Genomic DNA, 105181 nt, shown 5'->3' with positions numbered 1-105181 from the left:
TTTATATCCTGCAACTATACATAAGAAAAAAATTCATACATAAACCAAGTTACCAGGACATCACATGCAAGTGGAAAAGCAGATACCTTGGCTCTTTCTCTGCCTTGCCACGACATTGACCCTACATGCCATCCCAAAGGGCAAACGTCACAACAGTTTCTTTGGAATATTTGGGTGATTCGAAAAGTGGATCATTGCCAGTTTTCTAAACAGTGAGTCCTCGTGACATCCTGAGATGTGGACCAATGCAGTTGACATACAAGTTACTAATACAGAAACTGAGAAAACATAAATGAGGAAGCAAAGGAGAGCAACTTGCACGCGTGATGGTCTGTGTTGTAGATGACATGAGTTTCTGGCTCCTGGATCTAAGTTAGTTTGATCCATTATGCCAGAGGAAAGGACTACATAGGCGCATAGCAGGGAGGGAATATGCAGCGAAATTAATAGAAATTATCATTTCAGAGACACTTTGTCATTGGATACCTTACTTTTTTTTTTTTCAACGTTTTATTTATTTTTTTTGGGACAGAGAGAGACAGAGCATGAATGGGGGAGGGGCAGAGAGAGAGGGAGACACAGAATCGGAAGCAGGCTCCAGGCTCTGAGCCATCAGCCCACAGCCTGACGCGGGGCTCAAACTCACGGACCGCGAGATCGTGACCTGGCTGAAGTCGGACGCTTAACTGACTGCGCCACCCAGGCGCCCCTTGGATACCTTACATTTTTATGGCAACTTCCAGCTTATATACATCCTAGCTAGAGCCCTTCTACATGCATCCTAGACCTGCAGCTTGAAAGGCTGGGTCACTTTTTCAAACTCCCAGAGCCTCAATTTCCTCATCGGTAAAGTGGGAATAATAATGCATATTTCACAATGCTTTTTTTTGAGAATTTACTTAATATATGTAACACTTCTAGCTCTGTATACAATATGAAGTAGGTGTTGGACAGATATGTTTTTATTATTACTCCATGTAATCTTTTTTTTTTAATGTTGATTTATTTTTGAGAGAGAGAGAGCACAAACAGGAGAGGGGCAGAGAGAGGGAGACAGAATCTGAAGGAGGATCCAGGCTCTGAGCTGTCAGCACGTGGGGCTCAAACTCACGAACCACGAAATCATGACCGGAGCTGAAGTCGGATGCTTAACCGGCTGAGCCACCCAGGTGCCCCACTTCATTTGATCTTGACAATAAACTTGTGAAGTAGATTTAGACCCAGGTTTCTGATTCCAAGTCCAGAGTTTTTCCACTATGTCGCACAGATTTGGTGACTCACAAATTATGTGATGATAATGATCTAGAAATAAAAATCTCAGGGCCGGCTGGGTGGCTCAAGTGTCTTCAAGGACACTTGAAGTCAGTCAAGTGTCCGACTTCAGCTCAGGTCATGATCTCATGGGTCGTGGGTTCAAGCCCTGTGTCGGGCTCTGTGCTGACAGCTCAGAGCCTAGAGCCTGCTTCGGATTCCATGTCTCCCTCTTTGTCTGCCCCTCATCTGCTCATGCTCTATCTCTCTCTCAAAAATAAATAAATATTTAAAAAAAGAAATAAAAATCTTCAAATGAACTAGGACAGTTCGTATGGATTATTTAATAATTATAAAGTGGTATCATTTCCATGTGGTCTTTGGACTGACTTTCTCTAGTGGCATTGGGTTTTTAGGGACTCACACAAGGTTTACATGGTCAATAACTATAAACACTCATAAGGCAATAGGCTGGTTTCAGGGCATCTTCAGAAAAGAATAATCTCTTCACTTGTCTATCTAGAAAACTAAGAGTTTTCTAGCGTAGAAATCCCTGAGTAGGGGCAATTTCTGAAGCATATTTTGTTCTCTCTAGGCTGTGTAAATTGTTCACATAAGCTATATCGTTTGAGTTATTGGGTTAGACTTACTAAATTTAAGTTTTTGTTTAAATTTTCTGGTTATTGAACTATACTCTGAAACAAGGAGAAACTCCAAGCAAATGTGTGGTAGGGGCTGGAAAGAAGGACATTAACACGTATTTGGTGCACGCTGTTTGTTCTTCAAGGTGCTTTCATGTATTTGTCTATTCATCTAATCAAATATCTGTTGGGTGCCTACCATGTGCCAAGCACTCAGCTAAGTAGCAGTAAGCTTACATTCTCTTCTATTAAGTTAATGTCCATATGTATACCCTATAGATATATATTTCTCTGTAGGAAAGTGGCTACTTGGAACCAGTAAGTAAGCCGGAGTGTGCCAGAGAAAGCAGGAATGTCCCTAGAATAAGGACTCCTAAGTTCCAGGGGTCACACACACACAATAGCCAGGTGGGTTATTATGGTGTAGGCTGAAAGATTATTCAAAAGTCCCCAGAGAAGAGCTGACTGCCCAATTCTGGTCACCTGTCTCTGCGATGATGAAGGCCCTGGAGACCTTATTAATTAGACTCATGCCAAAAAGGCACAATAATGTGAATTAAGCGGGATGTTATTTGTTGTTACTCCCAGGCTTGGTAAATGGTGTAAACAATATAAACATGGGGCAGAGAAGGGAGAGTTCCAGGAAATGCATTGGAAATAGGGAAGTGGTTGGGGTGGGGACATAGGGAGGAGATGTCCTATCCTAATATATGTAGGCAAGACTCTCTATTCTGTTCTTCACTTTTGACCAGGCAGCTAGGTAGTTTTGGGCTCCCTCAAGAAATAACTGCTATGCTACTGGGTATTTACCCAAAGACTACACAAACACTAGTGCAAAAGGATATATGCACCCTTATGTTTATTGCAACATCATTTAAAATAGCCAAATTATAAAATAGCCCAAGTGTCCATTGATAACTGAATGGATAAAGAAGATGTGGTACATATATACAATGGAATATTATTCAGCCATAAAAAAGAATGAACTCTTGTCATTTGCAACAACACAAATGGAGTTAGTATAATGCTAAGCAAAATAAGTCAGTCACAGAAAGACAAATACCATACGATTTCACTCATATGTGAAATTTAAGAAACAGATTCTTATGTGAAGTTTAAGAAACAAAACAAACAAACAACAGCAACAACAACGAAAAAGAGTGAGAGAGACACAAACCAAGAAACAGACTCTTAACTATTGAGAATAAACTGATGGTTACCGGAGGGGAAGGTGGGTGGGCAGATGGGTGAAATAGATGATGGGGATTAAGAGTACACTTATCATGATGAGCCCTGAGTAATGATGTACAGAATTGTTGAATCACTATATTGTACACCTGAAACTAATATAATACTGTATGTTAACTATACTAGAATTAAAATGTTAAAAACTTAAAAAACAAAAAGAAAGGAGTGCTCTGAAGAGAGCTGAAAGTATTTCCTGCTTTGTTGGCTCCAGTTAATCAGGAAGATGAGGCATATAGGAAATAGTCCTTGCAGTGGAAGCAATTTAGCGGGAGTGACTGAAGCCTTATAAGAGCTACTGTTTACATCCAGCAGAAGTGCATGTTGATTGGTCAATGAGTTGGGCAGACAATTGCTTCTACAACTTTTATTGAACAGTTGGTTCAGGCACGATTCTGCAATTACTTGAATATTGCATAAGGCTTTGTCCTTAGTTAATAAAATGAAAAGAAAATGGAAAATACTATGCATGAGAAACATGGTCTCATTCACTTGCTTCTTTGAAACAGGTGGGAAATCATTAGGTGTGCTGATGGAGACAAATCTCTATCCTTGATCTGATGTTCTTCAGATGTAAGCTGACCAAATGTGCATTTACTTCTGAAGGAAAAACTCATATTAAAGTACTTACTCAAAAATGCTAGAGGGGCACCTGGGTGGCTCAGTTGGTTAAGCCTCTGACTTTGGCTCAGGTCATGATCTCATGGTTTGTGAGTTTAAGCCCCACATCGGGCTCTGTGCTGACAGCTCAGAGCCTGGAGCCTGCTTTGGATTCTGTGTGTCCCTTTCTCTCTGCTCCTTCCCTGCTCACACTGTCTGTCTCTTTCTTTCAAAAATGAATAAACATCTGAAAAAATTTTTTAATGCTAGAAATAACCTTATTATAATTTCAACTTAGACAAATAAACTTTATTTAAAAATTTATGAGGCAATTGGGGAAACATGGACTGGATAGTTAATGACATCAAACAAGTTATTGTTAATTTTCTTAAGGTGGGATAATGGCATTGTGGCTATTTTTCAAGATTCCTTATCTTTTAGAGATCTAGGCTGAAGTGTTTGTGGGTACACTGATGTGGTGTTTGGGATTTGCTTCAACATTAGCTCAGCAGGAGAAGGGAAGTGGGTACGGGTTTGGGTGAAAGAAGACTGACTGTGGGCAAACAATTATTGCAGCAGGGCAATAGGTATGTAATGCTTGTGGCATCTCAGTTACCTGTGCGTTAGGAGGAAGTGTGTGTTGTCTTTTCCCAAAATGGAAATGGCTTTGTTTTGTTTCTGTTTATGAAGTGAATCTGTGTTCTTTCTTAAAAATTAGTATACCTAGAAGCAACTCAAATGTCCACCGATGGGTGAATATGATATAAACAAATGTCGTATATACTTACAATGGAACATTACTGAGTCTTAAAAAGGAAGGAAATCCTGTCAAGTGTTACAACATAGATGAGCCTTGCAAGATAAGTGAAATAAGTTGTATGATTCCACTTATATGAGGTTCCTACGTTAGTCGAATTCATAGAGACAGGAAGTAAAATGGCGGTTGCCAGGGGCTGGGGTAAGTGGGGAATTGGGAGTTGTTTAATGGGTACAGAGTTTCAGACTTGCAAGATGAAAAAGTTCTGGAAATCTGGTTCACGGCAACATGGATATCCATATCACTACTGGACTGTACACTTGAAGACGGTTGAAATGGTGAATTTTATGTGATTTTTTTTACCACAATAAAAAAAATTTAGCTAGTACTTTTAGAAAAGGAATAAAGAAGAAAACAAGTATCTCCCTAATCTTGCAGCCTAGAAATAATTAGCATTAATGGGTATGTATCCTTCCATACGTTTTTCCTGTGGATACACACACACATACATATACACACACAAACACTATTTTAATTAAATATGGGATCATACCCACTTAACAATAAAGAAGATACCTTTTCATTCTGTAAATAGGTTTTCATGCTCTATTTCAATGGTTGCAGAGTTTTCCACCAAATTAGATGTATGGCAGAATAAAACTTTGGCAGTTGTTTCCAAAATTTTTGTTCTCAGGACTCCTTTATGCTATTAAAAATTATTGAGATCCCGGGGCGCCTGGGTGGCTCAGTTCCTTAAGCGTCCGACTTCAGCTCAGGTGACGATCTCGAGGTCCGTGAGTTTGAGCCCCGCGTCCGGCTCTGGGCTGATGGCTCAGATCCTGGAGCCTGCTTCCGATTCTGTGTCTCCCTCTCTCTCTGCCCCTCCCCCATTCATGCTCTGTCTCTCTCTGCCTGAAAAATAAATAAAAACATTTAAAAAAAATTAAAAAAAAATTATTGAGATCCCAAAGAATTTTTTGTAGGTTATGTCTGTGATATTTAATGTACTATATATTAAAACTGGTCAAGTAAAAAGACTTATTAATTAATTTAAAAATAACTATAATAAATACATTTCATATTAATATAACTAACATTTTTAGGATAAATCGCTATCTTTTCTCTAAAACAAGAACATTAGTGTGAAGGGTGGCATTGTTTTACATTTCTACAAATCTCTTACCTAGCTTAGTAGAAGACAACTAGATTCTCATATCAACATCTGTAGTCAGTTATGACATTACATATGCAGCTTCTAGAAAATTGCACTGTACTCTTATGAGAGAATGAAAATGAAAAGATCAAATAACATCTTGATATTATTATGGAAAGAGTTTTGACCTTGCAAGAGTGTCTGGGACCTTTCATGGACTGTGGATCACATTTTAAGAACCATTGTTTTTTAGATACTACTCTATGTCCTTAATTTTTTTTTTTAATTTCAGCTTTATTAAAGTATAGTGACAAATAAAACTGTAAGATATTTATGGTGTACTATGTGGTTTTTTGATATATGTACACATTGTGAAAAAATCCCCCCATCTAGTTAATTAACACATCCATCACTGTACATATTAACCTTTGTGTGGGGGGGGGGCATTTAAGGTCTACTTTCTAAGCAAATTTTAATTATACAATATAGCATTATTGACTATAGTCACCATGTGTCACATCAGATCCTCAGACCTTATTCATCTTATAGCTGAAAATTTGCATCCTTTTACCAACCTTTCCATGTCCTTTTTTTCTTTCTAGCCTTCTCTTTTGAACAAGTAGCCAGCCAGGCTCATTGTGGGGGCTGGGGGTTGGGGGTGAAAAGGAAGGAGAAAGGAAAGAAAGCTTTCATTTCCAAAAGCCTAAACCTAAACCCGTGAAGAAGATTGTATGAGGGGCATCAGAGGTGACATTTCACTATAGTGCAGTCTTCCGACCTTGTACGCATCTTGACATACATAGACAATTACAGCATTTGCAGGGCATTCTGGGGAAAGTGAATGCCCTGAAGGAAATCTATATATACACTTGGTGAAAAATGCATTCTGTTTTGGATGTTATATAATTACGGTAAGAAAAATAAGTACAGAGCATATGTTTGCTAAATATCTGATTTATATACAACTTGCAAATACTGTCTCTTCCATTTTTTTTAACAAAAGACTGGAGTTTGACTTCATGGACAAAACTTTTGAATATGCACGGTTGTGTTTCAAATGGCTTCTCCCCATCTTGATCAAAAATTTTAAATGATAATCTCTTCAAATTATTTAAAAAAATTTTTTTAATGTTTATTTTTGAGAGAGAGAGAGAGACAGAGTGTGAGCTGGGGAGGGGCAAAGAGAGAGACACAGAATCCGAAGCAGGTTCCAGGCTCTGAGCTGTGAGCACAGAGCCCAATGTGGGACTTGTACTCATGAAGCGTGAGATCATGACCTGAGCTGAAGTGGGTTGCTTAACGGACTGAACCACCCAGGCGTCCCAATTCAAATTCTATTTTTATTGAAATATAGTTGACACACAATGTTACATTAGTTTCAGGTGCACAATGCAGTGATCCGACAAGTCTATATGTTATGTTGTGCTCACCGCAACAGTGACTACCACCTGTCACCATACAACGCTATTAGAGCACCACTGACTATGTTCCCCAGGCTGAACCTTTTATCCCCGTGACTTATTCATTCCATAATTGGCAGCCCGTACCTCCACTCCCCTTCACCTGTTTTGCCCATCCCTCTACCTCCAAATTCTTGATAAAAATTTTTGCTCACAGAAGTAGGTAAGAAGCAATTTTCATTTTTTTTAAAAAAAAATTTAATGTTTATTTTTGAGACAGAGAGAGACAGAATGAGCAGGGAAGGGGCAGAGAGAGAGGGAGACACAGAATCTGAAGCAGGCTCCAGGCTCTGAGCTGTCAGCACAGAGCCCGGCACGGGCCTCGAACTCACGAACTGCGAGATCATGACCGGAGCCGAAGTCGGACGCTTAACCGACTGAGCCACCCAGGCGCCCCGCAATTTTCATTTTAAAAACAGTTGTAATTATATTTAAAGAATCTCACAGCAATTCTTTCTCTTTCATGGCAAAGATAATGTTGGAATTTTCCGATAAAGAGAGTGGACTTTTAGATACAAAGATCTTTTTCACAGGAAGCATTTCAAAATCCGATAAAGAGGGTGGACTTTTAGATACAAAGAAATTTTTCACAGGAAGCATTTCAAAATAATGATGAAGCTGCAATTGGCAGAAAGAGCTTGCGGATGACCAGGCAGCGATGGCTCAATAGATGTTCCAGCTGACATCAGGGTGGGCGGATGCCTGGAGGACACGTCTTGCCCATCCCCTGTCTGCTCCCTACATGCACCGCACCTTGGCATTGCCTATAAGCACCCAGCACTCAGATATTACCCTACAGAAGAGGGAAAAGTCTTAATTGACAAGGATTGCATTTACCCACCTCCTATGCAATGGGTTCAAAATAAAAGTTGTTACAGAAAATGTTCTGAAGTTTTATATTTAGTGCACACCTCAGTTTGTGCTCTGAGACTCATTTCTGCCACAGTGTTTATTTAGCTGGTTTCCGAACATTTTGTTATGATAAACAACACTTTGGGAAACTTCTTTCCACACACTTGTTTTTCAGCTACATTATGATTATTTCCTTAGATTCAGTTGCTGAAGCAGATTTGCTGGATCAAAGGTTTGTGGCCTCTATCTATCATCTATCTATCTGTCACCTATCATCTCTTTACATTTTGCTTTTTTTTTTTTAAAGGTCTTTGTTACATGTTGGTCGAATAATCTTAAAAGTTAACTACTGGGTCACCTGCGTGGCTCAGTCAGTTGGGCATTTGACTCTTGATTTTGGCTCAGATTATGATCCCAGGGTCGTGGATTAGAGCCCTGAATTGGGCTCCTTACTGAGCATGAAGCCTACTTAAGATTCTCTCTCTCTTTCCCCCTGCCCTTCTCCCCCATGTGTGCTCTCTCTCTCTCTCTCTTAAAAAAAAAAAAAGTTAACTGCTTAAAAAAATAAAAATAAAAATTTAAGGAGTGCCTAGAGGGCTCAGTTGGTTGAGCACCCAACTCTTGATTTTGGCTCAGGTCATGATTCCAGGGTTGTGGGATTGAGCCCTGAAATGGGCTCCTTGCTGAGCATAAAGGCTGCTTAAGATTCTCCCTCTCTCCCTTTCTCTATCTCTATCTCCCTCTGCCCCTCTCCCCAACTTGTGCTCTCTCTCTCTCTAAAATAATAAGAAAAAAATGTTTTAAGTTGTTAACTACTCATATTTTTTCCTATCATTTTATTGAAAATTTGCAGATACATAGAAAATTTGAAAGACTTATATAGTAAACATACATGTAACCACCACCTCAGTTCTGCAATTAACATTTTGCTTTTTGTTCTATCATGTCTATCTGCCTAACCATCCTTCCAACAGTCCATCTTATTTTTCAATTGGGATACAATTCTCATATCATAAATTCACCCTTCTAAAATGCACAATTCAGAGGTTTTTCGTATATTCACATAATTGTGTGGCCATCACCACTAATTGCAGAATATTCTCATTACCCCATTAAGCAGTTGCTCTAAATCTCCATCTGCTTTCTGTCTCTCTGGATTTACCTATTTTGGAGATTTCACACAAAAGAAATCATACAATCTGTGACCCTTTGTGTCTGGCTTTTTTCAGTTAGCACAGTGTTTTCAAGGTTCATCGGTGTTGTAGCATGAATCAGTACTTTACTCCTTTTCACGACTGAATAATATTCCATTGTATGGATATACCACAGGTATTTGTCCTTTTATCAGTTGACAGACATTTGCATTGTTTCAACTTTTTGGCCATTATGTATGATGTTCCTATGAACACTTATGCAAATTTTTGTGTACTTATATGTTTTCAATTCCCCTGTGTATATACCTTGGGAGTAGAATAGATGAGTCGTACAATAACTCTGTGTTTAACATTTTGAAGAATTGCCAAACGGTTTTCCACAGTGACTATAATATATTACATTCGCATTAGCAGTAAATGAGGGTTCCAATGTTTCTACATCCTTTCAAACACTTGTTATTTTCTGTCTTTTTGATTATAGTCTTATGGAAGTGAAGTGATATTTTCTCATGGTTTTGATTTGTATTTCCCTAATGACAAATGATGCTGAACATCTTTTCATGTTCTTATTGGCCATTTGTATATTTTCTTTGGAGAAATATCTATTTAAGTTCTTTGCCCATAATCTTGTTCTTTTTTTTTTTTTTGATATTGCAATGTAAATTGCAGAATCCAACATGCATTATAATCATTACCTAGAGTTCAGTATTTGTTTACGGTTCTTTTTCTTTTTAGGTAGAATTTACAAACAGCATGTTAAAAACAAGACAATAGGCCTCAAATGGAGTCACTTATACTAAATCCCATATCACCAAATCCAGACTTAACTGCAGTTTCAGCTTTCCCAGAGACGGAATCTTAAACCAATTAATCAGGAATCACATGATTGGCACTAGTTAGGTAATCTGCCTGAGAGACCCCTAGTATCCCCTAAAGAAGAATGACCTTGGGGTACCTGGGTGGCTCAGTCGGTTAAGCATCTATCTGACTTCGGCTCAGGTCATGATCTCACAGTCTGTGAGTTTGAGCCCCACGTCGGGCTCTGTGCTAACAGTTCAGAGCCTGGAGCCTGTTTCAGATTCTGTATCTCCCTCTGTCTTACCCTCCCCCATTCATGCTCTCTCTCTGTCTCAAAAATAAATAAACGTTAAAAAAAAAAAAAAGAAGAGTGACCTTGCAATAACTAATGCACTTTTTTTTTTTTTTAACCTGGTGTAAGTTCCTTGTTCCCACTCTTTCTGCCTATAAAAGTCTTTCATTTTGGGGACGCCTGGATGGTTCAGTTGGTTAAGCATCCAACTCTTGATTTTGGCTCAGGTCATGATCTTGCAGTTCTGGGTTTGAGCCCTGCCTGGGCTTCATGCTGAACAATGAAGTCTGCTTGGGATTCTCTCACTCCCTCTCTCTCTCTGCCCCTCCACTGCTTGCACTTTCTCTCTTTCTCAAAATAAATAAATAAACTTAAAAAAACAAAAAAAGGTGTTTAGGGTTGCCTGGGTGGCTCAGTTGGTTAAGTGTCCAGCTTCGGCTCAGGTCAAGATCTCACGGTTTGTGGGTTCGAGCCCCACATCCGGCTATGTGCTGAGCTCAGAGCCTGGCACTTGCTTCAGCTTCTGCGTCTCCCTCTCTCTCTCTGCCCCTCCCCTGCTCGTTCTCTGTCTCTCTCTGTCTCTCAAAAATAAATAAACGTTAAAAAAAAAAGTCTTTCATTTTGTACTGCACCTCGGGATCCTTTCTATCTGCTAGATTGGATGTTACCCAATTCATGAATCATTGAATACAGCCATTAAGATCTTTAAAATGGACTCAACTGAATTTTTTTTTCCACAAATGCGCAAACCCTAAGTGTAACATTGGATGAGTTTTGACAAATCTGTGAACCCAAACCTCTATCACTTCAGAAATTTCTTCAAAGCCTTTCTGGACAAACCCCTGCTCCCATCCCCAGAGGTAATCACTCTTCTGCTTTTATTCATCTTACATTAGTTTGGCCTGCTCTATAAGCACATGTTACATAGTCCTGTGTAATGCTCCTCTCGCTCAGAATACTATGTTTGAAATTAGGCTGTCGCATGTATCAGAGTTCAGTCTCTCTCTCTCTCTCTCTCTCTTTTTTCTAAGCAACCTCCATTATATGAATCTATCCCAGATTGTTTATCCATTTTCCAATGGATGGGCATTTGAGGTTGTTGCCCATTTGGGGCTATTATGAATAAAGCTGCTAAGAACATCCTTATCCCAGTCTTGTTGTGGACATATATTTTCATTTCTCTAGGGAAAATAGTTGGGAGTGAAATTGGGTCATAGAGTCTTGAGTGAAACCGCCAAAAGTTCTTCCCAGTGATTGTACCATTTCACACTCCCACAAACAATGTATCAGGATTCTAGTTCATTCTATGTCCCCACCAACACTGAGCATTGTCAGTTTTAAACACTGTAGCCTTTATATGCCTGGACAGGACAGAAGTATAGTCCTATCTCATTGTGGTTTTAATTTTCATTTCTGTGATGACTAATGTTTTTATGTGCTTGTTTGCTATTTGAATAGCTTCCTTTGTGAAATGACTGTCCAAACTTTAGTTAATTGCATAGCATTTTAACATATGTTGGGTTGTATGCCCTTCCAGATAGTAAAAATTAAAAAAAGAATACATGGTGCTATGAATTCACATTTTTCAATGTCTGAAGAGCCAAAGAAGTGCAAAATGTATTGGCAAGATGGGCCCGCCTAGGTGACATGTCAGAGTTCTGTAAATTAATGTTAAGAATCAGGGCCTGATAGAACTCACACCCAAGGATGTGGACTGTGACTGGAGTTACATTAGGACTTTCAGAGAATCTGGGGCACTTTTGCCTTTGTGAGAAAAACCATTAGAAATTGTATTCTACTATTGTATTGGTATAAAGATGACTACAATCCAAGCTTGATTTGGTATTACATATTCACTATTATTACATAAATATTTTTCTTCTTATTTTAAAAGAAATTCCAATTAAAGTATATTTGTGGGCACTCAAAAGTATTGTAGGCCTTAGACCCTGTGCCACTCTCAAAAATGAATGTCATTCTTGTTATTGACCACCTCTTTCTTAAATAATGGCAGAGAAGACTACGGTAATTATAAAAGGGAACTCACCCTAGGTCTGGGTTGTCAAAAAAAAAAAATATATATATATATGTATGTATATGTATACATATATACACACACACACATACTGGCCTGGAGGTCTGTAGTTCAGGCTCACTGTCCAGGCTGAATCTTCTGGTTGTTCTGCAACCTTTCAAGCATCTAAGAAGGTAATTGCCTAAAGGGTGGGACAATGGAATCTTTTCCTTGGTGGGGAAGCATCAGTATCAGAAAGCATCACGTACAGGAATGTTTAGGAAAATCACACCTATACATGAATATTTTGGAGTGAGAAAACTGTACGTATTTGTTACTTAAGGGTTTAAGCGATTTTGGCCTGCTGGAGTAATACTTTCAGCTTTGTAATTCCCAGTTAAATGTATCATCCAGCAACTGATTTAACTCATGATTTTAATTTCAGATGTTATACGGTTAATCTATTAGATTTTAACTTGCCTAAGAACATAAGGTTTGTTGGTTTAAGTAGTACTTGACAGAAAAATCAACTACATCAAATATATAAATATAGTTGGAGATACTTAAGGGGATCTACTCACTCTAAAAGTCCTTCTTTAAGGTGAGGGTTAAAATTGTCTAGATTTATCAAGAGAATTATACATTTTTTAAAACTGTGACCTCTTAAAAGCTTAAGAAATCGATTTTGAATAATTTGGATACTAACTTTTAAAATGAGAATAACTCTCTGTGCACAAAAACCACCCATGAGGACATTTAAAAAATGGCACTGACCGTGTGCATTGTGACAATAAAGGAAACTTGCTATAGATAAGTGGTGAGGACAGGCTGAGTAAAGCAGGGATACCAGGAACCAAATGCAAATAGGAGCCTGCTCCTCCTCTTACCCAGGCCTCATATGTGCCATTTTTGAACCATAGTCCCAAGCTCAAACACATGTGTCTATGAAGTCATATGGCATATGCCCTAGATACTCACACCCCAATGTCAAAGCCCTGTGTCAATTTGCTATGGTCACCTTCCTACAAAATATATTTAAATCTTTCCATCAGTACCTGGTCTCTCAAATATGGCTTCCTTCTCGGCCCAGACTCTCTGCTTTTGTATTATTTATCTGGCTATTTATTCCACCCAAATTCTTCTTTTTACTCCCTGGGTGCAAATTAGAGCTTTTTGAAGCAACCTCAAATTTTTGAGTCACTAGGGTCCTATTTACCCTCATTTAACAGAATAATGATTCCTTAAATGATGCCCTAGTGGCCTGAATAAATAGATGCCCCCTTCGAATTGCCTAATTTGCATCCTGAGCATGAGTTAGCCACCCAGCAACATCTAGATTCTATTTTTATTTATCACATTAGTTAACTTTCTAGTTACTTCGAGAACTATTCTCAGAGTAGCCATATCATGTTGCTTGGATAAAGGAAATACTAAAGCCCCTGAGCCAATGTGGGTTAGTTTAAGTTGCTATATGAGGTAAATGTATATGTATAATACATACATATTCATATGCAAAAAGTATCATTTTTTTAAATGTGCTGGTCATGATATTCCAATATGCAGGCACGTTAAGATATATTAATTTCACATTAAAGTTACCAAGTTTTTGTTCCCTGGGATATTGTCATGTGCACATACTCTTCATGCCTCTGAGAACTCCTCCTCCCACCTGTCCACAGAGTTGATTCTGTGCAGAAAATTTGCACCACGTGATGGCCACTGTTTCTTGCCACAGTTGATTAACCAAGGATGAGAATGCAATCTCAACTTGGTCATTCCTTCTTGGGAAGTTTAGAGACACAGGAGAATGTTCTCTGGTATGCACGTGGAAGACCCCATGAACTGAGTTTGGAAGCTGCAACTGGAGGACAGCCAGCCTGTACCCCATCCATAGAGCCCAAGGAGCCCATTTACAGAGAGTGGGGGGAGAGAGAGAGAGAGAGAGAGAGAGAGAGAGAGAGAGAGAGAGAAGCAGATGTGTGGAGCAAAGTAAAGGTAGATAAGGTCAAGGCAGCAAGGGAAAGAGAGCAGCTAATTGCTGATGGTTTCATGGTTCACAATCCCTTGTGAACCTGAGTGCACATCTTGTCCTTGGAATCTATGAAATGACCCTGCATTTTATAATAAATTCTCCTGTTCATCCTAGGTTACTTTGTTTGGGTTTCTTTTACTTATAACCCAAATAATCTTGACACAGAAATAAAGGCCACTTACTACATAGTAGGTACAAAATCTGAATCATTTTTTAAAGTGTATTTATTTTGAGACAGAGAAAGAGAGAGTGCACGCATGCATGCAAGTGGGGGAAGGGCAGAAAGAGAGGGAGAGAGAGAGAGAGAGAGAGAGAGAGAGAGTCCCAAGCAAGCTCTATGCTCATCGCCGAGCCCAACATAGGGCTCTATCCCACAACCCTAGGATCATGATCTGAGCTGAAATCAGGAGTCGGATGCTTTAACCCACGGAGCCACCCAGGTGCTCCAGAATCTGAATCTTTTTTTAAAAAAATTAACTTATTTAGGAGAAGACTAATGCAATCTCTTTCTGGTGTTCTGTAAGCTTTTTGTTTGTTTGCTTTGTTTTGTTTTTATTACATTTTTAATTTTAATTCCAGTACAGTTAACATGCAGTGTTACATTAGTTTCAGGTGTACAATACAGTGATTCAACACTTCCATACAACACCCAGTGCTCACCACAAGTGCCCTCCTTAATCCCCATCACCTATTTCACCCATCCCCCACACCCTCCCCTCTGGTAACCATCAGTTTGTTCTCTATAGTTAAGAGTCTGTTTGTGAGCAGTGCAATTTGAAATGAAAGAAAGATCATGATCTAAATGGTTTTATTAGGTTCAACTGTTGTTAGGATTTCCCTTCCTATCTTAAAGTAAATAAACTGCACAGTAAGTTCAACCTAAAATACTAGCGTGAACATTGCATAAATATAAGCACATTGTCATTTTCCCTTGGTTTCCTCAGAAGCTTTTCCTTTTCAGTGGAGATTTGTGAATTCTGTAATATACCCTGTTCAACAGCAAAGTTCAGATCTTTTAGCAGACGCTTAATAAGCAGATAAGAGATTGTGCTGATATTGGGGATACAAGATGAATAAGACTGGTTCTTGCCTCTAGAGGAGCACCCAACACATGAAGAAAGAACACCAATGCTTGTAAGTTCCGTTTCTCCCCTTTCTCTGCTGTTGGGGCTCTATGGAAGATGGGGTGTGGTCACCAATGTCAGCTAGCTGGTCTAAACAAGCCACCTTCCTTGGAGTCTGATCTAGCAGAAAAGCACTGAATTAAAAACCTGCTTAAAAAGCTGGGCTTTGCCAATACTAACACAGCTCTGTGAATCCTTTTCCTAAGCCAGTTTCCCTGTTTATTTTCACAACTCTAACTGGGGCAAAGGGAAATTGAGAAAGGGGCTCACAGGGCTCGGCTGTAGGAAACAAATGACTCCATGTATATTTTGCAGAAAGGGATTTTTAAAACGGCAAGTAAGCACTTACAGAATTGCTGCTGGGGCCGTAAGAGAGGGCTCTTGGCTGGACCTCTGGGATGATTCTCAAGGACATCTTGCAGAAGTGGCTCACCGGGGAATCAGAGGCTGAAGCGGGACTTGTTGATGTCATGGACACACTTTTCTAGCCTTGGTCCAGGACTAAGTGCCTCTGGACACCCATGAAGCCAATGATGGACATAAAAATGCCGCTACGGAAAACCCCAGGACAGTACTTGCCAAAGGAAGAAGCTAGAGAGCAGGAAGATGGCCTGTACCTCACTTCCACCTTCAGAATAACGATTATAATAAAGCTAACACTTACTGATAACTATGCACCAGGCTAAGCAATTTGTAGGATTTAACTCAGTCCTCTTAACAATGCTATGAGGTAAATGCTTTCATTATCCACATTTTACAGACAAGGAACCTGAGGTAAAGAGTGAGTAAACATATTCGGGTCACACAGGTAGTAAGTAACAGTAGAGGTGTGCATGCATCCCATTGGTGCAATTGATTTCATGTCTGGATCCTAGCTGCAAGGAAGTCTGGGAAGCAGAGAATGACTTTTGTTTTTCCCACCCCTGCAGCTTTCAAGGGAGTCGGGAAGGCAGCAACAGGGTTCTTCACCACATCTATCCCCACAAGGCAGCTGCAGACCCAGGGCAAAAATGCCACAGCAACAGTGATTCAGCACAAGTAGATTCAATGCGTTGAATCTGTCATCTGTTACCCAAAGATTAGCTCCTCACAAAACCCTATCAAAGTGATACCAGCAGCTTCTAGATTGTTATCTGACGCAACTCCTGTTTGAACAAGGCTTCATGTAGTTTGCTGTGTTTATTTCATTCATACAAAGTTACGAACCAAAATTTAGCGTTTCAAATTTACTCATTCTTGGCAAAATACGAAGCGTTTTTCTTTAAAAACAAGCAAGCCAACTCTGAAAAATGATCACGAACTCATTGGATGTCAACGACTCCCCTTCATTTCTCAGAACCAAACTCAAAAGTTGTCTCTTTTGTGACGATTTCCTTCTAGTGTTGAGTACTTTTGTGCATTAATTATATTATCTTCTATGAAAATATAATGTTGGCATGAGTTTTCTAGGGCTGCCATAAAGTATTACCACAGACAGAATGGCTTAAAAACAGAAATTTGTTTTCTCACTGTTCTAGAAGCTGGGAGTCTGAGATCAAGGTGTTGACTGTGTTGGTGTCTATTGAGGCCTCTCTTTGCGGCTCATAGACAGTTGTGGCTTGTCTTCAGGCAGCCTTCCCTCTGCGTTTCTCTGTCCTAATCTCCTCTTCTAGAACCAACCATATTGGATTAGGGCTCACCCTAATGACCCCATTTTAACTTAATTACCTCTTGAAATTCCCTCTCTCCAAATATAGTCATATTCTGAGGTACTGGGAGTTAGGGCCTTAGTGTATGAATTTAGGGGGCACAACAGCCCATAACATGCAGCCCATAACAACGTTCTTTGCCGGGGCACCTGGCTGGTTCAGTTGGAGAAGCATACGATTCTTGATCTCAGGGCTGTGAGTTCGAGCCCCACGTTGGGTGTAGAGATTACTTAAAAATAAAATCTTTAAAAAACAAACAAATAAGAACAACAACAACAAAAAAACCAGTGTCCTTTGCCAATTAAACTATTGTACTCTCAGCATTTTTCATACCAAATGCATTTTTTCCAAATCTAATTTTATTTTTACATACAGGAGTTAAAATGTTTTATGTAGACAAACATGCCCGTCTTTCCTTCAATTCTTCAATTATAGTTTCTTGATTTTTTATTCTATTTATTTATATAACTAAAGTCTCTCGAGCTTGTTTTGGGATTATTCAAGTGAGAGCCTAGATGGTTTTTATTCCTCTAAAATTTTAACTAATTATTCCAACATCACCTTTTGAACATGCCTTCCTTTTTTCATTTGGTAGGTGATGATGTCTTCTTTATAATGTCATAAAGTTATTCGCATGTAACTCTATTGCTTGGCATCCAAGACCTACATATAGGTTTAGACTCGTACCAGAAAAGGGAGAGTGTTCTTCCATGTTTTCAGTTGGGGCACCCCTCAGCCTGTGAGGGGACAGCTGAGGAGGGTCACTGCAAATCTACTTCCCTCCTTGCTCTGGTCTCCCCTATTGTCCCCCGAGGTCCAGACACCATTTTGCTACACTCTCAGTGGTTGAGGCTTGTGAAATCATTTGCCATTTGCATCAGAGGCAGGCAAAATAAATTTTTCTCTCCATCCCAAAGGGCGATGGGTCTTTACATCCTTCAGAGATCTGATGGGGGTGGAGGTTTGAAATAGCCATTCTGGCAAGTAAAAGAGGGGACTAGTTGGTCAGAGAAATATAATATGATTCCCAGGCAGGACTGAACCCCATTTAAATTTGGTGGCCATCGGGACGCCTGGGGGGCGCTCAGTCAGTGAAGCGTCTGACTCTAGATTTTGGCTGAGGTCATGATCCCACGGTTTATGAGTTTGACTCCCACATTGAGCCCCGCATCAGGCTCTGTGCTGGCAGTGTGGAGCCTGCTTGGGATTCTCTCTCTCTCTCTCTCTCTGCCTCTCCTCACCTTGCTCTCTCTCAAAGAAAACAAATAAACTTAAAACAGAAATAAAATAAATTTGGTGACCATCAATTATGGTGGAAGCCAGCAGCTCCATTATGTGCATGAGTCACTTTGGCAGGCACTAGGGAGATTTGAATTCCTTTGCCTGGGGATTGAAAACAAGAAGAGTGGAGAGGCTGAGATCAGAGAGATGGAGGAAATGGGACATTATCTAGTTCAAAAAGATAGGAATTAGGCATTTCAAAGAAGTCAACAGAGTGAGGATTGAGAACAGGCCATTGGATGCAGTTGCAGAGAAGCCGCTAGTGCTCAGAACTCCACGCTATTCTCTCCAATCTGCTCACCAGACTTACCTGTGTCATCAAATTGACAAATATTTTATTTTATTAAAAATTTTTTAAAAATATTTATTTATTTTTGGGAGACAGAGAGACAGCGTGCAAACAGGGGAGGGGCAGAGAGAGAGGGAGACACAGAATCTGAAGCAGGCTCCAGGCTCCGAGCTGTCAGCACAGAGCCTGACGTAGGGCTCAAACCCACGGAGCATGGGATCATGACCTGGGCCAAGGTGAGACGCTTAACCGACTGAGCCAACCAGGCGCCCCAACAAATATTTTAAAGCATTTGTTTCATTCACAAAAGTAAATATAACTAAATAGAATAACATCAATGACATTTTCATTAGATATACTGTATTATGTTTTCCACTAATTATCACTAATCCTCTAAATGGCAATATTCCAGAAAATGTAAGAACATAATAATAATTTCTAAAGTCACCCCATAAAGATGAAGGCATTTAAAAATTTTTAGTACATTTTTTGTTGATCACTAGAAAAAAGTGAATAGCTTTTCTCATGTTTGTAAGTGCACAATTAAAAGCTAAAAAAAAAAAAAAAATCCAGCAACACAAGTAATATAAAGATATTACCCTAATATATAGAAATAGGAAGTGTGTGGGGTGCCTGGTTGGCTCAGTTGGTGGAGTGTGCGACTCTTGATCTTGGGTTTGTGGGCTTGAACCCCACATTGGGTATAAAGATTACTTAAAAATAGAATCTTAAAAAATATAGGAAGTGTGTAATACCAGTAAGCAGTTTGGACTGTGTGTGTGTGTGTGTGTGTGTGTGTGTGTGTGTGTGAGGTTGAGTATAGATGAGCTCTTTGCCTGACAGGTTCACTCAGCTCTAAAGTCTAAGTTAAGGCTGAGCGCATATGCAAAACTGACTTTGGAAGTCAATTATCACAGACAACAGAACGGAAAAGCCCTTACCCGTGCTTGACTGTCCTCTGTATCTTCTGGGGATAATAATGACAAGGCATTGTCTTTATGACAATAGAAAAGATATTATTATTAGAATGTCATTGTATTTTCTTCTGCTAATTTCTTGGAAATTATTTTTAAATAAAATTTCAATTTATATTTTAATATAAATATAATTTTAAAATATTTTCATGAAAATGTATAACAACCCTGTTTGCATTGCAAAAATTCATAAGGACGAAAGAGAGACACTGGCTACTTTGATGACCTTAAGGAAGACTCCGGGAATGTGCCCAACAGCATGACCTTTGAGACCCAATCCAACAACCAGAAGTCCATCATCTTAGTAAAGTTTGAGCGGCCATAACTGCTTGAACAATGTATGGCAGAACCTGGCTGTGTGGCTTAGATTCCCCCTTTCCCCAGCACCCCCAAAGCAGTTGGCCTTTGGGGCTGTGCCCAGATGGGTTTTCTCCTACTGTTTATCATGCCACACTGGTCCCATGGGTGGTTCAGAGCTTCCTGGCAGTGGGAAGACTGAACGTTGGCCCATCCGGTCCACATCGTAGGCTCCAGCAAAAGAGCCAGGCAGCACAGACTCTTCTTTTGCTAATTTTTTTGGTTGAGCATAATGAACACTCAGCAAGGATGGAGAAAAAGAAGAAAAGCAAAGGAAGGTTTGTTGTCCAATTGTGATCTTAGTGGCTGTGCCAGTTATCAATTTATTGTTACTCCCCTCAAAACCTACCCTTTATCGTCTGCTCTGTGATAGTGGGCTAGACTGTTTAAGCGCTTCTTGTTTGCAGCGAGCATTTGGTTAGATTTTATCAATAGAAGGTGCTGGAAGGACACTGCAGGAGGAAGGAGCTTCTCCTTCCTGTCTGTTTCTTCCATTTTATTTCCCCCAGATTAGACACATTTGCCCATCCAGGCAAAAGCAGCACTGGGCCACAGCAGGCTCCCTGAGGTAGGTGGTTGGTGTTGGGGGGGCCCAGATCCCCCCTGCCAGCAGGCGTGCCCACCCCCCACTGTTGCTGTGTAGCATCCACAGTTGCTGCCTTGGCTAAAGTGACGGACTGATGAAGGGCACTTAACTCCATGATGCAATTTGTGCTCCAGAGCGTCTCCAGGGGATGAGACTGAGCTAGGCTTCCATGGAGACCACATGCTTGCCTCACCGGATTCTCCTATTCTGCTCTGCTTCCCCCATTTTGCCTCTCCTGAGACGCTGTTTCCCCCATAAAGCACTTGTACGCGAATTCGCATCTCAGCTCTGTTTCTGGGAGCTCAGCCAAAGACCCACCACATAGACCCTGCCACATAGAATTCACTCACCAGATGCTTGTTGAATAAAAGTAGAATGATTCTAGGCTCTCTGATACAAATTGGCTCAGATTATAGGGTCTGTTGCTTCGCTCTTCTGAGCCTCTAGTTTGCTATCTGTAAAATGGAATCAATCAAACCTAACCTGTGGAACCGTTGTGGATAAAGCACCCGGCCCAGCCCTATGGTTCAGAGAGTGTTAGCTTCCAACCCCTCCTTTTGTTGCGTTTCCCTCTTTGAAGATGTGGGGACTCACTTGGTGCGTCCAGGGTTGGCATGAAGATGATTTTAAGCTGAAGATAGTTGAGATTCAACTGATGTAGAAAAAAGCCTTCTTGGAGCTTCCCTTACATGACTAAAAGCAGAAACTTCTAAGAAAGGAGCCTGCCATAAATTCTCTTTGGGGTGGCTTCTACTCCTAGGAGCAGGACCAGTAATAAACTTACCATAATTACCCTCTCCAGGGGTGTTTCAAGGCCTCGAAGAAGACAGAAAGACCGCTGCATCCGTATAAACACTATTATCACAGTTTTTCTTATCTCCCATTTGTTCTCCTAGAAATCCATTTGTCTTTGCTAAAGGAATCTATTTGTTCTTCCCATAGAAGCTGTTAAATATATAAACCTTTAACTTGAACCATTCAACTAGCCAGCTGCTTCTTTTTTTTTTTTTTTAATTTTTTTTTTTTTCCAATGTTTATTTATTTTTGGGACAGAGAGAGACAGAGCATGCACGGGGGAGGGGCAGAGAGAGAGGGAGATACAGAATCGGAAACAGGCTCCAGGCTCCGAGCCATCAGCCCAGAGCCCGACGCGGGGCTCGAACACACGGACCGCGAGATCGTGACCTGGCTGAAGTCGGACGCTTAACCGACTGCGCCACCCAGGCGCCCCTACCAGCTGCTTCTTTGACTGGCTCCTGCATATACACTGAAAAACCTTTTTCTCCTGTTAATGTGTCTTTTGCCCATTGAATTCACAAGCCACGGGCACTAAACCTAAGAGACTAGAGGAAAACGTCTTTCCTCTCCTACAAAAGCTTTGGAAAAGAGCTATTTTTTTCATTTGTTGCTGTGTGGCTCGACTATGTACAAATACAAACATCCTGGAATATTATCTTAACAAGGATGGATGATTCTGCCAAAACAAAACAAAAAAGCAAAACCAGTGTGATCATTATTGTACTCATCAGCTTTTAGCAACTGCTGAACCATGTCGGAACCACAGATGTCCACAGTGACCCCTCTCTCCCTTACACAGAAGGAATAGGCAGCACGTTTAATTACATTGTTAAAATTTGCAAGGGAAGTTAAAGTTTGCAAGGGAAGAAGGAAAGAATACAAACCAAAGTGTCAGCATGAGTTATTTCTGGATGAGGACATTTTAAAATTTCCTTTTTTTTTTTTTTGTTAATTTTTCTTTATTTTCTAAATTTTCAGCAGCGAATGTTAGTTTTATGATAAAAATCCTCTTTCCTTCTTAATAAATAGTATGAAAAAAAAAACAAAAACAAAAACAGGGGCACCTGGGTGGCTCAGTGGGTTAAGCGTCCGACTCTTCATTTCAACTCAGGTCATGATCTTGCAGTTCATGGAATCGAACCCCACGTCGGGCTCTGCGTTGACAGTGTGGAGCCTGCTTGGGATCCTCTCTCTCTCTCTGCCCCTCTCCTGCTCAAAAAATAAAAAACAAAAGTAATTAGAAATACAAGGTAGGCAACATTTCCTAGATCACTCTTACTTGCTGGGTTTTTGTCGTTGTTTGTTTTGTTTTGTTTTGACCTTCAATCCAGATTTGACATGGCTTTTTAAACATATGCTGCATATTTAGCATTCCTTGCTTGCTGGTTACACAGGCAGCAGGAGGTAAAGTCATTTCCTCTGCGATTTTGTAGTGGATGCAAAGGTTAAAAAAAGAGACAACAGGCCCCAAATGGAGTTGTAGCAAATGGAGTTTGCTCCAAATGGAGTTGTCTCTCTCTCTCTCACAGAGTCGTGACACCAAGACTTTTCTTTCCAGGAAGCAACTTTATTCATGCTGGCTGGGCTCAGTTGGGTGTGTACCTGAAGAACTGAGACCCAAACGCCACATGGCCTACTTTTTTTTTTTAAATATATTTTCTATTTCTTCATCTCCCATATATGGTAACACACAAACATGCGGTCTGATTAAATGGTCTCATGTTCCAAGGTTGCGAGGGACGTTGTCACGTATGCATATGCCTTGAGGTGTTTTTTTTTTTTCTTCACATTCCTTAGGGAGGGGACCCTACCACAGAGTCACTTGTGCTAAGCCCACATCACCAACCCAAGACCTAATACCTAACTTAATGTACCCATAATTGTAACCAGATTAAAGTGAGTCTGCTCCTTGGTGAGTTTCAGGTAGAGAAGACTCCAGGTAGAGGGGTCACATGAAGGAAGAAAGTTTATGTGCATGCAGCAAGTAATGAGATCACAGGGAATAAGTTCCAAAGCCTTAACTCCCAGAGCAGGGACGAGTGGGTTTCTTTTATTTAGAGTCAGGATAACTATTCGGAAAGGGGAGTTTTGTCATCTTATGTCGAGGTAGGCACGATGTTGCGCATGTGTCATAAGGAAACACGACTGTAAGTACGTTGTAGGTTGTGTTAGGGAGGCTTGTGCTCTCCTTGGGTGGAGATTTTAACATTACAATAAGGCGGAGGTAACTCTGACGACAGGATGTGGCTGCGGGCCCGCTCCAAGAGCAGGTATAAACTAGATGGGGTCTTGGGCTCCAGATCTCAGGTAAGGCAAGCAGGGCCTTGCTCACCTTTGAATCTGCACTTGGAGTTTAACCACTGGTTTATTGTCTCTGATCAGGTGTGGCTATTTCCAAGCCTGGTAGAGACTTAGTTTTTGCATTCCCTTTGTTCCCTTGAAATCCTTTACTGCTGAGGTTTCTGCATTTCTTTGTAATTCAGCACCTCCTGGGAGGTTCTGCCAGCCGTGTGCTTGGGCAAGCTGGGCACAGACCTGGGAGAATAGCTGCGGGCCTAAAATGACTTCTCTTGTTTCACAAAAGCTTTGTCTCATCTTTTCTTTTTCTGGTTCACAGCCCTCTCGGGAGCTTTCCTGGTGCAATCTGAAACCTGCCGCAGCAATCAGAGGGCAGGGAGAGACCGAAGAAAGAGGCAGGCCGCCCTGGGTTGGTAGGTGGCAATTTAAATAATAGCAAAGGGAACTTACCTAGGAGGCTTGTCTTGGGCCGCAGCAAGATGAATAGATCCCCACACCGTCGCCCTCCAAATCTTAAGAGTTTTATAAAGAGGCCCTAACTGGGCCAGTCAAGTATACCGTGCAGGTGTTTTCAACAGCACATCACCATCTCAACACTGTGTCCTTGGAGCAGCCTCTGGGAGCTGGAAAGGCAAGTGGAACCCACATTCCAAGGACAGGGGAGGGGGGAGGAGTCTCCGGGAGCCCCAGTTCAGCTCACGGGTCTGTTGGTGGTCACGTTTTTGATGATGTTACCCAACATCTGGGGACCCCTAACTCTTTCTGCTTACATAATGTCTTAACCTCTCCCTGGAATGGACTCTTAGACCAGTCAACATGGAATTACCTAATTAGCACTAGAGAGGTAATCTGTCTGACGGACCCTTGTTGTTCCCAAAAGGAGGGTGACCTTGCCACCAAAATTCTGCTCTTTGCTAGTAACTTCCTTGTCCTGCCCCCTTCTGCCTATAAAAGTCTTTCTTTCATTTTGCACAGCTCTTTGGAGCTCCTTTCTATCTGCTAGATGGGATTCTGATTCATGAATCAAATAAAGCCAACAAGGTCTTTAAAACGTACTCAGTTGAATTTTGTTTTTTTAACACAAGGGTTCAGCATTCGCCTCCCCAACCTGAAACCAGAGCTCATTTTGTTTTGTCTGCCAGAAATACGGCAGCTGGTCACTACTCCTCACTAGAGCTCAGCTCTGGGAGCTGTTTTTATCAGAGCTCCTATCAACAAAAGAAAGGCTGTTTTAGCAGAGCTCCTATCAACAAAAGAAAGGAGAGATTTAAACAAGAAAGGAATAGAATGATTCCTTGGGAAGGACTATGAAATACTGACATGTCCTTTTGAAGCAAAGGTGATTTTAAGATCACATACGAGTTGTTTGAAAACAATACTAATGTTGATTACAATTCGATTAAGGACAAGTTCTAAGACACTGATACAACAGAGAACTTAATCTTGAACTGAATGAAGATGAAAAGAAAAGAAAATAAATTGGGGTCAAATAGCCTTATTGGGAAATGAGGAATGCGTGTCCACATCTCTGACAGACTTTGTTTTTTTTTTTTTTTTAATTTTTTTTCAACGTTTATTTATTTTTGGGAGAGACAGAGCATGAACAGGCGAGAGGCAAAGAGAGAGGGAGACACAGAATCGGAAACAGGCTCCAGGCTCTGAGCCATCAGCCCAGAGCCCGACGCGGGGCTCGAACTCACGGACCGCGAGATCGTGACCTGGCTGAAGTCGGACGCTTAACCGACTGCGCCACCCAGTCGCCCCCAGACTTTGTTTTTTAACTATTCTAATAAACTAGCATGTGTTGTGGAAATGTAATGAAAAGTGAAATGTCTTCTCAACTCAGAAAACCTCTCTACAAAGAAGAGAAAGAAAATAATTTTTTTATTGAATAAGCATTAAACCAGAATGTGATATGCATCTCTGGCCATCTGCTAAAGAGATGGCAGACAGCGGGGAAATCTTGCGCCCTTACAGCTGAGCGGATGCCCCGGTGACATTTGGCAGGTTTTGCAACGTGAACTCAGATGATAGTTGAAGTTAAGTTTGTCTTCTCCTAGGAAACTGCGAGGCAGGGCACCATCTTCCTTGAGGAGTACATTTCATAGAGATGGCTCTTGGTCCTCGGGGACACATTTCTGAGCTGTGAGACTGGCAAGAGGCTGATGCAGCCATTAAAAAAAAAGAAGAAAAAAAGATTTACATACGTTTGAAAAACAGAGAAAGAAATTGTGAAAGAAAAGGGAAAGGAAGGTCTCTTTCCTTGTTTCCAAAAGGTAGAATTAAGCCCCTTATCTTTAAGCCCTTTACACATATGGTGGGGTAACTTCTCAATTCACCTAACTGGGTAGATAATGAGGCGGCGGGGGGGGGGGGGGGGGAAGTAATTCAGTGAATGTCGGGTATGCAGTTTTTCCTCTTTGGCAAAACAGCAGAAACATACTCTTTTTCCGATTGCCTAGACCAGGGTTTCTTAACCACGGCACTATGAGCATTTTGGGGGGCAGATGATTCTGCGTGGTTTGGGACGGGCCTGTGCATTGCAGGATGTTTAGCAGCATCCTGACTTCTCCACCCACTAGATGCCCGTAGGACAACCCCCTCCCCCAACTTATGGCAATTAAAAACGTCTTCGGTCATAATAAAATATCCTAAGCGGAGTGGGGGTGGGAATCGCCCTCGGTTGAAAAGCACCGATGTAGACAAATGATCAAAACACATGAACCAAAGAGGTAGGTGAGCCTGGGCTGGGATGCCAACAAGCCTTCTGCCCTCACTACCTGAGCCACACCTGTCTGAGGCATGCTGGAGCTGTGGCCTGAGCACGGATATCCCGTGGAACTGAGGGTCAGTCCGCTTAGTGGAAGACATCTCTGTTTGTATCACCCAGCCACCAGTCTCCTTCCCCCACCCCCACCCCCCCCCCACCCCCCCACCCCCCCCCCCCCCCGCCCCCACAGCACCTCTGGTCATTGTTTCTCAATCCTTGTGATGCTGGGAGGAGGGTTGACCTGAATCCTTGTAGCTCCAGGGCTTGTCTTGTGTCCAAGGCCTTGTCAATCACCGCACTCTATCTTTCCGGCTATCGTGAAAAAGAGGAAAGAGGAATGCTTTTTTGGATGGTTTTGCCTGGCTGTGAGAGTATGATCCTGCAGGCAGCTGCCTGGCCACCGTCATGGGGGAGGCTGACTGAGAATGGAAGCAATTCAGTGGGAAGCAGAATTAAGATAAAAGGCGAAAATATCCTGGACACAAAATTGGAGCCCTGGATCTAGCCATGTCTGAAACCATTGCTTCTGAATTGTCTGTTAATGTGAGTCATCAAAGCCGGGGCTGGGAATCTAGTGGCCAACCTGCACACAGCACTCACAGAGCCTTCGAGCTTTCCGTTCTCCCCAAATGGATGGGGACGTGAGGTGGGTCTTAATCCTCTTTTTTTTTTTTTTTTTTTTTTTTTTAGTTGCAAAGATTTTACCTCAAAATATTTACAGTTAATTTTTGTGGTGGTTTTAACACATTTCCACAAATACCTTGATACTTTGCCTTCAAGCAACGGGAGCCACAGCTGTCTCCCCTAAGTTATGAACTAAGTAGACAGGGTGACTCACTTGTAGTCAGTAGAGAATGGAAATGTCCCAGTAGTAACTACAATGTCAAGATCTGCAGACGTCACCTGAACTAAGTAGTCAAAGTAAACATCTCTAACAATAATGAAGGATGGTATCATGTCCCCTCCTCCCGATAGATGCAATGAGGAGGGTATTATAGCACATGATATTTCTTCCAAAAATGTGCTACCCCAGTCTAATCATGGGAAAATATGAAACAACCTACCATGTGAGCCCCTTTCACAAAATAACTGAGGTCTTCAGGTCAAGGTCATAAAAACAAGAAAAGACCAATAAATTGTCCGAAACCAAAGTTAATTACGCAGGCCTGATGACTAAATGCAATATGGAATTTCGTTTGGTTCCTGGAACAGAAAAAATATTATTGGAAATACGTTATTGGGGCCATCGGTGAAATTTTAAAAAAGTTTTTAGTTTCATTAATAATTTTGTACCAGTATGAATGTATTAATTTTCATAAATGTACCCTGATTATTAACATTCTCTTCTAAACAGAGCCCATACTAGATAATCCAGTTGAGGGAGTATGATGTAGGCAACTGCTTAAAAAAGTGTTGAAAGACTTGGAAAGTCAAAGAAAGGATGGGGGAGAAGGGAAGGGGGAGAAGGGAAGGAGGAGCAAGCCACATGTTTGCAACAGCAGAGAGCCGCTACTACCCGTAGGACTAGAGAGATCAGGGGAGAAGGTGGTACCAGGAAGCCAGGAACCAGAGCCACCACCATCGGTGGGAACAGTAGGGGCCAAGGGCAGGCCACCCCAAGATGGGCCACTTTGGCATAAAGATTATTTTGAGTTAAAAACAATCAAGACCCAGCAGATTCGGAAAAGCTCTTTACCTACCCCCCCCCCCAACTGCCTAAAAAGAATGTATTTATTTATATTTATTTATTTCTCTATTTATTTAATTATTTTCAGTCAAAAGGTCTCACGTGTTTATTACTGAACCAACCTACAGGTGCAGAAGCATAATAACAGAGAAAAGTCTTTTCCGTGATACAACAGATCAGGTAGTAGGGAGGTTTGGAGAGTGACGGAGTAGGAACACGTGACCTTCAGGCGGCATAAACGTGTGCCACCTCAGGTATGATCCCGTACAGACCCGGCTTCGTTCTTCTCCAATGCCGCCTCTTGGAGTTGTAGCTGGTGTTATTACCAGTTTTCATCCGAATCCCCTGAGGAATGGGACGATTCTGCTTTTTGGTTTCTTGGCCAGGAATCGCTTGATCCTGAAAGTCTTGTGAGAAGACATGGCAAGAAACAGTCAGCAGCACACGTCATGATGGCGGAGAGGAGGAGAGACCTAAAAGGAATTCGGATTGAGGACCTGCTCCAGGTGGAGAGCTGTGACCCTAGATAACTACATTATACTGTGAACTAGGTGTGGTAGACAGGCAGGAGCCAAGCAAGGCCTGTTTGATGGAAGCCCTCCATGGCCCATTGTTTCTCGGTGGCCCAGCAAACATTTGTTTACCACACATTTACCTTTTTTCATTCTTCCTAAAGACCCCATTCCTTCCCTTTGGAGACCCAGACCTTTGACGACCCCGTTCTGCTTGGTTCAGAATGACATATATACTTCATGCTGCCTGACTGTGTTTGGAATTTCCATGTCTATGTGGATGCTCCCCAGGTCTGTAACTAAACATGATTTTTCTCCTGTTAATCTGTTTCATGTCAGTTTGATTCTTTGTCTGGCTAGCAGGACCATGAAGGGGACAGGAATTCTTGCTTCCTGACAGCACTGGCCACACTGCCAGAGGAGCTGAGACTGAAGAGGGGGTGCCTGACAGAAGCTGGAGCCTCGGGGGAGCCATGGCCAGAGAGGCCGCCCAATCGCCTCCCAGTGACTTTCATCGGAGAAATTGGAGAAGAAAATCTTTTCCTCTACCCTCTCAGGTTCAGTAACTGGGGGGCTGAGAATTTAACTGATGAAAGGCAGATTAACAAGAAAAAAAGGCAGAGTTAGTTTGAGTGTGCAATCTGATTATATGCCAGAATGCTGTGAGGAGTAACTCAAAGAGGAGGTTAGAATTTGGGAGTTTATTTACCTAAGTTAGTAGGGGAAAGGGAGGCTGGAAAAAAAGCTTCTATTGGAAGAACAGATAGGTTTCTTTTTTTTTTTTTTTTTAATGTTTATTTTTGGGAGAGAGAGAGGCAGAGTATGAGCAGGGGAGGGGCAGAGAGAGAGGGAGACACAGAATCTGAAGCAGGCTCCCGGCTCCGAGCTGTCAGCGCAAAGCCTGATGTGGGGCTCAAACTCATGAACTCGAGATTGTGACCTGAGCCGAAGTCGGACACTTAACTGACTGAGCCATCCAGGTGCCCCAAATAGAATTCTTTAAGAAAGACAAATGGAGAGGCGCCTGGGTTGCTCAGTCGGTTAAGCATCTGACTCTTGAGCTCAGCTCAGGTCTTGATCTCAGGGTCATGAGTTCAAGCCCCATGTTGGGCTCCACACAGAGCATGACGCCTTCTTAAAAAAAAAAAAAAAAAAAAAAGACACATGGGTTTTTAGGAGAACAAATAAGAGATAAGAAAATGTGTCGTGATGTTTGTTTATATAGGTGCAGGTGGTCTTTCCACCATGGAATTCCCCCAGAGAGGGGAAATATGGTAGGTTTACTCTTGGTCTCTCTCCTGGGAGCAGACCTGCCCCTAGCAGGAATTCATGGAAGTTAAATTTCTCAGAAGTTTCTCCTTTTAGTCAGGTAAGGGAAGTTCTGAGGGAGCTTCATGCTGTATCTGTTGAATCAAATATCTTCAAGTTAAGTTAACTCTGGGGTTTATACCAACTCTGGGGTTCCAAGCAGGTCCTGAGGGGGTTCAGGACATGCTCCTGTCAAATATGACACCGTAGCATATTGAATATTTTAAGCTGAAAGGGTTTGAGAAAACAGAAGCAGTAAGGTCACTGTGAATTTCCGTCTGCCCTTCTCCCAAAACAGGTAATAAAATCCCCATGTGAGAGTTGCCCTCCCTGTACCCCAGGAGAAGACATCCTTATCACCAAAGACAAAGGGACATGGAGAAGCATCTGAACAAATAGGCCTTACTAAGTTTCCCCTGCTGTACTTACCCCATACTCTTTTACCTGCTGTATTTCTACACGACTGCCTACTCTTTGTTAAACCTAGCATAAAAATACTCAGGCTTAACTGTTTCTTTGGGCATCACATAAAACCTATATTAAATAAATGTGTGGGCTTTTCTCCTGTTCATCTGTCCCTGTTGGTTTAATTTTCAGCCCCAGCCAGGAACCCTAGGAGGGTTGAGGAAAACTTTTTATTTCCCTATGGTCCCCACAGGCTTAACCTAACTGAGGGCCGGTGGGCAAGAGAGCCCGGGAAAAGGAAGTATCCAGACTCTGGGCCCTGAAATTCAGAGAAACAAGAAGCAGGGAATGGTTTTAAGAGCAAACGCACAAACGACTGGCCCATCTCTTTTTCTGTGGTCACCTGTGATCTTACCTTACCGTTTGCCCCATCTCGAGTCCTCCATTATGAAGGAAACAATGCCCACCCCTTAAACAGCAAGTCCAGTGGTTCATTTCTGGGTCTACTTAAATTGCTAACTTGCTGGTACTGCCTAAATAGCAAGCAGAGCTTTGTATTTGAGACACCTCCACCATGTCCCCAACAGTCATATACGTGAAAACTACCAACTTACGTTGGTTTATAAGCAACACCAAACTGAGCGGTCATCATGAAACACCCGAATAACACTTGGAAGCTTCTTAATTCACAGTGTTCCCAGTGATACGGAATGAAACCATCGTACCTATGGGACAATTGCCCTGCAATTCTAGCAGAGACCAGCCAGGGTACCTGTTTCAAGGTGGGATTCCACCTTCTCTTTCCCCAGAGATCACTGAAGTTCACAAGGGAGGAGCAGAAATCTGGAATGGGATTCTTCAGTCTTAGCCTGCTTAGTGGCTTGTATCTGACATAGGAATCCAACCAGCCACTGTGAATGAAACCACCAGCCATTATGAATCAGAAATATCCCAGTTATGCATTGGGATAAATAATGGGAAAGGCTCTCTGCCGAACTGACAAGAAAGAAGTTTTGGCAGCATCTGCTAGAACCTGCTCATTCTGCAGGAAGAGATAACAAAGCATGCCCTGCCCTCACTAACGCAAGAGCAGAGGCCGCCACTGCCCAGCTCGCTCTTCTCCTTCTGCTTCCGTCCTTACCTTTCCTGTGTGTGGATGTGGGCTTGTGTCCTTCATGCTTCTCTCAAGGACTTTCAGCTTCTCCTGCAGGAACACATGTTCCTCCATCCCAACATCTTGGCAAAGATGAGTCTTTTTGCAGCAGGGCCATTAATGATAGTAGGAGCTGGTGTAAATCTAGGAACCAGGGCACAGGGGAAGGCGGTGACCCAATTACTGACAGCTGTTAGAGCCTCGTTTCTCTGCATTTTAGTTTCCCCAGCAGAGTGGCACAGACACCACCATCATTAACATTTAATTTTGATTTAGTATGTCTGCACTGGCTGGAACAACTAAAGTGCAGCCTGTTGCCTATAAAAGTTCAAGCCCCTTTGAGGTCAGTCTGATCCGCACCTGCTCAGGCCCAAGCGAGGGGGAGAGGACACCGTTCAAGGTCATTCCAATTTCTAAAGGCTTCTTCCTGCTGCAGGTGTCTTGAAAGATAACTAAAAAGCTATGCGAAGAGCTGGGATTACTTACGCAAAACCCTCTTCCTCCTCCCCTGTGGTCATGCTGAGAAAAAGAAGAACTAAGGTTGTGTAATATAGGTAGAAGGAACCCAAATACCAACCTTAGTGATGACAGTTTTTTTAGGTGGGCTAAGTGGTGCAATTTGAACATAACTAAAGAGCGATAAAGATCCTCTCCTTGACCATGCTTTAGACAGGCTCCTCTGAGCTCTCTTTTTGACCAGGCCTGGACTTTGACCTCTAGAACCTGCAGGCTCCCAGCACAAATGATTCCATCCATTTCCCAGCCCCCCAGAAGCCCCTGCCAACAGACTTGAATATACACATAGTTTCTAATTGCTGGAAGCTGCATGCTTAGGATGACCCCAACCCCCTTTAAAATATCTACCTGAGGAATTCCTGTTTCAGCCCCAAACCTGGTAACAAAGAGGCCCCAGGAACACCCCCACCCAAAACAGCTACTTTAGAAAGCTTGCAGTTGTAAATCCTTTCTTTCCAGCTTTGAGATGCAGACGTTCCACCACCCAGAGCTGCAGGCTCAAGAACCCAGAGCTGTGGAAAAGCAAACCGGCAGGTAAACAACTCAGGCTCTCCCTCCCAGGCACTGGGCGGCTTGCTCTAACTTGCACCACTACCTCCTGTCACAAAGATACTAGGAGTTTGCTTCTCCTCCAGATAAGCACCCAAGAGTGAGTAATCCCAGTCTGCTGGGACCCCAGCTTGGTCCCCTGCCTACTCCTTCATTCTGGCTTTAATACGTCTGTCACCTCTGCATGGATAGAAGTTGAGCTCAGTTCACACGGGCCCTCTTCCCCACTGCAGTGGTTATTAATGAATAAAGTCAATCCTTGCCACTTCAACTAGCGGCCAGCTTATCTTTGACAAAGGTCAGGTGGTAGGATCCCCTCCCTGAGGGGAGAAAAAAAAACTTCAAGGCAACCTGGCTATATGCATATATGTATGACAACATCCCTCACGACCTTGTAACATGAGACCACCTAATCAGGCCGCATGTTTGTGTGTTAGCATATATGAGAGACAAAGAAATAGAAAATGTATAAAATACTACGCCACGTGGCATTCAGGGCTCAGTTCTTCAGTGGACCCAACTGAGCCCTACCAGCAAGAAAAGAGTTGCTTCCTGGGGAAAAAAAAAAAAAAAAAGCCTCGGTGTCATGATTCTCTGTGCGAGAATCCTGCTACAGTCAAATCCACATGTTCTTGCCCTAGGGAGCAAGGGTTGTTAGATCGCAGTGCTAACAAGGCTAAGGTTATGAACTTGATCTCTATATGGCTCTGTCCATATCGTGGCTGCAGGCGCACACCTCTATCAGGTGTTTCTTTTTTAAAAATTTTTTTTAATGTTTATTTATTTTTGAGACAGAGAGAGACAGAGCATGAACGGAGGAGGGTCAGAGAGAGAGGGAGACACAGAATCTGAAGCAGGTTCCAGGCTCCGAGCTGTCAGCCCAGAGCCCGACGCGGGGCTTGAACTCACGGACCGCGAGATCACGACCTGAGCTGAAGTCCGACGCTCAACCAACTGACGCTCAACCAACTGAGCCATCCAGGCTCCCCCCATCAGATGTTTCAAGAGTGCCTCTAGTGGATCAGGAGAGACACCAGATTAGAAAGTAGAGATGGCCCAGCACAAACCATTTACTGCTGGCTTTGTTTTTTTTGTTTGTTTTTTGGTATCTCATTACTGCTTTAAGAGCTCAGATATCCAGATGGTGTGGCTTGCAGCCTTCACTCAGCTAGAAGACCACCTTCATGTCTGCCATCCGCCAAACGCCCTTGTCCCTCTGTGTTAGACATTCCCAATTGCCTTGCCCTTTTAGCATCTAGCTCATGGTCTGCCTCTTTCACCAGGTCTTTCTCAAAAACTCCACCTCCCCTTCTCTGCCTCTAGTGCCTTTAAGCATTTATCTTTGGTACACTGTCTCATTCTGTTACCGTCAGTGGCTCACGGTTCATGTAACTGTGTAAGAAACAAGGACCGAGAACATTCCACCTTTTGTTTTCCATCCATGTCAAGCATCAGGCTAAGTATATTGAAACCCATCAGTTAAATGCATTTAGATATTTTCATTGAGCTTTCGAACAGCTTTGACAAATCTCAACAAAATGAGGTTGAATTCCTTCATAGCTTCTAGGATGGGCAGTGGGCTGTTATTATAATGCTCAGAGTGCTTACAAAGTTACACAGAATCAAATGCCTGTTACTGCACCCTATATGGAGTAGACAGTCTATTGCCTGTGGAGTTTTTCCAATTTTGTGTGTGATCAGGCAATACTATAAAAAGACAATCATTTAGGGGCGCCTGGGTGGTGCAGTCGGTTAAGTGTCCGACTTCAGCCAGGTCACGATCTCGCGGTCCGTGAGTTCGAGCCCCGCGTCGGGCTCTGGGCTGATGGCTCGGAGCCTGGAGCCTGTTTCAGATTCTGTGTCTCCCTTTCTCTCTGACCCTCCCCCGTTCATGCTCTGTCTCTCTCTGTCCCAAAAATAAAAAAACGTTGAAAAAAAATTAAAAAAAAAAAAGACAATCATTTAGCATGTAGCATTGTAACAGCTAGGCTTTTACATTTACATTGTTATTAGCCTACATTTTCATAGCTGTACACAGATCTCTTAATTATGATAACACACTTTATGCCCATTCAAGAGAGAAAAAAAGGGGTGCCTGGGTGGCTCAGTCGGCTGGGCATCCACCTTCAGCTCAGGTCATGATCTCATGGTCATGAGTTCGAGCCCCATGTCAGGATCCGTGCTGACAGTTAGGAGCATGGAGCCTGCTTCAGATTCTGTGTCTTCCTGTTAAACTCTCCCCCACTCACACTCCGTCTCTCTCTCTCTCTCTCTCTCTGTCTCAGAAATAAATAATAAACATTAAAAAAAGAAAAACAAAGTTTGGGAAGATGCCATAGACTAGATGGCTTGTGAAACTCCTCAGAGTTAGGGCTTCAAACTTCCAGTTTCCGTGGGAAAGTTGTTTTCTCTGTGTCCATTTACTCATGGACATGGAAATAATAGTATGAGCCATACAGTGTTGTTGTTAGGATTAAATTAGTCACATGAAAGACTTACAACGTACTTGGCACATAGAAATTACTAGGTAAATGACTTAAAATAGTCGAAGATGTTAAGGCACGAAGAACTTAGAATGTGGGTCTTTTTGCAAAGTTTCCAATGGATGGCTCAGGTGAATAACACTTTAAACTGGTCCGTTACTCCAAATCATTGCTAGGGGCGCCTGGGTGGCTCAGTCAGTTAAGCCTCCAACCTCTACTCAGGTCATGATCTCACAGTTCATGGGTTCGAGCCCCGCATCGGGCTCTGTGCTGACAGCTTGGAGCCTGGAGCCTGCTCCAGATTCTGTGTCTCCCTCTCTCTCTGCCCCTGCTCATGCTCTGTCTTTCTCTCAAAAATAAATAAACAGTAAAAAAAAAAAAAAAAAAGCTAGAAGGAAAAAGAATCATTGCTACTTACTACCTTTTTTCCTACAGATAACCAGCTACGTACATTCGAGCTATAAATCCAACAAGGGATGGGAGACAGGTGATGTTTAAGTTGTGTTTATTTATTTATTTATTTATTTCAATATATGAAGTTTATTGTCAAATTGGTTTCCATACAACACCCAGTGCTCATCCCAAAAGATGCCCTCCCACTCCCCATCAACCCTCAGTTCTCAGTTTTTTTTTTTTTTTAATGTTTATTTATTTTTTTGGGACAGAGAGAGACATAGCGTGAACGGGGGAGGGGCAGAGAGAGAGGGAGACACAGAATCAGAAACAGGCTCCAGGCTCTGAGCCATCAGCCCAGAGCCCGGCGCGGGGCTCAAACTCACGGACCGCGGGGCTCGAACTCACGGACCGCGAGATCGTGACCTGGCTGAAGTCGGCCGCTTAACCGACTGCGCCACCCAGGCGCCCCCCTCAGTTCTCAGTTTTTAAGAGTCTCTTGTGTTTTGGCTCTCTCCCACTCTAACCTCTTTTTTTTTTTTTTTTCTCCTTCCCCTCCCCCATGGGTTTCTGTTAAGTTTCTCAGGATCCACCTAAGAGTAAAAACATATGGTATCTGTCTTTCTCTGTATGGCTTATTTCACTTAGCATCACACTCTCCAGTTCCATCCACGTTGCTACAAAGGGCCATATTTCATTCTTTCTCATTGCCATGTAGTACTCCATTGTGTATATAAACCACAACTTCTTTATCCATTCATCAGTTGATGGACATTTAGGCTCTTTCCATAATTTGGCTATTGTTGAGAGTGCTGCTATGAACATTGGGGTACAAGTGCCCCTATGCATCAGTACTCCTGTGTCCCTTGGATAAATTCCTAGCAGTGCTACTGCTGGGTCATAGGGTAGGTCTATTTTTAATTTTCTGAGGAACCTCCACACTGCTTTCCAGAGCGGCTGCACCAATTTGCATTCCCACCAACAGTGCAAGAGGGTTCCCGTTTCTCCACATCCTCTCCAGCATCTATAGTCTCCTGATTTGTTCATTTTGGCCACTCTGACTGGCGTGAGGTGATACCTGAGTGTGGTTTTGATTTGTATTTCCCTGATGAGGAGCGACTTAAGTTGTGTTTAAAGAGAATCTTTGAATTGTTAATTCGGGTAGTACTCATTCTTAGCACAGGTTCCTACTTGGTGTGTGACACTGGGCTTAAGTGCCGGGTGGCATCCAAAGAAGATAAAAAAGGTCTTGGTCCTCCAGGAGGTTTCAAACTACCAGTATGAAAAAGGACATGGGCATAATGAAAGGCTCAGAATACTTACAGGAGGGAAAGAAGCATGGATGGGGTGGGGATCAGGACGTACTTGGACAATTTCAGCCAGGAGGCAGTGTTTGCGCATCTTTAGTTGACAGCTGGGGCATACCGTACATATTAAAGACGCACTGGGTATAGCATTAAAGCAATTAGGAAAGGAAGAGTTTGGAAATCGTGGGAAAATTTTGGGATTTAGTCCAGTTTGATGAAAGGAGGTATTAAGAGAATAATAAAAGGTCTAGCAGCAAAGGCAGGCCGGAGATATGCTGAGGCAATTGGATCTCATTTTGTGGAGGACACTAGATTTTTGAGCAGAGAAATAACGTGCAGGTATCGAAGAAGATGGATTATTAGTGGGAAGGGTGAGAGGTATATTCAAACATCATCCACAGTTCTTAATGTATAATTAAAATGTATTTTTTCATTTTTAAATTATAGAGAGTCTTTAAGAAAAATATGTCTACTAAGTCAGTCATCTTAGAAAATGCTTGTCAGATGGCTTCATGCCTTCTCGGTGGAAGAGGTAATTCCGGGGAAATCAGAAGGCAATCTCAGCAACTCTTCCACTTCTTCTTGCAAAGCCTCTGCTTTTTCGTGCAACAGCATCTGCAATAAAAAATCAAGGCATGAGACCAAAATATGCATTGCCAGAGAATTGTGAACATTTTTACCACCGTCTATTAGATACTTGAATCTTAATACATCAGCGATGTAGACATTAAAACTAATAATGAGACTGAAAAATAGCCACTTAAGAACAAGTGATTATAGTAAATGAAGCTGAGGCATTGAGTTAAAGCCATTTTAGCTGAGCACTGCATTTGGTACACCAAAAATAAAGGAGGTTTAAGACCCTCAAAGATTTGTTTTATTGAAGACTCAGCCACTTAAAAATTAACTTTTAATCTATAAAATGTAAGACAATTTTGCAAAAATTTAATTAGCTCTTGAAAATGTTATCCTTTATATATGCTTTTTATTATTCCTCAAAGTTTAGTATGCTATCTTTTAAAAACCTATCAGTGTTTCAAAGAAAAATTTTATTCAAGCTCCTAAAATTAACATGGCTAATTTCAAAAGAAACATAAAGAGCCAAGAAAGTAGTTCTAAACGTGGCGCATAGTAAACGTCAGTGAATATTTGCTGAGTAATGATTTTCCCTCTTTCTTTTAAAAACTACAAGTAGGGGCGCCTGGCTGGCTCAGCCAGTAGAACGTGCAATTCTTGATCTTGGGGTTGTAAGTGGGTATAGACATCATTTAAAAAAAAAAAAAAAAACCCAAAACCAAAACCCAAACAACAACAACTTTAAGAACAAAAGCCCAGAAATCGAGTGTTGGTATTTGTGCAGCTGGGTTTTGTGTATACTGGGGTGTAGTATTTGCATCACTTCTGTTACAGAAGTTTTATAATAAAAAGTTCTGCAAAATCACGTGGAGGAAAAAATCATACGACAAACCCACTCCAAGCGTGGCATTACATAGCATTATATACAGAAGAGATTAAAATGCAATCAGGTAAGCTTTCCAGTAGCTGAGGTAATGGTGACCACGTAAAACTAATCTCCCAATAGATCCTCTAAAAACCATACAGATCAACAACACCAAGTAAACTGCCCAAAACTCACGTGTCAGCATTACTAGAATACAGAGAACACCATCAGCTTCAAATTACTTGTAGTTAAAAATACCTGCCAATTTCCAGCAGAACCATTTTTTTTTTTACAATTTTTTTTTTTTAGCTTATTTATTTTGAGAGAGAGAGAGAGAGAGCACGAGCAAGGGAGGGGCAGAGAGAGAGGGAGAGAGAGAGAATCTCAAGCAGGCTCCACAGTGTCAGTGCAGAGCCTGACTCAGGGTTTGCATTCACGAACTGTGAGATCATGACCTGAGCCAAAGTCAAGAGCCAGACGCTTAACTGACTGAGCCACCCAGGTGCCCCAGGAATCTGTTGGTGAAATTGTGCTCAAGGAACATCACCTGCACCTAGACTTGATTTAGAATATTAGACCTTGAGCCTGAGTCTGATGCCATAAAGGAATAAATCTTGTAGGGATGAGTATATTTTGCATGTGAGAGAAATGTAAATTATCTGTGACCAGAGAGCAGACATTACAGATGACTGCAGATTATCTGGCACTCCCCTCTTGTACAGGGGGGGTCTAATTCCTCTTCCTTTCAATCTGGACTGATCTTAATGGCCTTCTAGTAACAAACAATATACAGCAAAAGTGACACTACACAACTTCTGAGGTTAGTTCAGAAGACGTCCTGCCTTTTCTGCCTCGATCTCTTGAAATGTTCACTCTCTGGACATTTCCTCTTGAAACTGAGCTGCCATGCTATAACAAAACCAAGCCTCATGGAAAGGCCATATGTAGCTGTTCCAGTTGAAAGCCCCAGATAACAGCCACTTTTCAACTGCCAGCCAAGTGAATGCGCCATCTTGGATTTCCAATTCAGTCAAGCCTTCAGATGACTACAGCCCCAGTCAAAATCTGACTGTAATTGCATGAGACTCCAAGTGCAAATCATGCTGCTAAACCTTTCCAGAATTAGGATTCTGGAAACATAAGCAAAATAAAATAGCTGTTTTAAGCCACTAAGTTTTTGAGAGAGAGACAGACACAGAGAGAGAGAGAGAGAGAGAGAGAGAGAGAGAGAGAAAGAGAACCAGTGGGGAAGGGGCAGAGAGGGAGGGAGAGAGAGAATCCCAAGCAGACTCTGCACTGTCAGTGCACAGCCTGATGTGGGGCTTGAACTCATGACCCTGAGATCATGGTTACTCAAGCTAGTTTCCAAACAAGTTCAACAGCACACCCTTGGGAGTGTCTGGACAGTTTTGTCAGCATCCAGCCGGCAGTTTCCTGCTTGCCAGCATCGGCTGCAACACAACGAAGAAACTTATCTGCTGTCCAGTGAGCCACAGCCACACCCTCTCCAATGAAGTCTGAATCCCATCCCCAGGGGGTGGTGTCACGTGAGGGTGAACATGCTCCTCATGATTCCTTCCCATGTTTGTTGAAGTTCTGTTTACCCCTTAGAAAGCAACCAGTAATCTTTGGTACTAGTTACTAATTCTTTATTTTAAATGTTCCTCTTCAAATTACTGTGTGGTTTCCGTTCCTAATAATTAGAGCCTGACAGATATACCCCCCAAAATCAGAAAGTCCAATAACGATGGGGACAGGTCAACAAGACAAATTGGCCTACATCTAGAAAAGGGTAAGTAGGATAGTAAATCACCTGAAACAAGATTATTTAATATGGATGAAAGAAACAGAAAAGAGAAACCTTTGGAGGCAAAGAGAGCTGTTTTCAAATATGTGAAAAACCACCATATGAACAAAGATAACAGAACAGTTCTAGAGGGTAGTACTTACAATGTAATGGTAGACATTGTAAGCAGGCAACATTTAGCCTCATTATCTTGAGATGCTTTTTGTAACACTACAAGTGTCCAAAAGTAGAACTGCCTAATTTTTGAGGTTGTAAGCTCCATGTCAATGTAGGTGCTCAAAGTGGGAAGGCCAGATGTCGGGGATACTGAGGAAAGGACTTCTGTGAAAAAAGATGAGGAGGCAGAACTCCGTGAGATCCAGCCTTCCTTGTACTTTAGTGAACTCTTGAGATTGTCTAATTTTCAGGAGGTCTTTTTCTCTTTTTAGGAAGCCTTGTATCATAACAGATGCACAGTTTTTATCCACATATTGTGAGTATATGCCTTTGTGTCTTGTAGTTAAATGTTTTTGTTTTTATGTCCAAAGTATAAGGCGATAACACTACAAAATATCATGAAGGTTAAAAAAATGGTTTGTTTGCTTACCTTTGCTGATGAAACAATTTGCTTGGCCTGGCGTCTTGATAAATGATCGATTGTTCTTATTAGCACTTCAGGATTTGCATTAGCTAAGTGCGTTAGACTTTTATAACCTGCATTGTACAACTGTTTTGCTCGACCCTAAAAGGTATTACAAAAATCAGTAGGATCAGAATTTGGGATTAGGAAAAACAATTAAGTGTCTTGCTGAAGGGAAAAATTTCACATGCAAGAGACAGAAACAGACGAAGGTAATAAAGTAAATATGAAGAGATAACACAACAGAACCCTGAGAAATTTTAAAAGATGGATTTGGGTGGTTCCAAACTGCAAGATAGCTTTCTGTGTGGCTTAAGTCAACTGATGTGTGTTGCAGTCAGGAATGAGAAACCCATTAAGGCACTCAGGTGAGGGGCACTGGTTCAGACTCCCCATCAACATGTTCTAGTCCAACAGCCTTAAAATGTGTTCACTATCTACTCAGGGGACCACTGGTGTGTGTGTGCGCGCGCACGCACGTGTGTGTTCCCGAGCAGAAGAATGCTTCCGGTTGAATAACAGAATAAGCTGAAACCAAGAGTTGGTTAAAGACACAGAGCTGAGAAACCAGCTGAGGATTCTTTCTTCTCACCCTCTTAGGAAACGGAAACCAGCCTTGTTGCCACCAAATCTCCCCTTCCTGAAACAAGCATCTAGTCTAACCTGACAGAAGGTAATTCGTCATTAGAGTGGAGGAAGGGAGAGATGCTAAGGACGAATGGAAGCACACATATACTTGGGGAGTATCAGTTTTAGCCCTACTGTTACTCTATTTTCAGAAATGTGATTTTTCATCAGGGCTGCTGCCAGATTAACAGTGGATTTCTGGGAGGCCATGGCAGCAATTTATTTAAAAAGAAAAACAATCAACTCTCATGGCAAATGAGGAATAAGTCCGTTATTATGACTTACCTCATGATAACACTTCACAAAAGAGTAAAATCTGATTTTCCTGTTAGTTGAAATCATCCCAGTTGGGAAACTGGGATGGGAAGCTACTAACCTCTAAAACTCCAGTCACTTCCATGAGGGGAATGAGCTCTGCCTTTACACAGTAAGTCAACTTCTTGGTAAGTTCTACCAAAAGGGCTTTATAAACCCAAAACTCCTCAAGTTCCTGCAGAACACAAAGAAACATACAGAATTAATTTAAATCTGGCAAGTTATTTCAAAGTTTGGTTGGTGTGGTAATGGGCTCAGAGAGGATGTTTCCTTATGTAAGTTCTGAAACTTGGGGTAAGCCGGAGATGAACAATAATTCCAGGCAAAATTATTCTAAAGAAACACTGCAGAGACAGAGGAATCTGATGAAGTGGTTTTGGGATAAGGAAGAAGATTAAAAACTGAAAAATAGGTCAGTAAGAAGAGTTCTGTTCATTTTTATCAAAACACCAGCGAGTGAATGGATAGTTTTTCTTTCCCAAATGACTGAAAACAATTCCTACCTCTGGGAATTTATCCTGTAGACAGAATATTACATGTGGAAGAATTCTGATGCAAGATGCAGCAATATTTAAAGCAGCAAAAATATCAGAAGCAATATTTAAGACAATAAAAATAATGGAAACCCTGGGTCAATAACTTAAAGCTGGGTGGGTATTTATTACATTGTCTAATTTTATGTTTGAGATTTTCTAGAATAGTTTTTTTTTAAAGGTCACTTTCCAACCTTGGAGTGTCATTGTGAGCACATGTGATACATGGAACAGCATTAGCTGGCTATTTTGTGGTCCCTAGAAAAGCAGTCCGTGCACTAAAGATGACACAGTGAAGAGAAGAAAACCTTGGACAGAACTAGGATCCAGAAACCCTGGCACCGCCTTTGCTCTAGCTTTCCTGTTACATTTGATAATCTTTCTTCCTCACTAAACTTTATTGGGCTTTCCCATTACTTGTAGTTAAAGGTGCCTTAGCTAATACTATTGATTTTATACTACTTACGTAACTTTTTAAATAGAAAAAAAAAAACACTTTAAAATACTGAAAATACACTCATGAGAGCACAAGTTGTCAGGTAGATTGTTTCCAGGATCAAACATCCAATTATAGTTGTTTTTCAAGTTGATGTATAGATTCTTTTACTTGAACACTTCTATGCAGCTGAAGTCCTTATAGTCCTAAGTAAACTAAGGATGGAATATTAGGGGAAGTACCTTTATATACGAAGAACAACAAACATAGAAAACTCAAGAAAACACATTTTAAAGGCTAGCCTCTCCTTATTACCCATAGTTTTTGTCTATAGCTTAGCTAGCATGTGATTAGAGAATGTGAGCTAATATCTAAAACTCAGCATAAGTAGGAGATATTTAGAAATGTGAATTTGCTAAAATAATTATCATTCACCCCAAAGTCAAGTATTTTGGATTATTTACTCATTAGTACGTATTATAGAGTTAATTGCCATTATACATACACAGAATATGGGGATTTAAGATGGGGAAAGTGAAGATTTTAAACTTAAAAATAAAATTCATGGGGCAGCTGATTGGCTTAATCGGTTAAGTGTCCGACACTCGATTTGGCTCAGGTCACAATCTCATGGTTCATGAATTCAATCCCTGCATCGGGCTGTGTGCTCATGGTGTGGAGCCTGCTTGGGATTCTCTCTCTCCCTCCCTCTCTGTCCCTCCCCCAATCACTCTCATGCTCTCTCTTTCTCTCTCAAAATAATAAACTTTTTAAAAAACCAAAACATATATACTTTAAAAAATAAATAAAATTCATGGGAGGAAAATGTTTTTAAAAAATGGGGCGCCTGGGTGGCGCAGTCGGTTGAGCGTCCGACTTCAGCCAGGTCACGATCTCGCAGTCCGTGAGTTCGAGCCCCGCGTCAGGCTCTGGGCTGATGGCTCGGAGCCTGGAGCCTGTTTCCGATTCTGTGTCTCCCTCTCTCTCTGCCCCTCCCCCGTTCATGCTCTGTCTCTCTCTGTCCCAAAAATAAATAAACGTTGAAAAAAAATTAAAAAAAAAAATTGAGTATAGGAACAAATACGGAAAGGATTATTACACTGCTCAATTAGAAGAAATTTAAATGAGCAAAAAAAGGCTTATATTATAAATTCATCAAAAAAATTATCCAAGAAGAAAAATCTGATAAGCTTTGTTGTGTTATTTAAGGACACTCTGAAAGCTTCTTTTAGGAAAGTCACCCAAATGCATATGGCCAAAATAGCTTTCTTCTTGAATTATCTTATAAACTAAACACTTGACATAGAAACCTAAAGCAGCTGCCAAATGCTGGAATCAAAAATGACAAAATACTATGGAAATCAAGAGAGCATGGTCCCACAGAGTCACAAAGTAGCTGCCGGATATTGGTAACACACTAATGAAATACTTTACATGGTTATCACTCATGAGAAGGATTCTCCCACAGATTCTACATCAATGGAGAATTGTTGTTTTAAAAGTTGATTTCAAATACTTGTAACTATTAAAAAATTTTTTTAATGTTTATTTTTATTTTTTGAGAGAGAGAGAGACAGAGAGTGAGTGTGAGTGGGGGAGGGGCAGAGATAGAGGGAGCCACAGAATCCAAAGCAGGCTCCAGGCTGTAAGTTGTGAGCACAGTGTGAGGCAGGGCTCGAACTCACAGACTGTGAGATCATGACCTGAGCCGAAGCAGACGCTTAACCAACTGAGCCACCGAGCACCCCTTTAACTTTTTTTAAGTTTATTTATTTATTTTGAGAGACAGAGAGACAGAGAGCGATTGGGGGAGGGGCAGAGAGAGAGGAAGAGAGAGAAAATCCCAGGCAGTCTCTGCGTTGTTAGAGCAGAGCCCTACATGGGGCTCGAACCCACAAACTGTAAGATCATGACCTGAGCCGAAACCAAGAGTCAGATGCTCAACCCAATGAGCCACCCAGGCGCCCCCAAATACTTGTAACTATTAACAGTGGTTCTAAGAGTAGGGATAACTAGGTGCTTTCTACTTGTTCACTATATATTTTAGTTGATTTTGTCATTTTTGTATCTTTACTATAAGCTAGTATATATAGTACTTTTTAAGCAGATAAAAACAAGTATAAGTCAACAATGAGAAAATAATGACAAATGGTTTATGAGTTTGGTAGCAGTTAAAACAAAAAGATGCACAAAGCATGTGTCATCTGTTTAATAGAATTACCTCACAGAAATGTAGCACACAAGAGGAGAACGTGGCAGCTCCAGTAAGAAGACTCTGTATATATCCTCGAGGCATGTTAAATTTTTCAGACACACTCCAAATGTTGGTCTCTTTGAGCAGGGCATAAAGAACAAAAGACAGGTATAGTCTGTTGACAATGTCCTTGTCCACCTTCTAGAAAGACACAATCAAATAAATTTATGTACTGGACCTGCTAAAAATGTACATTATATTGAAATTGGACAAAGGTAATGGGAATGAAGTTACACTACAGGAAAGTAAGAATAGAATGATTCCACAGAAATAAAACTAAGTTCTAACATATGTACTTTATAGTAATTCAAATTACCATTTTTCCATGTATAAAAAAAAGAAATGTGCCAAATTATTTCCAATTTAAACTTCCTTCTACAGGGAAGGTGGAGTGGGCTGGACTGTGTTTGTTCCCTGCCCCCCCCCCCCAAAAGATATGTTTAAGTCCTAACCTGTGGTACCTGTGAATGTGATGTTATTTGGAAATAGGATGTTTGCAGATGTAATTAGTTAAAGATCTTGAGATGAAATCATCCTGGATTTACGGTAGACTACCTTTGGGGCTTTGTATTCAATGACTGGTGTCTTTATAACGTTTATTTATTTTTGAGATAGAGAGAGACAGAGCATGAATGGGGGAAGGTCAGAGAGAGGGAGACACAGAATCCGAAACAGGCTCCAGGCTCTGAGCTGTCAGCACAGAGCCCAACGCGGGGCTCGAACTCACGGACCACGAGATCATGACCTGAGCTGAAGTCGGCCGCCCAACCGACTGAGCCACCCAGGCGCCCCGACTGGTGTCTTTATAAAGAGGAGTGGAAACAGAGTGACACAGACAAGAAGGCAATGTGAAGATGGCACTGTCCAACGGAGACACTGGGTTGGGGGATGCATTTACAAGCCAAGGGATGCCACAGATTGCCAGCAACCACCAAAAGCTAGGAGACAGGAAAGATGTTTTCTTCCTCAGTGCCTCCAGAAGGAGCCATCTTGATTTCAGATGTCTGGCCTCCTGAACTGTGAGAGAATAAATTTCTCTTGTTTTAACACACTGAGTTTGTGCTAATTGTTACAGTAGCCCTAGGAAAAAAGTACAGGAAGGGAAGGAGTTGGGAAGGCTTTTACATTTACTGTGCTATTTGTAGGTTGTATATATGTGTGAAAGTGATTAGACAAATGCATTTATTTAGAAAGGTATGTTAATAAGTTGTCCACATTGTAAACTAAGAGTAAATGGTGGATTCTATGATTTCCACATGGTTATGATAATTAATGTTTCCAAAGTTAAAACACTGACAGAGAAAAACGCCTCCTACAGTTGACAATTTGTGTACCTGCTTTTGCCTATGGTGTCTAGGGACCAGTTCATGTGTAAAGTATTTCATAGTCAATATCAAGCTACCTTAGAAACTGAGTAGCTCATGCTTAAAATCAGAGTAAAGAAAGGATGAACTTGAGAGAGAAAAAGTCAGTATAAAATATAAAATGATATCCTCTATGATAATAAAAGAATGTTTGGGATGAGAACTTAGGGTGGCATATCGAAGGCTGCATGAATTACAGATTCTGCATGTTGATACTGGATCACCTTTTAAAAAGCATTAAGCTGAAAAATCATGATAGCTGAATTGCCAGTAGGGAGAGATTGCTTTTTAATTTCCAATTTTAGTGCACCTTCATTATTAACTATAATTTGAGTCAAAGTAGATTTTGCTTAGAATGGATTTTCTAAGCCAAGAAAAGTGATATAATTATATTACATGGTAAGATAAGATGTTTTATGCCAATTTCAAGATCTTTTACAAGAAATGTGTAAAGAAAGGTGGAGATGTCATTTTCAATGTGGAGAAAGTCGATTTTAAGTAAATATGTTCTCTAGAATTTAAATCAACTGAACATTTATTGACTATGTTTCATTAAAATGCAACAAAAATAAATTCTGATTTAAGTTTTAAAAGATGTATTATTCTAATAGGATTTTGTAAATGTTTATTATTTGGTAATGAGTTCTAAATTAATATGATTTTGTTTTCATTTTATATTTTAAAGTTGGATATAAAAGGTTTGTTTTAAGAAATATTTTTATTTAACATTTTAAACATTTAAAACAATGTAGCTATTTCTGAGGTAAAAGACCCAATCAAAATACTGGGATGACATGAACACTGAAACATATATTTATAATTTTATGATATAGCAGTACCTGAGACAGGGCATCAGTTAATTCAAATGTGAGTGAACACCACTTTCACTTTGCCAAATATAATTAGTAGTATTTATGTAAATTCAAAGATATAGGGGGAAATGGTAGGTAAGATAATTAGGTTTCAATAAAGATTGGATTACCAGAAAAAATTAAAAATGAAAAAAAGGATATTATAAGGTGGAAAATGATATTAACTTAAGGAATTTGAAGGTATATTTGCCAGAGAATCATTTCCATTCCTCTTAAAGTTAGTGTATTAGACACTTGCTTCATATGTGTTGACTAAACTTCAAAACCCCAAAGTATAAGATATTGCACAAAAAGTATTAACTTATCCACTTCAACCTTCTACAGAAGATACTTCAAGTACTAGACTGGGAGTTCTTTAAGGACAACAAACAACAATAACAAAAACCTCAAACCCATCCTGTCTTAGAAGCCCTGACACCAAGCAGAAGGCCTAATAAAAAGTTTCTAGGGGTGTAAAAAAAAAAAAAAGTTTCTAGAGGGGCACGTGGCTGGCTCAGTCAGTAGAGTGTTTGATTCTTGATCTCGGGGTTGTGAGTTTGAGCCCCATGCTGGGCATAGAGATTATTTAAAAAAAAAAAAAGCTTCTAGAAAATACCTTTTTCTCCCTTGAACTGAACTTATTTCAGGATTATATACTATGATAAAAACATTTTATAAGTATTTTACAATTTTTAAAATGTAAGGCATCAGTAGCTTAAGAAAAATAAGGCTTACTTTCTCCTATGACAAGAAGCTTATATGTGCATGACAGTGTTTCAGAAATACAAAGGTACACCCACAAAAAAAGAACATCACATCATCCAAAAATAAATACTATTTTTAAAAAATGCCCAAATTTCTGGTCCTGAGAATGTTTTAAAAAATAAACTGGGAATTATATTAACTTAAAGAAAAAAAATGAAACAAAAAGATCAAATCAACAAAAGAGATGATATAACAGCATTAATTTTGTTAAATCAACTTATTTAGGAAGAGAAAAAAAAACTATGGTACCTTCTTTATAGCTTGACCTGATGCTTTCTTCCCAATAAAGTTTTCAGAGACTCCAAGAAGAGCAGCTACATTTTGTTCTGCTGGACTGAGCTGGCTAAACTACATTAAAAAAGAGTAAACATAGAGAAAAATCAAACTGTAACTTTTAAAAATCCACCATTTGAACCAAATCCAGTATTTCCTGTGATATTACATTTTCATGGTTTTAAAGGATAGGAAAAAACGACACAAATTTTATTAACACATATTTCAAGCTCAAAAAATGTTATTAAAATATAACATATATTAGTAGAACATTTAAAGACAGAGTCACAAGCACTATGACCAAGGACTATGGTTTCCATATGGACTATGTGGTTATGTTTAATACTGAGATGTTTGGGGGAGAGAGAGAAGAGAGTTCAGCTTTTGAAAGTAAATGCATTGTATAGTACCACTTAAAAAAACTTAGTTACAGGATGCATGGGTGGTTCGGTGGCTTAAGTGCCAGACTCTTGATTTTGGCTCAGGTCAGGATCTCATGGTTTGGGAGACTGAGCCCCACATCCGGCTCTGTGCTGACAGCGAGAGGCCTGCTTGTGAGTCTCTTTCTCCCTGTCTCTCTGCCCCTCCCCTGCTCATGAGCATGTGCCCTCGCTCTCTCAAAATAAATAAACATCAAAAAAACCCCACAAAAACCACACAACTCAGTTACAATTTAAAAATATGACATTAAAAAGAAAGCTAATTTCCTGCAATTAAAAGCCACATACTGCCTCTGCCTCATACATGTTCATGTCTCTGCCCTGTTATAGTAGAATCGTAACAAACCATACTCGACCACCTGCTTTTGTGACAAGCAGGATCAGTTCCACCTTGCTATTGGTGATAAAACTGACATTCCTTCTCAGGTGTTAACATCACTGGACCCATCATGCCTGGCTCTGATAGAGCTGTCATATAATTAAACTCTCAAAAAACAACTTTCACAATTTTCTCCACATTCCAGGCATTATAAAATGGAGTGGTCACCAAATCATAACAATAACTATCTTTGGGGAATGGGACCAGGGATGATCTTCTTTTCTTTTTTGGACCTTTCTTTATTTTTTCTGTAATGAACATGTTCATATTTAACAGAAAAGTACTATTTAAGTTAAATAAACCAAAAATGCTATGGCCATATTACTATTTTAAAAACTGAAACATGAAAGGCCCAATTTCATATATATTTTAGCAGAGAAAAAAAAAGTGAAATCACTTAACAAAAATTACATCGTCATTAATAAATAAAATAGTCTATATTGAAGAACCTTGTATTCTCACCTGCCTGAAGTATATCATCCAGTCTGGGTCACACTGAGAAGCCATATCATAGGGAGTTGTTAGGTAAATTAGGTGAAGAAGGCTTTCGAGTACAAGTCCTTCGAGACCTTTCTTCAAGTCTCTGTAGAGAACGTCACAATAAGCCAAATCTATAGTTCCTAAAAGAAAGATACACACATTTATATCTCATAATTGCCAAAGAGGAAAAAAGGTGAATTTTAAAAAGGTCTTATTTAGAAGTTACCTAAATATAGCAAAAAGTCTTTAAAATCTCTTTAAAAAATGTTTTTTGAGTCCAGTATAGTAACTGTGTTATATTAGTTTCAGGGGTACAATGTAGTGACTCAACAATTCTATATATTACTCGGTGTTCATCATGATGAGTGTACTCTTAATCCCCTTCACCTATTTCACCCATCTGCCCCACCAAAACTGCTTCTTAACTAATTCAGCACATTTGGAGGTCATTTTGATCGTATATATCAACATTTAACAAGTACATACCAACTACTCTGTTTTTGGAAATCTAACCCAGAGAAACATTTCCACACATACCAAAAATATATACATGGAGATGCACACTGCAGCTTTGTTTATAATTGAAAAAAATAAAAAACAGTGCAAATGTCTGTCTACAGGAGAATGGCTAATTAAATTACAGAATTCACGGTATGGATGATTACAGTAGAAAAAGAAAAATGAGCTATATTTAAAGGGACTGACATGTTAAGATTCTCCTAATATTTTAAGTGAGAAAAGCAATTGCCAAAAAATGCTTCCAGCTATGATTTCATTCTTAAAAATAAAATGTAATAAATGTAATAAATAAATACATTTTTTTTAATTAATTTTTTAATTAATAAATAAATGTAATAAAAATAAAAATAATATGTAAATTATATGCATAAATAGATGCATAAAATAATCTATACACATGTACACACACACACACACATATATACACATACACATATTAATCTATATATAATACATGGAAGGATACACATCAAATTATTAACAGAGGTTGCCCCTGGGAGAGTGGAAATGGGTCAGGAGAATGGGATTTTCCTTTACATCATTCTAAGTTCTAAGGATTTTTTTAAACAATAGAAATGTATTATTTTTCATTAAGTAAATTATGATGTAGCCATTAAGAAAAAACTATCCACTGTCATACCATGGAATAATTTCCAAGACATTATAGTAAGCAAAAAAAGCAAATTCTGGAATACAAATGATTGTTTATTTAAAAGCAAAAACTTAAGAAAATCTTAAATTTGTATATATGTATATATTATGTTTTGAAATGAAATGTACAGAAAATGTCTGAAAAGACATACACCAAATTGCTATTCTTGGTAGGATATTCAGATTTGTATGATTGCTAGGGGAGAGGGGTATGAAGGGGGATGACCATCTTTTCCCTCAAATACTTCTGCAGTGCCCTAAGTTACTTGTAATTCAACTTTTTATTTACTAAGAAAACTTTTTTTAAAAGTCAGCTCTACCTGCAAGAACTCATGACCCCAAGATCAAGAGTCGCATGCTCTACCAACTGAGCCAGACAGGCTCCCGTATTTTTCAACTTTTAAAAGCTAAAGTAGTTTGACAGTTTATAAACTTAATGTTATTAATATGAACTTACAATTCCAATTTAAAGAAACAGAATGATGTAATTTCTATTTTTTTTCCCAGCACATTTCCTCAGAAAGTTAGGGAAACTCTTACCCTTAAAAGAAGCTCGTCCCAGTTTTGTAATATGAAAACTATGTTGGAAATCTTCTTCAGACTTATCAGTAGTGTCTTTTTGTAGGAGTCCTTTTTCTGTCAGGTACCTAAGTGATTCCACAGTTATTTCCCACAGGCTTTTTTCTTTCAACAAAATTTTTTGCTGAACACCAAAAAATGTACCATTCATAAAGTGATACATGTCATCAAGATTTGTTGCAATCTGAAACGATTCAGGACATCATTGGGACACCGTCCTTAATTCAAGGCATCATTTTGAATGCATGTTAATCTCCATACCTCAAAATTATTGAAATAAATTATATAAAGTCAACATATTTGCATATATAAAGATAATTTTATAGTGGGATTTTGAAATTAATAAGAAACAAGTTAAAGAAGTTATCATATTCATACTTTTTATGAAAATCTACAGAGTTTTCAGTAAAAAACTGCTCAGATTTTTGAATAATTTTTCACAGTAATCTCCAAAGCTGTGCTCTCTGTTTACTCTCCAGCCAATTATCCCAAATTCCCACTCAACCTCCTTCAGAAATCCCTTCACCTCTTCCTTTCAAGCCACCTGTGCAAGCATTCTTTAGCAATAAAAATTGTATTAACACACACACACACACACACACACACACACGTAAAACACAACTGAAAGTCTCCTCTGAAACAGGATCAGGCAATACTTCCAACATATCACCTAAAAATAAACAGTTTTCTCTTTTTGTCTCTCTTACCCCTGCTCTTTTGCTGCCTGTCTCTCCTCCCCCTCGTAGTCACAATTTAAAATCTATAATGGCAATTATAAGTAATACTTAACCCTCCATTTGGTATTCAGATGTAGAGTTGATGCTAAATTAGAATAATATTATATTAGCCAATTTCAATGAAATCAGCATATTATACTAAAATATAGTCAATCAATAAGCATATTTTTCTCACAATTCTGGTGATAGTTTCAATTGGAAAACTTAAGTAGTTATTTCATACTAAACCAATATGAGGATTAACAAAAAAATATGAGGCACAGACATTTCCTATTGCTTTTCTTCCTTTTAATAAAACTCATTCTTTTTTTTTAAACATTTATTTATTTATTTGGGAGGAGGCAGAAAGAGAGGGAGAAAGATAATCCCAAGCAGGCTCTGTACTGTCAGTGCAGAGCCCAATGGGGGGCTTGAACCCACAGACCGTGAGATCATGACCTGAGCCAAAATGAAGAGTCTGACGCCCAACCGACTGAGGCACCCAGGCGCCCCTTAATAAAATTCATTCTTGTTTTTTTTTCAACGTTTTTTTTTTTTTTTAATTTATTTTTTGGGACAGAGAGAGACAGAGCATGAACGGGGGAGGGGCAGAGAGAGAGGGAGACACAGAATCGGAAGCAGGCTCCAGGCTCTGAGCCATCAGCCCAGAGCCCGACGCGGGGCTCGAACTCACGGACCGCGAGATCGTGACCTGGCTGAAGTCGGACGCTTAACCCACTGCGCCACCCAGGCGCCCCTCATTCTTAATATAGTATTCAATTAAGCCAAAACTGCAGTTTTAAGATATTCAAAACTGATACTCAGTTTGTAGATTATTACTTAATTCAAAAGTATGCAGGAATCAGAGATAAAACATACAGGGTGTCTGAAATATGGCTGTGATAAATAAATGATACCTAGAGGCTCCCTGAATGCGATGGCCCAACCACTGTTATGTCGTCTCATTAATTCCTGGAGTTTCCTTCTCTTCCACTAAAGCATGGATCTAGTCTCTCCAGGGCTGCTCATCTGTATCTTCCTGTACCTGCTGCCCAAGTCACAGACCTTGCCCTTCTTGCCTCTCACCCCTCTTCTACCTGGTTGTTCCTGTCCAGAGGACTTGATTTCTGCTTCAATTCCAACTCTAAAGGTTTTCCTGTTCTCTGCCTTCTTTCACAACTGGAGCCCTGTTGTGAACCCCTTCCCCAAGGTGTAAGAGGACCCCTGATGACCTGTCCCTCTCAAGACTGGGTCCAGTTTCTTGAGTTCTGCCTCTTATGGGCAGGAGTGGAACAACAGCCGCCTACCTGCTAGTCTCCTGAACCAACTGCTGCCTGGACTTCTTGCTGCTGTACTCCAGCTGTTAAAACAGAATTTAAATGCCACTGTTGTTCCCGGTAGATCTTGCTTTGCCAGGCCCATAAAACCACACCCTTGTGGCCAAGTCAGGTCTCCCAGTCTCCCTGTTACCTGAGTGTGCTTGTCTTAAGTGAAGTCCCAACTCCCTCCCAATTTCACTGCTTTTTGCTGAGTCCTAACTCATATACATATTTGTCAGGGTATGTATTATGAATATTTCCTCCATGCTTTTCATTTTTTAGCAGTGTCTTTTGAAGATAATTTAAAAAATTATGATGAAGTCTATTTCATTCATTTTTTTCTCTTCATGGTTTATGTTTTTTGTTTCCACGTAAGAAATCTTAACCCAAGGTAACAAACAAACAATTTACTCCTATATGTTCTTCTAGGAGTTATATTTTAGCTTTTATTTAGGTCTATGATCCACTTTGAGTTCATTATTTTGGACAAAATTAGAGTGAGGTAAGAGTAAAGGTTATTTTGTTGTTGTTGTTCTATGCAGATATCTTGTCGGTACAGCACCATTTGTTGAAAAAAAAACTATCCTTTGTCCATTTAAATATCTTGGCACCTTTTGTTAAAAACTGATCATATATGAGGAATGCCTGGCTGGCTCCATTGGTAGAGCATCGACTTTTGATCTTGAGGTCCTGAGTTCAAGCCCCAGTTGGGTATAGAGATTACTTAAAAAAAAAAATTGATCATATATGTGTGGGCCTAATTCTGGACTTCCTAGTCTATTGTTCTATATGATCCTTGCACCAATATCACACTGTCTTGATTACTGAAGCTTTATAGTAAATCTTGAAGTAGTATGAACACTTGTTTTTTCACAAAATTAAATTTTGGCTATTCCACTCCTTGCATTCCCAAATAAATTCTATCAGTCTTCAATTTCCACAAACAAGCTTGCTGAGATTTTGAATGGGATTGCACTAAATTTATAGACTTTGGGATGTAACATCTGATCAAAACTGAAAATTCCAATTCTTGAATATGGTACCTCTCTCTATTTACTTAGGTCTTGTTTAATTTCTCTCAGCAGTTTTACAGTTTTGAGTATATAGGTCTCACACACAGTAGTTAAATTTATCCCTAAGTGTTGCATGTTTTGGATGCTATTGTAAATGGAGTTGTTTTTCCAATTATTTGTAGTGAGTATACAGATACGATTGAGTTTTGTACACTGACTTTGTATCCTATGACACTGCTGATTACACTCTAGCTTTTTTTGTACATTCCTTTGGGTTTTTCTTGAACCTACGATCAGCAAATAAGACAGTTTTACTTCTTGCTTTCTAATCTACGTACCCTTGTTTTTCTTCTGTCTTGTACTGGCTATGATTTCTGATATATCCTGAAAAGCAGTGTGAAAGTAGACCTTTTTTTTTCTTTTCTGATCTTAGAGGGAAAAACATGTAGTCTTTCACCATTAAGTGTGATGTTACCAGCAGTGGTTTTTTGTTGTTGTTGTTGTTTTGTTTTTAAATAAACACCTTTTATTGAGTTGATGATGTTCTCTTCTAATTTGCTGAGTTTTTATCATGAGTGGGTGTTGAATTCTGTCAAATAAATAATAACATTGAATTTTGAATGTTAAACCAACTTTGCAATACTGGAATAAACTCTGATTGTGTTGCTGTATTACTAATACTTTGATAAGGATTTTTATTATCTATTTTTACTATAAATATGTAGTTTTCTCTTCTTGTAATATCTTTGTCTGGTTTTGGTATCAGGATAATGCTGATCTCAAAAGATGAGATGAGCAGTGTTCCCTCTTCCTCTACAAAGGAAGAATATGTGTATGATTGGTATTATTTCTTCCTTAAATGTTTGATAGAGTTTACCAGTGAAGTCAGTTGAGCCTGGAATTTTCTTTGTGGTAAGTTTTAAGTTGTAAATTCAATTTCTTTAATAGATATAGGACTATTTAGACTTTCTGCTGCTACTTCAGTCAATTGCAAAAATCGTGTCTTCCAAGAATTTTCCCATTTCATTTAAATAATTGAACTCATTTTTCAGCATTCAAGGATATAATTATTTCAGGATTATTCATTACTATCCTTTTAATATCTCTAGGATCTTTAGTGATGACCCTCCTTTCATTACTGATATTGGTAATTTATGTGTTCTCTCTTTTCCCTCTGTTATCAAATCAGTCAATAATCTTACTGATCGTTTCAGAGAGCTAGCTTGTGTTTTCATTATTTTTATTCTCCAGTTTGTCTATTTTTTATTTCATTTTTGCTTTTACTAATTATTTCCTTCTTTCTACTTGGGCTTTTTTCCCCCCACGTTCCTAAAGTAAAACGTAGACCCTGAATTTAGATTTTTCTTATATTCTAATAAGCATCTAAAGTTATAAATGTCCTTTTCAGCACTTCTTTGGCTTCATGCCACTAATTTTGGTATATCTGTTTCCATTTTCATTCCATCGTAAATATTTTCTAATTTCCTTTGGAATTTCTACTTTGACCACTGGTCAAGTGTGCTATTTAATCTCCAAATATTTAGGAAATTCCCTGTTATCCTTCTATTATTGCTGGTATACTATAATTGCTTTCATTAGACACAATACTATATTGGATTTCAATCCTTTTAAATGTATTGAGACTTGTCTATGATCTCAGAATATGGTCTACATTGGTGAAATATTTCCCACGCACTTGAGAAATATTTCACACACACACACACAATGGTACATTGGAAAGAGTACAGGCCAGCATGGCAGGAAACTAAATTATAGTCCCATCTAAACCATAATTCACTGAATGATCTTAGACTACTCACCAGTTTTCTGAGTCTGTTACCTTATCTAATATATAAATGGAATAAGACTTGATGATCTTTATGATCTCTTCCTCCTTTACTAATTCCTTAGCAACCTCCCTATTGTAAGGATTTATTACATTATACATGGATTACTACAATTACTTTTAAACAAGTCTTGCAATACTTCTGCATGCTATTATCCCCATTTTACAGATAAGGCAACTGAGCGAGGTTTACGAGAGAGCTAATACCTTACCCAGGGTAATAAGAGACAGAGTTGGGACTGGGACACAGGTATGTGTGATATCAGAGCTCCTGCTCTCAACCACCACACTTTACTAACGCTCCACTGATATGTGACAGTGTCACAACTCTTTAGGCTACTATTTAAGCATGCTCTCCTATCTTCCCCAATTTATAGCACACAATCTGGCCCAACTTTTCCCACCCAACCTTCACCTCTTCAGGATCTGTAGGCCTTCTCTAGAGCTACAGAATCTAGTCTGTTGACTGATACCCCACATCATCTTTAGCTTTCTCATCATTCATTCTATGTTAAGTACCTGGAATGGCTTATTCTTTCCCTCTGCTTATCTACAACTTCTACAACTTCTTTTTTTTTGAGAGAGAGAGCATGCGAGCAGGGGAGGAGCAGAGAGAGGGAGAGGAGAAAGGGAGAAAGTCTTAAGCAGGCTCCATGGTCAATGTGGAGCTTGATGTGGGGTTTGTGGGGCTTGTGGGGCTCAATCTCAGGACTGTGAGATCATGATCTGAACTAAAATTAAGAGTTGGATGCTTAGCCAACTGAGCCACCTAGGTGCCCTGACAACTTCTATCTCCTTCACTACCTAGCACTGATTTCCTTTCTTCCTTATAACCTTTCACTATTCTGAACTGCTAAGGGATATTATAATATTCCACTATTCATCTATAAGGTAATCAAAATGTATGGTATTTTTTTTTTATTAATTATCTTTTGTGTGTTCACCCAAACTGTTTGGGCTAATAAAGATATACTGCATGATAGGTTAAGACCACTGGTTTTGTAGTTGAACAAAGCTGAATTCAAACTCTGGCTTTGCCTCTTTATGGCCATGTGCCCTTAGACACAAAGTTAAAATTTACTTACGAATAACCCTAAAAAAGAATTTTAACTCAAGAGTAACCCTAAAAGAGAGCTAATCTCTAAGAAAAGGAGTGTTTTCCTAGTGTGCCTTTTGTTTTTAAATTTGTTGTCTGATAAAGGCTATACTGATCTCACAAATGTTTATAATATCCTAGAATGATCACAGGACAACAAGTGAACCTTATTCCTCACAAAGGTAGAGATGATGGATTACCCCACATCAGGACCCATGTCTTTACAGCTTCTTATAATCCCCAGAGTCTCCAAAAAGTCTCTCACTTGTAATGATGCCCAGGTATGATTTGTTGATTTTTCATATTTCATACAACTCAAAGCATTAAAAATGCACATATAAATCTAGATTCAGATTTAGCATGTCAGGCTGTTCTTCTCCACATTAGATTAGAGGTTAGCATTTTTTTCTACTTTACAGTTCTCATAACTTTTAAATCTCTATTATCTCACATAACAGTAATAAGATTTAAAAATATTGAAAAATACCTTCAAACCAATTAAAGAGAGAAACAAAGTTTGGATTCCCTTAGTGAATTCTTGAACAAGATGGCTATAACAGTTTTCCAATGGTCTGCTTATTAACTCCAATACCTACAAAAGTTAAAGCAATATTATGTTTTGTGTTATTATAAAAAAATAAAGTGTTCTATATAAAATTTTCTATTTTGCATAGATCTTGTAGAAGCAGGGGGAATTTAAAGACATAAAAACAAACAAATAAGAATTTAGCAGGTGTTTTCATGAAAATGGAAGAAAGATAAATAGGGAAAATACTTTTTATTGCTTGCCTGAAATACAAAAGTATTCAAACTACTTGTTCTAGTTCTTAATCAGAGAGGAGAAAGAAACACTATTTAAATAAATATTAATAAATTTTAATATTTTATAATATATTAATATTTTATATAATATTTAATATTATAAATATTAATAAAATTAATAAATTTTTAAAGGATGATATATATCATAAAAGAGCTACAACCAAAGACCAAAATGAGACAAAATGATTAACCACCAACTGGATTGATTATTACCTGTTGCTTGTCTTTTTCTTGCAGTATAAGGATACTCTCCCCAATAGAATCTATCCCAGCACGGCCAGCTCGGCCAATCATCTGTTTATATTGGTTCCTCTTTAAAAACTCCTTGGCAACATAGGGAGCTCTTAAAATAACTCTATGGAATTGATAATATTAATTAAAAGTGATACTCCATCTATGATAATAGCATCTATCTTTTAAATTCTGTACTATTTATCTGGTATTAAATTTAATGACATGTTAACTCAAAATAATAAGTGACTACTATTTACCAAGAACCTGTGATGTCCTAGATTCTTTATATACATTATCAGTAATTCTTACAAAATTCTTGGTAATAATATTCTTTATTATTTTATTTTATCTTATTTTTTTACAAAGGGACTAACTGAAGCACAGACAAGCTAAGTGGATTACCTCAACCCACAAAACTAGTAATTACCAGAACTATGGTCTGAACATGTTGGCCTAGCTACAAAGCTTATGATTGTCACTAGAACAACAGTCTCCAAAGATTTTTGATTCTATACTTCATAAATGAAAAATCTGACCATGCACTATGAACATATTCCTGCTTATGTATGTATGCATATATTTATATTACTGTCAACTATATAAAATTACAAGTTTCAACCGTTTTTGATGTACAAACATGGTACTTTCAATCCTGCTCATGTATATAAAAGTCTGTAGCTAGTTTTCCTGCTCAAAAGTGAGAGGAAACATGTCATTTATCTACTAACCAACCTACTCTTTTATTTATAAATCTCTATGGACAGCCAAGATTATAAACACTTGAAGAAAACCAAGGACATAAAAGAAAGACAAGAATATGCAGAAACAGGGAACAGAAAGAATTCTTAAAAATTCTGATCAGTATTCACAGAAAATTCTAGAGGGTATTATATTCACAATATGAGAACAGACTATTATAAATGAAGAGCAATAAGAGAAGATAATTCTTGGAAATTAAGAAACAATTTTAAATTCATTAAAAAATTCAAAGACGGACTTAATAATGAATGAACACAGTTAATGGGATACAATAAAAAACTGATCTTGTCACATAGAAGTAAAGTTGAAGAAATCACATAGCTCATACAGACTGAAAACTGTGTAAGAAAACTTGAGAGATTTGAAAGCCCAATCTACCAGGCTTCAACCCTGTCCAAGGGAAGTTACAAAAACAGAGAACAGAGATAATGGAAAAAAAAGAAAAAGCCAAACAAAAAGTAAGATGAAGGCATAAAACTTTTTTGGGGGGGAAGGGGGGGAGAGGGTGCAAGTGAGTCAGGGGCAGAGAGAGAGAGAGAATCCCACGAGAGGCAGAGAGAAAGAGAGAGAGAGAGAAAGAGAGAGAGAGAGAGAAGCGGGGCTCACCCGGGGCTCCTGTTTCTGTTTTTTTTTTTTTTTTTTTTAATTTGAAGTGGGGCTCATGCTCACCTGATGCAGCACGCATGCTCACCCAAAGCAGGGCATGAGCTCACCTGATGTGGGACTCGAACTCACCAACTGTGAGATCATGACCTGAGTCAAAGTCAGATGCTTAATGACTGAGCCACCAGGTGCCGGAGGCATAAAAGGCATAAAACTTTAGACTGAAAGCATTTTCCCAAGTGCTAAGACCTATGAATAAAAAGTAGCTAAACTGGGATGGTTGGGATTAAGAATTAAATTTCCAGGGTTTCAAATCTTGGTTTTTGAAACTCATTTGTTGGCATGAAGTTGGGTACATTATTTAATTGTTCAGTGTCTCAGTTTTCTGTTCTATAAAATGTGGACAATAAAATATAACCTTCTTCACAGAGTTGTCATGAAGCTCTATTAAGTCAATGCATGTAAAGCTGTTATGACACAGGGGAGGGAGTATAATAGCTGCAATTATAATTATACACTATGATGAAATTTTAAGGTAACAGAGAAAAATCTAAGTTTCTGGAGAGGAAAAAACAAACCTGTGCAAAAACAAAAATGGGCAACAGTGGCTCCTAAAAGACATGGAACAATACTACAAAGTCCCCAAAGGGAAAAAATTGAAACTAGAATTCTTTTCCTAGCAAGAGTTCAAGTGTGAAGCTAAAATAAAAACACCTTCAGCTATAAAAAGACTCAAAAATTTCTACCCCCCAATCTAGCATTTAAAAAATAATTGCTCAGCAGTCAGAGAAAGACAAATATCCTATGACTTCACTCATATGAGGACTTTAAGACACAGGGCAGATGAACATAAGGGAAGGGGAGCAAAAATAATGTAAAAACATAGAGGGGGACAAAACATAAGAGACTATCAAGTATGGAGAACAAACAGAGGGTTACTGGAGGGGTTGTGGGACGGGCGATGGGCTACATGGGTGAGGGGCATTAGGGAATCTACTCCTGAAATCATGGTTGCACTATATGCTAACTAATTTGGATGTAAATTTAAAAAATAAAATTAAAAAACGAAGAAGATAAGAAGTCTGCCTGTAAGGAAAAATAAAAGAATGAAAGTAAAAGACAAAAAAGAAAGAAAGAAAGAAAGAAAGAAAGAAAGAAAGAAAGAAAGAAAGAAAAAAGAAAAATTACTCAGGAGGTGCCTGGGTGACTCAGTCAGTTAAGCATCCGACTTCGGCTCAGGTCACAATCTCGTGGTTCATGAGTTTGAGCCCCTGCGTCAGGCAGTGTGCTGACAGCTCAGAGTTTGGAGCCTGCTTTGGATTCTGTGTTTCCCTATCTCTCTACTCCTCCCTAACTCACGTGTGTGCATGTGGACGTGCTCTCTCTCTCTCCCAAAAATAAATAAACATTAAAAAAAAATATTACTCAGGGCACCTAGGTGGCTCAGCAGGTTAAGCATCAGGCTCTTGATTTCAGCTCAGGTCATAAAATCATGGTAGTGAGATTGAGCCCCACTTTGGGCCCAGCACTGACAGCGTGGAGCCTGCTTGGGATTCTCTATCTCCCTCTCTCTCTGCCCCTCCCCTGAACTCTCTCTCTCACTCAAAATAAATAAACAAAAAAAAATTAACTACTCAAGGATGGCAAAATTAAAAGTAAACCACAGAAGGAATATGTGAGATATGAGGTAGTGGTAAACAAAAAACAAGTATAATTCATAGGATAGTTTGAATAATTATGGACTATAAGATGAAAGAAAATTAAAAATCTGAAACTAAAACTTTAGGAAGCTGCAACATACATGAGGCAGTATAGGAGAATATACAAATGCTAAGACTTGTTATCTTCAGGAGAGGACAAAGTTCTTGATTAAATCTAAAATGGCAGAAAAGCATGTTTGATTATAACTTAAAATTTTAAGAGTAACAACTGGAAATAAGAGAAATAGGATATATAATTTCATTTTAATTCTCCAATTATCTGAAAAAAGGAAAATTTAATCAGTGACAGAGGTTGAAAATAAAAGAATGGAAAAAGATAAACTCGGCAAAGAAAATGTAGTCCTAGTGTTCAAATGTAGTCCTAGTGTTCAAAGTAAAATCACTCAATGAGAAAAACAAGGACCTATTATATTGATAAAAGGTATGATTCAACAATAAGATATTTGAAATAAATCTTTGTATACTTCAAGAGTTTTGAAATACAAAGTAAAAACTTCTAGCAATGCAAAAAGGAGAAATTGACAACTCTGTAATAACAGTGGGAGACTAACACAGCTCTCTGAAAACAAACTGATCAAAGAATCACAAATAGAAAACAGAGGAGCTGGTAACAAGATTAACTGTGGTCTCATGGAGATGTCCAAAACTGCATACCCAACAGGAAATACCTGTATTTGAAAAAATGTCACAAAGTTTAAAGTCACAAATTATAAAGATCATAAATCAATTATACAGGCCTATAGCTTTGGTAGTAACTGAAAAGATAATCAAAGACTTACTCTAAAAAGATACTAGACTCAGAAGTCTTTATGGATGAGTTCTCTAAGCTGTCAACGAAATCCCTATGTTAAATACACTCTTTCAGATCATAAAAATGGTAGAAAGCTTGCCAATTGTTTACAACTAAAAAAATAAACCTTGATGTCAAAACCAGATAGGGAGAGCACCAAAGAAAGGAATTCTAATACCAGGAAATCTACTAAAGTTATTTTTCATCAAAATAAAGGAAATTAACTCAGCAAATGAGAAAAAACAATTTGATAAATTCTCACCCACTACCGAGAAAGAACAAAACAACAGAACTCCTGGCAAGCTAAGAATTAAAAAGTTTCAAGCCCGGCCAATAGTTTCCGTGTGTCTTACCTTCGAGCTGGTAGATTAACGCCTGCTGCGAGGGTGGATGTGCAGGTAAAAAGGCACAGAACTCCTGTGGAATAGGCCTCTTCCAAGAGTTTCCTTTCATCACTTGTTAAACCACTGTGGTGATAAGCAACCCCAAAAGGGATGGTGCGCTTTAAAACAGGACACAAGTTGCCACTGCTGACATTCTTCAAGTTTTTAATCACCTTATGTTTTTCTTCCTCCCTGTGTTTCAGATACTCCCTAGGAAAAACGATCTGTTAGAAATATGAACCCTTGATCTTACGGGAACAAAGTGCCTACTGGTTTAACTTTAGTAGATGCGTGTAAAAGTTCTTTATTAAAAAAGATATTGCTTTCATTAATAGAAGTACATAAGATGTTCTTAGAATTCTGATTCTGAGTTCATCAATTATGAGCCACTCTCAATCTTTTTGTATATCACAGAGTCCTATGAAAATATGATTAAGACTAAGGAAAAGAAACATAAAATAAACATCAAACATAACACTTTGCTTATAAGTTCATGGACTTGCTGAAGTTCATTCCTGTATTGCCTATGAAGGTAGGTTAAGACACTTGCTGTAGATGTTACAATTAGTTTTTTCATTAGAACATACATTTTTATTGGCTTTTTAAAGAAATTTTAAGTCATTTGCTTCTGTGAAGATGGAAACATATTTGTTATCAAATCATAAGTACTTATGTAAAACACCAATGGTCTAAACACTAGCATTTTAGAAGCTTCAATAATATCCCACAATGTCTCTGCATCTAAGAGTACCTATTATTTTAAACAGACATAGAGCCAGATTCTACTGCCCAGGGGATTTCATTACACCAGTTTCCCATGACACTTATGATAAGGAGGAACATAATTAAGATACAAGTGGATATCACAGGACTCTCAAGAAATCACATTTTTTAAAAAGTTTTTTTTTTCAATGTTTATTTATGTTTGAGAGAGGGAGGTTGCAAGCTGGGGAGGAGCAGAGAGAGAGAGAGAGAGAGAGAGAGAGAGAGAGAGAGAGAGAGAGGCAGAGGTCAGTCAGCACAGAGCCTGATGCAGGGCTTGAACTCATGAACTGTAAGATCATAACCTGAGCTGAAGTCACACGCTTAATGGACTGAGCCATCCAGACACCCCTCAAGAAATCATGTTTTAAAGATACTCATTTAGAACCCATTTAGCTCTAGATTTACTTTATCTACATATAAATTACAGAATAAAGAAAGTATGCTCAAAACATGATTCACCATTTTTTAATCAAGAGCCACAAAAAGGGGTACTGAACTATACTCAGAACATTCAGCTTATGAAAGCAGCAAGTAATATGCAAAATATATTTTAGAGGAAATTTTCTTTCAGACGATGTTAAGTCCTATCTCTTTTAGAAAGTATCAAGTATCTACTATAATTCATTAACTAAGGATTCTAGAAAACCAAATTTTTAAGTGCTTCAGTGTTAAACACCAACATTTATGTCCCAAAAAACCTATTATCACCAAAAGCAAAATAAATCAAGGGTAAAATTAGTAAGTCTCATGTCTCCCAGGAAATGTCAGTCTCTAATAAATTTCCATATCGCTTAGCTGGTGCTATATTCCCTTATTCTATGAAAACAAATGATTTACTGAGACTACCTCAATGATAATTTAATTTCTTTAGGTTTTTATAATCAACATCATCATTGTAAAGGAAGACTATTAGTTACCAAAATGGGAAACTCCTTGACTTTATCCTAAACATCTACATCATTGTGCTGGTCAGTAAATTAACTATATTAGACCAATCCATGACAGTAGGACTGGATGGGGAGGTGAGGGCTGAATTAGAATCCATAACTATCTATGAATGGTGATACAGCACTGGCTAAGGGGCAAAAAAGAAGTCTGAAAAATACGATAAAACTACACATGGGACAAAGATACAGAAAAAAACTGAATTGTTCATACTTAAAGTCACTTTATACCCATTGTTATGAGTATAAAAGAGCCAATATTAAAATACTATAAAGTTACAAGCTAATAAATTTCTTAATTACTTAAGAAATTCAATTCAAATTCAAATTTATTTACTTTAGTGTAAAGTTTACTAAGAAAACTAAGGCAACAGTATTTAATTAAAGAGAAGGTTAAGTTGAAGATATGATTCATATCCACAGTGATTAGTGCCTGGGCCTCTGACTACAATAGCCAGTGGGTGAACTTGCTGCAGGTTGAACCTGCCTGGAAAGTTTTACAAAATCCTGATACCTGGGCCCCACCTGCAGAGATTCTGATTTTCTGGGATGTAACCTGGGCACTGAGATTTTTAAAAGCCCTTGAGAGGATGCATTTGCAGTCAAGGTTGAGAATCATTGATCTAAAACCATTTTATCAGTCAGCATTCTCTTCCATGTAACCTTAGAATTCTTTGCCTATTTCACATATACGAATCTCACAGTTAAACTTTCTTCAAGGCTAGGACCTTTAAAATCGACTGTAGTTATGATGTTCTACAAGAAATAACCAGTGCTTGTTGAATGAACAGAATATATAGCATGTAAATCATGATAAAATAAAACAGAATATTTTTTAAAGATTAACATACTTGCTTAAAAATTTGCATATCATTTCTGCTACGTTTTCACAGTTCTTCTTAGTGGGACAAAAAACTAAGCAGGAATAATTGGGAATAACTTCTGTCACCAATGCTACCAAATGATCAGGATCCATCTTTTTCAGAGTATCAGAATACTGTACAACAAGATGCAGGAACAAGGTAGTTAGCAACCATGAAAACCTGTCATTTTACCAGTGTGCTTTGAAAGGTAAGTAAACCATCCTTAATTGTGAAGTTCTCATTTAATAAATCTGATCCTTTAAAAGAAAAGAAGAGACCCAGATTAAATTTTAAAACGTTAAGTCCCACTTTTAGGTTATTAGGGCTTTGTTAGGCATATTTAGTTTTAAATTACAGAAATGAAAATAGTAAATGTTTTAATAACCCCACTGCATGTTCAGCTCCACTGGAGCAAAACAAAAAGTCCACAGAGAGAAACACAGATTGAGCCTAATAATGATCAAAGGACCATATAGATAAGATATGCCTTTCACTAACAGTTTTCAAAAACACAGATTCAATCACATTACAGGATATATTTTCAGAAATAAAAAATGTACTCATCAAGTAGACATAAGGAATTCAACATAGAGAAAAATATAAAATTATTTAAAAATCTCACTTCCTTCAACTTTATTAAAAACTAAGATACAGATTTAGAATATACCTTTATGGAATTCTAAACTATTGTAAAATCCCTTTCTTCTCTTTTTAATATACTTTACATAAGTCACAAAACATTAACATAGTAGACATTAACATTTTATATACAATATCTGAACTACATAGCCCACAAAAGTTTCTTCTTGTTTTGTGCTTGTTACTGAATGAATAAACATTTAAGGGAGAGGTCTCCAGATTTTCTTGGTTCATGGAGCCCCAGGGCCAAAAGAAATACCTAACAGTTTTGTTTATTAGGTATTTAGGTGCAAACAACTGAAGTACATATTTCCTCACAATTTCGTAGCCATTTGAATAAATAATACACATCAGTTGAGTGAAAAAGATACTGTTATTTCATTTTTAACCATAATAACTAACGAACAGGATGTGCGCACAACTGAGCACCCCATAGTCTTCCAAATCTTAGAATCAGATTGGACCTGGCTACTCTTTTTTCTGTCCCACGTTGACTGTCACACAGTATTTGTTTACAGTAACCAGAAAAAACAAACAAAAAAAAACTTCACTAAGATATAATATCATAGAAAGGAATACAGTGTGATCTAATGTTAAAACTGGAAACTACCTCAAAGTGGTAGTTTGTATGGTGTCCAACAGATGTCAAGCATCCACTGTTTCTCTCAAAAATCTAAACTATCCTACGGCACCCATGTGAATCTTATGTGGTGCCCCAGGGCACCTAGGCACAAAGCTTGGGAACCTCGTGTTCAAGGGATATTAAAATGTTACCTTATAATTCAGTAGACGTGAAAAAGTCATGCCATTCTCAGCTTTGCTGTCAACCTCATATATCGCATCATTTATTTTCAAATATTCTTTTAATTCAACCTTGCATTAAAAAGACATTTGCAATTAATACCACATACAAATTCCTCTTTCCAAGTTTAAAATTTTGTGAAGTATGTTGTAAAAAAGGACAGCTATAGAAAAACTGTCGCTTTTCTAAGGTATGCAAAACATGCTTCAATTTAAAAGTTTTTTCTTTACCATTTCTTTGAGTCTCTTTTCCCTTTCAATCAAAGTAGGGATTAATACCCTTAAAGAAATACTTCTGAATTGAATAGCCACTAAAAGGAAACCAGACACTTCTGTTATTTGTCACAAGAAGTATAAATAAGCCAATGTTCACACTCTTTTATTAAGGAGTTATTTGTGTTATTCCTCAAGATCTAAAATTTTCTGTCTCATCAGTCATCAGTTTTAATTCTACATACCACGATATTCTCTTTAATTTAAGTATTTGTAGACAAAAGAAGTTTATGAATACAGTTCATTGCATTTTTAAAAGAAGAGTGTCTAATTTGACTATTAAGGTCAGCCAAGTGTCTCGAAAATTCTCCTCTTTGATGCAAATGTAAAAACATCAAATTTTAAAATTAAAGTTGGCGATTCTCAATAACTATTTTCTGAAAAGCTATTTAGACACTGAATATGCACATGGGTACTGCAGACAGAGCAGATGTTCACTATAAGCTACTTTCAGATAATTAAGAAATATATTTACTTTTTTAAGTCTTTTGGGAATACCATTATTAGGGAGTTTAAATTTAAATCCACATGAAGTCTTAGCTTATTAAAAAAGCATTGTAACTACCAATGCATAAATATATGAAAATATTTTAACTTTTGAGTTAAATGCTTTTATATGCCAATGACTCAAAATATGAATGACTAAATTCTGAGCAAATGAAAGAATTTTTAAGAAGAAGTAGAAAAATAGAATGTATCTGGAAAATTTCATTCAATAAATATTCATTGAAGGCCCATAAGCCAAGTATTGTTGAGGTGCTACAGACACGCAAGTGACCCAAGCTAAGATCCTGACCCCATGGAGTTTATGTTCTTTATACACAAACTCTTATTAGCATGCAGCTATGGTGACTGGAATTATATCCCTTCTATGGTATACCTACTCTATGGTATTTTTTATATGGTATGTTAGCTACTTTTCTTCTTTTAAATGATTTGTTTATTTATTTATTTATTTATTTATTTATTTATTTATTTATTTCTGTGAGAGAGAAGGAGAGGGCACACACACACATGCATGAGTGAGGAAGGGGCAGAGAGAGAGACAGAGAAAATCCCATGAGGTGCAAAGAGAGGAGAGATGGAGAGAGAGAGGGAGAGAGAGTGTGGATCCAGCTCACCCAAAGTGGGGCTCGAACTCACAAATTGTGAGATCATGTGAGCCAAAGTCATATGCTTAACCGACTGAGCCACCCAGGCGCCCCAGCTACTTTTCTTTCTGAGTAAGATGATATAAAACAAATCCATACAGCGCAAACCTTAGGTACATACTGGTCTAAACTGACTGGTGTAATATTCTGCTTGAAGGAATTCTTGAAGGTCTTCAACATTGTTCAGTGTTGCACTCATGCCAATAATCTGAGTTGTTTCTAAAAAAAATCCAAAGGATTGAGTAAAATGTGTCATTTAGTGTATCAAAATAGTAATTTCAGCAACCTTTTAAAAATTTTATTTTATTTTTAAAGTTTATTTTTATTTACTTTGAGAGAGAGAGAGAGAGAGTGTGCTGGGGAGGGGCCAGAGAGAGAGGGAGACAGAATCCCAAGAAGGTTCTGCACTGTCACGGCAGAGCCCGATGTGAAGCTTGAACTCATGAACCAAGAGATCATGACCTGAGCCAAAGTCAAGAGTCAGATGCTTAACTGACTGAGCCACCCACGTGCCCTTAGCAACGTCTTTGAGTTCTGTATTCTTCCTGAGTGATCTGGGAAAGGAGGGAGGGAAGGAAGTAAGAAAAATATAAAAATATTACCAGAGTATTATTCTGGCAGTCAAAGACTGAAAACTTTCAGGTATCTTGACAGCTACAATTTGGAATTTTACAGAATCTCACACTTGTCAAAAAGTCAGATCTTTATCAAGACTTCTAAACAACAATAATGAGTATAAATATGCTTGTTGCTGACTATCTGGACCATTGTTAGGAAGAGTTATGACATGGTCCACAGGTATGGCTACAGGCAGATGAACAGTGTAGGATGTGGGGCTGAGTAGGTCCTGAACTCTTGTCATATAAAGCCCTTTATGGGATCTTGCTATCAGGTTGACAATTTTTTTTTTTTTTTTTTTAAATAAAGGTGGAGTGACACTCATGTGGCTGCATGTCCTGGGCAGTATAAAATGGCTGCTTGCCATAGGAAAGCAACTCCGTTAGGCAGGTTTTATGACTATCACCCATTTTTAAAAATTTTTTTATCATTGAAATATAGCTGACATACAGTGTTATATTAGTCTCAGGTGTATAACACAGTGATCGACAATTCAGTACATTATACAATGTTCACCACGGTAAGTGTAGCTACCATCTGTCATTATCATGGACTATCTTCCCTATGCTGTACTTTTCAACCTCATGACTTGTTTATAACTGTAAAGTTTGTACCTTCACTTATTTCACCCATCCCATTATCAACTATTTTTGGTGCATAAGGAAACAGAGGCACAGTTAATATAACTTGCTCAATATAACTTGCACATGTGTCGTTAAAAGTGAGTCAGGATTTTATTCCAGCTCTAGAGTCTGTCCTCGGCCATGTGGTAACACATGATCCCCTATACAGACAGACAGTAGGGAAATCAAGAGAGAATGTTTCAGCACCTAAAAGAAAAAGGAATGATAAACAACCAAATGCTGAAGAAAAATAAGACAAGGACAGTCAGTATGCACTGGATTTGACAAGCAGGTGACGATTTGTCTCTCTTCCTCTGCTTTATATTTTTCCATGGAATTTGTCACCATCTGATACGCCATATGTTTTCTTCTTTATCCGTTGACTGTCTGCTCACTTTCACTAAAACAGGTTCAGTGAAGGCTGGGACTCTGTGTTATTCACTGCTAGAGCCTTAGCACTTAAAATAGTGTCTGGCACAAAGTAGGAACTCAGTAATTGTTTTTAACGAATGATTATAAAGTGCTGCAACCTGCCTAAATAATATTGCTATCAAAAATTGTAAAATAATTCTTAATATTTGACCTTTATAATTAATCACTTTTCCATATATTAGCTCTTGCAATATATAATTTAATAAGTCATTGCAACAGCACATCTATGAATAGGAAAGAAGACATTTAGAATAAATATTTCATATACATTGAAAGACTATTTGATGTTGCAAATAGCTCCTTAAAGTGACTACTTACATTCACTGGTCTGATGATGAGGATACTGATGGTGGTGGCAACAATAAACGTTTATCAAGTGCTATGTGCTAGGTAATTGTTGAATGCTTTACCTGGTTAACTCATATAATCTTCACAACGATCCCATCAGGGTGGAACCATTATCCCCATTTTACAGATGAAGAAATAGGTTGAGTCACACGACTAAGTACACACAACTAGTAAGTGGAACAAGATGTCCTCAAACGTTAATTTCCTTCATATTCACAGCTCTACTCATATACCGTTTCCTCCAACAAAAGTTTATTAAGTTTACTTTAGAAGTAAAAAAATCTAAGGGGCGCCTGGGTGGCTTAGTTGGTTGAGCATCTGACTCTTGATTTCGACTCAGGTCATGATATCACGGTTCGTGGGTTCGGGCCTGCGTTGGGCCTGCTGACAGAGCGAAGCCTGCTTGGGATTCTCTCTCTCCCTGTCTCTCTGCCCCTCCCCCACTCATTCTCATTCTCTCTTTCTTTCTCTCAAAATAAGTAGATTTAGAAAAAAGAAAGAAGTAAAACTAATGCAGAATGAAAAACTTAAAAAAAAAGGAAAGAACGGGGCGCCTGGGTGGCGCAGTCGGTTGAGCGTCCGACTTCAGCCAGGTCACGATCTCGCGGTCCGTGAGTTCGAGCCCCGCGTCGGGCTCTGGGCTGATGGCTCAGAGCCTGGAGCCTGTTTCTGATTCTGTGTCTCCCTCTCTCTCTGCCCCTCCCCCGTTCATGCTCTGTCTCTCTCTGTCCCAAAAATAAATAAACGTTGAAAAAAAAAAAAATTTAAAAAAAAAAAAAAAAAAAAAAAAGGAAAGAAGTAAAAAGCTAATGCAGAATGCTTGAGTATCTTATTCTGTTACATAATCTAACTAATGACACAAGTCTTTCACAGGCTTCCTGAGTATAAATCAATTCTATTTGAAAAAATACTTACTGCTAGTGTAGAGGACTTTTGCTAGGGTCATTTCCAATATAGCCCCACGGCTTCCTTCACCAATCATGTGTAACTTTGAGATTTAAAAAAAAATGGGAGAAAAGTAAATTTGCATATGCCTACATAGAACACGCATGTATTTATATGAAATCAAGTAATCTTTGCTTTAGAATTCTTAAGCATTTTGGATATAGCAATTAGAGTACACATGCATTGTACCACTGATATTTTATGTTAATGAGGCTTGGGGGCAACATCCTGACACACCTGGAAATTGATAAGCATCATTATAAAATTGAATATACACATACACATATATTCACTCTTCAAAAAACATAACATAAAACCGAATTTAAGATTACTAAGCATGAAATGTATTCATCTGTATTGTCTACATATTAAAATAAATTACTTATCCTCATAGAGGTACTAAGTGGACCCACATAATAATACATGTTGATATTAATTAATTAGCAATAAAATATAATTATTCAACAATTATTCATAAAATGATAAACTATAAAAGCAGTTACTAACCTCATCTACAACAACCAGACCCAGACTGCCAATCCTTCCGGTTTCAATCAAGGAGTTCACCAGACTATGTCCTTTTTCAATAGTGGCAATATAGAGAGATTTTTTTTCCCTTCTTTTAATTGGGGGAAACTTTCCTTTGCTTCCAGCATATTCTTCAACAAAGAAACCCAGTTCTATACCAAAACTTGACAAACCTGAAATCTAGAATATCAGTTAAAATAAGCAAAAAATTAGATAATTAACTCAATTATTAAGAGCTCATGTCTATTTTTTTAAAATCTAAAATAGTACATAATACCAATGAATGAGAACAAAGTCACAGACAAGACACATATATCTAAGAAATGTCGTAATTCACGTGTGGCTCTTTGCAAAATGAATGCAACTTTTACATTACATAATCAATGTGAAAATAAATTTCAAATGTTTCCTCTTGATGTAAAAAAAATCAGCATAACTCACTTATTTTGATAAAATAATCGATTACTTTCTGCTTGAAGAGGCAGGCTAAACAGCAATAGAACGTAAAAAACATTTTTTTAAAATATTTATTTATTTTTGAGAGACAGAGCACAAGATGGGGAGGGGCAGAGAGAGAGGGAGACACAGAATCCAAAGCAGGCTCCAGGTTCTGAGCTGTCAGTATTGAGCCCGATGTGGGGCTCGAACCCACAAACTGTGAGATCATGACCTGAGCTGAAGTCATTTGCTTAACCGACTGAGCCACCCAGGAGCCCCTCAACGGAATTTTTAAAATGGAATTTAATCCACCAGTTTACAAAAAAATAAAATTCTTCTTTTAAGAGGCAATTAGTATTAGAAAAGACTTTTGGTAGGTTCTACATACTGCTTTGCACATCCCCAAAATATTAATTCTCCATCATTAATAGAAGTACCTCTTCTTAGTCAATAAAAAGTTGTTACAGGAATGCCTGGGTGGCTCAGTTGGTTAAGTGTCCAACTTCAGCTCAGGCCATGATCTCATGGTTTGTGAGTTCAAGCCCTGCACTGAGCTCTGTGCTGACAGCTTGGAGCCTGGAGCCTGGAGCCTGCTTAGGATTCTGTGTCTCCCTCTTTCTCTCTCTCTCTGCCCCTCACCTGTCTGTTCTCCCTCTCCCTCTCTCTCTCAAAAATAAATAAATACACTTTAAAAAAATAGTTGTTACATTTATGGTACCTTTTCTATCTTAGTATGAAAATGTTAACAAATACTGCTTGTTAAAAAAAAAAATCGCACCTTTTCTTGGACAATTGCCACATATGGTAGGATCATTAGAACATCTCTCCGCCGGCAAAGCAGTTCTTGCAGCATTAAAATCTCAGCCACAAGGGTTTTTCCACCACTCGTTGGCAAGGAATATATTAAGTTTTTTCTTTCTTGCACAGAATTCAGTGTTAAGCAAGTATGTTGCCATTCTACAGAATTAAAAAAAAAAAAGAAAGCATTCCTTTCCCCTTCTACAATTCAGTCTTAAGAAAGTTTTCTAAGAAGGAAAAACCAAATTCCATTCTGTGTATCAATCTCCTCATAATAATAAGTATAATTATACATACTTGTTAAATGTCAAACATCCCTAGTCCTCGATGGGCAAGCCAGTGAGAGTCTAATTCTAATTCAGGCCTGGGCAAAGAAGTGGGTGACTAGGCCACCTATTCGCCAGCTGCACACTTAGGTGTAAGATTCTAACAGAGCAGGTAGTGATCTCGGGTATCACCTGAGCCATCAGAGGAGCTAAAGGACAGTACAAAGATCTGTGTGAATTCTAATGCTTCGCTCTTATGCTCTGCAAGGAGATTGCTCATCTACCCACACAACATCCTAGAGAGAAACAGGGGACGGAGGGGGAAAAAAATCCCATGAGGTTTTATACATGGTTAGAAAGACTATTCAACCGGCTATTATGGGGAGCTGAACTCTGGCCTGAATACCATTTTGAGCTGTAAGAATATTGAAACCACAGGACTAGGATTCTTAACCGGCACATCTAGGAATTCCACAATGTAGCAAGGTGGAATTCACTAAAAGGACCAAATCAGATCCAAAACAAAACTAGAGTTTTGAAAACTAGAGTAACTACTCTCAAGGATAATCTGACAATGTGGACCATCAAAAGTCTTCAAAATGTGCATCAGTACTTTATCACTAGGAAAATGGGCAAAGGATATGATAAGACATTTCACAGCAGGAAGAAATATGAATGGCTAATATATACGTGAAAAGATGCTCAACTGTTACCTACTCGGTTGGCAAAATAAAATACAAGTAACTACTAAAAATAAATAGCCCCACATATAGAAATTCTGGAGCTGACTGGGGACAAGGAGACATTCTTATGTGTGGCTGATGAGAGCATAAAATACTATAATCTTTTTAGGGGTGCCTGGGGGCCTCAGTCAAGTGTCCAACTCTTGATTTTGGCTCAGGTCATGATCTCACGGTTCGTAGGATCAAGCCCTGCATCAGGCTCTGTGCTGATAGTATAGAGCCTTCTTGGGATACTCTCTCTCCCTCTCTCTGTCCCTCCCCTCTCCAAAATAAATAAATAAATTAAAAAACAACAACAACAACAACCCTACACACTGTCTTTGGTCTAGTAGTATTGCTTCTAGGTCTCTACACCTATAGAAATAAAAACAAGATTATGTGCAAGATGTTCATCATAGCATTACTTATATAAAACAAAGAGCCATCAAAGGGTAAAGGTTGGATAAATTATTGCAATCATATGATATTCTTTACAGCCTGAAAGCAGGTGGTAGACTGATTTATACATGCTCAATATATAATGAAAGATTATAAATGTGTGTTAGACTGTAACTAACCAATTATGTACAGATTATTAGAAAATAATATATACATAGAAAAGTTGTACTTGAATGTATTACATTTTCCAAAAAAAGTTAAACAAAAAAAGGTGACTACTAATAGGATATATTGCAAAGCTTTAAAAAGTTACATCTGAATAACAGCCAAATGACTAATTTCTTACATTTTGGTGATTCCCAAATGTTTGCAAATGACTTCTTTTCACTTTACAAATATTTCAAAAGGGGGACGTGGGTGGCTCAGTCAGTTAAGTGTCTGACTCTTGATTTTGGGTCAGGTCATGATCTCACGGTTCATGAGTTCAAGCCCCATGTCTGTGCCAACAGCATGGAGCCTGCTTGGGATTCTGTCTCCCTTTTCCTGTCTATCCCTCCCTTCTCCCCTTCCTCCCTCCCTTCTCCCCACCAAAATAAATAAATAAACATTTAAGAATAAAAATATTTCAAAAATACTTAAATACTTATGTTTAATATTTAATACTTACATATTAAAAATATTTCAGGCTGGTATTACCCATTATATATGAAACTGTAGGTATCTGTGCAAAAATACAACTTGACCATATCCGCTTTTCATCCAACTCAGATTTTTTTAAAGTATAAAATGACAAAATAACAAATACTTAGCAATATCACTTATCTTCACCCATTAAAAAATGATTAACTTAGTTCTCAACATTTATGGAAAACCCATTAAGCATGCAATTCTATGATAAAAAGGCAAAAAAATAATAACAGTGTAAGGTTGAGGTTCTCAAGCTCAGTGGTTCTAACTTTTGGCACACCAGGATCCACTGGAGGGCTTGTTAAAGCCAATTGCCAGGTCACACCCCCAGAGGTTGATTCAGTAGGTCTAGAGTGGAGCTTGAGAATACTTACTTCAATGAGTTTCCAGGTGCTGCTGCTGCTGCTGTCCGACAATTACACTTTCAAAACCACTACTTTAGCCCAATGAGAAGTGACACACTTATTTATGCTTTAAATTGGTCATGTCATCGAACCAGATTGATAAGCAAAGAGAGCTTTAAAAACTTGTTTTTTACTCAAGTTCTTACTCAGAAGCTACCAACATAACAATTGACAGTCATTACCCAAGTCTCATTTCGCATGTCCTTGACGCAGAACATAGCTTGCAAAACAACCACGATTGTTACTTACTTTTTAATAGGCCAGGAACTAAGGCTCAGAGTGCAAAACTTGTGTTTAAGTGACAGGATCAGAATTCACAACTAGGCTGACAAGCCCCAGCAGTTGAGAACCAACCGGAGCCTACCAGGCACAGCGGTAGTTAATTAAGAAAAAGAGGAGTCAGAGATAGCCCTGTCCTCAGAGAACTCGCTCTGGCAGAAGATGCGGATTAAACAAAGAACAAGGAGGTAGGAGAAAAGCAGAGGGAAGAAAGTGAATGCCTGCTTCAAGGGCAATACACACCTTTAGCTCTTTAACTGCAAACCTCACAATTTAGAATTTATTAGACCCTTTTAGTCTTACATTAGACTTTGTGTCCTTTCTCCACCTGGTTGTCTTCTCCCTGAGATGAGAACCGTGTTTTCATATGGTTCGTAAGGTACTAACACAGGAGTTTCAGAAACACTTATGAAGTGATTGGTTGATAGGCTCATCTTTTGAGGATGGCAGCAACCGTCCCTTCTTTGTCTAAAGTGGCACATATCTGAAATATATGCAAAGACCCAGGATTTTTGAAAAAGACTACAACATTTATTGTTATTAATACTATCTCTTTGCACTTAACTCAACTTCAGCTGTCTTCAGAGATGTTTCGTTTTAATCAGTGGTATTACTAATATTGATGCTGTCACTCAAGACATGAGTAGTAAAAGGAATTTCAAGTTTTGGTAGAGAAGACAGAGCCAGCCAAGGAAACACCAGCTAAGAAAACTGAGAAGTAACTAGACGATCAGAGATAAAAACAGGAGTGGAATGTCAAGAAGTCAAGAAGTCCGTGTTTCAAGGGTCTGGTTAATTGTGTCTGGTAAGCTACTAAGAAGTTAGAAAGAACTAAAAGTATTGGATTTAGACACCCTAGTCATATCTCAAGTGAGAGCACAGAACCCAGAGTTGGAGTGGGCTGAGAATTGTGAGGTGAGGAAAGGAAGACAGCAAAGATAACAGATTTGAGAAGTGTGACCATGAAGGGAAGAGGTTCAGTAGCAGCAGGATAGGAATGGAAGGCTTGAGAGAACTGATATTTTGATTCATCTGAAGATGAGATATGTGACCACGGGAGCATCTGCTTTCTACTGATTTGCACAAGTATTATGGTAATTATGGTAAATGTTTTTTCATTTCAGCAAAAAGCATTACCATATAATTTTCCAATTCCCTTGAACTGAACATAAAGGTCTCTCACTTTGCTGGGTAATGAATAAAAAGGACCAAGGTCATCTGATGATGACTCAATTGTTTTCTTGGCAACATTAATCTCCTCAGATAGGAGAGTCTCTTTGAGTTGTTTAGTCTTAGAAAATATTGGTGTTTGGGCCTTGGCATTTCCAGTCATGGCACTTTTTAGATGTTCTTTAAGACTTTTTCTTCTATTCTCCTCTGAGCTAGTTCTGACTTTAGAAGAGGGATCATCAGTTTGCTGGTGTTGTTCTATGCTATTCTGGGGTAATTCCTCATTCACAGTCTTGTGGGAGGAGGAATTGCAATCCCTCTCTTTGGTAGACTGATCGCCCAAATCATTTGAAGAATTTTCAAAGTATAAAACCTGGGAGGAAGGTATATCATACAAAAGATCAGGTTCAGGTTCAATACAGACATCTTCCTGCCTACTCTGGTTCTTTGTGTGCTCATCCATTTTTAATTCAGTAAAGTTGTCTATGGTAGTAACGCTGAGTTTGTTGTGTTTGTCGCTTTCTGAACAAAGATCGTCAGTGGCAAGGTCTGAGGCATGTCTCCTATGTTCAGGAAGCTGCATATATTGTTCCAGGTCATCAACGTGAGCTAAAAAAGAGTTTTCAGCAAAGCTATCATAGTCACCAAACATGTCCTCTTCACTGTCATTATTCTGGAAAGAAAATGAAAAGATTTATGGTCAATTCTAGCTTCACTATAAATAAAAGTTTCAGTCTCAGGCTATACCAAGGTATAATTATATGGATCATAGACCTTAATGTAAATCACCCTATGAAATGGATATTATCGTCTCCATTTTACAGATGAAGAAATGGAAGCCCAGAGTGTGTAAGTGATTTGCCTAAACTGCACTCCTAGTGTATGGTGATACAGGGATCCTGATTTAGTCAGTGCCAAATCCTTAAAGGTAATCCTAAAAAGGTAGCAAGACCAACCGACATCCCTTGAAATGTCATCTCACTAGAAGCTTCTGGTAACTGCACTATCTTTTCCCCTCCCATACTCCAATCTAAGACCAGCTTGTAACAGAACCATGCTTGTTCCATTGGACATTCCAAGCAAATTCTGTTCCTAGGAATTTGGAATTGAAAGGGTGGGTCTGCATACGGACTTGGGATGATCTACTAAACAGAGGAGATGTAAATTTAGAGGTAGCAGTACAGTGAAGTGATTAAGAAAGCAAGATCGGAAGGGGCACCTGGGTGGCTCAGTCGGTTAAGCTACCGACTTTAGCTCAGGTCATGATCTCATCGTCAGTGAGTTCGTGTGGAGCTCTGTGCTGACAGCCCAGAGCTGGAGCCTTCTTCAGATTCTGTCTCTCTCTCTCTCTCTCTCTGCCCCTCCCCCACTCACTCTCTGTCTTTCAAAAATGAATAAATGTCAAAAAAAAAAAAAAAAAAAGCAAGACCTGAAGTCAGAAACTGGGTTTGTTGGGCGCCTGACTGGCTCAGTCAGTTGAGTGTCTGACTTCCGCTCAGCTCAGGGGTTTGTGGGTTTGACTCCCCAATCCCCCGCATCAGGCTCCCTGCTGTCAGCAAAGAACTCACTTCAGATCCTGTGTCCCACTCTCTCTCTGCCCCTCCCCTGCTCATGTTCTCTCAAAAAAAAAAATAAAATAAACATTAAGAAAAAATAAGTGTTTCTTAACTTCTCAGGGCCTGATTAATGTTGTAAAATCAAGATAATGCAAATAGCTTAAGCTTAACAAAATACCCCGCACATAATGAGTGTGCAATAAATGGCAGATTCTATTAGCACAGTAGGAACAGCAGTAACCTGGAAATCTAGATTTGCATCTCAGTCATGCAACTTATTTGCTGCAAGTATGACTTTCATACCTATAAAAAAAATGAGGATAGCAAAGCAATAATACCTCACAAGTGAGGACTAACAGCGATAACAAAGACGAAGTAAGCAAATGAAGGCTAGTAGATAATTGGTCAATTGTTTGCATCTAAGAAGGGAACTGCCGAAATTTTGAAGTTTCAAATTCCATCACTTCTACAGCTGGTCTCCCAGGGTTCTTTCAGTGGGCATGCACGCTAGGAGACCTGGGTTTACATCATCGCTCCAAAAGTGGACAATGAGACCAGGACCTTGGGGAATTTGAGAGCTGAGGCGGTTGTACCTCGACGGGCTGCACCTCCGCGGTTTTCTTCCGCCGACTGCCAGCCATCATCTTCTCCTCGTCCTCCTCCTCCTCATCGCCTGGCTGGAGATCGGCGGCGGTGGGGGAGGCAAAAATGCTCTCTAAGCTAGGCCGGTTCCTTTTGCGGACAGCAACCCGCCGGCGGATGCGGGAACCACCTTCATTCATGGCAGGGGCCGAGGACCCTGCCCGAACTTCGTCCCGCGTGACCCAGCTGCCAAACCCCAGTGGAAGAGGGAGTGGAGCACTGAGCGAGGGTAGCAACTGACGGGAAACCGCGCTCGCCTGTCCATCCACCTTAGGGTAATATCGCAAATCAATTGCCGGGAGGCGGGGGGGGGGGGGGGGGGGGGGGCACTCAAACCGGAAGCGGAGGCCCGAGCAGAGGGGCCCGCCTTCTCCTTGTCCAATCATAGGTGTCCCAGGCTTGTGCCTGTGAAGGGTTGAACGAAAAGGTGCTGCGCAGGCGCATTGAAAACCTTACCGACTTCGGTTCGCCAGCGGAACCTTTGAATCGAGTTTTCGGGCCACCAAGGGAGGAACCCCGAAGGCGACTCGTCAGGAGTATTTGGAAAGAGGATAAGGAAGAGGAGGAGCGAGGATCCATGGCGGCGCTGGTTGCTGTTTGCAGTGATCTAGGGAGGAAAAAGTTGGCGTACTTCATAAAGCCAGCTCTCTGCCTCAGAGATCCTAAGACTCACGCGGGTAAAGTTTCCATAACCTATGCTCTTTTGTGGCATTGCAGCCGTTGCATTGGCCCTAATTAGGTTGGTGGAGTGGTCACTGTTAGCCAAACGACGCCGGTTTCTAGGCGATTAAGAGCTTATCCAGGATACGTGGGAATCTGTAATGGCCCGTGACTAGTGTTTTAAGGCAGAAGGGTGCGTGATTGTCGTCGAGTACACTTTTTTAACCACACGAAGAGAGTGATCTCCTGATTCTCAGAGTACTTGCTTGAGAGCTCTGGGTAGAGTTGGTAAGGAAAGTACATTTCCAGAGTCACCCAGCAGCAGATTATAGGGGATGTCTAACGTTCCCGATCAGGGCGAAATTGTGACATGGGCTCTCGAATCTATCGTTTCTGCACGTTATCTTTTCTGTCAATACTTTCTTTAGGGGGTCTGTTACTACATTTTCCCTATGCTATAACAATGCCTTTCTGTTGCTTTCCCGGCATTTCCGTCGAAATCTGCCTCTAACCGTTGAGTGAAGGGAAAATAAACTTCAGGAAGAGAGCAGGTGAGAGGTTGTAGGGGTAGGGAAATATATGCCTTTTCCCCAAAGCCTTGGAAAACACATTCATCATAAATCTTACTCTGCCTCACTTCTAAAGGTTTTTATTCTGTCGTTGTTTGTAAATATAAAACCTCTTTAAAAAAATCTTTTTTAACGTTTATTCATTTTTGAGAGACAGAGAGCATGAGTGGGGAAAGGGCAGAGAGAGGGAGACAGAATCTGAACCAGGCTCCAGGCTCTGAGCTGTCAGCACAGAACCCCACACGGGGGCTCCTCACGAACTGCGAGGTCCTGACCTGAGCCCAAGTCCGACTGCGAGATCCTGACCTGAGCCGAAGTCCGACGCTCAACTGAGCCACCCAGGCGCCCCAAAACCTCTTTGTTCAATAAAAATTTTAAATGTTTATTTTAGAAAGAGAGAAAGAGTGTGAGTGGGGGAGGGGCAGAGAGAGAGGGAGACACAGAATCAGAAATCTGCTCCAGGCTCTGAGCTGTCAGCACAGAGCCCAGCCTGGGGCTCAAACCCATGAACTGGGAGATCATGACCTGATCTGAAATCGGATTAACAGACTGAGCCATCCAGGTGCCCCCAAACCTTTCTTTTATATTGTATCCCTTGGTTCACCTTGCTTCCATAAAAACAAAAATATTTCTTTAGTTACAGAGCTAACAAAAAGAATTGGTTTGTTTCTGTTTGTTTAATTGCAGTGCTGTGGAGAAGCTGTTCACAATACACGCAGGTAGCCAGCAATGAGGACCTGGTAAGGCTTTTTTTCTTCCCTTTAAGGCATTTGCAAATATGAGCAAATTCTTACATTTTAGCTATTTGAATAAAGTTCAGCTGGACGACAAAACAATTAAGAAAATAATCAAAATTTGAAAATTATAATTCATTGGTTAATCAGCACTTAAGAGAGCTTTGAAGTAAGAGAATTTCTAAAGATCTACCAAGAAGCATCAATTGTGTAAGACCATACTTTTCTTCTTAGATCTTAAATTTATTATTTTTTTTAAAAATTTTTTTTTCAACGTTTTTTATTTATTTTTGGGAAAGAGAGAGACAGAGCATGAACGGGGGAGGGGCAGAGAGAGAGGGAGACACAGAATCGGAAACAGGCTCCAGGCTCCGAGCCATCAGCCCAGAGCCCAACGCGGGGCTCGAACTCACGGACCGCGAGATCGTGACCTGGCTGAAGTCGGACGCTTAACCGACTGCGCCACCCAGGCGCCCCTAGATCTTAAATTTAAAGATATGTGCTTTAGAAATTAAAGAAGGTAGTTTTGGTGTGTGCAACAATTGCAGAATATCCAACAGAGGAATTGGACAAAGTCTCGTCCCCATTTCAGATTCAGTTCTTTGTGCCATTCATTACTGGGGGAGTTTGGGGGGGAGTGGGTTTGGTGTTTTAGTGAGTAAGTGATCAAAATTAAAGTTTTACAACCAGGATGTTCAATACAGTTTCTTTTAGCCTGTAGATGTATTTTTATGGGTTTCAAGTGCTAGCTTTGGGCTTGGCCAGTATAGCTTTTCCTGCTATATGCAAAGATGATTTGACACTAATCAAACCATACAAAACATTTTAACACAGTGTAGAGAAGGAATGTAATCATTACATGTGAGCTGCATATAAATTGGATTAAGAGTCTGAAGGGTTGGAAAACAGAATTCTAGTCCCTTGAGCATCCTTCTTGGTCATTTAATGCACACCACAGTTCAAGAGAGTAAAGGACATTACTAGAGCTGTTTTATAGGTCATAAATTCCCGAGATGCTAATAAAATATGGGCTCTCAGAAAAAAGCTCACAATTTCATTCACTTGAAATTTTGCATACAACTACAGGGGGTTAAGGTCTTCAAAGCCATTTCTAGATAAGAATATCTTGATTGGAGACATGCCTGTACTGATTATAGATTGGAGGCATTGTGACAGAAGCATTAGAGGTAGTAGTGAGGACAGAAAAACCAAAAAGGTTGAGATATAAAGCAGTTTGGGGCCATGAAAGGTATCCTCCCATAAACAGAGATTGTATTCTATCCCAGAATCCTCCTCCATGATTTAATTCCTCCTCAGCCAAACCAAAGTACGCGTACAAAACATTTATAAACACACTGAAATCCTTAAAATGGTGACTTTTTTAGAAACCTTGATTTTTCTTCTACAAGCCAAGCTGTCATTTATTCTTTTTCATATTAAGAAAGGTACAACTAATCCTTTGGATAGATTCAAATGTGGTAACCTTAAGATTTAATTCTATTTTAATATTAACACATTAAACTATTAGATTTTTTTCTTTCCTTTATCTTAGCCTATTCCAATGGAAAATCCTTATAAGGAGCCTCTTAAAAAATGTATTTTGTGTGGAAAACGTGTAGATTATAAGAATGTACAGGTGAGATATGGTTTTACTTCACTATGATACTGGATTTTAGGATTTTTGCTCCTTTGTTAGTCATAACTAAAGAGAATCAAGTCAGTTTTATAACAGGCTTTGTGTAGAGGCACCTGTTGTAGTAACTTCATAATTTCAAATCTGGTTTTCTATGTACAAGGCATCCCTTTTATTAAAATGAGAGCCCTTTGGCTCTCCCTCATCTATTATTTCAGCTCAGTGTTTTCTTCCTTTTTTTTCCCCCTCTGCCTTAAAGGTCTTACCAGTAGCTCACTATGCAGGGATTCTTAGTTGGTAGAGTTAACAATTTGGAAAAAGCCCCTCTGCTGAAGTTGATCTCTGTACTGATACACTACCAGTATCACTGCTTCAAAGGTATTTTTATTTGTTGTCCAGGGCTCAGCAAATTAAAAGTGGCAAATCAGGGGCAAGAATGGTTCCGGAGTTAAGTATCCTGACAGTAGCATAAAGTGATAGCTGCCTTAGGAGCAAAACCATTAAATTTAAAGCATGTCAGGAGGATTATGCGTAGTGCCAGCACAGTGCCTGCTACCTGAAAAGTACTAAAGAATTTAAATTAATAAAACACAAAATTATGGCAAGTGGCTTGATGTACCTTTTGAAGACCTCACTGTAGTCTGATAGAATAATGTGATAGCCTGTCGTGATAGATGAAATGTTTAATGCTAAGCATAGTATTTTAGGAAAGTATCTGTGGAGGTCAAGGAAACAGCTTTAGCACTGAAAACAAGTGCTCATTAAGCTGTTGTATAGACTTTTTTTGACACACTGGATAAGAGATGTTAACTTTGGTAATTAGCTTTTTCATTTAAAAAGATCTATTAATAGAATGGACATAGTATTTTTATTTAATGAATTTTGCCTGAAATTAAGCCTTTACATAACTTGACAGTGATATATACATTTTTTAATTTACACAATCAAGGTTGAACAAATGTATTGATATAAATTTTTTTTCTTCTCCAAATAAAACTCAAAACAGCTTTTGTCCCAGTTTATATCTCCATTTACTGGATGCATTTATGGAAGGCACATAACAGGTATTTTGTTTTCTATTATAGCAACTTATAAAAATTAGATAAATCTACTTGTTATTTAAGAAAAATGGCAGATATTCAGATTGTGCTATAAATCACTATTAGACCAGATATGACAGTACTTTGAGAAAGCCTCTTTGTAGGCCAAAAGGGCTATTATTTTACATGTCTTCTTATGCTCGGAGCTAACTACAGGTGGACATGTAAAAAAAAAAAATGAGGGCTTAAGAAAATTGCATTGATGTTTTGGAGTATACTATAATTATTCCTATTTATTTAAACCTGGGGCCAATTGCCTCTAGGCCAAGTTGGATCTACCACTTGTTTTTGTAAATAGCTTACTTTACGTAGTGTCTATAGCCACTTTGTGAGCTACATCAGACTAAATTAGGACACCGTATGGCCCACAGAACCTAAAACATTTACTACCTTGCTGTTTACAGGTTTTCTAGCCTTTCCTTAAGATAGTTGTTGTGCATTTTGAGTGCTGACATTTTTTTATGAATATGAAAGCATTTCTTTCATAGGTCTTTGTGGGAAGAAACAGAAAGAAATCACAAAAGCAATTAAGAGAGCTCAAATAATGGGTAAGAGCATCTGAAAAACTGAATTGGGCTAATCGAAAGTTTTTGCTCGTTATCTTTTGTGAAGAACTTTCATTCTTTTTTACAGGGTTTATGCCAGTTACATACAAGGATCCTGCATATCTCAAAGACCCTAAAGTTTGTAACATCAAGTATCGGGAGTAAATTACATGTCTTATCATCAGTAAATGTATTTTACAATAAATGGTTGTATGGTTTTAATATTGACTCAAATTAGAAGATTTAATAATCTTTGAGTAGAAAATAGGCTAAATCTTGCCAAATGCTTGTAAGTTTTAAATTCTTAATAATTGAGATCTTACAAGGAAAAAGTGCTTCTGCTGCTCATTAAAGAAACATTATTTAAAATGTTAATACTCATCACATTTTACATACATACAAACTTTAAAAATTGGTACTGTAGGATTGTCATTTTATCTGGTCCCCACTTAGCTCATACCATATACAACTCATATTGGGATTTTAAGTATGGAATAGAGGACTTGGAATTTTACTTGAGTCCCAGATTTTTGTCTTGTAAATGGGATTTTAGGCATATGGTTGCATCAAGGTAGAATGCTTTTATTAATGCCCAAATTCCATGTGACAGAGTGTAGACTTGAAATTGCTTAGATTTTCTAACTACCAATATTTCAGTATGCCTGGCCAGGACAGTGGGTGTTCCCTTTATAGAGACATTAGTTAACGCGGGTATGGATAGTGGTGCAAAGGCCCTAACATTTATTTCTGGGCTAGTCTATCTTGAAACTGGTAGTGTACTTTTTTTTTTTAAACATTTACTTACTTTTGAGAGATAGAGACAGAGCATGGATGGGGGAGGGGCAGAGAGAGGAAGACACTGAATCCAAAGCAGGCTCCAGGCTCAGGGTTGTTAGCACAGAGCCCGACATGAGACCCAAACTCATGGATGGTGAGATCATGACCTGGGCCAAAGTCGGACACTTAACCAACTGAGCCACCCAGGTGTCCCAGTAGCATAATTTAAAATGATCCATAAACAAATGGTCTAGTAACTAATTGTCAAAAGATGAGTAACTGGGGGAAAATGATATAGAAGGACCCTTTTCCTTCTTTTCATTTAATACCAAAAGGTGGGTCATCAAACTTAATTATGGAAATTCAGCTGGTACTGACCTTAGCATGCTTCTCTATGACTGGAAGTTTAGCATTTCTTTCTTCAAGATGGATCATTGTGCCAAAGTATGAACTAAATACATTACCTCTTTATAGTGCTTTAGCAAACTGAACTTTGTATGAAGGCCTGTTTCTTTTACGGAGTCTGAAAAATCTTTAGTTCCTGTCTTAAGACATTTGCATATGTTGGTTGCTTATTGCTTCTGCTGGTCCTAGTCTAGCTTTTTTTTTTTTATTTAAAAAAAAAAATTTTTTTTTTAATGTTTATTTATTTTTGAGACCGAGCATGAACGGGGGAGGGGCAGAGAGAGAGAGGGAGACACAGAGAGAGGGAGACACAGAATCGGAAGTAGGCTCCAGGCTCTGAGCCATCAGCCCAGAGCCCGACACGAGACTCGAACTCACGGACCGCGAGATGGTGACCTGGGCTGAAGTCGGACGCTTAACCAACTGAGCCACTCAGGCGCCCCTAGTCTAGCTTGTTTTATCTGTTGATTAGTAGACTGGTACATGGAGGGCAGGAAAACACTAAAGAGGCAGATGACTCCAGACTGTAAGTAGCAGCGCAAATAAGCAAGAGAACTTACTTACAAAGCTGGTCTTGGGTGACCACAAGACAGATCTCAGAAAAACAGATCTCTGCACCTGCCTGTCAAGAGTCTTAAAAGTTTCTATTGAGGCCTTAACTGGGTTTAGTCACACACAATCCATATGGTCTTAACAGCTTGCTTTCTCAAGTCCATGTCCTTGGAACACTCCCAATGTGGTAACAGTAGGCAAAGGGTACATTCCAAGGATGGGAGGGGGTGAGGAACCTTTGTCTCAGTCCAGCATACAGGTAAACTAGGTGATGTGTGCTCAGTGACCTCCAGCAAATCATTTGTTGGCTGCATTTAGTCATTATGTTCTATGTGATGCTCTATATGCTCTAGTGATGTTTGTGGTTATTTTAATTTTAGTGTGTGTGAGTGGGGTGGGGAGGGGCAGAGGGAAAGAGAATCTTAAGCAGTCTCCACGCTCAGTGCAGAGCCTAATACGGGGCTTGGTCCCACAAACCCAGGATCGTGACCTGAGCCAAAATCAAGAGTCAGAAACTCAACCAACTGAGCCACCCAGCTGCCCACCTGCCCCATTTGTGGTTATTTTTAAGTCAGGTTTCAGACTGCCAACCTATTTCCCCTCCCTCTGCCCTGTGTTGTTACACCACAGTGCTTCTTAGGTAACCAGTTAAACAGCCCCAACAGAAACTCTTTATACAAAACATCTCAGTTGTTATGTGGGCTTCATTAGCACCCCATGGGTAACTAATACATGTGAACATAGATAAAAGATAATTTTGATAGTAGCTAGGAATTTGTTCTGCCACTAGGAAGTAGCAGATGGAAAAGCTATGCTCAAAGTTTGTGTTCAGCATTTCATCCAGTGAGTGAAACATGAAGGCTTCATATAATGTGTAGGCCTTGTGGAAAATTCTCACAATTATGTAAAAGAAATAAAACACACAGTAAAAGCTCTCTTAGGCAACTTCCATTTAACCAGCTCACTGGATTAAACTGGAGCTTTACATCCTCAAATATCATACTGAAGCCCATAATTCTTCAAACCTGTTGAGTTCTACATTGCCAACAGTCAGCTATTTTGTTCCCAAGTCTGTGTCAGTTTCATCACTGTATTGAAGTAGGAGCATTAAAAAGTTACTGCAATGAAAACTAAGTAAATGCTTTCTAACTGACTGCACCACCCAGAGTGCCTGGGTGGTGCAGTCAGTTAAGTGTCCCACTTCGGCTCAGGTCATGATCTCGTAGTTCATGAATTCAAGACCCACATCAGGCTCTGTGCTGACAACTCAGAGCCTGGAGCCTGCTTCAGATTCTGTTTCCTCTCTCTGCCCCTCCTCCGCTCGTGTGCGCGCACTCTTTCTCTCTCAAAAATAAATTAAAACATTAAAAAAAAAATAGTTGTCAAGTTAGATGTGGTTAGGACAACTAAAGAAGGGTGGAAGTAGGAGGATGCTGTGAAATGGAAAAAAAAAGTAGTAGCATTTTGTACTTAGGTTGCTTTGCAAGCTTCTTTAAATTCTTTATAAAGAAACTAAAACTGGGAACTATAAAAGTAATGGATGTGACTTATATAGGAACACCAGTATACTCACATAAAAGTTCCTAGCCCTACAACAAAAGGTTGACAAAATGAATGTACAACTCCACTTTGTTAAAATGAAATCTGCGATAGACATGTATATATAAATATATATACACATATGCACCATTTTTGGTTCCCACTTTAACTGGTGTTTCTAGCTACTTGACCAGCTACTGACCTCAGACACACCATTACCAGACTTGTCCTGTACTCAAGTACTGGATTCACTCAATTTTGTGTAGAGGACTCTAGACTAGGAAGAGATTATTTGTGCTGTATTTTAGTTGTGCCATAATCAGAACTGCCAGATTTAGCAAATAAAAATATAGGACATGCAATTAAATTTGAATTTCAGATAACCAATGAATAATTTTTTAATGAATGTCCCTAATATTGCATGTTTCCAGCATTTTATCTGGCAACCCTAGCCACTTACAACTTAAGAAGTAGAAACTGTAATGATTTAAAATGAAATACCTCTTCATATTTTTAGACATCTTCTTCTATCGTGTTCTAATGCTAGTCTTTCTTTTCCAATTCTAAAGTATGCTATATAAGTTTAAAAGAACCATCTACTTAAATTAAGCCTTTCCCTCAACAGTTTTGTAAAAGGGGCACCTGGCTGGCTTGGTCAGTGGAGTGTGTGACTCCTGATCTTGGGGTTGTGAGTTCAAGCTCCTTGCTGGGTGTAGGAGATTAGTTAAAAATAAAATCTTTCAAAAGGTGGGGGGCAGAAAAACGTTATGGTTTTAAAATAAAGTGCCTTAAAAAATAAATGCACTAGAACTTATGTATTACTGCAAATTGCTGAACATAGTAAAGACAATATAAATGTCTGGCTTTACCCTTCAGCCAATCAAAGCTCTCCTTTTGGCCTAAAAAGATCAAAATGTAGGAGACTGTGGATATCCACCAGAACCCTTCATTCTTTCAATCTCTTCATCTGTTTCAGGGCTGCTCAATGTATATGCTTTTTCTTGATTACTACTATCAGTATCTGTTTTAGATGGTTTGTTTTGTGTCTCTAACAGCCGTGACTTCTTGAATTGCCATCCATCATCAGTATCTAAAGCTTTATGTTTAATCATTTGCAGTGTACTGCTAGCTGGACTAGCTTCAGGAATGTCGGTGTATTCTACCATTAAGGTCAGGTTGTCTATCACATCAAGATGGTGGTTGGCAGTGCAGCTATTTTTAGAAATATGCCTATTTTTCAAAGAGATAACACATGAATGAAGAAATTCGCAATCTGGAAAAAAGGTCCGTAAAGCTTCGCAAAGAAAAACGTTCTCCTGAGGGTCTTTTTCGACGGTCTCCCCTAAACAAAATAAAATTAACAGTTCAACATGCGATATTTGTTTTACAAAGCTTTTGTAGTGATCTATTTGTTAAGTCAAAAAGAGCTTAACTGAATATTTCTATCCTCTAAACTCAGAAAAATAGTGTGCATAATCCCATATTCTAATTTACATGCCACTATATGCTAAACGAGAATTTAAGTTGTATTTTTTAATATCAACAATATAGTATAGCTATAATAATACCGAGTTCTTTGTTAAGTAGGATTTAAGAGTATTAATAAAACAATTATTTTTAATCCTAAGGTACGTAAGTTCATCAGTTAGTTTAGTGGGCTCATCCATAGTTCAGTCAGGATTTTTTTTTAAAAGCACAGAAGGCAGTGATGTGTGAACTTTTTACTTACGTGCTACTTGAATTTGTGCCTGTTTTCTTTTTTTAATTTCCCATTTCAAGCTGTGTACATCCTTTAGTAGTTTCTCTACTGCTCGCTCACTGTGTTCTACTTTTTTGCATATACTCTGCAAAATAAAATAAGGGCGTAGATAAAATTCTAAGTGGTGTACTACAGCCTAGGTTCATAAATAACAGAAAGCCCTTTGTGGATTTTATATTATTATTAGCCTTTATAAATATTTTTTTTTATTTTGCTGTTTTCTGAAGGAATGCAACAAGCACTTGTATGGTGCTTTATAGGTTATAAAATGCTTTCCAGATGTATGAACTTCCCATTTATACACACACAGCTTTATCACACCTGTTATCTGCATGGTAATACACAGAAATAAAAAACAAAAATATTTAAGTCATTTACTTTGAAACAAAAAATACTGCAGTATTTTGAGAGATGCGTATTTACTCCAAACACAACATTAAGAAACTGACAACAGGGGTGCCTAGCTGGCTCAGTTGGTAGAGTGTGTGATTCTTGTCTGGGGTTGTGGGTTTGAACCCCATGCTGGGCGTAGAGATTGCTTAAAAATAAAATCTTAAAAAAAGAAAAAGAAACTGACAATAGCAAGTAACTATGTTTTACTGGTACTATGAAAGAAACCAATGTGCAGACACAAAGGGAAGAAAGTTCTGATAGCATTTTGGCTCCTGGTTCCAATTCCTTCCCGAAGTTCAGCTGCTTTCTGCCTACAGCTCCTCTAACATACCTCTACATCCCCTATTTTAGCCCAAGTTAGTACTTTTGACATAAGAGTTCTAATATATTGCTATATGAAATATTCTGCCATTAAAAAGAACTAGACTATGTAGCAACATGAAAAATGCTTAGTGACATCAAATAAAAATCATGACAGTCCCCAACATCATCAACTACATAAAAGCATGTATATATATTAGGGAAAAACCAGAAAATATGGTAAAGTGAAAATAGTTGTTACAAGTTGGGATTCTGGACATGTCTGTTTTCTAAAATTCCTGTATTATCATTCACATTAAAAACCAGTGTGCATTAGTACTATAAAATGTATTAACCCTATTTCTTTTAGCGTGGTGTGTGTGTATATATATATATATATATATATATGTTTTTTTAATGTTTATTTTTGAGAGAGAGTGAGAGCACATGGGGGAGTAGCAGAGGAAGAGGGAGACAGAGGATCTGAAACAGGCTCCACACTATCAGCACAGAGCCTGATGCGGGACTCAAACTCATGAACCACGAGATCATGACCTGAGCTGAAGCTGGATGCTTAACCAACTGTGCCACCAGGTGCTCTCCCTTAGTGTGCTATATTGAGAAGTACGGTGGCCACGTAATATACTACTCAGATCTCCACTGGAGGAAGCATAGTTGACTGACAGCCCCAGCTACCAAACTTTCAGGTCAGCTACTGAAGCCACACTTCCCCTCAGCCACTCTTAACCAATGACTAAACACAGTGGGTATTAGTACAAATCCATTCCTGTAGGACAACTTTGCTTAGCCACCTCTCTAGCCCTGTAGTCTTTTTTTTAAATTTTTTTTTTTTTTTCAACGTTTATTTATTTTTGGGACAGAGAGAGACAGAGCATGAACGGGGGAGGGGCAGAGAGAGAGGGAGACACAGAATCGGAAACAGGCTCCAGGCTCTGAGCCATCAGCCCAGAGCCCGACGCGGGGCTCGAACTCACAGACCGTGAGACCGTGACCTGGCTGAAGTCGGACGCTTAACCGACTGCGCCACCCAGGCGCCCCTGTAGTCTTTTTTTTAATGTTTATTTATTTTTGAGACAGAGAGAGACACAGAGTGTGAGTGGGGGAGGGGCAGAGAGAGAGGGAGACACAGAATCCGAAACAGGCTCCAGGCTCTGAGCTGTCAGCACAGAGCCCAATGCGGGGCTCGAACCCACAAACCGTGAGATCATGACCTGAGCTGAAGTCGGATGCTTAACTAAGCCACCCAGGCGCCCCTCTAGCCCTGTAGTCTAAAGCTCTACCCAGTTGTCCTCCCATCCTGTCTCCTCTCTCAGGTGTCAGACTCAGCATTGTTAAGTCTCCCTGCCTGTTCTTGTTCCTCTCCCTTTTATCCTTCCCAGGCCTAATCTCTTACATGTCTAATCCCATCCTGAAGTCTACTTCTCAACTGATACAATGAAACAGAATTTAGTACTGTGGTAGATTATTCTGTTCTCAAATACATGCTTCCCTTTTTATCCTGTAAAAGGATTATATATCCCTGCCTACTTCCATGAAATAGGGATATATAATCTGGCCCATGAAATGTAAGTGGACGTGTCATGTAAGCTCTGAACAGAAGGGTTTTGTTTTTTTAATTAAAAAAATTTTTTTTTAATGTTTACTTATATTTGACACACACACACACAGCATGAGCAGGAGAGGGGCAAAGAAAGACAGAGACAGGAGACAGAATCCAAAGCAGGCTCCAGGCTCTGAGCTGTCAGCACACAGCCTGATGCGGGACTCGAACTCAGGAGCCGTGAGATCATGACCTGAGCCAAAGTTGAACGCTTAATTGAATGAGCTACTCAGGTGCCCCTGAACAGAAGTTTTAAAGCTGTTGTGAATTTCCACCAGCTCTTGCTCTTTTCCCTTTGTCATGAGAAGAGCATGTCCCATATAAGGAATGCTCCTTCAGTGTGGATCCTAGAATAAAGATGACATTCAGAACAGGAGCAGAGCTGCAGCCAAGATATAATGTGAGTGAGACCAAACCTTTGTTTTTGTAGGCCACTGAGATTGAGGTCTTTGTTACTGAAACTAAACCATTAGAAAAATACGAATCTAATCAAATGTCAAGTTATCCCTAAAAGATTTGTTATCAATTTGATATGAACTCTAGAAGTAGTCTTTAAAGTGTTTGATATGTGAACTTACCTTTAATTCCTCTTGTAAAGAAGCATACATTTCATTTATTTTATGTACCTCCTTTAAAGATCCATCTTCTTTAAAAAATTCAGAGCTGTAAAAATTACCATTTTGTCAAGCAAATGTATAGAAGTCATTTTAATACTATGACGAAAACTTATTTGTAGTTGAGGAGCAACAGAAGATTCTTTTTACTGGTTTTGCAGGGACATTTTGTCAACCTACTTGTTCACAGCAAAACCAATCAGAAAACTTAGTTCATATATCTTCACATTAGCAGACTTCAAAGCCTCTTACGTACTACTGCCAAGACTCAAAAGATGTTAAGAAAAATAAAGACTGAAGGAGAGAGGGGGAGAAAGGTTTTCAATTTTTAAAATATTTTACTGAATTTAAGTCATCGTTGATTAAAAGAGGCAACATTATTTTATATACCAAAAAGACAAAAACAAACAAAAAACCCGGTAAGGCATAGTTTGTAAATTATCCCAATTAGAGATAAATGTAAAACTGTGCATCTCAGAATTAATATATTCAGTTTCTTTAAAACTGTTAATTCTTGTGGAACACAAAAATAAATAAAATCTAGTCTCTTATTCTCCAGTAAGTACCCTGTAGTACCAGTGTTGTCATTTCTGACATTAACTATTCCCTTAACGAACACACAACAGTTCTAGCTATATAGCTGTAGCCTATAGTATGAGTGAGTCTTGGCTAAAGCCTCGTATTTTTGTTGTTACTTAATATCCAATCTAATTTTATGCCTTTATGATCTAAATTGCTGCCTTAGAAAATTATTTTCAGGCCAGCTACTTACTCTTAGAATATATATGTTGACATACACAGGATATACAACAACCCTTCTCTTTTCTGTGTATTATAAATGGCCAAGTGCTAGAAAGAAATACGGAAACAGTAAAAAATAGTCTAGTTTATTTGAAATATGTGGTTATTACTTTTCCTTTTTTATTTTGTTGTGTAATAAAAATTAATTTCAAAAAATGAATAGAAATTTAGTGGGAAAGCAGCTGAAGAATCTCACCTGTGTGTTTTTATTGCTCGGCTAAAACCAGTGGACTCACAGGAACCTGATACAGTTTTATAACCCAGTTGTTCAGACATGCCCAGATTGGCCACCACTAATGGTATCCTGTGAAAAAGTCTGAAATAATAAAATTTTAAAATATAAAGTTAGAATAAAGTAAAATATTAACCTCTCCTTATTATATACCTATATATACTTATACATATTATATATAGAATACCTTTCGCCTACAAGATAAAAAAATAAACAAAAACCCCATTCCATACTACTTACCTGAGATAAAATTTATTGACTTGAAGCAAATGGTATTTAAAAGTGATGAAATGTGCATCGTGCAAGGTAATTTTGTGAAATTGACAATACCTTTCTAAAAAAATTTTTTATTTTAGAAAGCATGAACTGGGGAGAGGAGCAGAGAGAGAGAGACAGAGAGAGAGAGAGAAAGAGAGAGAGAGAATCCCAAGCAGGCTCTATGCTTAGCATGTAGCCCGACATAGGGATCAATCCAACAACCCCGGATCATGACCTGAGCCAAAACCAAGAGTTAGACACTCAGTCGACAGAGCCACCCAGGCGCCCCTAAAAGAAGACTGTAATGTCTATTTTAACATGTAAAAATAGGCAGTATTGTTGAGATTCATCCTGTCTTCCATGAATAATAAAATTAATCTTGGCACCAGGGTGGCTCAGTTCGTTAAACATCCAATTTCAGCTCAGCTCATAATCTCACGGTTCGTGAGTTTGAGCCTTACATCAGGCTCTCTGCTGTCAGTGCAAAGCCTGCTTCAGATCCTCTGTTCCTCTCTCTCTCTGCCCCTCCTATACTCTCTCTCTCTCTCTCTCCCCCCAAAATAAGTAAACATTAAAAGAAATTAATCTTAGGGGCACCTGAGTGGCTCAGTTGGTTAAGTCTCTGACTCTTGATCTCAGCTCAGGTCTCGATCTCAGGGTGGTGAGTTCAAATCCATGCACTGGGGGTGGGTGTCAAGCTCACTTAAAAAAAATAATAAAATTAATCTTAGTTGGTACTCTTTTCACTTAATCCTCATATCCCATGAGAATGTTGTTTACATAACCTGTCGGGAGTCTCTGTTAACTCATTTTGGTGGACCACCAAGAATAACCTTGCTTCTTTCTTTGCAGAGGTTATAGAAAAGCTGCTCAAGTACCTAGGATTAGTTCTATATTACATCCTTTAGGAACCATATCCAAAGTACACATATTTTTTCCACCTTATAACAAATCCTCTGTGGCAAAAACACAAGTCATCATTCCATACTGGGCTTCTAATTTCCTTATGCAACCTTCATCTTCCCCATCTATAAGAAAATATGGTACACTAACTTCAGAGGGTTATTGTAACAAATGCAACAGTATTTGAAATATTTGTTAGGCTGCAAAAAGTACAATGAAAACATTGAGTATATTTTTCTATTAACTGAAAACAGCCAATGACTGGCCAACATTACCCCTTCTGAGGTTTATATAAGGCATGCTCCAGCCGATGAGTAGAGCAGCTTTCTGTTATTATACTTGGTGTTAACAGCAGAAAAACCAGTTCCCGGCTTGAAAGATGCTTCTGTAAGTTTTTATGAAGCAGTCTCTCTCTAAATGTCATGATCTGGTCTGAATGACGTCGGAATTTGTACCAACCAACCACAGCCTGAGGGAAAATACAGAAAAATATCAGGTGTAGACCTTAGTGGTTACAATTATTATGTGTCTTACTGTCATAATTAAGCAATAAAATTGACAACCTTTAAAATGGCACTCTTAAATTTAGCAAGATTTTGGCATATATAAACAAAGTACATACTTAAGTATATACTTTACTTTTATAAAGTATGTAAACTGACTTGTGTAGTCAAATTATTTTCCATTCAGTTATGGAGCTACTATTTTACTCATATAGAGAAAAAAAATTCCTAACTTTTTTTAGTTTCTTGATATCATTTGCTATTTTAAAATCTTAGTCTTTAGTCAAAATTTAAATGAAGAAAATGTCAGTGAAAACAAATTTACTTCCTATATGGATATTTGGTTTGCTCAATAAATTGAACCCAACAGCTTTTAACTGAAATTTATATGGGAATGGTACCACCTTTAGAAAGTGGGTTTCAAAATTGAGTAAGATCATATGAAATGGTTTTACAAACTGTAACATTTGCTGAACAAATTTGTTAGTATTACTAAACTTTTTTTTTAAAAACTGGAAAAATAAAATCTCATTTAGTAATTATAGTTTAGTAATTATAACAAAGAGCAACTACTTTGCTTAAAGGTCTGTGTATGACAATGTCAGCAACTAAGTTTTGTATCTGCACATTTAAACTAAGGAAATTAAAAGTTTTCTCCTTTTTAAAACTAAAAAATTTTTATAAGTACATTTTTAAATACCCAAATATAATCAGGGGGCAAGCCCAAAGCATTTTCAACAAAGGAAGTTTTTTTTAAAAAAAAATTTTTTTTTTCAACGTTTATTTATTTTTGGGACAGAGAGAGACAGAGCATGAACGGGGGAGGGGCAGAGAGAGAGGGAGACACAGAATGGGAAACAGGCTCCAGGCTCTGAGCCATCAGCCCAGAGCCCGACGCGGGGCTCGAACTCACGGACCGCGAGATCGTGACCTGGCTGAAGTCGGACGCTTAACCGACTGCGCCACCCAGGCGCCCCAACAAAGGAAGTTTTTTAAAAGAAACTTACTGAATCTACTTTTATTCTCAACTCAGAGACCAAAAAGTTTTAAGAAGTACCATCCCCCCCCCCCCAATTTTGTATCTGGGGGGAAAAAAACCTGTTTTGATCATTCAACAAGTCTTACCTAAACACCAAGTATACTAGTAAAGGTTAGGTGCTATATAGCAAAGCGCTTTAACTGCAGCTACGTAAAAGAACAGTAATGAGTTAAGTCCTGGAATAAATGGTATGGGAAGGGGTATGGTAGGAATGTGGAAGAGGAAGAGATCAATGCTAATTAGAATAGTCAAGAAAGTGGGGTGCCTGGGTGGCTCAGGCGGTTAAGCATCCCACTTCAGCTCGGGTCATGAGCTCAATGGTCTGTGGGTTCAAGCCCCGCAGGGGCTCTGCGCTGACAGCTCAGAGCCTGGAGCCTGCTTTGGATGCTGTGTCTCCCTCTTTCTTTGCCCCTCCCCCGCTCATGCTCTGTTTCTCTCAAAATAAATAAAAGTTAAAACAATTTTTTTTTTAATTAAAAAAAAAAGAATAGCCAAAGATGAGAACAAGATTAATATTTTTAATGACTGGTTTTGCTCTCAGAGCAATCCCTTTGAACTTCTGGAAGGAAAAAGCCTTTCTTTCTTCACTTGCTTTATAGAACACTGTGAAGACAAATGTTGCCAAAAACTTCCGTTAAAGTATTACGCAGTTTTAGGATATAATACCAAAAAAACCCCAAAAGTCAGGGAATACCTTTTTGACACTTGATAATATTTTCTTCAGTGCTTGCTCATTTAGTTCACCAGAAGAATTATAAAAGCTGTAAAAGCCAAAATTAAAGGCATTTCAAATAGGCTAAAAATATGGATTTTATTAGCATTTTTAACTTTAGTTACTCCTTACCCACCCAAAATCCATATACCTACTTGCTGGTCATATGAAGTTCTAAAAATAAGAATAAAGTTCTCAAATTAACAGACTTAAAGTGGTAGAAATAGGAGATCCATAAGCAATGAAAAAGGCAAAGGAGTGGAGAATCCAGGGATCCTTCATTCAACAAATATTTCTGTATGTCCGTTGTACGTAGAACACTATACAAGCTCTAGCTTTTTCTGGCAGAGCAGTTTAAGACCACACAAAAGCCTTTATTTCTATCATCCCCTACCACAGATCTTTCTCACCTTTACCATACGCTCCACTGCAGTTCTTATACAGCCTTAGCTATGTGTACATACAGTGTGACTGTAAGATAGTAATGTTGATTTTTCAAGTACAACTGATATAAATCATAAAACTACACCATGTTGTAGTTGTTTGCTTTATGAAAATTTATCTAACTTATGTGTGTATTTTTCTACATGTATGTTATACCTGAATGAAAAGTTTTAAGAAATATCATAGCCTATTAGGGCTATAGTGCTATTACTATCTGTAGGACTAAAAACACAAGTTTTCACCATAGAAAGGCAATAGGAAGCAGGCTGGATAAAGAACCTAACCAGGCAAAAGATTACATTAGAATATGGTAAGTGAGGACACAAATGATCAAATAAACTGGAATGAAAGAGTAGAAAAAAGGGCTGCTGTTGATATATGAGAATGTGTCACTGAGTTTAGAATATGCAATGAGGTGACTGGGTGTGAGAAAAACCCTCTAGGTAAACTGGTACCTGGGAGAGGCAGTGGAGACCAGCGAAAGCAAGCATATAAATACAGAGAAAGAACTATTAGACAGGGTTGAAATGAACAAGTGAATTTTCTTTAAAAAGTCTTTTCATTTTTATCAGTACCACCATGTATAACTGACAATTAAGATATCTTGTTAGTTTTAAAATTTACTTCATTCACACAGAATAATTTTCACAATAGATCATTTACTTCCTCTTGCTACTTACCTAAAGAGCTGATAGCATGGAATATATTTCTGGATGTCTGGAAAAAAGGAATTTTTTGCTATGATTATAGAAGTTATCATTTGAATAGCATACACCAAGCACTTCATATATGAACAGCATATACTGAGGGAGGAAGTACTTTACTGTGATCTCATTTAATCCTCACCACAAAGCTATGAGACCAATCGTTCCTTCCATTTTAAAGATGTGGTAACAGGTAGAGAGAGTGGGGGGCCAAAATTCAAAGCCTGTGCCTCGGTCTTAACTAAAACACTACACTCCCTCTCAATAGGTTTAATAATGGCAACACAAGAGATAAATTTAAAGTTGCTATATTTTCATTGGGTTCTAAAAAGGTCATGTTCTAATTCTACCCAATTGACAACAACAGCTGTTAAAGGGATTATCTTTTGTTATTCCAAGCAGCTGCTTCATAAAGGATTTGTTAATGTTAACTACAAAAAAAAAAAAAAAAAAAGCTAGTATCCTTTAGGAAGTAACTTTTATTCTCTTTCCAGTAGAAATACATCAAAATACATCTGAATTCTGGTAGCTACAGATGCTGTGCAAAACAGATTAAATTCTACTGCATAAGAATTATAAGTCTTGTAAGAAATATCCAGATGAATATGGTGTCCCTTCTATTATTCCAAACTTCCAGATCTCTCAAAATTATTCAAGGAGCAGTATGAGTGAAACATCCACATCTGATAACAAAGAAACTTATCCAGTGCACACAAGTCCAGGGGCACCTGGCTGGCTCAGCTGGTAGAGCATGCGACTCTTGATCTCAGGACTGTGAATTCGAGCCCCACACTGGATGCAGAGAATACTTTAAAAACAACTACAGAAAAAGAGAATACAAGTCCTTCTGGGCTTCCCACTTTTAATTGTAACTTGTGTCAAAAATCAAATTTTACCAGACAGCATTTACTGGATTACTGTAATAGCAATCACTTATTTCAGATAGTTCCTGTGACATGTCCTCTTTGCATATCTCTTAGCTGGGCAGATCCTAGCCAGATTACTAGAATTTTTTTTAGTTACTTAAATCAAAGACATCAATGTGATTACAGAGAATCTGTGAATCTTCAGCAAGGTGAGGAAACCCATTATCAAACTGCTGTTGAATCTCTTCAAGTAAACATCTGAAGGCTGTAGGCATCTCTGCATCTTTGTACCTGCAAGTGCCATCTTTAAAGAGAAAACTAGGGGCGCCTGGGTGGCGCAGTCGGTTAAGCGTCCGACTTCAGCCAGGTCACGATCTCGCGGTCCGTGAGTTCGAGCCCCGCATCGGGCTCTGGGCTGATGGCTCAGAGCCTGGAGCCTGTTTCCGATTCTGTGTCTCCCTCTCTCTCTGCCCCTCCTCCGTTCATGCTCTGTTTCTCTCTGTCCCCCAAAAATAAATAAATGTTGGAAAAAAAAAAAAAATAAAGAGAAAACTACATGAAATCACCATTTCAATAACTTTATGTGTATATTAATAAAAGTCATTCGGTCTATTTAAAAAAGGAAAAGTGATCATCCTCTTGAGACATTTTTCTTCTAGAAAATGTATGTTGGGGCGCCTGGGTGGCGCAGTCGGTTAAGCATCCGACTTCAGCCAGGTCGCGATCTCGCGATACGTGAGTTCGAGCCCCGCGTCGGGCTCTGGGCTGATGGCTCAGAGCCTGGAGCCTGTTTCCGATTCTGTGTCTCCCTCTCTCTCTGCTCCTCCCCCGTTCATGCTCTGTCTCTCTCTGTCCCAAAAATAAAATAAAACGTTGAAAAAAAAAAAAAAATTAAAAAAAAAAAAAAAAAAAAAAAAGAAAATGTATGTTACCCTCAGACAAATCCCTGTTTGAAAAACAACAACAACTGAACAGAAACAGTCTTTGTAACTGATAATTGGTCAAACATACTCTGGTGTAGATATGGGAAAATACAAAAATGATGAAAATCTCACTAACCAAAGCAATGTAGTAATTTGTAGATCCTGGATTTTACTTATCATCTAATAATCCAACATTTTAAAATAATTTGAGCAAATACTTAGGTGTTCCTATAGCATTTGCCTAATACCTTAATGCTTAGCATTGTTCCAGCACGATGGAGTTGCTCAGTAAGTGGTTGCTTAAACTCCTCAAAATACTTTTGCTTACTTTGGGTGGTATGCCAGTTACAATGTGGGGGAGGGGGAAATGCCCCAAAGGCTTGTTTTTAAAGCTTCTGTCTGACAAGGAAAAAAACCACATTAACAAAGTAAAGCTACAAACTGTATCAACACCTGTAACACATAACAAACGGCCAATTTCCCTAAGTTGTAATTTGGTATTACAAATCAATTAAGAAAAAGCAAAACAGTAGAGTAGAAATATAGTCAAAGTATGCAACAGTGCTGTCCTTTCCAACAAACAAAAGCTAAGAAATACAAATTAATATAATTTCTTTTGATTTATTGAATTGGCAAGGATGAAAAGATTGGAAAATACCTAGTGGTGGCACCAGTATGGGGACCCAGGCACTTTTACATATTATGAAAGAGTCTTAAGAACATGACTTTTCCCAAGGCAATGGTCTACCTCTAGGAATTTGACTTTCCAACAGACTCGAAGTCATAGAGATTATGCACTACAAAGTGTTATTATATTGTTTTGTATTTACAAAAAAACAAAGTCATTTGTAACTGGTTTAAGTAGATACAGCGGGAATTCTTAACTGGTAAGTAGATACAGTGGGAATATAAAGCCATTAGAAAGAATGGCAAACTATACATATTGATACTATTCTACAGTAACAGAACAGTATCAATGGAGATATTTATCTTGAAGATATTTACCCATTTATAGTATAATCCCTTTCGTGTAAATAAAAATACACATTTATATACATGTGTATTATTAATGAGCAAAAAAATTCTCATAAAACAGTGGTGACCAGAGAAGACTCTATTGAGAGTGAATTTAAATTTACTTAATATATTTACTTTACACATATATACTACATTTATATACACATATAAATCTACATATATACTTCCATTTTTAACCTTTTAAAGTGGCAAACAAAAAATGACATACAGTAGGAATATAAACTGGTACAGTATTTCTGGATCAAGAACCTTAAAAATGTTCATACCCTTTGACACTATAATACCACCCCCAAGAATCTATCCATAATAAATGTAGGAAAATATTTATGTACAAGGATGGTCACAGAATATAATTTATGATAATGAAAAACTGGAAACTACTGATTACAGGACTGCTGAAATCACATAGAGCCGTTAAGAGTAAGAAAGCTAACAGAATACACTGCAGTTATAAAAAATGATATTTAGAGGATTGTTTAACATACGGAAGTGGTCATGACACAATATGATGTCATGATGCCACATTTTTTATACAGCATACTACCAATTTTGTTTTTAGAAATATGCTTAGATAAAACTCTGTTAGGTAATCAGAGCCTCCCCCCAACCCCCCATATATTTTAAAGCTCCCTTTTCCCTTTCTTCCCTGAAAGAACAGCTGCTGTCTGCTGCAGGTGTTTCACCACCCACTGGTCAAACCCTTCAGTCTTGCCTTTTCCACATCACACTCCAGAAGTTACTTATAATGATCTAAAACGGAGTCGAAAAAACTGAGTTTTTCAGTTCTCATCTTCCAATTTTTCTGTAGCACTTAGTGTTTGTGTCCAAACTGTTTTATCTTTTTTATTGGTCTTGCTTACTGGTTCCTTCTCCTTTTGTTAGGCCACCTTCCTACCACTTAAATACATGCAGGAGCTAGTTCAGCCGCGTTTCCCCACAGTAATCTTACCGCATCTTAGGTTCCACACTCTTGCTTTAGGCCAGAGCCATGATTTTAATTGAGAAATGAATACAATGCATCTTTTTTTTTTTCTTTTTTTTTTTTTATTTATATATGAAATTTATTGTCAAATTGGTTTCCATACAACACCCAGTGCTCATCCCAAAAGGTGCCCTCCTCAATACCCATCACCCACCCTCTCCTCCCTCCCACCCCCCATCAACCCTTAGTTTGTTCTCAGTTCTCAACAGTCTCTTATGCTTTGGCTCTCTCCCACTCTAACCTCTTTTTTTTTTTTTTTTCCTTCCCCTCCCCCATGGGTTCCTGTTAAGTTTCTCAGGATCCACATAAGAGTGAAACCATATAGTGAAACCATATGGTATCTGTCTTTCTCTATATGGCTTATTTCACTTAGCATCACACTCTCCAGTTCCATCCACGTTGCTACAAAAGGCCATATTTCATTTTTTCTCATTGCCACGTAGTATTCCATAGTGTATATAAACCACAATTTCTTTATCCATTCATCAGTTGATGGACATTTAGGCTCTTTCCATAATTTGGCTATTGTTGAGAGTGCTGCTATGAACATTGGGGTACAAGTGCCCCTATTACAACGCATCTTTTAAAATCTGCATTAAAAGGTTTTATCTATTTTTTTTAAAACAATCTACAAACTAATTTATGCTGATCCCATTTAGTATAAACCATCAACTATAGTAGACACAGAAATAAGTGATCACAGGGGCGCCTAGGTGGCTCACTCGGTTGAGCATCTGATTCTTGGTTTCTGCTCAGGGCATACTCTTGCGGTTTGTGAGACTGAGCCCCACATTAAGCTCCATGCTGACAGCGTGGAGTCTGCTTGGGATTCTCTCTTTCTGCCCCTCCCCTGCGCTCTCACTCTCTCTGAAAATAAAGAAAGTTAAAGGGCGCCTGGGTGGCTCAGCCAGTTAAGCGTCCGACTTCAGCTCAGGTCATGATCTTAGGGGTTGAGTTTGAGCCACACATCGGGCTCTGTGCTGAGAGCTCAGAGCCTGGAGACTGCTTTGGATTCTGTGTCTTATTCTCTCTCTGCCCCTTCCCCACTTGTGCTCTGTCTCTGTCTCTCAAAAATAAATAAATGTAAAAATAAAATTTTTTTTAAATGTATAAAGAAAGTTTAAGGAAAAAAAAGAAACTGAGTGACTCACCAATTGTATAAATAACTTCAACATCATCCATTTGGGAATCAGTAATACTATTCTTGGCTTCACCTTTCACTTCCCCAAGAAGAAAACCTTCCTATAAAGGTAAAAAGCAATCTATGGAATACCATGATAGAATTACTACTCAATCACTTAACCAATATATCCCAAGATCAGGCGAGGGTCCCTGGTGAGGGACCAGGTACACTTTCAGTTTAGTTGGGAAATATGAACAGTTCAATAAAAATGAATAGAAGAGACTGTAAATACTGCTGTGATTTTAGCACACCTAGAACATAAAAGGCTTAAAGCCAGAAATGAGTACATAATGTCTGAAGAAGGAAGAGCAGGGTAGTTTGTCTTGGAACAGAAGGCTCCCCTTTCTGAGTAATGAAATTATGGATAGATGGGAATAGTGCCAATAATGAAACATCCCAAATAACTAGCCAAGGACTCTGGATTAATGGCACATGCTTCTGGGAGCCAGTGGGTGCTTCTGAGCTATGAAATGACACAATGATCAGTGGTTTTAGACTAAAAGTTATACAAAAATATTAAAGATTTGGAATTCAGTATCAAAGTCTAATTTCTAAAAGGGGAACTAGGAGCCCTAATTGTTTTTAAAATGCAGGCATTTTGCCACAACAGCAGTGATGTCTTTGAATTTCAGAGAATTCAATATTTTCATTTGGCACATTTAAAGACCCAATATGCTTGATGGACAAAGATTTTACCTTCTTTATAATTAGGTAAGAATGCCCCCTCCCATTCCATTAAAAAAAAAAAAAATGACAAAAAAAAAAGTTTCAATAATGTGAATCTTTACTGGAATCTAGGGGGAACAATCCAGAACTCTATAGTCCAGGTTTTTAGACAAACCCTGGGAAAGGAAGCAGTGTCAATGCAAGAACAGCTATCCAGAAAATCACCTTTTAAAGATGTTAGGAAAAAGATGTAAGAGTAATGGCCTCTCTAACACAATGCTATTTCCCAAGGGCTAATCCTTTAAACTACAGAGACTTAAGGACCCATTTTGTTTATATTCACACAAAGACTTTCCAAAATAATTTCCACAGCCACACACATTATAAATTGCCATATATTTGCTCTTAGCTAGGTATTAATCTACAAAGTTATTTAAAATTGTAGGGGTGCCTGGGTGGCACAGTCAGTTAAGTGTCCAACTCAATCTCACTGTTCCTGAGTTCCAGAGCTGATGGCACCCAGCCTGCTTGGGGTTTGGTCTTTCTCTCTCCCCCTCCCCTGCTTGTGCTCTCTCTCTCAAAATAAAGAAACACCCCCCCCCCCTTTAAAACTGTATACATGAAAGGTATCAACTCCAACCTTATTAGGATTGTGCCAAAAAAACAATTTTGGAAACAACATGAAATGAAATACACAATATTTAGCAGAAATCAGTAGGCTGTGCTCAGTATGGTATTCTCTAAACTGTACTAGCATACTAAGCTCTTAAATCTAAGCCAGTATTTCTTGGGCTCAAAGTTTTATAGTCTTTTTCTGATTTCATAAGTTTTTCAAAACGTGTACTGTATTTAAAAAACTACCTCACTACTTCATCCAGAGATTTTTGAACCTGGCAGAAGTATGAAATAATATCTAAATTTGAGGATAAATGTAAATGTTTCTATTGTAACTGAAAGCATCAAAAAGGAACTAGCTGAGGCCTTACAATTTCATAAACTTGACACCAATGCAAACAAAAATCAGGTATCACATACTCCAAATTAGGCTTTCCCATCCACTAAGCTTTGCCCCAGAACAGCCACTGGATGCATCTTCTATTCCTTCACTAGCCTACAATTTCAACAAACGCGCACAGCAGCTGCTCTGCACGGAAAAATTCAGCGGCCTCTGAAAACCACTATCGGTAGTTAGGAGGAACGGAAAAGTTAACCCGCAACACCTTCCTACCGTAGTGGGAGAACGCTCTGTGAACTCTCCATCCTTTCACAACTAAGTTTAATCAGAAAAAAAGGAGGACTGCTGGAAAAGAAACGCGGGTGTGTGGGACACTCCGGTCCGAGCGAAGAAATAAACACTGGTTAGAAAAGGAATGGCTACTCCTGGAGAAGACTTGCCGGACGGGAGACACACCTACGACCGCGCGGGAGAGGGACAAGGCAAAGCCCCAGGGCAGAGAACCAGCGCGGCGCCGTCGGGAAGCTCATGGGCGGGGGCCGGGGTAACGGCGGCGAAGGGCGCCCGCGCTCGGGGCCTCTCCCGAGGCGACGCTGGAGCCCGCCTCGCCCCTCGGGCTCACCGTGTCCGAGTCGGTGTTGAGGTGCTGGAAAGCGAGCGCGCCGAGCACAAAGCCGGAGAGCACCGCCGACGTACTCTCCCCCTCCATGCTTCCGCAGGCTCAACGCGCAGGGGGGGATCGGGAGAAGCGGCCCGGGCCCGGCTCCTTGAGCGCCGCGGCGGTGAGGCGGGGCCGAGCGAGGAGGTGGTGCCTGCGCCGGCGCACTGGACCCTGCGCGCTCCGCCGAGGGGGCGGGCCCGGGGAGGCGAGGGAGCTCCCGGTGGAGGAGGGCGCGGCCAGGCGGCTGTGGAGGGCGGGGCCGGGGCGCTGTGGGTTTTTCACCTGGGGCGCGGTCCCGGTCGCATCGTGGCTTCCGCTGACGACTTCGCAGTAAAGGCGGCTGGTTGTTGGCCACCACGAAGTGCGTTTGGGTGGCCAGCTGCTGCCAAGGGCCCTGTGGCGTATATGCAAACTATAAAAAACGAACAATGCTGACAGAATAGAAACAGTGCTTATG

General features: G+C 39.1%; 3 protein-coding genes, 2 long non-coding RNA genes and 1 pseudogene across 19 annotated transcripts; 2 read left to right on the top strand and 4 right to left on the bottom strand.

The window, feature by feature from the left end:
* The first annotated feature begins 15272 nt into the window (after nt 1–15272).
* Nucleotides 15273–30484, top strand: LOC147581902 (uncharacterized). Its single transcript, XR_015250366.1, has 4 exons — nt 15273–15383; nt 23964–24275; nt 28977–29170; nt 30220–30484. It is a non-coding gene; the product is annotated as an uncharacterized LOC147581902 (long non-coding RNA).
* On the bottom strand, nt 25512–28018 carry LOC147581903 (uncharacterized). Its single transcript, XR_015249785.1, has 3 exons — nt 27479–28018; nt 26608–26726; nt 25512–25806 (listed from the first exon to the last, which is right to left on the bottom strand). It is a non-coding gene; the product is annotated as an uncharacterized LOC147581903 (long non-coding RNA).
* Nucleotides 28191–31955, bottom strand: LOC112858100 (large ribosomal subunit protein eL39-like; annotated as a pseudogene). Its single transcript, XR_015250365.1, has 4 exons — nt 31840–31955; nt 31468–31623; nt 31099–31237; nt 28191–28574 (listed from the first exon to the last, which is right to left on the bottom strand). The product of XR_015250365.1 is annotated as a large ribosomal subunit protein eL39-like (transcript).
* Nucleotides 31956–37071: 5116 nt separating this feature from the next.
* HELQ (helicase, POLQ like) lies at nt 37072–78793 on the bottom strand. Of its 11 annotated transcripts, none has more exons than XM_025921853.2 (18): nt 78605–78793; nt 76423–77128; nt 72509–72687; nt 71272–71472; nt 70735–70807; nt 67920–68017; nt 66348–66446; nt 64923–65068; nt 62333–62572; nt 58086–58227; nt 57538–57642; nt 51022–51244; nt 49294–49451; nt 47989–48087; nt 44727–44900; nt 41598–41711; nt 40562–40696; nt 37072–37342 (listed from the first exon to the last, which is right to left on the bottom strand). In XM_025921853.2, exons 1-18 carry the CDS (start codon nt 78791–78793, stop codon nt 37238–37240), a joined length of 3186 nt encoding a protein of 1061 aa, XP_025777638.2. In that variant the 3' UTR covers nt 37072–37237. The 11 variants fall into 11 exon arrangements, 9 of the variants coding, with proteins under 9 accessions (XP_025777638.2, XP_086560811.1, XP_086560813.1 ...); XM_086704685.1 differs by lacking the exon at nt 78605–78793 and adding an exon at nt 78350–78590; XR_015250367.1 differs by lacking the exon at nt 41598–41711 and having other exon boundaries at nt 44727–44836.
* A 295-nt stretch (nt 78794–79088) lies between these two features.
* Nucleotides 79089–84116, top strand: MRPS18C (mitochondrial ribosomal protein S18C). Of its 2 annotated transcripts, XM_025921921.2 has the most exons (6): nt 79097–79330; nt 80570–80622; nt 82169–82252; nt 83256–83313; nt 83838–83897; nt 83983–84116. In XM_025921921.2, the coding sequence occupies exons 1-6, from the start codon at nt 79231–79233 to the stop codon at nt 84057–84059; spliced, it is 432 nt and encodes a 143-aa protein (XP_025777706.2). In that variant the 5' UTR covers nt 79097–79230; the 3' UTR covers nt 84060–84116. The 2 variants fall into 2 exon arrangements, with proteins under 2 accessions (XP_025777707.2, XP_025777706.2); XM_025921922.2 differs by lacking the exon at nt 82169–82252 and having other exon boundaries at nt 79089–79330.
* On the bottom strand, nt 83099–104868 carry ABRAXAS1 (abraxas 1, BRCA1 A complex subunit). 3 transcript variants are annotated; one of them, XM_086704694.1, is made up of 9 exons: nt 104686–104868; nt 102411–102501; nt 97427–97463; nt 96285–96351; nt 94324–94517; nt 92852–92971; nt 91819–91903; nt 88897–89011; nt 83099–88509 (listed from the first exon to the last, which is right to left on the bottom strand). In XM_086704694.1, the coding sequence occupies exons 1-9, from the start codon at nt 104770–104772 to the stop codon at nt 88076–88078; spliced, it is 1230 nt and encodes a 409-aa protein (XP_086560820.1). In that variant the 5' UTR covers nt 104773–104868; the 3' UTR covers nt 83099–88075. The 3 variants fall into 3 exon arrangements, with proteins under 3 accessions (XP_086560820.1, XP_086560821.1, XP_086560822.1); XM_086704695.1 differs by lacking the exon at nt 102411–102501 and having other exon boundaries at nt 104686–104820; XM_086704696.1 differs by lacking the exons at nt 96285–96351; nt 102411–102501 and having other exon boundaries at nt 104686–104820.
* Between the last annotated feature and the right edge of the window lie 313 nt (nt 104869–105181).

Source organism: Puma concolor, chromosome B1, assembly GCF_028749965.1.
Source record: "Puma concolor isolate L17-30 chromosome B1, mPumCon1.1.hap2, whole genome shotgun sequence".
NCBI classification, from domain to species: Eukaryota; Metazoa; Chordata; class Mammalia; order Carnivora; family Felidae; genus Puma; species Puma concolor.
The sequence above is the reverse complement of the archived record's forward strand: the minus strand, read 5'-3'. Positions and strand labels throughout refer to the sequence as shown.

Coding starts and splice junctions, on each gene's coding strand:
- HELQ (XM_025921853.2), bottom strand. CDS start 78,793: ATGAATGAAGGTGGTTCCCGCATCCGCCGGCGGGTTGCTGTCCGCAAA. Junction 57,643..58,085: donor AAGAAAAAGACAAGCAACAG/GTAATAATCAAT, acceptor TAACTTTTGTAG/GTATTGGAGTTAATAAGCAG. Junction 48,088..49,293: donor GGATGATATACTTCAGGCAG/GTGAGAATACAA, acceptor TTTTTAATGTAG/TTTAGCCAGCTCAGTCCAGC.
- MRPS18C (XM_025921921.2), top strand. CDS start 79,231: ATGGCGGCGCTGGTTGCTGTTTGCAGTGATCTAGGGAGGAAAAAGTTG. Junction 79,331..80,569: donor AGATCCTAAGACTCACGCGG/GTAAAGTTTCCA, acceptor GTTTAATTGCAG/TGCTGTGGAGAAGCTGTTCA. Junction 83,314..83,837: donor TTATGGAAGGCACATAACAG/GTATTTTGTTTT, acceptor TTTCTTTCATAG/GTCTTTGTGGGAAGAAACAG.
- ABRAXAS1 (XM_086704694.1), bottom strand. CDS start 104,772: ATGGAGGGGGAGAGTACGTCGGCGGTGCTCTCCGGCTTTGTGCTCGGC. Junction 102,502..104,685: donor TCAACACCGACTCGGACACG/GTGAGCCCGAGG, acceptor TTACCTTTATAG/GAAGGTTTTCTTCTTGGGGA. Junction 92,972..94,323: donor TTATATAAACCTCAGAAGGG/GTAATGTTGGCC, acceptor TTATTATTTCAG/ACTTTTTCACAGGATACCAT.